This window comes from Sander lucioperca, chromosome 5 (assembly GCF_008315115.2).
Source record: "Sander lucioperca isolate FBNREF2018 chromosome 5, SLUC_FBN_1.2, whole genome shotgun sequence".
NCBI lineage: Eukaryota > Metazoa > Chordata > Actinopteri > Perciformes > Percidae > Sander > Sander lucioperca.
The window spans coordinates 33331965-33476143 of NC_050177.1; the positions used below are offsets into that span (position 1 = coordinate 33331965).

The 144179-nt window shown below is 39.8% G+C and overlaps 4 protein-coding genes and 1 long non-coding RNA gene across 20 annotated transcripts in view; 3 read left to right on the plus strand and 2 right to left on the minus strand.

The window, feature by feature from the left end:
• Window positions 1-10851: 10851 nt before the first annotated feature.
• eml2 (EMAP like 2) lies at window positions 10852-48797 on the minus strand. Of its 7 annotated transcripts, none has more exons than XM_031284715.2 (23): window positions 48533-48797; window positions 34154-34393; window positions 32909-33026; window positions 32653-32754; window positions 24711-24739; window positions 23518-23556; window positions 23212-23341; window positions 22458-22607; window positions 21862-21931; window positions 21449-21559; window positions 21234-21329; window positions 20939-21073; window positions 19594-19693; window positions 19190-19344; window positions 17558-17683; window positions 17310-17441; window positions 17075-17142; window positions 16254-16342; window positions 16065-16162; window positions 15176-15263; window positions 14947-15042; window positions 14011-14141; window positions 10852-12633 (listed from the first exon to the last, which is right to left on the minus strand). In XM_031284715.2, exons 1-23 carry the CDS (start codon window positions 48732-48734, stop codon window positions 12511-12513), a joined length of 2628 nt encoding a protein of 875 aa, XP_031140575.1. In that variant the 5' UTR covers window positions 48735-48797; the 3' UTR covers window positions 10852-12510. The 7 variants fall into 7 exon arrangements, with proteins under 7 accessions (XP_031140575.1, XP_031140586.1, XP_031140615.1 ...); XM_031284726.2 differs by having other exon boundaries at window positions 34163-34393; window positions 48533-48796; XM_031284755.2 differs by lacking the exon at window positions 48533-48797 and adding an exon at window positions 40781-40990.
• A 1122-nt stretch (window positions 48798-49919) lies between these two features.
• rhbdd1 (rhomboid domain containing 1) lies at window positions 49920-59723 on the plus strand. Of its 8 annotated transcripts, none has more exons than XM_031284828.2 (8): window positions 49920-49996; window positions 52953-53117; window positions 54430-54709; window positions 56218-56350; window positions 57294-57382; window positions 57763-57828; window positions 59194-59337; window positions 59472-59723. In XM_031284828.2, exons 2-8 carry the CDS (start codon window positions 52965-52967, stop codon window positions 59576-59578), a joined length of 972 nt encoding a protein of 323 aa, XP_031140688.1. In that variant the 5' UTR covers window positions 49920-49996; window positions 52953-52964; the 3' UTR covers window positions 59579-59723. The 8 variants fall into 8 exon arrangements, with proteins under 8 accessions (XP_031140688.1, XP_031140668.1, XP_031140677.1 ...); XM_031284808.2 differs by lacking the exon at window positions 49920-49996 and adding an exon at window positions 50552-50878; XM_031284817.2 differs by lacking the exon at window positions 49920-49996 and adding an exon at window positions 50552-50874 and having other exon boundaries at window positions 52939-53117.
• Window positions 59724-59782: 59 nt separating this feature from the next.
• LOC118495049 lies at window positions 59783-62204 on the plus strand. Its single transcript, XR_004897341.1, has 2 exons — window positions 59783-59831; window positions 61320-62204. It is a non-coding gene; the product is annotated as an uncharacterized LOC118495049 (long non-coding RNA).
• Window positions 62205-72562: 10358 nt separating this feature from the next.
• galnt17 (polypeptide N-acetylgalactosaminyltransferase 17) lies at window positions 72563-93712 on the plus strand. Of its 2 annotated transcripts, none has more exons than XM_036001269.1 (12): window positions 72563-73257; window positions 73339-73744; window positions 75303-75486; window positions 79703-79869; window positions 86301-86475; window positions 87247-87444; window positions 88060-88177; window positions 89118-89303; window positions 89681-89818; window positions 90607-90702; window positions 91249-91410; window positions 92420-93712. In XM_036001269.1, exons 2-12 carry the CDS (start codon window positions 73504-73506, stop codon window positions 92552-92554), a joined length of 1800 nt encoding a protein of 599 aa, XP_035857162.1. In that variant the 5' UTR covers window positions 72563-73257; window positions 73339-73503; the 3' UTR covers window positions 92555-93712. The 2 variants fall into 2 exon arrangements, with proteins under 2 accessions (XP_035857162.1, XP_031140646.1); XM_031284786.2 differs by having other exon boundaries at window positions 73378-73744.
• A 6436-nt stretch (window positions 93713-100148) lies between these two features.
• The window catches only part of caln1 (calneuron 1), a 75669-nt gene continuing 31638 nt past the window's right edge, over window positions 100149-144179 (minus strand). Inside the window, exons 4-6 of one of the 2 annotated variants that reach the window (XM_031284864.2) lie at window positions 140058-140170; window positions 109085-109241; window positions 100149-103730 (exon numbers count right to left, since the gene is read on the minus strand). In XM_031284864.2, coding sequence (XP_031140724.1) covers window positions 103603-103730; window positions 109085-109241; window positions 140058-140170 — 398 coding nt within the window. In that variant the 3' untranslated portion in view covers window positions 100149-103602. The remainder of the gene's footprint in view (window positions 103731-109084; window positions 109242-140057; window positions 140171-144179) is intronic. The other variant, XM_031284871.2, reaches the window with a different exon arrangement.

Below are 144179 nucleotides of genomic sequence, written 5' to 3' on the forward strand. Positions count from 1 at the left end.
GCCAAAATAATGAGGTAAACGTATTTTAGAGAAATCCCTGTGAGCTAAAACGTTGAGATTTCCAACTACTCTGAACACTCCGGTTTCAACAGTTTTTTCTACTCTCGGCTAGGTGTTTTTCTTGTCCCATGTAACTACATGCTAACGGCAGTAAACAATGTCACCTGAAATTTTTTTCGGAGTGTCTATTTGTACCCCCGGTACGAATAGCCTCGGCCACACAGCTGAGCTATTCACACCCTGTGATGTAACAACAAAAACACGTTGCTCGCGTGCACCGAAATCATGGCTTACGTTCATCTTCCTTGACAGCAGAAACTGGCATATTAAGAACGTTTTGTCTCTAAAGTTTATAACAATTGAATTTCTAGCGGAAAATGGATACTACAGTTGCGCTTTCTGTCTTCAGTGAAAGCATACAACCGTTAGTTTGTTAGTTAGTACCTATTTTTTGTATACAGTATGGTTACCTAGCAACCGAGACTTGAAGACACCAAGTGGTAAACAGTTGTACAACTTTTTGTTAGAACTGCTAGGTGAGTGGTTGGAATGCTGTGTTTTGGTCTGGGAGCCTGGAGTTCGATTCCCCAGGGAAGTGATTGTGTTTTTTTCATTTTGGATTGGATAATTTGCATGCAATTGCGCAAGTCAGGGCCCGCGAATGCGAACATTTTTTTGCAGGGTGGTAGGGGAAGACTCATGAATATGCCTGCTCTGGTTGGGTTGGTTAGGTTTAGGCAAGAGGAGTGGGATTGGTTATGGTTAGGGTAAGAATGTCAGGGCGCTAATATTCCAAAAAGGTGTAATACATGAGTAGTATGGATAACTGTGTGCAAATATATGCCAAGGTACTGTAAATGCACAGGGGTGCAAATAGCATACATTGATATTTGTACCAGACGGGGTATTAATAGAACACATTGCTGTGTGCACCGGCGGGGTACGAATAGCATTCATTTCTAATTGCACCAGGGTATGAATAGCTCTTCTAATTGCACCAGGTTACGAATAGCATACACTGCTTATTGTACCAGGGGTGCAAATAGCCTCACCCAATTTTTTTCTGTTAGTAGTATTTGGTTTAAAAGCCTTTATTGCGATTTTTGACTGTAGAAATTGCTGCTATATTCTATTAGTGTCAACTGCTAACTTAAGTAGCTACATGGCTAATGGCATAATGGTAAACAATGTCACCTTGGCTGCCAATGTTGTTAAATTCTCCCCAATTCCAGGTCGCGTTACTGCTGATACATGTCAGATTGGGTTGTGTTTGGTTCAGAAGCCTTTATCTGCGATTTTTGACGGTAGAAAGTGCTGCTTCGTTCCACTACAATCTAATGTCAGCATACTGCTAGCTACATGCTAACGCAACATACTGTAGCTGTAATCTCGGCCAATGCTGGTCATTTTCTCCCAAAATTCTGGTCACACAGAGGGTGAATAGAGGTGCAGCAGCCATGGGCAGTATGATAAAATAAAGTGTTTTTTTTTTTTATAACATTAAAGCATGTAAACATGTTCTAGTACAAACACAAAATCCAAGTATAATCCTGAAAATGCTATATAATAGTTGCCCTTTAATGAAAAGGCCTTGACTTATTTGCATTAAATACACTTCACTGCTTAGGTCCCCTTCTCTTGTTTGGTGCAAAATACAGATTACCGCCCAAACTAGCAACTCTGCAGTGAGTCAGTGTTATGGATGGAAGGGCAGAGCAAGTTTAAATATCTTTTCTAGTCTATATTTCTATCTTGTAATGCTACTGTTTGGGGTATTTTTTTAATATAAATAATTTGTAGTAGAGCAGAGTTAGGGTTATGTTATAGCCCGGCTTGTTTTTATGAAATATCTGTATTGACTGCATGATCATATCACCGTATTATTTAATGCCATGTGGGCCACAAATTATAGCTTGGCGATCCGCAGGAGGCTCGCAAGCCGCGCAATGAGTAACACTGATCTACTGTATGGTACTGTAAAAATGGAAAATAGCCATCACATGGCTCCAGGGACTGAGGGAAAACTAGTGCTAGAACAATTTCCCAATTAATTAATTAAAGGCACAGTTTAACCCAAAATCAAAAATATGTTTTCTATCTTACCTGTAGTGCTATATTTATCAATCTAGAGTTTATATTGTGTGTTGCCCAGTGTTGAGATGTTCTGCTGTAGAGATGTCTGCCTTATCTTGAATATAATGGAAGTATAGATTACCCTTTTTCTCCTGAAAATGTACTTCTGTTGATCCAGACTAACAGAAAATCAATCCACTATTTTGATGATTAAATGATTAAAAAAAAGAAGCTGTGAAATGTTCACCCTTTCATCTAGATGTAGCCTTTTTACTTGAAAGTGTTTTTGAATTACCCAGTACAAGTTGATGGACAAGCCAAGCCCAGTGTCTTTGGTTTCAAACTGTCAGCAGAAGCCACTTATTCAGTTTTTATGAGTTGTCTTCTGGGAAAAAGAAATAGTCCAGATCATGAATTCTGATAAGCTCTTGCCTGTATATTTTCTGAAGGAAAACTACCCTAAAACAACATACACATAATCAGTGTTATATCTCATTGTCTGCGAGAGCATCATGAGTGAGACAGTTCTCGATGATGTGTTGGTGTCCAGTAGCTGTTGGGTGTCTGAGGACAATGTGGATTAAGATGTGTTTGCAATAAATCTCCCATAGGTGATTATTTGTATGAAAGCTGTGGAGACTGTGGAATGTGCTGCTGGTGCAGAGTAAACTGGTTGCGCTCTGAAGAAAAAAACAGAGATTGCTGTGAGGTGGAACTGTAAAACTCCTATTGGGACAAAAACATGGAGGCTCAGCCTGCTTCAGCACTGATAAACTAAACCTGCCCTCTGAGGAAATGCATGCTAATTTTATTGAAGCACAAGAGATAAGATAGACTATTAATCCCACACTGGGGAAATTCCTTTGCTACAGCAGCTCAATTAGAGCTATTAGATCTAGAAGAAAGAAGAAAAAAAATAAAATAAGTCAAACATATTTACACAATAAACCTTCTATAAACAGACAGTATATAAACACAGATATACAGATGAGTAAGGTGTGGATGAATAAAGAAATATTGCAAAGGGAACTGGAGTTAGCAGTTGATTCATAAACTGTGCCATTCTGGTTCCATTCTAACTGACTACAGTGCTTGCTACTAGCTATTCAATATTTATTTATTAGGACAATGCACATTTATCAACATTTCTGTAAATGCACCAGCTGGCTAATTTTCAACTGTAGTAGTTACCTAGAATGTAGCTTATGGTGGGAGGAAACTGGAGCAAAACCACACACACAAAAGAAAGGCCCTGCTTGAACTCTGCCCAGATCGCAGATCAAACTTTGCAGTGCCTACTTGCTGTGAGGCAGCAGTGCTAACCACTGAGCCACCGTAGGTGTTCATGCTTTGACAATTTGCAGTCTCTGGTTTTGCTGCACATTCATTTCTCGTGCTAAAGACCCCATTTGTGCAAGCCCACCTGTATAAGTCATGGAGGAAGGCCACCGATAGACCTCCTTACTAGACCTTTTCTCTGAAACTGGCCTTTTTCCATTTGTCTAAGCCAGAGATCTTCAACAGGGGGTCCAGGGGTACCTATTTACCATAATTTGTAAAAATTGTTACAAAAGTACAATAAATTACCTCTGGACATTCGACAGCTCTCACTCACATGCACCTCCTTCTCCATCCGTTGGTTTGTGGAACTGCCAGTTTGCTGTCAATAAAGCTGACTTCATCCCTGCTTTGCTTGCCAATCATACAGTATGTTAACAATACATTCACCCAAACTGCTACCCCGACTGAGCTTTCCGCCAATATTTGTCTCGAAATGTAGTGGAGTTAAGTGTAAAGCTGATGGCCAGTTATCAGATCTCATCTTGCTGGACCTGATGGCAGCTTTTGACGCACAAGATAGACTTACATGCAGAGTTTCTACTGCGCTCAGAAAACAAATTGTATGTTGATTAACAGTGGGGGGTTGCACTCAATGACAAGAAATAAATGTATTTAATTATTTAAATATGGCCTCCTATGTTATCATAAGCCTTTATAGGCCAATGAAGCGCCAAATTGTACTGCACTCTGTCTGAACTGGGTATCTCGGGTACAGCAGAGCTTTGGTTTGAGTCCTCCATCACAGGGCGATCGTTCCAAGTGGCATGACAGGGAGAAGTATTTAAGCATCAACTCCTTTCGACTGGTGTACCTCAAAGATTGGTGTTAGCCTAGTCCTGCATTGCTAGATTTCCTCCACAGTGCTGCTGAGGAAGGTCTATTGAATTCAATAATTGTTTTTATTTATAAAGGACAACACACATTAATTAACATTTCTGTAAATGTGCCAATGTTAGCCAGCCGGCTAATTTTCAACTGTAGTCCTTTGGCAAAATGTTTTGAGACCAGAGCAACAGGAAACAGCAAGACATTAGTACAGGATAAGAGAGAGAGAGAGAGAGAGAAGAAGAAGTCAATAAGACACCATAAAGACAGGTAGAGCAACAAATACTGTAAGCTTTCTCAAGAAGCCATGCAGAGCTACAGGAAGCAGCAAGACATTAGCACAGTTACACATCAACAGTATCCACATTCAGTACAGGAAGCCATTCAAGCAACAAAACACAGCCAAGCAACACAGATTAGAGCCATCTTCCTACACCTCTGCAACCATGCAAAGCAGTAACAAGCAGTAATAAAAATGAACTAAACTACATCACTCATGATGTAGATCTTAATAAAATATTAAAGTTTGCAGTCTTGCTAGTCCACATAGCATTCTCGGATAGGAGTAAAACATGTTCTGAGGCCTGTACTATGAAACAAGATTTGGCGTTAACGAGGTAACTTCAGGTTCAACCCTGGGTTTTATGTATAACGATGGTGGATCACTTGTTACCAGGTTAAATCACCGTGGTAACTTATGCTGAACACCTAACCTGGTCGGGAGCAGGTTATGTTGGAGATTAGAGATCAACCGGTGTAAAAGCACCGCCTACTGACCAATCAATACTTGGTTGATAACAGCGTCACTGTTCTTAGAAGATCCGGTGAAGCTCGGTGCGCGGAGAGAGAGAGGTGCGCTCATAAAAGTTAAAACATTTAGAGACTGATTTTCTGCTTTCTGATTACTCTACATTTCCAGATGGGTATTTTTATGAAAGATATAGATTTTCAGCGGAGGGAATTACGTATAGGCTATTTGTCGGCTTCTTTTTTCTTTACATCAGTTTGAATTATGTTTTTATTTTATTTTTTCTCTCACGATTGCTTACCACTACCAGGGTTGCAACTGAAATAATAGGCTAAAGCAACAACAGTTTATGGAAAGCACAAGTGTGATTATGGTCAGATCTAGTGCCTGACTGATGGGGAAGTGATAATGATAAGTGTTGTGATTTACGCATTTACAGCGTCGGCTATTTCTTTGCCAGCTTTCCTTCCTGTTTTAGGAAGCAGCGACTGTATTGCTTTTTGCCTGTAAAACCGTGTCTGTGTTCTTCATATTTATGTAGAATTATAGTTTGCTCTTCTTATGTAAAATATGCGGCTCTGGTAGATGTTTGCGATTAGTCATGATGTGCAAAAAACGCCTCTTTTATGTGAACGCGCGCGTCGCTGGATTGGGAAACCCTGGGTTGATTGAATTAGTTGTTAACCACCGGCGTGACACAGGTTATGCGGGACCGCGGTTGTTAGGTTAGGTGAAGCCGGGTAACTGAAATAAATCCAGGGCATGCTGATCCTGCTTCGTAGTACAGGCCTCTGGTTTATTGGCATTTCTTTAAACCAATCACAATTGTCTTGCCGGACGCAATAACGGTGCCTCTGCAAAATAGCCTCGGGAAGGAACTTGTTTTGGTGAAACGTGCTCGTTTAAAAGTTGTTTTAGTCTTGCAACAGAAAACTGTCGATTAACCCCGCAGAGATCTGCGGAGCAGTTAACCATAGTACTCATAAATCAACCAAAGTTTAGAATGCCAACACAAAGAAAGTGAAAGGTGATAGACATCCGGCCAAAAATGAGGGACATCTGACGGTTCTTCTTACGGCTCCGGAGCAATCCCCTAAATGGATCGTGGATATAGACTAGTGTTAGCCCTTCTCTCTCTTAATATACACCACCCCAGTGTGCAGGCGTTGGACACTGAGCTTGGTGGCCTCCGTGCCTGTGTCGGTTTCCAGCGGGATGTTGGGAGCTGTGGTGTCCTTTCGCCGAGACTTGGCTGGATCCTTGAGTGCCGGCGCCATTCAACCGGGAGACTCTTTTTCTATGTGGCGATCTGCTCGGCCACTGAAGGAGCTGATGGAATTACATTTTACTGGAATTGTACCTTGTACGATTTCATGTGACAAATACAATTGATTGATTCCCTTCTCAATGCCAAAACACCAGAAATATAGTTGTCTTCCATCTTTGAAAAGGGTTAGTGTCCTCCTAACAAGCCCTATCGCTGCCTCTTTTTCCTCTGTGTCCTCTGTGTCACCCTCTTCCTAAAGATCGATGTTTATTGTGTTAAAGTTTAGGGTATCATATGTCTCACGCTCTTCCTTTGCACTGTATGGGAAGCCCTTTTGTCCTTGTAATGTTCATGTTATCAGCATACGTCCTGTAAAGCTCAAGAAAGCTACCGAGACAAATTCTTTTTTATTTCTTGCCATACAGTAGCAAGTTAAGTTATTCTGGTTGAAAATACAGACGGAACTGGAAAAGCTAGACCCATGGAAGTCAATAATATCATACATAATGTTTATGATACAAAACATACAAATGAACTAATAATTTAAAGAAATAAATAATATGAAGTATTACATAATGTGTTAGTATGACATCTCTATTGAAGATTTATTGGAGTTAGCTTTATTTTTTATTACACAATAACTTTTTCTTCAATATGTCTTCACATCAAGACAGTTTTTTAGTTGTTGCTCAAGTTGAAACATTTTCAACTCATGTGGACAAGTCTTTGCCTCAGCTCAGACTGCCAAGAGCAAATTCTATTATCTGTTTGTGTCCACTTGGCTTTCCACTGACTTTGTGTGCAAATGCCATCAGTCTGTATCTGATAGACAAGAATAATAATTGTCAGGCAAAAATATTCAATTTTTAGAAAAGCTAATTTCAATCTTGTCTCAGAACTGGTATCTCTGGATGTATAATTTCTTTTTTGCTGTTAATGTGTATTAGTAGTGGTCACTGTTGAGACTTTGTAGCAGCGAGACAAAAGGACGAAGCAGATCGATGATGCAGATCCTTAAGTGGCATTTAAGCGACGCAGTGTTACATTCATATATTTTATGTGCATGTATCACTGTGGCTCTTCATACCTGTATGTAGAGTGAGCTGAAAAGTTAAACTGTATTTCTTAAGTAGGACTTCATGCTGTAGTAGAATTCAGATAATTTAGAGAAAGTTAAAAAGATAATTTAGTCGTAACTGCGGTCCTGAAACTGAGTGTGTTGTGTTGGAAATATATGGGTTTAGTTTGCATTGTTGAAAATCTGACTCAATACAGAGACGAGTGAGGGCGAGAGCTGCGTGCGTGTTGTTTATCATCTCTCTCCCTTGCTATTCCCCCTGTTTAAGGGCACAACATGTACACACCAACATGGATCTACAGTAGCCTTAAAGTGCCCATATTATGAAAAAATCACTTTTTCTGGGATTTGGGGTGTTATGTTGTGTCTCTGGTGCTTCCACACACATACAAACTTTGAAAAAAATCCACCCATGCTGTTTAGAGTGAGATACAGTTTCTGAATGTGTCCTGCCTTCAGTCTCTGGGTGAGCTGTTCAAAATCGGCACGGCTTGTGACGTCACAAGCCGAAACGAGCAGGCTAACCACAACCATTAGCTCGTAGCGTTAGCATGCTAACGCTAGCATGCTACCTCGTTCTCAGTAGCAAAGCACTGCTACAACACACACAAGTTCACCATAATCTACAAAAGAACTACTTACATGTGCGCCCTCATTTAGAAGTCTCCCAGCTAATCCTGCCTTGTAACTGACCGAAGTTGTAGAAACAGCCTTTCTTTTACTGTCTATGGAGCTAGCTAGCTGACATGATTTACATCTGAGCTGCTGGGCATGTGCAGTGCAATCAAAGATAGTACAGAAGAAGAAGAAGAAAAGAGGTCTCACTCTGTAGCTAAAACAGAGACCAGCTGAAAAGAGGATCTGCAGCAGTGAGAGAGAGCACTGCAGTACAACAAAAATATGGTGTTTTTTGAAAATTAAACCATGTAAACCTATTCTGGTACAACCTTAAAATACAATTATGAACCTGAAAATGAGCATAATATGGCTGCTTTAAAGGTGCAGTAAGTAAGCCTTTAAAACTTATAAAAAATCCACCACTCCCTGTTCAGATGCACCAATCAGGGCCAGGGGGGTGTCTAACTGCGTGTCAAGCACTGCTCATGCACACGCATTCATTCTCCCTTGTGGGGGGAGGGGCTTAGGAGACCGTTTTGGGCTTTAGCGGAAAGGGGGGAGGGACTGAGAAGTTGTCGGATGTTCAAATTCTTTTGGCTAGGTCGTGGATCTTCGCACTCCTACCTATGGCACCTTTAAGCGTAAACACTGACATTAGGTTGCAATTCTTTTTGTCACACAAACTGAGTGTGAAGTTGAATTATTTTAATCCTGTTTAGGCGTTACTATGTTAAAGGATCAGTCTTCCTACCAACTTCCTGACTAACTTTGCAGTTCATGTTTGGGTTAATTGTGAGGATCTCCAGCCCCTCATCCTCACTAAAGAGGTGTTGACAGACAACAGGCCATCATGGCAACAACAGCAACGTGACCTAACCCTGTTCACTGCCTGCTGTTCATTGGATAAACAATGGAATCTTCCTTCTTGACCTCAGTCTCCCCACTCTGTGTACAATGCATTTGTTGTTCATACCTAAGTTTTACACCTTTTTACACCTTCCATAACCCAGGGGTTCTGTAGGTTTAACCAAGTCAAATTTAAGACTTTTTAAGACCTTTTTAAGACCATTGTAAATAAAAGTTAAGACCGAACTGATTGGCTGCACTATAAGTTGCATGTTGGTCTCATTTCGCAATGCAGTAAATTATATTTGGACTAGCGAAAAAAAAAACTACAACACCACGGAATCAAAAAAAACATTCTAAAGCGCTGCGGGAGGATTTCAATGAGCATAAGAGGTTACTCTTTAGAGGTTATATAGTGCTGTCAAACGATTAAAATATTTAATCGCAATTAATCGCATTAATGTTAACTCGCAGTTAATCGCACATTTTTATCTATTCTAAATGTCCCTAGATTTCTTTTTGTCAAATTATTTTTTCTCATTTTAATGCTCTTATCAACATGGAAAAGTGGATCGGCTTGCTCTGTGCTTTTGTCGCCTGGCTTTAACGAGGGAGCGGAGAATTCGCATCAGCTGTGTGCTTGGCCATTAAGTGGTATTTCAGACTGGACGTGCTGCGATGATAGCTCAGTTCACAACGACAAAACACACAGATCACGTTGGTCTTGTCAATGGAACCATTTGGCAACTTTTTAAAAGTAAACTTTCCATTCAGAATCTTATTGGCCTCTATTTCGGCGTCTCGCGCTCGCCATCCACTCAAAACGTAACGTTAGCCTACTACTCTTTGGCCGGCTTGCAAGCCCAAACAAGTGTGCGGCGTGCCTGTTGTTTTTTCTCCGGTCTAGCTAGATCCGTTACTAGTTGTTGCAACAGCATGTGAAAAAAACGACAAAGTTTGCAAGGCCAAAAAGAACGTTAATCTCGCAATAAAAAAATTGACGCCGTTAATAACGCGTTTAACTGACAGCACTAATATATATATATATATATACACATAGGAGTCAAGCAATACATAGATATAGGAAAATTGAGACCGGTTTAAAATTATTTAAGATCTAGAACACAATACTTCAGCCAATCTAAGACTTTTTAAGGCCTAAAATTTTGATTTTGAAATTTTTGATTTTTTAAGCCCCCCCCGGAAACCCTGATACCCTCACCTACTTCTGTTTTAGTCAGTGATACCTACGTTTCCCAGAATGCCTTTCAACCATCCCAGAAAATGTGCCTGGACCTGCTGAATTCAACTACAGTTCTATGCGTGGGTCCAGAGAGTGATAAAGAGAGTAGTTAGAGTTGCATTCTGGTCTATACGCTGCTGTCAGAGAGTACAGAATTATCTTTCAAATGAACTGGTGCGCACAAATTACCAAAAGTAAAGCATTGAGCTCTACACAGCGTCTGTTAACGTGATACAATAAAGCCACTTTCTCACTGTTGAAGGTCAACTGGAAGTTCTTGTTTACTATGAACCTACTGACCTGAGTATTTCAAGCAGCAGCCTTTGGACACAAACTTTCCGCTAACCATCACACCTGTTGACTGTCAATAGATCATAGGACTGTCACCACAACATCATGCCCCTTAGTTTATCACAAACTGTCCCTGTTTTTTTTTTATAATAATAATTTAGCTATAGTAAAAATCGGGGCACAGATGTACTGTATGCAGTAAGACAAAGAATAAATCGTTACCCATTTGTTGTTCTTAAACCTTACTTTACCAAGAGCTCTAGATTTCCCTTTTTTCCTGCCAACTTATAAGGCTATTAAATGGAGGCTGGGACACAGTCTTTGGCCCCATGGGGTATGACATACAATATGCGCAATGTGACTGGAGCATGCACCAACTAATGAGCTATTGAGCCTTTAGCCAAGTGCAGACCAGATTTTACTGTGCATGTGTTGTACCCCAACGATATGACGCGTGACAGCTCCTTTTTTTTTACCCTCCTTGCCAACATAAAGGAAGACGAAGAGCCTCCACTCAGTAGTACTTGGGTAAAAACTTTATCAACAAAACAGAAGGCAAAGCACAGCTCAAGCTCACTTCCACAGCACAGCAGCCTACATTACCCTTCTGTCAATCGCTAAAAGTGCCACAAGAATAATAACATCCATCATTATTACAGTTAGATATTAAAAGAACACAGCCACTCGGATATACTGCATAATATATATAAATTTACTCTATAGACCTTTGCGACATTAACAGCATCTACAGATGGACAGCCTCAGTCATGCTCATTCTCTTGCATTGTACCGCCATCTAGTGAGAGTTACAGCAGTAGTACAATCAGAAATGGTGGGGGGAGAAATGAGAGGCTTGGGACAAAACAGCCACTAAGAATCTCCAACAGCAATCTGTAATACAATCTGCACCTGAAGAGTTTGGAAATCAGGCTTAGGGATGGAAAAGTGTTGGAAAACAAGGCAATGGGGTAAGCAAGACATTTAAAAAGGGAATACCAACAATTTTAAGAATTCTAATACAATCTTCCTTTGCCCCAGGACAGGTCAGTTAGCTCTTTCCAACATGCATCACTCCTTCATAAAGCGATGGACAGGCACACTGACTTTAGAATATCATACCTCAGCGAGGTTACATTCTGTTTTACAACATCTCTGCAAGTTTGTCACAAGTCTGACATTTGTTATCTCTGCGATTTGTGGCTTCAGGAAAGAGCGGTGCATGTTCACAAGAATCTATTTGGCTCACCTGGGGAGCAGAAATTACACAAATTCTGAAAGGGGCGATGTAATTTCACGTGTTTTAACACTGTTATTTCAAATAATGTACACTTTACATCCCAGCTCACTTTTTTGCAAACCAAGCGTTTTTAGATATTTAAGTGCATTTTATTTTTTACTTCATTCCATTTAATCCATTGGTTTCCTTACATTCAGTATGAAAATCTTTTAGTTTCAGCAATCTAAAGTGATTTAATTTAAAGTGAAAATTGTTTCTGCATTTTGTTCTGTCAATCTTACATTTCTGTCGGTTGGTGATGCCGATCTAGTGCCGACAATCCATCCACCTGAAGCAAGTTTCAGGAGTCTGCTAACTGATTTTCATACTTTATGGAAATTAATAACTGCTTGGAAGAGTATGAAAAATACCCTAACATTAAAACCTAACATATAACGTAACTGTGTAGCATGCATCCAAAAATGGTCAACACAGATGTAAAGTGTACATGATTTTAAGATGCTAAAACTTGCAAATACACTTGTCCTTTAAAGTAGGTGGATTTCCTAATTAATAGGGATAAGGTAAATACAGTTTAGGCACAGTTAGTACTAATGCCAAATTACAGCTGGGTTGTTTTTTTGTTTTTTTTTGGGGGGGGGGGGCAGTTAGCATTCACTTCCTGCATGGTAACAAGTCATTTTCTCTACATTCTATTACACACAGAAGGACACTAAATAATATTCAATTTATTACAATGATACTCATGATCTCATCTGGTGTGACATATGTGGGTAAGTTGTGTGGGTGTGTTTTTATTTATTTATTAATTATTATTTCCAGTAAGCACAGTGGAGATACTGCCCCCTGGTGGCAGGAGGGTAAAACAGTGAAGAGGTGGCAGGGGTCAGAGAGGATGCTGGTCCCCGTGTGGGGGATTAGAGATGTGGGTGGGTAGCATTGCCTAGACCACCCACTGCAGGATGCTGGTGTCTTTCCCACCAGTGGAGATCAGGTGACTGTTGTCGTGCAGGAAGGCAACGTTGGTCACGTGACTGCTGTGGCCACCGTACTCGTGGCTCGGAGCCTGTAAATGTGAGAGGGGCAGAGGGAGGACGTGAAACACAGTTCAATAAATGAGTCAGATGCAACATGGTGAAGTTGACAACAACAGGGTCAGCTGTTCAGCTGCTAAACTCAGTGCAAGGTGTCTCATTTAGGTAGTCTCGCATTGCCAGACCTTCCTCCACAGCGCTTGCGGAGGAGGGTCTGACTAGTCCACACAGCATTCCAGGATGGGAGAAAAAACATGCTCTGGTTCCTTGGGATTTCTTTAAACCAATCACAATCACCTTGGGCGGTGCTAAGCGCCCGACAGAGCCACGGTGCCGCTACAAAATAGCCTCGGGAAGGAACTTGTTTTGGTGGAACGTGTACGTTCAAAAGTTGTTTTAGTCGTGCAACAGAAAACTCAGACTGGACAGATAGTCTAGCTAGCTGTCTGGATTTACCCTGCAGAGATCTGAGGAGCAGTTAACCATAGTCCTCAGAAATCCACCGGAGTTTAAAATGCCAACACAAAGAAAGCGGAAGGTAACGGACATCCGGCAGAAAAGAAAGACATCCGGCAATGGACCAATCCCGGAAATGAAACGTCGTGGATGTACTACATTTAGGAAAACGCTTGACTTCACTGCTGTTAATATCTTTTCTGTCATCAAATACTTTCAAATAATTACAAACAACTTGCAACTGTGTCTAAAACAGCTTCTCAATGTTTTAAAATGAAGGGGTAGTAAGTGGCCTTTATGTTTCTCAGATTCATTCTATGAGAAATCTTGGATGGCTCCAAACACTGACAGTGATGATAAAACATTTGACAGCGACAGAATTTTAAGAAAACCTTTCTGCATCAACACTCCTTTTTCATGGAGCTTTTAGCTCACTTTAGTTTTACTCACAAAATGTGTGTAAAACAGTACCAACTTGTAACTATTTACAGCGTCTGAGTTTCTGTGCTAACGGCGGCCAGCTTGTCTGAACGGACAATTAAGTTTACAGCTCCATTTTAAATGGCTTTGGGTGAAAACTTGAACTTGTAAAAAAAAAAAAAGAAAAAGAAAAACATGTTTGTGGGCACAAAATCAACACCTGGTAGAAATTGTGCGCATTATAAGTCTGGTGGTGATCCCACACTAAAAGCCTTGTCGCTGAGTATTTTGTTATTTCTGCTGAGCTTTCATTGTGTTTCACAATGTTCATTAACACTTAATCACAAGAGAAGAACAGTGTGGCAGCTCGGCTCTGGAAGTGTAAAAGGAAAAATGTCTATGCAGAGCAGAACAGATTTCAAAAACAGTCCAGTGATGAACTGTTGAATAGCTTCAAGCATAAAAATGTCAAGGAAAAAAAGCAACGTGCGCATACAAACACACAGACGCTGATGTGAGTGAACACGACTGACCCTTGGTTGAGAGCAGGGGAAGGAGAACAAGTGCACTTTGCCAAAGTCATCAGCAGAGGCCACCAGGGATCCGTCATGTGACCTGCACACGGCGTTGATGTCTGTGCCGTCTGCTCCATCTGGCCAAATTCCTAAGAGGGACAGAGAGAATTAGTGAAAGGGTGAGAAAGACAAACAATCAAACAAGACTCACTTGATATTCTGTGCTATGCTGCAGTAAAATGCTGTGCAGTACTTTGATCAAAGGCCAATCTGGACACTTCTTTACCAACATCTGACAAGTTAAAAATTTAAAAGAGAAGACAAAACTGTTTTCCAAACAGCTGAGTGGATGCTTCATCTAGGGAAAGCTGGACTTTTGCACCTTGATTATTTTGATTTTAAAAAAAATTGTAAGCTTTTGTTGTGTGCACATTTACTTGGTGTAGCTTTAGGCTTTCTCTGCATATTGCCAAACACTCCCAATTGCTCTGACCATTAGCCAACTAACCCTAAAATGCACAGTATATAAAACTGTAGTCTCGCTTTGCCAGACCCTCCTCCTTGGCATTTCTTTAAACCAATCACAATTTTTATGGGTGGCGTTAAGCACCGGGCAGAGCCACAGTGCCGCTGCAAAATAGCCTCATGAAGGAACTTGTTTTGGTGGAACGTGTACGTTCAAATGTTGTTTTAGTCGTGCAACAGAAAACTCAGATTGGACAGATCCGACATCCGGCTGAAAACAGTGAAATCCGGCAGAGTATTCCGGCAGCAACGGAGCAATCCCAGAAGTGGAACGTTGTGGATATAGACTGATAAAACTATGAATTTGATAATTCACTTGTTGACACTATGGGAAAAAGTGAGCTTGTTGATGTCAGGTTAGACTCTCAGTCTTTAGATGATCAATTCACAGATGGATAAAAAAACATCAAGTGAGTTTTATCGACTTACCGAAGGTTGTGAAGCTCAGAGTGCAGGTAGAAGTGGCCCACTCCTGGTTGCGTACTGTGTCCATGTTGGTTACATGTTTACCACTGGATGCCTCCCCTAAAAAAACATAAATATTTTTCGTCATGCTCTGTGATGTTTGCAATGAGTCAAAATATCACTTTAACATTTATATATAAAATGAAAGGGTAAGCTACAAGTGTATGTGAACAGAGACAGGAGGAGGACCTACAGAAGAGGATTTCGTAGTCTCCTGAGTTGGTGACGAGGTACTGGCTGTCTGCCGACCAGTCCAGATGGGTGACAAAGCTGGAGTGGCCCTGGGGATAAGAAATAAGTTTGTGGTACTTGAATAGAGATCACACAGGGCATCATTCCAAACACTCCATTTTGGAGAACGTGTCTGAAATTTCTCAGTGCGTGTCTTCTAGCTTTGTTAAAACTGGGGGTCAGATTTTTCTTGCTTTATCTAATTCTGGAGGGAACATTTTTTTCTGTACTTCAAGGATAATCAGAAAAGGTTTTATTGGCACAATAAGTACACTTAGGTGGAATTTTCCTTGGCGAAAGGTGCAAACAACATATTAAACATTAGTATAAATTAAACAATACATACAGAAAAAACAAAACAAATATATACATACAAAGTAACTGTTGCATAAGAAAAAAGGCTGACTGGTTGAGCGCAAAATTGCAAAGAATATAAAGTATATGCAATGGGCAGGGTGGTGGTTAAGCGTCAGTGTCAGTGGGGGTCTGGGGCCTTGTTGGTGAGGCTTACTGCTGAGGGGTTTTGGTCCTGATGGACCACAGGGGAGAGGTTCATTATTTTTTTATTACGATTATAAGTTCCAATTAAGTTAAACAATAACAATAAAGTTATTCATCTTACATCTTCACTTATGTAATAGAGTTGTACATAAAGAGCCCATGAGAGTCCAAAAACAGCTGCTACTGCTTTAAATATATACAATTTAGATTTTCATTTGAACTATTTTTTTTTTTTTTTAAAGCTTTCAGAGAATTGAGATATGAATCTCTGTGTATACTTATATACACAGAGAGATATAGATATATATATATATATATATATATATATATATATAAAAATGTATACTTACAGTGCATTTCCCCACACGGCTGTACTTTCGGCCATTCTCCGTCACAGCATAGATGTAAACAAAGTTGTCATGGGAAGCAACAGCCAGGAAGTTACCATCTAAAAAGGCACAAGGAGTTATTATAGCAGTGCTATTAGTGGAGTTAATACAGTACTGAAACATGCCATGATATACCAGCTGATGTTTTACCTGGAGAGTACCTGACGTTGGAAATGATCTCATTGCCGTCTGTGTGCATAGAAACCAGATCCCGGGTGTCAGTGTCCAGCACCAACCACCTGCAACACAACACAGCGCACACATACACACACGCGTGCGTCAGAATAGTTTTTTGATATTCCATACTACTACCATACGTTTCTTTTCATAGTACCTCAACATAAAAAGTTTTTTTTTTTTTTTTTTTTTTTTCCCCCAATATTAAACTGAAGAAAAAGGAACAAAGTCAAAGACTGTAAATGTGCTCGGCCAAAAAATCTAAACTCTAAATTCAGTAATCCCCAATGGTTGCTGCTTTAAGAAAGTCTGTTGTTGTTGTCTGTTGTGAATGTTGTGTTATTGTCTTCAACCTCCCCAAGTTCTCTCACACTACACCGCTCCTCCGCTCTCTTCACTGGTTACCAGTTGCTGCCTGCATCCGCTTTAAGACACTAATACTTGCATACAGGGCCACGAATGGATCAGCCCCAGCATACATCCAGGACATGGTCAAACCCTATACCTCAACCCGCCCACTCTGCTCTGCATCAGCCAACCTGCTTGCTGCCCCCTCACAGCGAGGGACAACTAATCACTCAACGAAATCCCGACTGTTTTGTAGTGGAACGTGCTCCCTATTGACATCAGGATGGCCCAAAGCCTACGCATCTTCTGCCAAAGGCTAAAAACACATCTCTTCCGACTGCACCTTGGATAAAAAAATAATAACTTGCACCTTCAAGGTTGAAAGCGTCAGCTAAATAACATGTAATGTAATGTGTTAGTGTTTAGTTTGTAACTGTGAGGCCAACCTTCCAGTCATGGTCCCCACAGCCAGAACAGTCCCGCTGGGATGGAAACCTGCACACCTCCCTGGATCCTGGAGCAGAGAAGAGGATGAATTTTTAATTTATGACCCTTATCATTGAAGATAGCATTGTCTAATTGTTTCAAAGTCTTTGTTATATTCTAGTTCCTAGCATCCTAAAGTTAAAGGCACAGGAAATTTTTTTAAAAAAAAAAATCGACATCCTGACTGCCAGTCACCTCGATGGTCTTGCTCCAGAGTGGCTGATGGGAGTTGGCGTCCCAGAGGTGAACCAGTTTGTCCTGGGCGCAGGTGACAAACTGCTCCATGGAGGGATGGATGTCCAAACCCCACAGTTCATCTGTGTGACCCTGGAACACATTACATGTCTCATTTAATACGCCTGAAACTGCCACATGCAGAGTTGAAATGTTTAACACCTTCCAGTAGAAAAAAAATGGTCACTGTGTGTAGTGTGTGTGTGTACCTGTACAATAGGAGTTAATGTATCAGGGAAGGCAGCTCTGATGATGGCATTCTTGGTGGTTCCTACAAAAAGCTCTCCAGGTTTACCTTCAGCCAGAGCCCGTACAGGACCGAGCATCTCGCCCACCTGGACGGACACACACACACACACACACACACACACACACACACACACACACACACACACACACACACACACACACACACACACTTTCCTATTAAAGCATCTCACAAATAGTAGTAGATAGTTTAGTTTATTTGTCAGGGACCATGCACAGTTCAAGCCCTGTACCAGAGTTAGCTATACAGCTAATTTACATCTGTGGCCCCTGGTCAAGGGAGATAAAAGGACAATATAGACAATACAGACAATTCTATCAAAACAGATAAAAACTTAACAACAACATATAACAAGCATTACATAATGTATAACCCAGTATACAAAATATACATTCCATGTTATAAAAAGATCAGTGATCACATAGTTGATTTGCCTTCAGCCAAGGACATTTTAAAACTGCTGAGATTTGTAATCTCTAATGTGAAGTGGAATTAAGTTCCACTTTTCTACTAGCCTAGAAATCTAGACGCTCCCTAGCGGCAGCAAATGTAATTTGCAGCCAGGTTCAGTCTAGCAACTCTCCGTTGGCTTGCGAACTGGAAAAACCGAACTCTGGTCAGGCCAATCACATCGTGTATGGAGTCGGTTGTCGGGCTTATGGCTGCTGCTGCTGGGAACAGCGGTCTTCTGGAAGACTTGGAGTTAAGCTTTTCTTTGAGAAAAGAACAAAGAACGGCACTGAAGTCATTCTTAAAAAAGGAAGATGTGTTCGGAGTTTTGCCGACCGGATACGGCAAAAGTTTAATCTATCAACTAGCTCTGCTACCTTCTTCGTTGCTCTGCCTGGTTGTTGCGCTATCCTATTGCGTGCAGAGGGAATTTGAAAGACAACCGTTTATCCCGCCCCTCGGATTGAGCCCTGTCAATGGTGAGTTCCCAGACCCAACATCTTGATGTGGGTCTAGCTTGTCAGGCTACTTTTCTACTGCTGTAAATGAAAAAGCTGGCAGAGAAGAGCGAAAGTCTCTGTGACCAGAGCAGACAGCAAGTTCGCTCGCAAAACTGTATGTCTGATTATTTAAATGAAAATAAGCTGGTTTGACAATGGAGATGGAAGAAATATGCACTAGTTCAAAAACACGGGACCTTCTTCCTGTATTTACTTTCTTGCTCCCGCAATATTATTATTATTTTTTGGGCATTTTAGGCCTTTATTTCCGACAGGACAGCTTAGACAGGGGGAATGACATGCAGCAAAGGGCCGCTGCTTCGAGGACTAAGCCTCTTTATATGGGCACGCGCTCTACCAGGTGAGCTACCCAGGCGCCCGCCCCAGACACATCTGACCAATAAGAGGAGTGAACGTTCTTGCGTGGTTTGTAATGACGCATTTTGGTGTGCTTGGATTTTTGCAGGTGTGAAACGAAACCGAACCAAGGGAAAATCGTTCCAAGTTTGCAAACTCTTCAACAAAGCAAACAAACTATAGGTTGTGAAAACGCCCTTATTTTCTCCTCAAAAGTATTCAGTCTTCGTTCCTTAGAGGTACACAGTACATTCTGGCTCCCTCACCTCCATCTCGGCCTTCTTTCTGTAGTCGTGGTCCCACAGCACCACCTTGCGGTCCTTCCCTCCTCCAGACACCATGGTGCCGTCCTTCAGGACACAAACAGAGAAAATCCCGCCCTCGTGGGCCCCCGACACCACCTGGCTGATGCGGCTACCACCTGTCAATCAGAACAAACAGGAAATCAAAACACAAAACGGAGGACCAAATCCTTTTATATTTTCAGGCTTTTGAATAAGTGGGAGCACAATGTGTCTTTACGGGGTTGCTTTTCAATCATGTTCTTACATTATCAGCACTGCTGAATTAACATTTTTATACTAAAGTAAGCTTTACGTGTTGAAGACTTAATCTCTATATAATATATTGAACAAAATGTTGGGTTCTTTGTGATTCATGTAGATTCTACCTTTGGCCCAGACGTAGATGTTTCCACTGGAGTCTCCTGTGATGGCGTCGCCATTCTCGGCAAACGCCACACACAACACATACTTTGGCTTCTCATGTTTCTAGAGAGAGAGAGAGAGAGAGAGAGAGAGAGAGAGAGAGAGAGAGAGAGAGAGAGAGAGAGAGAGAGAGAGAGAGAGAGAGAGAGAGAGAGAGAGAGAGAGAGAGAGAGAGAGAGAGAGAGAGAGAGAGAGAGAGAGAGAGAGAGAGAGAGAGAGAGAGAGAAATTGATTTTATATTAATCAATGTATTTATTTGCTGCATTTGTTTCAGCTAGCTGTACCTAACAAAATAACAACTAAGTGTATTTTGGTGGTTCTAAACAGCATTTTTACATACATCTTCTTAAATTCACCTTTTAACGCTTGTGTTGTCCTCAGGCCAAATTTGACCCGTTTTCAAAGTTTTTTTTATATCAGAAATATGGGTTTCTTTCAACCAAATTGCCTAAAAATGTCATGGATGCATGGGTGTACACTGTATGGAACCCATACAACATTATTCGCAGGTAACATGAATGAATTTTATTCAATTTTATAGCACTTGAAAAAACACAAAAAAGGTTTTAAAACAGTATCCTGACTAAACTTCGACATATACCAGTCTGTGATCCACTCAACATCCTCTGATCTTAACTAGTAGTTAAAATAATTAATAATTTCTGCTTTTTTAAACTTGAAAATTAAGGATAAAATGTCATTTAAATTCAGTTGATTGACCATTAATTAAAAAAAAAAAAAAAAAAAAAAAAAAATTGAAAGTGACAAAAATGTTTAAAAAAGCACCAAAAACATCCAAAAAAAGCAACAAAAACTTTGGAAAAAGTGCCTAAAAAATTCATTTTCAATTTTGTCCCAAAAAGGACAAGTTTATGGTTGACGGGAAGACAACACAAGGGTATTTGCATTAAACTGATCCCCATGTGTGTGTTTCATATCAAAATGTTCAGAACAAACTCAGCTTTCTGTTTAGTGAGACCCAAATTTGTTCCAGAGCAACGTGATAAGAGATCATTTGGACCGAAAGCTGAAAAGTTGATGTTCGCTTTTTGAAATTTCTCAAAACTCTTGTGAAAACATACCTACATTCAATTGTTTTGGTGCTTGAAATGAGTTTGCAAAAGTCTTGGCTTCACAAAAGTAGCGTACTATATGAATGAAATAGTCTAAAATGAAATTTGTAATATCGCTTTTGGAGAAGGAGTGTTGTCAAACATCGCTTGGACTCTCCGGTGCTTCTTTTGTCCTCAGAGGGTTAATAAGGTTAACTCGAGGTAAGAGGGTTGTAAGATACATTTTTGGCCGTACCTCGAACAGGCCCTGTTTCTTGGTGAGAGTGTTGCCTTCTATGGTCCAGAAGTTGATGTGAGATTTTCCACAGGTGACAATCAGGTTGGCATCCATGGGATGAAACACGGAGGCCAGTACAGAGTCATTGGAGCACTGCAGAGACAGGAGGCATGACGATGCAAACATGTTTCTCTACATAGATTCATTTAGTGTTCTGAGAAGAAATTGTTGGAAATCCATAGTGTTTGTTAATTAAAGTTTAGAACTAGGAGATCAATAATGATGCAGCTATATAAATGGGATCATGGGGTACCTTGACGTCAGCCAGTTGCTTTTCCTTCTGCCAGTTCCAGACCGACAGGATGTGATCGTTGGCATCGTCCACAGCACAGAGGAAGGTGCCGCCGTTCTGAGAGAGAAACAAGGAGGTGGATAAAGCAAGAGCAAAAACGGCAGCCAGCAGTACCCGATTTAACTTTGCATAGTCTCAAAGCCTGAGTAAACTCTACAGGATGTGAAGCTGCTTACCGACTTGGAGAAAGCCACGCAGGTGACCGCTCTGTCGAACACTCCCATCCCGATCACATGAAGCGTGTTGAGGCTCACAGAGTCCCAAACACGAACATGAGGAGCCAGCAGCTGCACAGACAAGGGACAGAAATGAAGTCAGGCTGAGAAACCATATTTGATATATAGAAACAAAAAAAGTGGGATTGGATCAAAATATGCATATATAAAACACATCTGCTACTAAATTCAAAGATAGTTTTCTTACCATTTATAACCAGTTAAATTGAAATATTGTGGTATTATTCTTCTCTGTAATTAGTCTTTTTCATTAGCTTTTTTAATACCTGCTTTAAAGTAAACTGTGTCAAAGTGTAGGTGGGAGAAACAGCAAAACTCCATAGGAGGCTGTGAGCGATGGTTTTTTACAGTACCTTTCCATCTTTAGAGTTTCCAGCCATTTGCCCCGTTGCTATGGTAACCATGTCAGGATGCACACTCAGGCTAAGAAGAGAAAATATGAATTGTTACTTCGTTTTAATTTTTTTTAACACTGCTTCTAGAAAGACAGAAAGTTTAAAGTCAGTTTATTTACATCCCAGAGGCTTCAGTCAGGGAGCTCATTCAGGATGCCAAGTAGCGCTCATTAAGCAAACCAAAAATCACATTCATGATAAACACAGTCAGCTGTATGAGGCTGTCCATGGCATGTTACACAAAAACAAGAAAGCTACGTAACATAAGAGGGAAACAGAATGTGAGTAGTTTGAAACTTTACTTTTAATAGGTTTTGAACTTTAATGAGGAAGCTTCTGAAGACCCGGCCAGGCGTGAAATATTTGAGTTTCAGGTTTGACCGAAAAAACCAATTGCTCAAAAAGGGATATCTTTACATGCACACAAGAACCAGGGTAAATGGGAAAATCCAGGCTACGCAGGAAATCAGACAGCACGTTACTCTACCCTGACTTAATGATAAATATCAAACACTTGGGACAAGACAGCCCTTATCATCGTGCCGTTTTCTCACCATTTGACATCGTCGTTGTGGCCCAGGTAGTGTCTCTGCTGCTGCTCCTCTGTGTTGTACAGCACCACCACTGAGGCGTTGAAGTAGACGATCTCTCCTGTGGGCAGCAGGTAGAGGTTGGAGCGGCAGTCACGTCCGCGGTAGCCGTACCTGGTCCACGCTTAAGTTAGGGAACAAGATGGGTGAAGCTGGACCAGCGAGAGAACATTCAATATTCTGATTTTAGGTATTTAGTTAGTGCTCGTTACCAAGATGACTCGCAAGGACTTAAGCTCATGCCACTTTTACAAGTTCTAGATTAACAATACATATGAAACCAAAAGTACTACTCACTTCAGGTGATCATACATGTAAGAGGAAAGACAGTCACACACTCGTAGCCACGACAACATTTAAAAAAAAAATAATTTACCAATGTTTCGACATGTCAGTCTTCTTCAGGGAATTGTCTGGAGAAAGTAAAGCTTGTATGACCCAAAGTTTATATTTCATATTCACTGCCGAATAACTATGTTTAATGAATGGAGTCTGGAAATGATTTAATTTAGGTTTTTATCCATCTGTTCCAGAGGTTTTCAAAGTCTGTCACTGTTTGCCCCCCTGAGACTAATAAATAACTCACAGTCTGAAAGCCTCTGATCAAGACAGATAAAGAATTCATTCATTTCTCATTCATTCATCCACAGACTCCTGATCCGTCAATAAAACTATTTCTGTCTATTCCTCTGTTTCCCTCTCCCCGTCTGAAGGATACACCCACTGCAGTTTGAGTTTGCGGTCAGGTAGCGCCACCTTGTGGTCGAGGCTGTAGCTCTCCCTCTGCTTATCTGGGATCTGCATGGTGACCGGACGACCTCGGAGGAACATCCTCACGTAGCCGTCCTCTGGAGGGAAGGAGAGAGGGAAGGTTAAGTTAGGGGACAGAATGGAACGAAGAAGCAAAGATCTGGCAGAGACGAGTAGAAGAGACAGAACAAGAAGGGGACGGTACACTTGTCTCTTTTTGTCATAGTTCCATGAGTCTCCATTTAAACAAAGACATACACACATACACACAGACCTGACTTCCATCTTCTGTTATCTTGCTTCGTCTTAAGTTCTGAGATACAAAAAAAGTGTCCTGAAATGACGCCACAAAATCCAAACAGCAGAATGCTTGCTTCTTGAAATCTAAAACAGTAAAAAACTTAATCTTCTCCCACAACCAAACAGAAAGGACCTCCTTTTGAGAATCACTAACTGAATTTCACAATGGCAAACTAAGGGGCCGTGACTACACCAAAAAAATATAAAAATAACTGTAATTGTCACAGATTAGAGATGTTCAAATCCTGCCAGTACTTTGTTACTAAACTGACTACAGGGGACACTGTGTCATCATGAACGTCATTGATTTCATTTCTTTTAATTTTTGACATTGCTGTTTTCTGGAAAATTGATTGTTAGCATTTCCCAGTGACACCACTAGAAAAAAGAATGCAGAGGAATGAAATGGTCAGGCCATCCATACACAGACAGAATATGGGTCTGCAGAGCCAATACTTCAGTAACCTTTAAACAATATGGATGCTTTAGAAAATACATGCTCATACAGACTTCAGAAGTCCGTTATTCTCAGGCTCTTTAGTTATTCTAATGGATGTTCAATATTTATAATGAGAAAATCCTTCAAGAGTACTTCAAGGACTCCCAATTGAGTTTCACATATCAGAGTAGAGATGGTCCGATACCATTTTTTGCTTCCCAGATACCGATTCTGATACCTGAACTTGCGTATCGGCCGATACCGAGTACCAATCCGATACCAGTGTGTCATATATTTTATCATGTTTTAACAGCTGAATACTATCATCTGTATGGATGTGATATTATTTCTATCTTTGTTGTCGGTCTGGCTCAGGTTAAACTCTTTGTGAAACATGAATGCCACGGAACTTTCTTTTATTATCCAGTCAGTTATAACGGAAAAAGAACATAAATAAACTACTTTAACGTAGATTTTCTTTAGGGCTTTCTTACATGGTATCGGATCGGTGTATAAACTCCAGTACTTCCCGATACCGATAACAGCGTTTTAGGCAGTATCGGAGCCGATACCGATACTGGTATCGGAACATCTCTACATCAGAGGCTGCTCATCCTTTTCATAGCTAATTAAAGTGTGACAGTAATGGGAGGGTAAGACATAACTAATGCAGTCTTAAAGTAGGCACTCTGACTTACAGACACAAATAGAAAACCATCTTCTCTTACCTGCATTGAGGGTGCATTCTTTGGATTTGCTGAAACAGAAAAAAAAGAAAAATGGATGAAATGTTTCCTGTAAAGATTCTTACGCAGCATCAGATGATTTAGGGTGTGGCTGTTATCCATAATGGAAAAAAAAATAATGGAAGTACCATCAAACCAGTACATCAAATATTACACAGAATATATAATTATTTTCCAAAACTCCTGAGACTTTGTTCCATAACATCTGGCGTTCACATAAAAGATTCTGAATTATGTATTCTTTGCTCGACAGGCTGCACACCTCCGCTCAGTTTCACATTAACTGGACAATAGGGACGTCTGTGGAAAAGCTGCAGAGCACAGAGTCAGCAAAAGCACAGCACGCAGGCCATGCATCATATAATCAAGACTTATCCTCCTGCATCTCTTGTCTGAGATGGACTCTGGAGGCCGGATTAAGGTCCCCGGGGCTTGGAAATATTGTTTTCATGTACAGAAGCCTACATATTAACTGGGATGATCAGCGTGCACCAAACTTGTGGAATTAAAACTTGTTTTTTCAACTTTATAACAATAACCAACAGGTAACATATCCAGCAAAGAGGTGTGTGAAACATCTCAGTTAAAAAGGAAAACATTTTCACATCCTACAATGCTGCGGACATTATTTTCCTCCCTGACAGCAAAAACAGTTATTAAAGATCATTTGTTCAGGCTTCTGAAAAATTAGGATCACAATTTTGATGCATGTCAATTTTTCTAAAAGTCTGCGTGGTGTCATTTTGTTTTAAAAACATTTTTAACAGAGGCCAACAGGCCTTTTATGGTCAAGGCTCCTACTGTATAGACAGTTAATGCCGCCCTAGGCATACATCTTTGTTACTGAACAAGACACAAAGCTAGAAACACAGCTCTGTTTTTCTTTGAAGAATAGACACAAATGAATAAAGTACCAACTCTTTAATGTGACTGTGTACACAGGTTGATAAAGAGTGTCTTTGGTCGAGTCAGCAGACACAAAGTAAACAGAGAAGCCTTATTATCTGTGTACACACATGGATGGTGTCACTGAGTATAACCAGTTAAACACACAGTGAATATGGTGCTCAGCCCAACAATATGACAGGGAGGATCAGAGCAAAGATGACAGAGAGAAGTGAGATAGAGAAGCACTAGTGTTACTAAATGTCACATAGAAAAGCTGAATGTACTTCTATGAAAACGTCGGATAACTACTTTAAATTTAAAGTGACAACCGGTGTGTCAGCCATTTTGCCAAAATCCATAATAAGACCTGTCAATCAAAATCTGTAGCTGGCTCATCAGTTCACAGCAGCTGAGCTACAGCCGCAACTGTTCCTGAATCAGCGGTCTGTCAACCAAGCAGAACTGTCCGCTGAGCATTTCAGTGCACGCTCACCACTCAACCTAACCTGTCAGGATGCTGTCAAACAATCAGATCATCAGTGCTGCCTCAGCTGACAGGTGGATATCACCATGGCAACAGCAGTAAAAGTAAGGCTTGATGAGATAAGGGAAATTGAGGGTGTGTGTCTTCCTGCTCAGCAACTAGAGCATCTGGGGCTATGTGTTTGACTTTCCTGAGTGTCTGTGGAAGCATATAGACAGTTGGTGGCGGTGACGCGCAAAGAAATGAAGCAAGTGAAGAAGATAATTTCAAATATCAAATAAAATCGGCTTTGGGAAAGGTTTAGTGAGGAAGGAAATGCATCCATTGAATTAGAAGAGTACTACTGAACGTAACCTTTGCTTGTTGAGAAACAGGACACCTTCAAGCACCAGGATGAATCATGTGTGCCTACTTTTCCTAAAATTTGTTTAACAGGGAGTTACCTGGGAAGGTTACCTGAGACGAGAGCTTGTCAGGTCACGTCAAGTCAAATGTATTAATAAAGTTTAGTCATGAAGCCACAATGTGTTTTACAAATCAATAGGAGACAACGATTAAGAGAACAGAGAATAATTATTAATCATAAAAGATCAGAGCTTATATGTGTGTTTGAACATAACACAAAGCAATGGAAGAAGATTAAAAGACAGACTGCAGAGTTTACAGGCGGATGATCTGAGGACCTGACTGGTGTCTGCTGTGTCTCTGGGCAGCTGAAGGCGGCCAGCCACTGTGTCGGCTCTTTAAAGTAACCACATAAAAGCCTGTTTGTCTGAACTGTGTGTGTGTGTGTGTGTGTGTGTGTGTGTGTGTGTGTGTGTGTGTGTGTATGTGGGGGGGTCTGCCAGGAAGATGAGGCGTGGCCAAGTTCTAGCCAATGAGAGAACAAGATTGATTCAGAGACATTAATTAGTGCAGGGCATGCTGGGTAACTGGCATCCGGACAGGGCAAATAACTGGATCTAAAACCCATGTGGCTGCAGTCCCAGTCACAAGATTTCCAGGGGGAAGGAATGCACAAACAGACCACTCATTTACATGCAGCACTGAGTGTATTGTTGGCATTTTCTGCCTGCCTGCAGTCTGAAAACACAATTGGTTTGTGTAAGACCCAGAGGGGACTAATGAGCAGCAGAGACTTTTCAGGGTTCCTCTGAGAAATGCTTCACACAGCAGACAGAAACAGTAATTAATGTGCTCCGCTTCTTTGAAAACGTCAACACGAACCCTTTTTCAGCTCAGCTGTGAATGGGGATTGCTTCATGTATGCGTACAGAAATAGGCCAGAGAATTTTTACATGCTGATTAATTCATGTTTAGCATATTCCCAATTTGAGGTGTTTGTGCGTGATTCAAAATGAATATCCAATGCTGCTCTTTGTCCTGAAGCACTCTCTAACCAGTCTGACAGCGGCAGGAGTGTTTGACTTAAAAATAATGTGGCAAGACTTAAAAAATGGCATCTTAAAAACCTAAAAAGTTTCTCAAAAGATCCTTTTCAAGTTACGTACTGACCACAGTGTAAGTACGTTATAAAGATTTGATGGAATCTCATGTGTTCGCTTGCTTTTTTTTTTTTTTTTTTTTTTTAAATCATTTTTTTTTTTATGTATTTAACTTGTTGATTCATCATTTTAGTGCCGTATGCTTGTTCTTGCATCATACTGTATTGTGACAACTGAAAAAAAATGTTTTTGCTAAATGCAATCAATGAAATAATCACTCCAATGTGCACTTTGGCTGACAGTTCTGTTAATTTGTCTTAAATTACTTGATTACAAAATATTCCTCAACAATTTATCTTATGAGTAAAGTGCTCCATCAGACTGGGTGATGCTACAGTGGTGGATGTTGTAGTAAATCAGTTTTTATGACAGTGATGCAGGCGGAGAGAAGATGGATATTGCGGTCTGACTGATGGATCCTACACCCAACTGTGTGTCCATTATGACTGAAGAACTGCAGTGGTTCAGTTAATGGACACAAACGTATCTGATCATCTTCACTCAACAAAGAATACACTGAGAGACTGAACTCCATTGTTACATTTTACATTAGACTGAACCACTTTGAAGTTATCGTAGCATCAGACAAAATACCAGAGAGAGAGAAACAGAGATAGCAGGAGAGAGAAAAAGAGAGCGAGTCACAGGGAGAAAGAGTTGACTTGAAAAACGGAAAAGATATCAATCTTTTCAACATGATGCAAATCTTTTAATCTTTTCCTTCATCAGAATTTGCATGGTTTTAATCTGACAGAGGGCAAGTTATTTATTCTAGTTGTTAAACCTTGTTTACTTTACAAAGGCTATGTTAAGGCCACAATTATATACGTACAAGTATTTATTTAAATTGAAAATGTAAAGCTATACCTTAAAGCTTTCTGTCCCATTAAACAGAGACAAAATGAAAGAGACGGGTAGGGTGGACTTGATGGAGCTCTTTTCCTTATTCCTCCTTGTATTTGCATGAATCCAGACCCGTTTGGCAATACTCAACTTTGTACAATGCCTGAACTTCACTTTACATTTACGTAATATTGGATAAAAAGAAAGGCAATCATAGTATGTTAAACTGGTTTGTTGGGGCAAAACCTGGTTTTAGTGGTTAAAAATGCTTCTCTGCAGAGATGTGGTCAATATGTTTGTTGCATGTTAAACAGGAGGTCCAATCAATGTTATCAGTATTTTTGCAAGCTGAGTAGAATCGGTAATCGTATAACATCCGTCCCACAGCTGCATCAGCCTCCTGTCTGTGGACACAATGTTGCAGGGTGTTCTATAAGAACTGTCTTCGCAGTGTTTTTGGACACACTTTCAATTACAAGCTGCTCTACAGGTTTTTAGAAATGAATGAATGAATTAGAATCCCTTCGGAAAACCTGAAAATGAATGTCAATCTAGGTACCACCCAAGGCAGCACATGCAAATAGAACTACAGTGGGTCATGTGAAGCGGTCTGTTTCCCATGAACATATGTCATTTTTTCATTTCCTTGTGAACTTCAATCAGTAATACAAAAGCAGGACCTCTGTTCGGTTAAATCTGATTGATTCTGCCAGCAGACAGTACAATCATTTAACTGACAGAACTGCTGAGCACAGTGTGTTCTGTCATTTCACATTTACTCATCCCGTGTGCGAGACTGTGCGTGTTTCATAACCTGACAGAAATGTGACATATTTGTTGGTTTGTTTGTTTCCACCATCATTAGAAGCCCAAAGACAAAAAGAGCCAATAATTGCAATTGCAATTACAATTAAATGGGCCCATATATGACAAAAATAAGAGACTTGTTAGGTAAGAGATCAACTTCAGAAAAAGGCACAACATTAACACCTTATTATGGTTCCCATAAAAGTCAAATTTCCATTTCTTTGAGCAGATGAACAATGTTAATACATCATCTGAGAGCTTTTCTTAATCAAAAGCAAGTTTCACATAGTCATTACTTGTTTGAACTACACAGTTAACCTATGACTAAGTCTTCTCAAAATTACATTATTTTGTATTTTTTGTGTTCTTAACTCTTGCCGCTTAATCTATGGTGCACAGACACACAGCTGGCTCTTGTTTCTGTTGTATTCATGTTACTATGCTGCAGCCCCTCCCTACAGCCACCCACAACCCTGCAGACGGGGGATAAACATTTTGCGTGATAACAGAGTTTCATATATCAAACGTTTTTTTCGTGACAACAGAGTTTCATACAAACAAAACACTTCCTCAGGCTGTGGTGAAGCCACAGCGAGTGACTACAGACTACTATTTTTTTTAGACTTAAAATAACCAAAGATTTAAGATGGTGAAGCGTGAATCCATTTTACAGACCATCCACACAGTGTTTAATTGTGCAATCTGTAATCTATTTAAATACTACTCAAACAGATGAGGAAATAGCTGGATGCGACACCAAAAAAAGTAATTGTCCATTTTTTTTCTGAAATTCATTTTGTGTTGAGAATCAGTACGAGCGTAGGGCTTTCTGCTCCAAAAAGCTTTATCAGTAAATCCACTATGCTCACAGTCCTCCACTCTCTTTGTCAATCATTGATTATCTATTGTAAAGAAACGATTTACCTGGAAGATTTCTTCATGGCTCCGTTACAGTAACAGTCAACAGTCAACAGTGGTGAGCAGTCAGAGCGGTTCCTGTCCTGTTCAACAGCTACAGCAACACACAACTTCCTGCTTCACTGAGCAAACTTTTAGCTCAGCCTAGGAAGCCCCATCATCCAATCAGAACGCATTTCCTGACTGTGCAGACCCACACCCTCTGCCCGGTAACCACACCCCCTTTTACCAAGCACTGTTGGAAATCTGACCCATCAGCAGAATGACAGGAGAGAGAGAGGGAGAGAGGAGGGAAGAGGAAAAGTAAAAGAGGAAAGAGGAGCAGGAAGGAAAGAAATGACGTGTGGATGTTGATTAGAGGAAGAACAGCAGAGATAAGAAATATGGAGAAAAGAAGAAGGAGGTTTAACTGTTCATAAGAGAGAAGAAACGGTAGTGCAGTGGATGAAAAAATGGATTTAGAAGTAAGACAGCACGCAATGAAAGACAGACAAAAGTGTGTGTGACTCTGTATAACCAAATATAAACTTCCTGCGGGTTTGTTTACTGATGACAAAGCGATCCACGTGTTGTGTTCACTTGGCTGTGACACGTGGATACTTCCCCTGTCCATCAGGCTCACAAAGACTTCTAGCCAGTTAATTGTAAAACATAATTCATGGTGACATCCCAGATTTACTGCAGGCGAACATGAAGAGCTGACTGTGGAAATGTGACAGATGATGATGAGACAGATCAGACGGTCCTAGTGACGATGGATAATGCTGTGCAGAATCCATCTCTCCCTCTTCTCAAAAACACAGCCTGAATGATTGAAGCCTGAGTGTGCTTTAAACTTTAACAACTCTAAACCAGCAGTTCCCAAGAGTCCCAGCAGGTCCCACACTGACTGCTGTAAATGTAAAATATCTTTTTCAGAATCAGATACAAATGCTGGTTAGATTTGGAAGCAGAGGCAGTTGTTCCTCTTGTCTTTTCCCATGCAGCACCAATTTCTCAGATTGTTTTATTTAATATTAAAGGGGCTGTACTCAAAATACAAAAAAACAAAACAGCGGCATGGGATTACCGCCACACAGCTCTCACAGACCGTTCCCCAAAACATGAAATACCTACATTTCTTCATGGCCACATGCATTAACATGCACGCGTGGCTGGGCTGGCTATCAAAACAGAGAACAGGGAGGCTCAGATTACAACACACACAGATAGTGTGACTTAATTCTCCACTATATCGCCATTACTCCACTAGATCTTTACATAGCAAATTTATTTGTTGCTATATTAATGTTCTAAATATTGAGTACAGTCCCTGTCGGTATGCGATCTGTGCTGCCTGCACGATCTGATATGCGCATGCATAGTAGAAAACGTGACGGTTTCCCTACACTATCGATACTATTGTATCACGCATGCGTTGAAACACTTGATGGCCAGGCGGCACAACTGGCAGCATATATTTGTAGGCTACATTTTATGTTATTCATTATGCAGTTCACGGCGGTGGACGAATAAGTCACCTTAGATTTCTTGGATTTTAAAACTGATAAAAGCAGAGCCTGGAATTAATTTAGGGAAAGAGAAAAAAGTATAGATAGATATTTTTGTCTTCTTCCCCTGTTAAACCTAGAACTTTGGTCTAGTTTACAGATAGCATTTAGATGAATGATGGAATTATATAATAATAAATAAGAATAATAATTTTGAAACAATATATTGATATCAGACACAGGATAACCCTACAGTCAGTACCTACTGTCATGACACATGGATTTTGTTGGTGTAGCTATCATTCTAATCAAGAGGCAGTGAATACTGTGCATGTATTCAAGTATTCAAATTACCTGTCTACTGTCTACTTGATCTGGTTATTGCAGGTCATTTCTTAACATCTGAACTTTATGGGCTGGTTCCATATCAAATAAACTACAGTCCGATCACAGAGAGAATTTCCATTGTAAATGCTTTTTCTCATACCAGTATCTTTAATAAGTCAACCATCCGTTTTCTCTGCCTGCTTATCAGGGCCAGTGGGGGGGATGGAGCCTATCCCAGCATGCATTGGGAGAGAGACAGGTCACACAGGCAAACAGTGTCTTCAGACCGACTCACTCTGGTTGGACTGTATGACACTCTAGTCTGTCTACAGACAGAAAGACAGGGGAGAGTAGAGAGGTAAGACAGCTCATTACAACAACCTATAGCGACCCACTGAACTCCTCCATAACCCTGCTGACCCAAGATACACAAAAATGTTCTCTGAGCTTGTTAGAGGAGTTTGTTTTTGTTGTAACATCAGGTTTAAAATGTTTTCTTGGTTACATCTGCCTTTGTGTAAAATGTAACTGATGGTTGTTTTTCTAGTAACACAGAGTATGAAGAAATGTCTCCGGCATTACGTGTAGGAGGTGTTCATTCATTTAGAAACACAGTGTATAATTTATACAAGATTCACCATCAAACTGAACAAGGTTGTTACCCTTTGCCTCCGGAGGAGCTGCTGGAGGAGGTGGTTCGACTCCGACTCTCCGCTCCCATCTCTCTCCTCACCATGGTGAGACGCTCTGTGGACATACTCTTCCTGAACGAGAGGAGACAAAAGTGTTGTTAAGGAGAAATCAGTATGTTTTCACATTTGAAACTTAACTTTACCCTTCCTCACTTCTATTTCTTAAAGCAACTGCTAAAAAAAAAAATAAGTTCCATCCCTAGTTGATTTCCCTGGTTTTGTATACCTCTTAATGGACTGTAGCACCTCCTTCTTAGGAGAGGAAGGGGAGGAGAGGAGGCGTTTCTGTTGAACGTAGCCATTACTCAGAGGTCTGGAGGGAAGAGCCTGCAGGAGCTGACGCACTGAAAGATGACAAATTATTATTAGATTCAGCATATGAGGAATTGACAGATGTTAATAACAAATCTAAATCTGAGACTATCACTTTGTACAGTTTGTGAGGTAATGTTGTCCCTGTACTCTTTGACGGTATGTGCAAAATTTTCTGCGAAAATAAATTTGCCGCACAGACTTTTCACCTCTGCATTTGGCTATGCAGAGTAATAGTAGTTTACTTTTTCGCCCGCAGGATTGCACCTAAATGAAATTATAGGTGTAGCCTACTCCCATTCCAGTTTTCACCAGTAATATTATAGGTTACCTGTGATTAAATATGAAATTAGTACACTATATTAGAGCTTATGCATTGACTCGAGCAGCAATTTTCTCCCACACCAATTCTCAGCCGCTGTGTTGCTTTTTTTTTAAACTAAATACATGTTCAAACTCGCTGATATGTGCGCGTGAGTATTTCCGCCGACCAGTTTGTTTGTGGTTGTTACCATGGTGAATTGTAGTATCATGGCTCCATTCATGCTGCCTTTTTATAGTGGTGGTGCACGCGCTTAACTCTGAGTCAACCTACTCTGAGTTGATTGAACCAACTCATATCAGCTGTTCTGGAACCAAAAACTCAGAGTTTCCCATCTCAGGGTAAATCAACTCAGAGATCAGGGTTAGACTCAGAGTTTGTTAAACCTGCTTCCTGAAACGGATCCCAGGTCGGCTGACGGAGCCGAGCAATGCAAAGCCAAGGATGACAGGTAGGCCAGTGTTAGCCAGTCGGCTAATTTTCAACTGAAGTACTAGTTAACTAGAATGCATGTCTTTATGTCTTTATTTCACCTGTAGCCTGGCGGCCAAGAGTTTCTCTCTGTTGTTTTCATATGCACGGGCTGCCAAAACTCTGGAAGCCCCTAGACGTAACGGTTGTAGGAAGTTTTCAAGGGGTTGTGGTTATGCCGTGACACGTTACTGAATGGTTGCTCAAATTTTACTATCCATCACAGTGGTATACAAACTATCTTAGAATATGAACATAAAAACAGTGGAAACATGTTTACAGAAATACTGATGATGCATAGTGACTGGTGAACCCCTAACTAACTAGGAAAGGCTGCAGGACTTCGGCTCTCTTTTCTCCAGTTACCTTTCTTACCCTTGCTAGGTGTTGCTGACGCTGTGGTAGCCAGAGATCTCCTCCCAGCAGCATGGACGCCTCCAGGTTGCATCCCCAGGCTCTGCTCCTCACAGTAACCCAGTCGGCGCAAAGCATCAGCCAGAGCTGCCTTCAACAGCTGGATCTCATCCTCCTGCAGCTGCAGCTTCTGCTCCAGGTGGGAAACCCGGTCCTCCATGTCCATGTTACTGCCAGCCGACACCGTGTCATCTGGACAGGAGGAGAGAAGATTTTAGTTTAGATTCGAGTTACTGCGACTCATAGGCAGGTCACACAAGGAGCGCTAACAAAATTTTACCTCTGTTCATTATGAATAAAAAACACAGTGTGGTGGTGACTAGTACAATTTGTAGTGCCAGTATACAATCCAGTACACCACAGACAGGGTCTTAGGTTAAACCAAATTATATCCTGTAGAAGGAAAGTACAACACTGATGAAAATAAGTCAGTTAGCTTACTCTGGAAACATATCACATGCAGCTTTAAACATTGTTAACTTAAAAATACGAGGAAAAAGACATGACAGTTCAGCCCACAATGTTTGACAGATGCTTGATTTTATGGACGTGCAGTGCGGAAAGAAAACAGCAATAAGCACTCAGCGAAGGCTACAAATCGAAGATTAACAGCTTGACCGCATTTATATGCGAGAGAGAAGACATCATTAAGTTGTGGGTGTGCTTCAGAGAGAGTGTTAGAGAGTAAGAGAGGAGAGAATTAAAGTATAAGAACCATAAGTAACTGCTGCCTGGATATTTGAACATTCGGGAACATTTATTTGGATATAAACACAAGCAGCTGCTTTATGGTTAAGGTTAGGGATATCTGCTACAGCTGCTGCTGCTGCTGCTTTGTGAATCAATGGTTTAGAGTTTCTCAGGGGGATAAAAGCATACAGGAAACTTGACTGGTTTTAATAATTCAGACTCCGTGTGTGAGTGTGAGTCAGAGTGTAGGAGAAGGAAAACAACACCAGATACGAGGTTGTGTGGTTTGTACGGACAGCATGGGAGAGAAGAAATGAAAAGAAAGGGATGGAGACAGAGTTGGCACCAGAGAAGCTTTGTCCTCTTCCTTACATCCTCATGCATTAAGATTTAAAGGTGCCCTGTTTGCCCAGTTGTGCTATAGAAAAATGTTTTGACTAGCAGGTTCCCATTGTAAAATGGCATATTTTCCCTCTGGGCTCACCAAAACGGACGTAGAAGCATATTAACCATTCATTGACTGCACGTGATCGCTAGTAAACATATTACACTTGCTCTGCTAGTCTATCGTTCAGGACAAGACCCTGTAGCCTGGTGGTGGGAGAGTCTGCCCTTTCAAACTCATACCTGTGTGTCCAGGCCTCTTGGACACCATCTGAGAGAGTTTTCTCCTGTGCAGGACATGCCATAAGTCAGGAGAGGTGTAGTATCTTGCCAGAGAAGGCAAATATGGTCATTTTTCTGCAACAGAACTGCTAAAGTTTGAAGCTGGTTGGCATACCAACTCAACATTTATTTTGTTGTTACTTGTTAATAGTGTAACTGTTATTTGTTAAATTATTGTAGTTATGCGTTAGGTGACTTAGGTTTGCTTATTATATATTTAAGTACTTTAAAACGCTAATATATTGTTCAATTTAAATAATTTTCAATTTTAAAAAAACTCCATAAAAAAAGTTCAGTTTTTCAAGAATCGGTTTAGGAATCTGTTAGGAATCGGAATCATTTTAAAAGTACCGGTTTGGCATCGGAATTGTAAAAATCCAAACGGTACCCAACCCTACTGCTAGCTGATGATGGATGTAAATAATGCAGGTGTCAAAATATTCAAAAATATTTGTTTTTGCAAATGTTTTAATGGGGAAGAAACTACATTCAAAATCTTTCTTTGGCCTCCAGGATACATGCAGTGTTTAGGAAGAAATAAATAGGGTTGCCGCAGTATACCGGTTTCACAGTATAACATGGTATGACAACTAGTAAGTAGAAGCAAATGAGCTGCTGTTGATTCCAGCCCCTCACATCCCTCCACCCTCTGCCTTTATTCCTCTAATATTGGACTTTATCCATTTTAATCGTTCACCATCCTCACACCCACCACGATGACATCACCAGAGGCTGGCTAGATTATTGAAGGCAAACTGCCCAGTGCGGATTATTAATCTGTGGCCCACATTAACAGATTACAGCCTGATAAAAAACAAGTTTCTCTTCATGCATCCTAAATTCTAAACCCTGTCCCCTCTCTGTCATGAAGTCCGCTCTGCAACAACCATGTCCTCATGGTCATCACTAATGCATATTTTCATTCAAAAAAGGGACACACCTTTTTAAAAAAGGGTGAGAAAGAAGTTTATTCTACTTGAACATTGAAAACCAATGCTGACAGAGTAAAATTATCTGTTTAAACATGTAGGCATGAATATGCTTGTATTTTCCTGCTAGTGTGTTCTTTATTCAAAAGCCCGGTGCGTCACAGAGGTATCTGTTGCAAAGATGAGGTGGGACATAAAAAGATGCTGCAAAGAAAGTGTTAATCAGCTGTTTTTAGAGGAAGCACATACTGAACACTCACTATTATTTATGAAAAAAGTACTGAATCTTGTCATATAATAGCTACAGTATCAGTAAGTACTGAACATATCAGGATTAGCCTCAGTAAAGAGGCCAGTTTCAGTAAAGTCTAGTGATTGTCCAATTAGTTACATGGTAAAGTCAAGCCAAAATAGCTAAACAATATTCAAATATCACTATGATATAACATCTAAAGTAGACAGAGCTTACGTCTCAGGCTGCTTGAAAGATAAAATCTACCTAACAAAATAAAATGCCAATAACTCAACAGACTCTTAATGTAAACATTTACCATGATTTTCCTTGTCCTCATTATTTTTAATGCAAATGTCACACTCACCATGTGTACTACTTTTCAGAGATTGAAGCTGCAACAGTTTCAAGTATTAACATTTAACTTGCTATTAAAGAGCAGTGCACTTCAAAAAGAGGATTGTACAGGCCACACTGCTTCAGCACGAGCCAATGCAAAGCTCCCAGCATGCATCAGTTCAGTAAGCTGAGCCGGGGGGAAACAGAGAATACTGTTACTGTATCACATCTTACAGTCAAATAAGTCAGGGCCACAGGGAAGTCAAGCTTCATATTTACATACAGAAATCAAGCTAAGGGAAGATTTGAAAGGCAGAATGGATCAGTAGCATGTCAGTCTATCTGAAGCGTTTGTCATCGTCTATCTTCTCAAATTTCTTCAAATGTATCTGATGTAGTAGGATTAGACTGTGTTATCCAAATTAATTAGAATGTTGTTGCCAATTAGTTTATCATTTCTGTTTTTTACAGATTAGTTTAGTTTTTTGCACTCCTTTGTCAGGGATCATGTACAAAAAAACATTAATCTCATATAGGAAGAAGAGATGCATTGTACCAGATTGAGCTACCAGCTAATTTCTGTCTGCAGTCCCAGGACAGGTACACACAAACAGTAAAACAACTAAAGCAATTACTACAAATACAAATAAGTTAAATCTATGGTAAATACTCAATTAAATTATAGATCCAAACATACATTACACCCAACATAGTCTATAGCCACGACCTCACCATTGGCAGGGCTCAATCCGAGGGGCGGGATAAACGGTTGTCTTTCAAATTCCCTCTGCACGCAATAGCCAACCAGAGCAACGCTAATTGATAGATTAAACTTTTGCCGTATCCGGTCGGCAAAACTCCGAACACATCTTCCTTTTTTAAGAATGACTTCAGTGCTTAACAAGCCAAACCCGATTCAAAAGACCGCTGTTCCCCAGCAGCAGCAGCCATCTTCTTTGTTTTCAAGTAGCGGAACCGTCGCAACTCTAAGCCCGCCCACCGACTCTATACACAATGTGATTGGCCTTACCAGAATTTGGTTTTTCCAGCTCGCAAGCCAACGGAGAGTTGCTAGACTGACCCTGGCTGCAAATTATATTTGCTGCCGTTAGGGTGTGTCTAGATTTCTAGGCTAATGCACATACACAATAATTCATAAATTAATAATTCATTTAATCCTGGTATTGTAACCCATAGTTTCCATAACAATTGAAACGGTGGCTCTCCCTTTTTAAATAGCTGCCAGCTCCTAAAAGCCTTTCATTAGTCATCATTGTGGTATAAATGCTGTTTCTGAGTCAATAGCTATGTTTCCATTAACACGTTTTTATCCAAATTAAGTGATATCGAATGAAAAATGCTTTATGGAAACAGTAAAATTCGATTGAATTTCATGAATATCGACTCAAAGGAAATACGTTCGGTCTCATCGGATTTTATCTTGATCGATATACGGCTTATGCGATAAACGCTGATGGAAACATTTGCTGAATAAATAATGAATTGCGATTAAGTTTTAGATCATTTTATGGTTGCAACCCGCCACAAAACAAAGAAGTTTTAGTTCATTTCCGCCAAGTATTTCCGCTCTGTTTGCACACATGGCGGGTGTCAACAAAGACAGATGGAAGTGGACGAACGAGGAGATGAGAGACTTTTTGAATTTAATTTATGAGCAAAATATAACGCTGTCATTCCAACACCACAGGCCTCCGCCGTTGTCGTCGGGCATTTACGTGCATCTGCATCATCATAGCAATGTGTTAGCGTCGTTGTTTTCTTATTAAAGCTTGATATGTCGCCATCAGCTGGCACATAAGCACTATTACAAACTTTGTTCGCAAATGTTTGCTTGAATGTTGTGCGATTCAGTGCGAAAATGAATGGAAACACCTTAAAATGTCTCAAATCAATTCGATATACCAATTTGACCGCAAAACAGCATGTGACGTCATTACGCACAGGTTTTTATTCGCTTTAAAGCCGTTGGATGGAAACACACTTTCACCAGCTTTATTCGCATGAGTTTTTTTTACCGAACTTCAGATAATTCGATTGACAAGTGGATGGAAACTTAGCTAATGACCCATTTCAACATTAAAATTCTGACCTGGTAAATTAATTATAGGAAGCTAATTTCCATAAAAGTATTATCCCTATGGATGTTTTGTACTGTAAAACAATACAAATGAAGTGATGTCTCACCTCCTGAAGTGTGATATTACACAAATAAAATCTTACTGTCCTGCTACTGTATGTTAGCTACTCTTTCTGACTCTCTAACATGTCAGAGCCCAGGAAGAATAGCTGCAGCCCTGCTGTAGCTAAAGGGGATCCTAATAAACTTACATTACTCCATCTAGTGATCACATAGATGTCACAGTTAGTTATAGTAATTCCAGAGCAATCCAACTCTCACATTTGGGAGAAATGAAGCACTTGTTTTTTTACTTTACTTATTGTAGAAATAAATTACTTTCTTATGATAGAATACAGCCAGGTGAGGTGAAAACACAGACAGTGGGCACAAGAGAGAGAAACAAATAAGTAGGAGAGGACAGATTGTTGGTGGGAGGAGATCGAGAGTGAAAGGAACAGAAAGGACTCATAGTGGGAGAAAGAGAGATGAATGATTAATCTTTAACTAAATACGGCAATAATCTTGTTTATCTAAACTGCCATTAGCTACAGTGAATTGAACCGACAGAAAGAAAAACAATGAGGAGGAGACGGGGGAGATAGCTACAGAGATCAAATGAAATAACCTGGAAAAGACAGTTTTACTATCCAGACAGTGTCTAAAATAGTTCAATATTCACTATTCTAGTACACATTCTAGTAGCATGAAACATATGCTAGGTTGTATGTTTAACATGTTTATTTATAGTTAGTATACAGTCTTTCAGCCTGGTGAAACATAGGTGCATAAAGTGATGTCTACACCTGTAAAACATGTTAACGTTTAGCATGTTTAGTCTGAGTTGTAAATACCAACACTGTTGACGTGTTACAGTATCATTGTTTACATGTAACTAAACATGATATAAGAGAAAGAGCTACAGAAAAGAAGGATGCAAGCGAGGAGAGAGAGAGAGAGAGAGAGAGAGAGAGAGAGAGAGAGAGAGAGAGAGAGAGAGAGAGAGAAAACAAAGATGGAGAGATCAGCAGGGTTCACCTTCATCCCCTCTTCTGTCAGGACACCTGTTTAAAAAAAGCTGCAGAGCTGGCTACTTTTCAATTTGCCCTTGAATTATCACATACACCACACACACACACACACACACACACACACACACACACACACACTTTATATTGCAAGCTAACTTTTCTCTCCATCCCAGCACAGTCAAAAATTACTGTAAAGTGCTACTTAAAGCCCAGCTGACACGAGGCTGATACAGACACATGGCTGCTATCAGGATACAGAAAAATGACCACAGAGAGGAAGAAGCGTGGTGGATAAAAGAGAAGAGTGGATGGAGAGGAGGAAGAAGCCAATCAGGAGTTGGAGGGAAGGGAGTAAGAGGAAAGACAGATGGAAAGATATGGATGATGAAATGCAGAGGTGTGTGTGTGTGTGTGTGTGTGTGTTTGTGATGCTGCCAGAGAGAGACAGCGAGATGGACAATGGGAGGTCGGCGCAGGGCAATAAGAAAATTGAAGGCTGCTGAAATATTCATGGTGCAGTGAAGTGATGATGAAGGTGGAGCTCGTCTCGCCTACCTGCCATTGTGCCACGCTAAGTGTCTGGTCACTCCTCCTGTCAATCAACCAGAGTGTCAGTCCACTGCAAAACACTCAGTCAGGTTTTCCACTTGCTCCACTCTTCTTCCCCTAGAGGCTTTCTGGACTCCGACTCACTCCCCTCCCCGTCTGGGGCCAGTGCTCCATCACTCTCTCTCTCTCTTTTTTACACACACACACATTCACAAACTCTCATCCCCATCCTCTCCTGCTGAACCCCTCCCTCCTCCGCCTCCACTTCCTTCTCTCACCCTTGCTAACAGGACCACTCCCTCTTCCTTCTATCATCCCCTCCCCCACTTCTTCTCCTCCTCCACTTCCATCCCTCCTCCTCTTCTTCATCCTCCTCCTCCTGTCTCATTGGCTATAGGCAGTGAGGACAGAGGCAGAAGGGGTGGAGCCTGGCTCAGATCCACATACACGCTGCACTAGCATCTGTACAGCCAGGCACCACCAGGAAGAGATGCTGCAGAGACAGATTCCAGGGTCTCACACACACACACACACACACACACACACACACACACACACACACACACACTTTACAAGTAAAATTCAAAATACCAAAACCAATAATAAATTGGTCCTAATATCCATGTATCCAAAGTCTGACATACTGTAGCTTATTCCTCTGTTCATAGAGCTCCATTGTTGCTCAAAAACTATTAAAAACACATCAGTGAGCCACACTGTTGCACTGTGTGACATGTTCCTTCATTACCATGAACACACACTGTAGTTTATTTTGACTCAATACCACATGCTGTCCTGCTGTCACTCCATAGAGCACTAAATATGTATTAATCCACAACTAAAAACTACAGTAGCCAAAGTACAGTGTGCTGAACATTTCTTTTTTTTTTTTTTTTTTTTAAATGAAACTATATTGCTGACCAATTTTTAAAGATTTACATGACCAATGAATTCAGGGTTGAGTTCCACAGATAGGGTACTGAGAGAAAAACTAACATACTGTTGGTTTGGTTATTTTCATGGCATTGGTTGAGAATAAGAAAAAGATAAAATGACAAGCCTTATCTTTTAACTTGAACTAAAGAAGCAAAAACATTATTAAACTCAAGAGGAACATCATGTTTAATGTATTATAAAGCTCTACAAATCAGCATAAAATCCTCTTTTAAAACCTGTTGGATAAACTGAAAATTGTCTGTTTGTTCCTCTTCTGCTTCTGAATTTTTTTGAAATGTTCACTAAAGGCAAAACACTACACAATCAGCTAAGTGCCTCCCCCCCATCTACAGTACATGCTCACAACGTTGGCAAATCAGAGGTCTGTGCAGCAGTACACGGCTTCAGTCATTTCATCTCAATCTACATGTGAAAGAACATACCGTATTCTGCACTGCTGGCATTCACCCAGGATGCATCTATGTTACCTGATTTTAGTATGTGCTGTGTTAATGTGCGTTTTGCAATGTACACAGAGATTACAGCAGTACTACTTTATATCCTCAACGTTCCACTTCCAGGATTTCTCTGTTGCCGACGGAAATTCCGCAGGATATCACTCATTTAGGCCGGATATCGTTACCTTGGGCTTTCTTTGTGTTGACATTCTAAACTCTGGTGGATTTCTGAGGACTATGGTTAACTGCTCCTCAGATCTCTGCAGGGTAAATCCAGCTAGACTATCTGTCAAATCTGAGTTTTCTGTTGCACGACTAAAACAACTTTTGAACGTACACATGTTCCACCAAAACAAGTTCCTTCCAGAGGCACTGTTGCTCCATACGGCGCTTAGCACCGCCCAAGACGATTGTGATTGTTTAAAGAAATGCCAATAAACCAGAGCACGTTTTTCTCCCATTCTCCTCCGCAGTGCTGTGGAGGAAGGTCGGGCAATGCGAGACTACAACTGCACTATATGTTACCACGCTGACTCATCAAATGGGGTTGCCAAAAATGTATTTCCAGATGTGAGCACTAGAGAGAAGTGTTCTCCACGCCCTGCTGGTGACTAAATTAAATCTCAAAGTGAAATACAAAACTACACAGAGAAAACTGGAAGTACCAACAACAGCTCAAACTTCCTGCAGACACTGAGAAGAGTACAGTGGTTTATAGATGTGTGGGCACCGACAGTTACTCCTTTCAGCCATGTGGGGCTGCTGGTGTGTAACTTTGCATATATTGCAGAATTAAGTCATTTAAAGGTTTTGTTTCATACTGTAGAGCCTCTTAAATTGTTCCTCATAGGTTTCTGTGCTGATGTTGGGACAATACAAACTGAATGAAATGAGCAATGGTATACATTTGGTGCAGTCTATTTGTTGAGGAAGGAGCGTGACAAATAATAACAACAAAAAGTGTGTTGAACAAATCCTTTGGGTTTGTTTTATGCTGCCTGGAGTCCCAGATGGGTGGAGGTTACCTCAGCAGGATCATTTAGATGAAGCCACGGAAGTTGTCAGCAGCACCAGAGAAGCTAAAACGGACTCATTACAGTGTTTTCCCTAGGTGTGTTAAAGAAATAGGTGCACGTTTTCGGTGGTTAGGGGTCCTCCCTCAAGAAAATGTTAGTTTTTTCAATAAAAAAGAAATGCAATATAGCAGATTTTTGGACCATTGTTATAACCATATATGTGTCTACAATGTTAGAAAAGCTAGAGCAGATAATAAATAAATATCACTCAGTTGGGGACCAAATACAATCAGAGAAAAGTCATTTAGTTAGTTTTAATGCTCACAATTGATTTTATATTCATTCGGCTAAGGTGGTGCCTAAGACTGCTTGGGTGCTTCGCCTAAGCCTTATAATAGTAGGGAAAACGCTGATTTATATTGCCCTATACGACATAGAACATCTACTCCGCACCCGAGTACAATAAGACTAAAAAACTATAAAAGGGAGAACACAAAATGTATTTGCTGAAGATGTGACCAGGTGGCAAAGGAGAGCAGATCTGATGAACGCACTGTAGAGGATCTCTAGTTACAGTGAGAGGACAGATGGCAGAGGAAGAAAGAAAGAAAAGGAAAGACGGACAGACAGACAACAAAAAGGAAGAAAGACTGTTGATTGAAGCTCACTTGGCAGATGCTGCACTGATGAGATCAACAGCACACCCAGACTCCAACTCAATCATGGCAGACAAGACGATACCTTCCAGTCCACTCTGTTATTATTCTACTCTGTTCTGTTCACCTGCGTCTCGCCTGCTTCAAGCAGGGGGAAGAGACACCTCATCACACTTTCCCTCCTGACTTCATTGGATTCTCAGGTTTGGTTCACACAGGCCTATTTTCAGCAGCAATTTTAGCACCTATATCATGGTGAACATGTTTTGCATCAAGATTCAATATTTAATACTGTACTTAAATCTGTTTATGAACCGCTTTAATGCTGCCATCTTCATGGCTTTAGGTGTTAAGGCTGCACGATATGAGGAACATATGCGGTAACATTGAATGTTGTGATAACGATATTACTTATATCTATATCTATATATTACTAATATAGCAATGACGATAAAAGAAACGATAAATTGTGCAGCCCTATTAGGTGTACAAATACTTCCCATTGTCTTCCAGATCTTTCAGCACTAGGAGCAACAAGTCACGACCCAAAAAGGCAAAAATACTAGTTCATAATGGCAGGAAAACAAGTCTCAAAACACTGGCTGGATGAGAAACCTGCAGAGACTTGAGCCTTGACAGTAACACAGAGGGAGGTGATCATATTGAGTAGGGAGAGTTCAGGCTCAAGTATCCTTGATAAGATGCTGAATCTCTCCCCGCTCCAGAGAGTTGGACCTCTGAAATCTGAGTGAAGGGAGACAACAAAAATACTTTTTTTTTTTTTTGTCAGATATCAACACAATATCTGCAAATATCAGCAAACACATACAGGACTCTTTTTCTGACACATACACATGTATTGTCTGACCACTTTCCTTAGCTTAACCTTAGTCCTACATTAACCCAAAAAGCAAAGCTCTAAACCTGAACCCCACTCTTACAGAAATAAGGGTAAATTAAATATCTTTGTCTCTGAGGATTTTCCCTCAACTCCCTCCCTCTTTCTCTCATCTTTCTGTCCCTATGAGAACATCGGGTGCTCAGAAACACAGCAACTCACCAGGGCTGGGACCATATGCTTTTGTCCCGATTGGATTCTTTCACGATACATGGGTGCCGAATCGATTTCCATTGCGATTTTCATTCATTGTGATTTTAAAAGTATTGCGATTTTAAAAGTACTGCGATTCGATGGTATTGCGATTTTCTTTTCCTTCTTTAACAAAAACAAAAGTTGAATAACACTCTTCTAGAGACTATAGAGAATATATCTTGAGACATGTCTAAAAACTAATTGTTTTCTAAAAAGAATGCACATCACATGTCAGTCAGTCAGTCAGTCTGACATTTATTTAATTTGTAAAGAAGTACATAACATGGATTTTCTGCAACTTCTGCTTTCCGTCTGTTTGGAAACAGATATGATATAGTATCCGTCGGCGGTACCGTATTTAGAAAATATTTAGGTGAATCTTTGGTCTTTGGTATCGATTCTAGGGAAAAGAATTTATTCTAAATATACGATGGCAGCATCACGATACATACGATTTTCAATTATTTTCCCCCCACCCCTACAATTCACATCTCATTAATTTAACTGTGTGTCCCAAGAATCTGTACACACAGGAATCACGTTTTCTCACCCTGCTACTCCCTATCTGCAAACATCATCTTTAATTTAAAGTGGCTATGTGTAACTCTCAGTTTGTGTTGATTCCAGCAGCCCCTTTGGACAAAAGCGGTATTGTTTTTACCACACCTATTTTCGTAAAGCTCTTTTCTTTACGGTGCTTGATTGCCCACTGTAGATTACTGAGTTAAAGTTACGGGGAGGTCACATAGTCGCGATGAATGTTTTGCTCAGAAAGAAAATCATTCATCTACAATAAGAGAATAAGTTACAGATGCATCGTTTACCTTTCAAGTGTTGCATACGGTAACTTATAGGGGTGGAGGGAAAAATCGATACGCGCGATATTTTTCGTGGCAATACTGTATCGATACACAGACGCAAAGTATCGCTCTATTATTATATATTTGTTGGTCAGTTTGTCTGATTGACAATCCCATTTTGCAGCAATAAAATTAAAGTGAGATGAACACACAGAGAAATGTATCTTTTTAGATAAAACAGATGTTGACAATGTTTGCTTTTGGGGACAATTTGAAATTAGGAAAAGTTTGAAGTTGGAAAAATGTAATAAATTGCAATATATCGCAGAGTATTGCAATATGTTTAAAATCACAATAATATGGTATAGTGTCAGAAGTATCGTGATGATATGGTATTGTGAGGCCTCTGGTGAGTCCCACCCCTAGTAACCTAGCCTACTTTGGATGTCTCGTGAGCTAAACCAGGTATCACTGTCACTGTGTCACGAGCCAGAGCATTAAGAGCTTGTTGAAGCAACCAACGTAATAATAACTTAGACTGATATAGCGCATTTCATGAAACCCACGGACGCTTTCCACAAGTAATGTTACAGTAATGTTACAGGGGGACAAGGAACTCAAACATGGACTAAAAGGAATAACATGTCCGCGCTAAATGGAAGGGGGACGTGATTTAATGTAGGCTACTTACGTACAACCACATCGCTCAATGTTAAGTTATTTTATTAATGAAATAGACATATTACATATGAGGGCTATTTCATTTACAATCCCGTAATTGTCTCCATCTGTTAAAAGCCCAACCGAAGTTGACTCGCCGTTTCGCCTGTTTTTCACTTTCCCTTTTAGCTTTTGGTTCTTCGTTTAATTTCCTTCTTTCCTGTGATGGCCCTGCCCTGGTATCAGCAGATAACTTCTAAAATAAAACTGAAATACAATTAGGCCTATATAAAGAAATCTCCTGCTTCCTTTTACCTGGCTCTGCTGGCTGGATACGCTAACACAGGCTTTTCCGGTGTTACAAAGAAATCTGTGACCCATCACAATGTGTTACTGTAGCGTTGTCTACCTGCCGCAAATCATTCCGTGACTTCGCGGGAAAAATCAGACCTGGGCAGATGCCTTACTAAAAACTATATAAAAATGGCGGTCATTTCACTGTTAGTCTCCTTTGCTGTTACAGGTCATTTAAGATCATTGTATGAAAAATGACAGAGCTTCAGAAACATTAAAAAGTTACATATAGTCACTTTAAAGCAGCAATGTCCATAAAATAAATTGTCTGAAAACCAGGTAGAAATAAATGAAATAAAACAAATATGTACTTTGCTGATTGCTTGGAGTGCCGTAGACTTTGATACTGTTATTTGGAATTTAATAAATTGCCACACTGATTTAAGAAATACTGGAGAAGGGCAGAACAAAACGGCATCCTACACTGGACACATCCGGGTTAACCAGCTGATTCCTCACGGCAGGACCAGCTGTCCCTCGACAAGCTCTTCTGGTAACCTGCAACTGGCTTTTTTTGTATTCATTCAATTCATTTTTATTGTTGCTTGAATCCATCACCTGCACTAAGCTCCTGTGAAGCTCAGTGCACAGGACTTGTGCGTTTGTCTTTCAGTTGAACTTAAATCTTGACCCGGGGAGCTGCAGGAAGGATAACATATCCACATGGATAACAAACGCAACCCGCTCTGATCAGACTCCCATGACCCCTTGCTGTCTCTGCACCTGTCGCTCAATATGGCCGTCTGTGAAGTTTAGACGGCAGAGACCCGTGTGTCAAACCACAGACCGTTCTCTTGGATCACAGCATCAGTTTACATGCATTTAACTGAACTTTTGTGATATTTATGTCTCTAAATAAATCTGCCCTGACTGTGGCAACACTAAAATGCCATCTACTTTGTCTGGAACAGCTGGAGAAACCATACCTTGTTCAGCTGAAAGAGACACAATTTAATAATCAGTCACAATCCTCCTTTGTTACCACAGATATGATCTGGCCTGGAAGCAGCAGCAGAGTATTTGCATGATATTTGTAAAGCAGGATGTGACAGATACAAATACAAAGACGTGAGGTCCTCAGGAGGAAGAAGAGCGGCTAATGAAACTGCCAAATGACCATCATATATTCAAATTCAGAAAACCGATCATGTTGATAAGTTTAAGCTGGCAATGTTGTAATCATAACAAGGTTCCCATTCATGACCATGCACCATCCTTTCACATTGTTTGTGTTTCAGGCGATGAGTCAGCTGTGTTTTGGAGACAGTGTTTTGTAGCTGTGGACTGAGAGGAAGCCCAATCACATCAGAGGTAATTACACTCAAAGATAGCTGATAGATTAGGCTAATGAAAAGGTAGATATCAGTCTGATATATATATATTCACTCTTCAACCATAAAAACACTACTTGTACACTACAGGGTGGGGGGAAAAAAGCCTAAATGTCCTGAAAATAAAACCACAAAAGCTCTATAAAATGAAGATAAATAAAAACAAGCTATAGCATGAATATCTGAGATGATAAAATAAAACTAAATGTAATGACATTTAAATGCAATGCATCCAATTAGGCTAATTTGCGCAGTCACAAAACATTTAATGCGGATAGGCAGCAGGCAAATTGAAGGAAAAAAAATATACAGCGAATGAATGTCAGTGTCAAAATTCATGGGTCGATTGGTGCACATTTCAAAACACATTTCAGAGCGCCTTCCAGAGTAAATTCCCCATCTCTGTATTTTCTCTGTTGTGTGTGATGATGAGGTGACATGAGAACCAGCTCACCGTTGTTGCAGTACTGTAGCAGCAGGTTGGTGCTGTCATACAGGCTCCCACACGAAGCTATCCTCTCCGACATCCTTCCCTCTTCTCGTGTTCCTTCTTTCTTTCCAGCTCTACCTCCTCTCGGTTGGGTCCTTTGTCCTCCTTCCACCCCTCTCCGTCTCTTCTTCACGCCGTCACCTCTTCCTGTCTCCCCCACATTCATAAACAACCCGAACACATACACCTTTACCTGCTCTAGCACCCCCACTCTGCTCTCCCGCTCCTGCCTGGCTGCCAGCCTCAAGCTGCAATCTATGTAACATACTAGACTTCCGCTTCTCACTTTCAAAGTAAGAGACAAAGCCACAGGCACCACACGGCATACCACCCACTTGACTATGACTGTGTATTTGAAGAGAAATTTGCGCTCAAATATGATTTTAACAACATTTTAATGACACATGTCACATGTATAAACTACCACATTCATGAAAATATATGCAGCCTACATTTGAATTGCCACTGGCCTCTGTTCATCACTTTTCTCTCCTCGTACATTAATTTGTAGATTCACATAATACATGGATTCACATATCTTTCTCACATGTTCACACTGATTATGTTCTACTCCAGGCCTCTCAGCTCAAGTCTTTCTATTGGATGGATTTTTCTGGAGTTAAAAAAAAAACCCATTAAAACAGTCATAAGCCCCGTTAGCCTACATTGATCTCTCAATAATGCTCTCTATTTTTTCACAGTGATTGACACTGTTATATTTTAAACCATGATTCGCTTTCCAGCAGAATTCCAGTTAAAAGTAATTCCCATTGCCTAATAATAAAATCACGATAACTTTAGTTTTGTTTTTATTTTTAGCTACAGATGGTTATACTATTTCTCGTAACAATTGTGCTAATCATTTTAGTAAAATGTGTATGAATTAATTCATTCATTCATCCATGAATTTATGTATTTAGGTATGTATTAATGTATTATTAATTTATCCATGTATTTATGATGTATTCATTGCTAATGTGACAACGTTCTGCTTTTATTTTGAAGAGCAAACCATCAGCTTTTCCGGCAATAATCCATTTGATTCTCGCTGGCTTGACGAAACATCATCGCCTGTATCTGCCCTGCGTACCGCTGTTACTATAGCAACAACCTCTCCACCAGCTCCGGCTCCTGATCATTGGAGGCGGGAAGAGATGAACATCGCTGTACAAACTGCAGTTTTGCGTGAATAAAACCGGAACTGCTGGAGTCGGTTGTAAACATATGTCTTACGTCCGACTGAAGCTTAAGTTTCTGAAAAGAGAAATGTGATCCGTGTCGGAGTTGTGTTCATAAATAACTTATTGGGGAACCGGGAACGCGGTAGAACACACGTGTTCGTAATTGATTCCAAAGACTATTTAGGCAAAGAGGGAGGGTTGACCCCCTCAGAAAGACCGTCGTTTCTTTTATATTGGTAAATCCACGGTAAGTGATGAAAGTACAAATTCTAACACAAATTATTTCTTAACTTTGTTTAAGCTGACTGAATGTCAATCTTTAAATACCTAAAAAGAAGCCGAGAGTGCTCACATGTAAGCTATAAATGATACTAAATGTCTATATTATGATCCTTTCTTTTAATTAATTGCTGACTGTGACTGTCCCTTACATTTATTTTGAAAGAAATGACAGGAAGTGTCTACTTCGATGTCGTGTCTAACGGTCTAACTTGACGTTTTACCTTGATGCAGTTCTTCGATGTGACCACTGGAGGGCAGTAAACAGTCACGAGTTTTAATGTACTTATTAAATAAAGTGAATGATTATACTTAGTACACCGATTCAACGGTGGTGCAGTTCTTCACTGTGGCCAACACTCCGTGGCTAAACCTAAACACACACACGACAAGTTGGCAGTAATCATGGATGTATTAGCTATATGGCGTTAAGCCCATGGATGCGTTAAGAGTTTAACAGTGTGTTTTCCGTCAGCCAATAGAAAGCCTCAAAGAAGAAGCAGGCAAGAGGATGTTCCGTAATGCTCATGCGCCAGCCACGTAATTTGTTATTGTCACGTGACAGCTGCTCTAACGCTATGTAAACTTTTGCCTAACCATGGGAGTAACTAGCTAGTATAGAAATGATGAAATATTAAGAAACACTCTCTGCTGACGTGTAACTAAGATGTAGCTATATAAGTCCATTTGAATCCGCATGTGAGCGTTAAATCATTTAAAGCGGACTCGATAGAACTGTTACCCATCTAGCTAGGCTAATGTTAAAGTAAGCGTTAGCATTAGCATTAGCCAAAGCCTCACTGAGGAAGAGGTGTGCAAACTTCCCGACAACCGACTGAACTCGCAGTAAGTTTGCTGCGTATAAATCTGCCTGTGATGGGATTAGATTCGTTATTATCAACTGTTGATGTTTCTGCTCAGAACAACACACTTTTGTTGGATTGACTGTCGATCTTATTTACAGCATTTTGCTCTGAAGCTAGTGATCTTTAGTTTATAAAAACTCTACAGTAAACTTCATCTTCGAAGATTAGAATCCCATCGAGTTTGCCTGTTGCCTGTTCTTTCATTCCTGCCAATATATAATAATTCATTCCTGCTAATGCACAGTTTAAACTAATAATACAATTGGTACCACAGTCGTTAGTTATTTAAAGGTTAGGGGAATGTAAAAAAAAAAATAACATTAGGGAAACGTTCCCTAAAGGTTACAACGTTAGGGGAACGTTCCCTAAAGGTTACAACGGTAGGGGAACGTTCCCTAAAGGTTACAACGTTAGGGGAACGTCCCCTAAAGGTTACAACGGTAGGGGAACGTTAGGGGAACGTCCCCTAAAGGTTACAACGTTAGGGGAACGTTCCCTAAAGGTTACAACGGTAGGGGAACGTTAGGGGAACGTCCCCTAAAGGTTACAACGTTAGGGGAACGTTCCCTAAAGGTTACAACGGTAGGGGAACGTTAGGGGAACGTCCCCTAAAGGTTAAAACGTTAGGGGAACGTCCCCTAAAGGTTAAAACGTTAGGGGAACGTTCCCTAAAGGTTACAACGTTAGGGGAACGTTCCCTAAAGGTTACAACGTTAGGGGAACGTTCCCTAAAGGTTACAACGTTAGGGGAACGTTCCCTAAAGGTTACAACGGTAGGGGAACGTTAGGGGAACGTCCCCTAAAGGTTACAACGTTAGGGGAACGTTCCCTAAAGGTTACAACGGTAGGGGAACGTTCCCTAAAGGTTACAACGGTAGGGGAACGTTAGGGGAACGTCCCCTAAAGGTTACAACGTTAGGGGAACGTTCCCTAAAGGTTACAACGGTAGGGGAACGTTAGGGGAACGTCCCCTAAAGGTTAAAACGTTAGGGGAACGTCCCCTAAAGGTTAAAACGTTAGGGGAACGTTCCCTAAAGGTTACAACGTTAGGGGAACGTTCTCTAAAGGTTACAACGGTAGGGGAACGTTCTCTAAAGGTTACAACGATAGGGGAACGTTCTCTAAAGGTTACAACTATGGGGAACGTTAGGGGAACGTTCCCTAAAGGTTAAAACGTTAGGGGAACGTCCCCTAAAGGTTACAACGTTAGGGGAACGTTGCCTAAAGGTTACAACGTTAGGGACCGTTCCCTAAAGGTTACAACGTTAGGGACCGTTCCCTAAAGGTTACAACGTTAGGGACCGTTCCCTAAAGGTTACAACGATAGGGGAACGTTCTCTAAAGGTTACAACTATGGGGAACGTTAGGGGAACGTTCCCTAAAGGTTAAAACGTTAGGGGAACGTTCCCTAAAGTTTAAAACGTTAGGGGAACGTTCTCTAAAGGTTGCAACGTTAGGTACGTTCTGGGAACGTTCTGAGAACGTTCTGGGAAGGGTCGATGTAACCAAAAACTAACGTTCCCTAAACGTCAGGAAAACTTTCCATGGGAACCAAAAACTAACCTTCAGGGAACGTTCCCGCAACCAAAAACGAACATTCTGGGAACCAAAAATTGTTACCTGGGTCGTGCCTTCCTGAGACCCAAATATAAAGAAATGCCACCTCGAAGTTTGGGGTCACATAATATCTGAGTTTAATCACACTTTGCAAAGTCCCTGTAAAACTGCATGAAAGTGTTGTACAGCTCGATGTTAATATGTGACTTTATCTGAACAGCACACCTCTGAGACAGATTGGTGTAATCTAGTCTAGAGAGAAATCCTGAAGCTGCTCCACAGACAGTAAACATTAGAACAGTTAGGACACTTTAGCAGCCACGGTGCCTTTACTGCCAGAATACACATATGTAAAACAAGGGAAGGCAGAAGCTCTACTTGTTGCCTTTTATAAGAAATCTGTTGATCAGAGGCCACAACAACTCTCTCTTGTTTCACAATCTTCAATTTTTTTGGTGAAGCAGAAATGACTCCAATAATCTCACAGTTTTCTCTTCCCAGGCTCTTTTCACGATGCGGAACCGACCGAGGGGATCCCATCTGGGCTTGATGCTCCTGGCCTCCCAGCTGTTCCAGATGGGTCTGAACAACATCCCCCCAGTCACCCTGGCTGTCCTGGGACTCAACGTGTACCTTTACCTGTTCCCTGCAGCTCCACTGATGCAGGTAATGCACCAATACAGCACAAATAATAGAGACGCCGTTTATTATTTACACATTTTGCCGCTTCCAACTAGGCCTGTAACAATTATTACATAATTGTCTAATTGTCAATTTTTATTTATAATCGCGGCTGCTTTTATTTAACCGCAATTAATTGCTAACATTAGCTAAGGTGCTAAGGTGACTGTTGATGGTAGTTCTTGATTTTGTTTAGATGTGCCAAATTGTAATTTTATAAGTGATTATTGATCGGACCATATATTTTTTTTGAATTTTCAATTTTTTTTCAATTTTTTTTATTTCAATTGTTAGTTGTTGGAACTTGACCCTATAAACGTTCATAGCAACACAAATGACAAGGGGGGGAGGGGGGGGTACAGTTAGAAAAAAAAAGTATGATAATAAAGAGGAGTGGTTTACTTCACGGGATGTGTATTTGTGTTATAATATTATCTGGGTCACATAGAACCAAAAGATGTATCCTGTAATTCATTCGAAACATGAACTTTTATAAAAAAAAGTTACACAAGTTACTATTTTTGAATTTGACTGAAAGACAATTATATTGTTAATCACAATTGTTTCTGAGACAAATTGTTACAGCTCTACTTCCAACAAGGGCTGCAATATATAGTTTTTTTTATTTATTTTTATTGTCATCGCAATATGAAATATCAACTGGCGCCATAAACACATCGCGAAAGGCACACAGAGATTGTTTGTGTCAGTTGAAATAAAATATCATTTGAAAACTGCACTTTAAAATGTAACTGTTATTCTTTTTTTTTTTTTAGTGATGCCTTTTTTCTTCAATTCATTGTTCAATTTGTTCAATAAAATGTTGGAAAATGGCGCCGGGTTGGCTCACCTGGTAGAGCGGGCGCCTATATATAGAGGTTTACTCCTCTATCCAGCGGCCGGGGGTTCGACTCCGGCCTGCGTCTTTTGCTGCATGTCATTCCCCCTCTCTCTCCCCTTTCAAGTCTAAGAGGTCCTATAGAAATAAAGGCCTAAAAAATGCCCCCAAAAAATTAATATTATTATTATTAATATTAATATTATTTTATAATATAAAAGTGATATCGCATATTTTCCTCATACTGTGCAGCCCTACTTCCACCGTATTTAACGCGACAATTTGCTGCTTATCTTTGGTTTATATCATAGTAAATCTGATAATTTATCAGCCAAAATAAAATGATACATGTTTTTCTTACTGTCACAGTTGCAGAGATGACAAACACCATTTCTTTGTACTGTATAAAGTAGATATTATTAGTACTAAAATGAATACTACTATCTATCCCATCCTTAGGCCTGTGTGAGTGTCCAGCAGGCATACTGGTTTAAAGACTGGCGCCGCCTTCTGCTGTCCCCGCTGCACCATGCGGATGATTGGCATCTCTACTTCAACATGGTGTCCTTCCTCTGGAAAGGTACCAAGCTGGAGCACCGGCTGGGCGGCCCCTGGTTCCTCTACCTGCTGTCAGTCTTCTCTCTGCTCACCGGACTGGTCTATCTGCTGTTGGAGGCAATTTTAACAGAGCTCACCCAGGACCAGTCCTACAGCATGGCCTGTGCTGTTGGCTTCTCAGGTACAGTACAGACTAGTCTATATCGACGGCGTTCCATTTCCAGGATTGTTCAGGTGGCGTCGGATATTCCACCGTATGTCCGTTACCTTCCGCTTTCTTTGTGTGGGCATTCTAAACTCCGGTGGATTTATGAGGACTATGGTTAACTGCTCCTCAGATCTAGCTAGACTATCTGTCCAATTTCCAGTTTTCTGTTGCACGACCAAAGCAACCTTTGAACTTACACGTTCCACCTAGGGCTGCACGATATTAGGAAAATATCTAATTGCGATTATTTTGACTGATATTGCGATTGCGATATGATTCAATATCGTGAATCATATCGCAATCACAATATCAGTCAAAAGGGAATGATCATTTTTGTATCATTATTCTCATTTTCATTGAAAAATATAATGTTTTTTTGTTTTTTTTTTGCGAGGATCTGTAGCAAACAAAGATTTTTTTCTTTAGTCTGTAGGCTACAATTCGTAGGCCGGGATGTCTCTGCAGCACCACAATACTTTATTTTAGAATGGTTATATTTAGAGCTGGGCAATATATCGATATTATATCAATATCGTGATATGAGACTAGATATCGTCTTAGATTTTGGATATCGTAATATCGTGATATGACATAAGTGTTGACTTTTCCTGTGATGTCATTTTCTGTTACCAGACTGTTGTAACTCTTCTATTATTTGCCTTTACCCACTTAGTCATTATATCCACATTACTGATGATTATTTATCAAAAATCTCATTCTGTAAATATTTTGTGAAAGCACCAATAGTCAACACTACAATATCATCGCAGTATCGATATCGAGGTATTTGGTTAAAAATATCGTGATATTTGATTTTCTCCATATCGCCCAGCCCTAGTTATATTAGATATTTTGCCTTTAACAAATATTGCAGCCCCCTGCAATTTGGATATTGCACTAGTCCATATTGCGATTTCGATAAAATTGCGATTAATTGTGCAGCCCTAGTTCCACCAAAACAGATTTACAGTATCATTTGTATAAAAGATGTACTTTTTTTTGTCTGCTGACACCACATGGAACATTTTGAAAAAAATACCCCTTTTCCTAAAAGTAAAGCCAAATTCAGGTTTAGGGTTTTAAAAACGCTGTCCTTCTCAGTCACTAGGAACTGTGTTAACCCTGGAAGACTCTACTACCTAATACAGGACTATAAACATTTTCCAAAAAATATATGACAAATGTGTAGGTTATTGATAGAAAATAATGGGTAACAAGCTGAAAAAAACTCATTTATCAATAGTTTTCTTTCACGGTGGTGTTTAATGACTTTGTTTCTTTTCGTTATGCATCTATGCTTCCGTGTGTTTTTTTAACATGTGTATTGCTTATTCCGCTTTTTCTTCTGTGAAGGAGTAGCAAAGCGATATAACATTGCATTATATCAACTAATATGTCGTATTTCCTCACACCATACGACCGGCTGCTGCAGTCCCCCGATGGTGACATTTCAATCATTGTTAACATGACTGTGTTTCTAGGTGTCCTGTTCGCTCTGAAGGTGCTCAGTAACCATTACCACCCTGGAGGTGTCACCTACGTGATGGGGTTCCCTGTGTCTAATCGCTATGTTAGCTGGGTGGAGCTAGTGCTGATCCACATGACATCACCTGGGTGAGTTACCAATCAGAAATCTGTACAACAAATTCCACGTTCAGCCCCGACAAAACATAGAAAATCGTTTATTTAAACCCAAGCGGTGGCGTATTGAACACCCTGTTGTGTTACACAAGCTCGCTGCCTTCTTAATATGGCGGGAGTTCATACACGTCGCTGCTGATTGGGTAGCACCTCTGACACACCCACCAAATGTACCTCAAAGCCCGTTGCCCAACGTTTTCAAAGTTTCCAGGAAACATGTCCGCAGAATCGGAGTTCTCTTAAATTGCATCTCCAGTTCCTCCTGTTGCTTGAGAGACGGGAGGAAATCATGCGAGGAGAGAGGAAACGAGGAGATGTGTTTTTAGATGGATGAGACGTCCTTTCTTCTGAAACGTAATTTGAATTTGTCAGCTGTATGGCCAGACAACGGCTTCCGGGAAGGCTGCTGTCGTGTATCCTCGCTCATAGCTCCTCGGAGATCCCTCCTCGCTCCTCTCTCCTCGGGGCAGGAATAAGAGCTCTGAGACAGAACAACTTCCGGTTCAACCGAGGACCGAGGAACTATCAAATAAGAGAACTGAGATTCGTCGTTCAACCCAGAAACCGTAGCAAAACAGTGCACAACATTTTCAGGTTGAACGTGCCCCAGGATTCATTCGCCGGATATACTGAAGCGATACCAGTGCTACAACACTCTTGGTGCTTGTAGCACTGGCACTGCCATAGTTTGCTTGTGTTTTCATTGGGATGACCCATGCTTAAAAGACAAGTTCACACATGTTGAAGTAGATCTCTTTAGAGTAAAATAAAGTCAAAAGTATGTAGCACTCTGTTAGACACAGTTGTCATTTGGTAAAGTTGTTACTGTTACATGTCGCACATGCTATGAATGAAAGAGTCCACCAGATGGCAGCGTTTCATTAGTTAGGAGTTTACCTGTGCTCTGCTTCTTCAGGACTTCTTTGATTGGTCACCTGGCAGGTATCCTGGTGGGTCTGCTCTACACTGCTGGACCACTGAAGGCCGTCATGAAGAAATGTGCAGGTCTGAATTTATGTGCATGTGTTGCTTTTTTTTGAGGCCTTGTTTATACTTGTGTATGCGCTGACTGCGTTTCTATAACCTTAGGCCCTTGTAACCTGTTAAAACGGCCACTGTATGATTTTTAAAGAGTCTAAAGATGCAGGTTTCACTGAAAAATGATTGCTCCTCAAGCCTTAAAGTAATATTTAGATGTGATTTAGGTCATTCAGCCTCATGGCAGCCCTCATTTTCAGCATCTGTCAATACAGGTTTAGTGACAACGCGTGGGTAAATGATAAAACAATTCACTGGCGATAGTTTTGAGTCCATGTGCAGATCTGTGTGTCTCACTATTAATCCATCCATCAAAATGCTTGTTTGTTTGTCTATATTTTCACCAGGGTTTGTGACATCGAACAGATATAACTCCCAGCCCAGTGCGTACTACAGCTCTTCAGGCTATTCAGGTACCAAAGCATTCAAGAAAGGTTCTTGTATATACATAAGCTTTTACAGCATTTGAAGTTGTTTAACTACAACACAGGACTTTGATTGTATCATACCGGGTAAGTTTAAATGGAATGATGATGGCAGGGGAATGTACAGTATTGTCTGTGACCTGATGAGAGAGATTGCTAGAAAAACTTCAGACTACACACATTGTGGAACACCAGCTGAATCCTTTAGAGGCCCGAGTACACTGCCTGGCTCTTTTAGGGAATATATAGTTTAAAAAAAAAACTATATATAGGTGACCTGTTTTTAAAGATTAACATATTCTGTAGGAACCAACAGAGTGCCAGAGACAGGATAGGGAGGTTGAAAAGTATTGAGAGGCTGACTCACACAGTGTTGATTTTGATCTGTTGACAATAAGAGGAATATAGAATACAGCAGCCTTAACCTTTTTAACACGTTTTTTCTTAAAGGTCCCATATTGTGAAAAGTAAGATGTCCCATGTCTTTTGTATTATATAGGAGGTTGAGGTGCTATATAAAGTATCAAAACACTCAATCCACTGAGAAATGCACACAGATTGTGATGTCACGACCACACTATATATAGGTAGCCTGGGTAAACCCTGACGAGCTTTACGGCAAATTTGAGATTTGCTCTGCAAGTCAGTCTGGCGAAGAGCCCATTTAAACCCATTTCCAATGTCTCCGAAATCGAGGCACCAATCACAACCATTGAGGCGGGCTTTACACCAATCACAACCGTTGAGGCGGGCTTTACGCGACGACGATAGCGCAGCGACGGCGAGCAGCGAGCAGCTTTTTGTTTACATTCAACATGACGACTACCGAAGAGCAGCGTCACCCGGATCGTTGGTCTGATTGGTTGGACTATCCAATGCGCCCAGAGGCATTTGAGCGGCATCCATTGGTGACGCCCCTTTGGAAATGAACTGTCAATGAACCTTTCCCAGACCCACTCTCAGTTACAACTGAGAAGGGACTGGTGTCAACCAGGCTAATATATAGGTAGAAAGTGTCGCTACTGTGCCGTTTAAGTCATTCCCCGGCTGCAATGATGGTGCAGAGACTCACAGAGCACCGTTGCGAAATACCCGGAAACGCTGAAAATCAGAGCAGACTGAGCTTTTTCAGGAGTGGGGTTTAAAGAGACAGGCGCTAAAACAGATCGTTTCAGACTAAGGGTGGATACAGGTATATTCAGACAGTCGGTATGAGAAAAAAAACTTTAACATTAAAGTATGTAAATATGTTCTAGTAGAAACCAAAAATACATGTATGAACATGAAAATGAGCATGATGCGGGACCTTTAAATTAAAATGGTTATGCCATGTGTGGGTGCGTGTGTCTGCAGGCTACAGTGGCACTAGTGGAGGAAACTCAGGAAACCATCAGTATCCACCAGATTACACAACAAATTATGGATCATCTTATACAGGTGGACTGACGGAGCAAGAGCAGTTAGAGGCGGCCATCAGAAACAGTCTGAATGACAGAGGTAAAGGAAGAAGTTATTGGGGGTGGGGGGGGGTAGAAATGTTTAAATTCTATAACATTTGCCAATTAACAGCCAATCTAGATAAGAGTCAACTAAAGTCTAAAGTGTATAAAATATAATGCTTTGTTTTGTAGGTCAAACCAGCCCGAGTGGAGCTCCACCTCCCTATGGTTTCCATCTCTCCGAGGAGGCGAGAGCAGAGGACATCCGGTTAAGGAGACTGAGGAGGTTTGACAGCTGAAGAAAAAAAGGAAAAAGGTCCAAACTCTGCTTCCCAGGCTGAGGAAGAGCACCCTGAATGAGAAGGTCCAACCACACAGACTGACACTTTAACAGCTCTTTACCTGTGTGGTCCTTGGTGCCTCTTTACATGAGTCTTTACCAAAGAGTTAATGTTAGCTATGGAAAGCTACTTTAATGTGAATTACTAGAGAGTGTGTATATATATATATATATATATATATATATATATATATATATATATATATATATATGTATATGTATATATGTATATGTATATGTATATATGTATATGTATATGTATATATGTATATGTATATATATATATGTATATGTATATATGTATGTGTATATATATGTATATGTATATATATATATGTATATGTATATATGTATATGTATATATATATATATGTATATATATGTATATGTATATATATATATATATGTATATATGTATATATATATGTATATATATATATATGTATATATATGTATATATATATATATATGTATATATATGTATGTATATGTATGTATATATATGTATGTGTGTGTATGTATATATATATATATATATATATATATATATATATATATGTGTATGTGTATATATATATATATATATATATATATATATATATATATATATATATATATATATATGTGTATATGTATATATATATATATATATGTGTATATGTATATATATATATATATATGTGTATATGTATATATATATATATATGTGTATATGTATATATATATATATATGTGTATATGTATATATGTATGTATATATATGTATGTATGTATGTATGTATGTATGTATGTATATATATATATGTATATGTATATATATATATATATATATATATATGTATATATATATATATGTATATGTATATGTGTATATATATATATATATATATATATGTATATGTAATTTCACCCTAGGCTGCTTTGCACCTTGACCTCGAGCCAAACAACCCCCCATAAGCTTTTTCCCTTGTTATAACGTTGGTTGAGTTAGTGTTATCAGCTGGTTAGCTTAGTGCAGGCGCTAATGGATCCACGTTTGTATCTCGTAAATTACCCCACTAATAATGCCCGGAATGATACCAAATTTCTACAGTAGTACAAATAGTTTCTGTACTTATAAAACGAGGCATTAGAAAGTTTGTAACTACACCAGAAGCATATTTAAATAACACTTGCCTGATGGAAACTCCTCTTGGCTGCTATCGCACGAGATCCCGCGAGATCACGCACAGAGCACAACATCTATTGCTTTTAAACCGCAGCCGGGATATATACAACTGTGTGGCATCTTGTCCTATCGCCTCACGCTGCAGTAGCTGCTACAGTTACAAACTTTTTAATGCCTCATTTTATAAGTAAAGAAACTATTTGTACTACTGTAGAAGTTTGGTATCATTCCGGGCATTATTAGTGGGGTAATTTACGAGATACAAACGTGGATCCATTAGCGGCTGCACTAAGCTAACCAGCTGATAACGCTAACTCGACCAACGTTATAACAAGGGGAAAAAAGCTTATGGGGGGTTGTTTGGCTCGAGGTCAAGGTGCAAAGCAGCCTAGGGTGAAATTACTCCGAACCATCACTTTAAGGTGGGCGTGTGTGACAATGCAGCTTCCGATTGGGGAATCTAGAGAAAAGTTAAGGGGGATATGTAATGTTTCTGTCGTTATGTCATTTTCTGTTGCTACACCACTGTAAGTTATGAACAACCTTACCACCATACTACTTTAAACTTTCTAAAAAGTCACCACTCTAGAGTGACACTGGCTGTAAGCAAAGTTACAAAAGCAACGTCGAAGAAGTACATTGCTGGCTCTGATTCCCCTAAAGCCCTGAGGCATGATGGGAAGTAGGACAACTTAAATTGGAGCCAGGAAACCCAGCGAGCCATAAGCCCACATGGGTCTGAAATCCTGCCGCAGTAGATACCATCTAACTGTACGTCCCAGTCCCTGACGTGTCATCTCAAGTAGGAAAAAGGGGTGAAAAGGTTGTGTGTTAAATATCCAAACTCGACGTCAAGCCAATTTTATTTATAAATCCCCCAATATCACATGTATAACTGTTTTTGAATCAGACAGATTTGACAGTTTGCATAGTTTAGTTTTGCATGCTGCCAAGGGGAGCGTGGGAGCTGAGTGGAGCACAGGGTCCTGGCAGAACATGAATGGGGGAGGCTGAAGAGTGATGGAGGGGATGACAGGATGGGGACAGGGATGACATACACCGCACAGCAGGTACTGCCTCTGCAGTCGGTGTGTGCCTGAGCATGGGTGCACATTAAAGGCGTTTCTTGTCATGTTGGTGGTTCTATGTCTTTTTCTGTTTTCTTGTACATGTCAGGAAAGTTGTGTCACAGTTTGTCATCTCACATCACACCGCGCCTGTTAACAGAGTCGACTGATTGGTTCTTTGTGTCATAGCAAGAGATTTGTTTGGGTAGTTCACTGATCAGACTAACTAAACTATTTACACATTGTTCCGTAAAAAAGTGCTCTTTGCACTAAAATATTTACATGGGAAGACCATCTATAGGGAAACAATGTCAGTCAAGTCCACATGAAATAAAAGTGGGAAAAAGACAGAAGTGTACCAATATTTTTTTCTTTTACGTAAGATGAAGTCACTACTCAAGTACATTTTATTGTAGATACCTTTTGTACTCTAACTCTCACTGACTTCTACTTGAGTACTAGCCTTTAATCAAGTAACTACTTTTACTGGAGTGGAGTTTTTGGCTACTTTGCCTTCCTTTTCCTGGGCAAACGCACTGCTACAGTCTAAACTGAAGTCTGTTGTGAACTGCTGGCGATCTGTGAGTGATTACCAATAGTTATGAAATATTAACCTGACTCCGCCAGATGGATTGCTTCGCATTTGCTCGGCATATCCATCTGGGAACTTTCCGTTGGAGAACTTTTGGGAAGGGGCGAAAATACTGGTTAGCTGATTGGATAAACCATCTGTCTATCACCACCTATGTTGGTGATAGACGGGCCATATCAACCAATCAGATCAACGATATATCAAACTCTTGCCAAAACCAGTCGGGAGAAGAGCAAAAACATCTTTTCCTCCAAGAAAAGCCTCCAGTGCCGTTTTTTGCTCTTCTTTCAATGAAGGAATACTTTCTAATTTGGATAAAACTTGCGCGATAGCTACGCTCATCTCATCCGTGGAAGCCGGCATGCTGTTTAGACTGAACAGTCGCTTCTCGTTGCGTCACACCTAAAACCAACGCTGATTGGTCGTTCGTTTGGCGAACGGCTCCAAATATGCTCTATCTCAAGATGCCAGACTGATCTGCGAGTGGAAAACTGGAGTTCGCGAGATCAGCACGGTCTCACGAGGCTAATGAAATATGCCACCATGGCAGAAAAATAAAAACTGTAAGCCTGAAAGTTTTTTCTCCCTGTTAAAGAGCATAAAAGGTATTTTTTGTATAGAGAGCTGTACTGTTAAGGTTACAATGTTTGATTAGAAGGTCATCCTTCCAACATGGTGACAATTAAGTCACTGGTAAAACAAACGCACTATGACAGAGCTTTATTTCAGAAAGAGAAATGTAGGTGGGCTAAAACATTTGCTAGTGACTGTCCTAAAACACCCCTCGGCTCTCTGACTAAGCTTAGAGGCGTGCCAACCCGCTGCCATGTGCTGCATACCCACTTTGATCCCTTGGTGGAAAAAACAGCCTCCACTCAAGCCAATGTGACGGTCAATTTGTCTTTGAATCTGCCAAAGCCAGCTGAGATAACAATAGACTCCCAGAGGACCGATAAATGTATCCTTGCATAAATGAAACAAGCTTTTGTAAAAGACGGAGTCAGAGTTTTTTTTTCTTTCTCCCCACAGTGCAGTGATTAACTTCATCATACTCAAACCCAAGCAGCTCATAACGTCTCGTGGAGAATGGTATTAACTTGTGCAGAGGTATTAGCCCAGGGCAACATTTTCAAACAGTTATATCACTCGTGTGCCAGAGTTACATGCTGGCGTTGATGACTAAAGAAACTTGCCACACTATTTATAGGATAATCTCATGAAATCCCCTACCACTACGAACCCACCCTCACACTCACTTATAATTACCCTGCTGACTTTGTTCTCCACTCTCTCTGTTCTTTCCTGCCCCATAGTCTGATTTAATGGAACTTCCTGTTTTGCTATCAAAGGCCCTGCACACCCACACAAGTGTCTTCAGTCATTCTCGTTGATTAGAGCTCTGTTCAACGGGAGTTGTCGGTCAAACACACAGTTTTGAGCCAAGGTCTAATCAAGCAAATTATGTCTAAAGTCAAAGAATTTTGAAAGGGTTTGCACTCTAGAGTCCAGGCTTTTTAACAGTGTCATATAGCCAAATTTAACAGGTCCATTAACATTGCCTGCACGCTGACAAAAAAATGGAAGAGGCTCTTAAGATCCAAAAATAATCAATTTATTCCATGTGCAAAAAGTGACAGAATGACCAACACGCTCACTTTTTGGACCATCATCAGCACAACTTGCCAAAATAAGTATACATCCTGTGAGACTTTGTATCACGGGTGTGTAGAGCGTCGTTGTAGGGTGTCTGTTTTCACATAATGGGAACTATTCTTAAAGGTCCAATGTGTAGGAATTTCTCCCATCTAGCGTTGAGATCATATATTCAGGGTTCATACATTTTGAAAAAACCTGGAAAAGTTATGGAATTTGAAAAATGCAAATTCCAGGCCTGGAAAGGTTTTGGAAAAATAAAAAGACCCAGAAAGTTTTGGAAAAGTCATGGAATTTTTAACACAGCATAATAATATGTGTTTACTTTACAAATCCCACTATGAACCACATACATTGTTAATTGTTAAACCTCTGAGGGTAAACTTTAACACAGATTTTTATTTGTATAATGTCGACTGACATTTTCAGGAATACATAGTCATGGAAATTTGCCATCAACTCTCTCGCACCACGCAGTTCAAAGTACGTATTACAGCTACAGTAGCCTTCACGCTTCAAAAAGTCGGTCTCTTGCTCTTTTCAGTATCCTGTTCCTGAGATTTGGATTTTTGAATACGTGTGGTCCTCCACGTTTCCTTCTTCAAACTTGCCGGGGCCGGGAAGTAGAGCCCTGCGCGGGACTGTTTTCTTCATCCCGCTCCCGCCCGCTCCCGGCGAATTTCTGACCATTACCGCCCGCACCCGCAACATGTGTGTTACGCTCCCGCCCGCTCCCGCAATGTGTACGTCCACTCCCACCCGCACCCGCAAAACTCTGAGAATTTATGCCCGCACAATAATAGAGATGCATTGACGTTGTGTCTTCTCTCGTCCCGCATGAGAAAACACGTCATTTTATAGGTTAATAGGGAGAAGATGAAGGCAAAGAAGGCAGGTGCTTGCTGCTGTTAGACGGGGAGGAAGGAGCAGAAGGATAGGGAGAGAGGGGGAGGAAGGAGCCGAGGATGAGGGAGAGAGGGGGAGGAAGGAGCCGAGGATGAGGGAGCGAGCGGACGGTGGACGGAGCCTTGGCTCGGAGCTCCCCCGTCCTGGGAGGCTCAGACACGCTGGTGTCTACTCATAGATGGCCTATACAGTATATACTCAGTCAGTATATATGTATATCTATGGTTTCTGCTGGCGTGGGGGGGTTCCAGGCTACATCCCGATCCCGCAGTGTTTTTTTTAGCCGCCCGCTCCCGCCCGCAGCAAAGTTAAAACCGCCCGCTCCCGCAAGATTTGCGTTGGGTCCCAATCCCAATGCAGCCCTCTACCGGGAAGCTACGATACCCATTAGCAGCATTAGCAGCACCTGCGAGTTTATCATGTGACAGCGAAAACGTGAAAGGTGGAGCAGTATGTCCTGCATGTCCCTTACCGGCTAACGTATTTCAAGATGGCGCATGAATATGGAGCCTCTACCCCAGTTCATGCGAATGCAAATGTAAAATTTCAAGCTAAAAAGAATACTTGGAATTGATGGTGGTGGTAAATATTCATGAAAAAGGACAAGTTTGTGAACGGGCAACACAGATTTTGATAATGAACAACTTAACACGTTACACGCTGGACCTTTAAAGGTGCCCTGCCACACAAAACTGTTTTTACTTGTAATTATTTGAAATATGTTAGATATGTGTTTGTGTTATGTCGTGAATGTGAAAATGAACTGCTACCTCCTCTGTCAGCTCTAGCCACTGAAAAGAAATAAGCGGAGAAATCAGGCCAACTACAAAAGCTGGTCAGTCTGACGTGGTGTTGCCTGAGCTCATTACTATTCATGAGCTCGCCCAGTTGCACTGGGTAAAGGATGCTGATAGCATTGGCTAGCTGTCAAGCAGCTTAGCTCGTTGAATATTAATGACAACTGGCACAAATCGAGCTGAGTCTTCCTGCAGGCTTTCTATACCACGCTAGAATGGCTTGAAACAAGGTAACCAAGGCATTTTTGCCACAAAACATGTTACAGAGTCCATGGTAGAACTTCAGACATTACCACAAAGTAATGAAATACGTGTGGCAGGGCACCTTTAAATTCTGTCTACTGCGAGTCCTACGTTTGCATTTCATGTCCTTGATGAAGGTCCAGAGAAAAAATGCTGACCAAGTAAAATGTTAATTTATTTTATTGCGTGTCCTTAATATCTAGGTGGCTCAAGGTTATAATTATAAACCATATTTTGCATTACAGACAGTAGCAATAAGCCATCCATCATAGGTTGCTTAAGATATCAATGCAGCAAATATGCAATTATTAACAGCTATTTATAAAAAGTGTTTTTGCAGTGATATGCTGTCCTTAAGGGGTTAGTAAACAATGTTATCCACCTCATCTGTCATCGGAGGATGTGCACAACATCACATATCTTAACAGGGAACTAAGGGGGAATTCAATTGTTGTGGTTTGAAGTTAGTGAACATAAAAACACAAACAGAAAGCCTAAACTCAGCTTCCATCAGTCTGTCAGACACATCTCATCTAACTTCTGGGGGTGCGGCTCCTTAGCGACCTGGGCTCGTTCTACTGTTGCCTTTGTTTTCTTGTTTTTTCTGTTACCCGTTTGTGTTGTGAAGCAACAGATTGTAGCACTATGTCTAAGACAAATTTCCCCTCGGGAACAATAAAGTGTATTCTATCTCTTCTATTTACAAGGGTGTAACTTTGGGTTCAACATTGGGGGGGGGGGGGGGGGGTGTTGAGATCTCCAGCTATGTAGGGAGGTCCCGGGACATGTCTGCATGTATTGAGAAAAGCGACAAAGAAAATTGTAGAAAAAAAAAACTTGACAAAAACGTTGAAAAAAGCAAGAAAAAACCTTACAAAAAAACGTCAAAAGGTGATAAATGTCAGAAAAAGCATGAAAAATGACATAAACATTGAAAAGAAGCAGCAAAAATGTCGGGAAAAGCAACAAAAACATTGAAAATGCAACAAAAAAATTGGAAAAAGCCCAGTATGGATTACTGGGGTGGTTACGTCCCTCCCCATCCCCCCCCCGTAAATTACGCCTATGATCAGATATACTGTATAGACTCATATTTCTCCCCATGTCTTTTCATTTATTGTAATATCATTGCTCTTCATTTCATCCCCCCCCCCATTTTGTTATATACAGTATGTATTTAATATGCAGAAGTGCTTTTGAAACTTTTCTATATTGAGCTGAACTTTGCGTTGAGTTCATTTCAGAGACAGACTTATGATTGACTGTTTACATTTCGTAAACATGTGCTTGGGAAGCACACTTCCCAGTCACACTCTCCCATAAGCACACGTCCCACGCCCATGCCCCAGTCAAGCTCTTCTTCCTCTACAGATCAACCCATATCTCTATCTGTTTTCATCAAGAGCTCCTGCAGGTCCCTCTTGTCACTTGCACTTTTTAATCACCAACCTCATGAGCTCCCCTTATGATCACGGAGCATATTTGATGATAAACCCCACAATGGCTTTGAACTGTTCATCGGTCACTGATGTCGATTCTTTGCCACTTGTTTGTTCCAACAGTCCCACCTACTGTTCAAATAACTCTGCTAGCCCACAGAGCCGCTCTATCATTCCAGTTATAATCAATAATAGACCATACAAAGTCCCTCTCTCCCTCCCTAACAAAGCTAATTTATCCAATCTGCACCCAATTACTTGCAAACTTCATACTGTTTCAAGCAATTTTGGTTAACTCTTAAAATTGGCTGTTTTGAAGGTCTGCTCTTTGTCTTACAAGTCATTTTTAATCAACGACTTTATTACCCTTTACTACCTAGATTTTATGCTTCTTACGGAGACATGGTTAGATAATAGCTGCAGCGCTACAGTCCTTATTGAAGCATCACCCCCAAATTTAAACTTTTAAATGTCTCTAGAGTCGGCAGAAAGGGTGGTGGGGTTGCTGCTATTTTCAAAGATACAATTCAATGTAAACAAATATTTTCAGGATGTGTGTACTGTGGAGAAAACCTCACCAAGCATTTTATTAGTTACCTTATACAGGCCCCCAAAATACTGCACAAGCTTCATTGATGAATTTTCTGAAATGCTGTCGATTATATGTACTGATTTTAAATTCTTTTATCTTAACTGGTGACCTCAATATCCATTTTGACAATCTTAATGATAACACTGCTAAAAATCTTTGTGCCCTGTTTGATACTTTCGAACTGTCGCAGCATGTAAATGGACCTTCTCACACGAAAGGCCATACATTGCATTTGGTGCTTAGTAAGGGTCTTAGCATTGCTGTGTAATGTTAGGGATCTAGCTCTGTCTGACCACTACTGCATTTTCTTTGATGCAGTAGTTTCTCCTGTCATTCACACACGATCTAAATCTGTCAAAAAAAGGTATATTACTGACAACACCAGTCTTACTTTCATGGAATTGGTATCTAATAAATCAATTACAGCAGCAGGGTCTGTAGAAGATCATCTCAAACAGTTTAATTCCTAAATACTCGATGTACTTGATGTCATAGCACCTGTTAGGACTAAAATAAGGTCTGGTAAACAGAAAGCCCCATGGAAAAATGCCCTGACAGTAGCTTATCAGAAGAAACAATGCAGGAAGGCAGAATGAAGATGGCGAAAAACGAAAACATAGATTGACCATGAGATCTACAAAGATAAACTCTGGAATTGTTAATGATAATATTAATAATACACGTGTATAATTTGCCACTGTCGATAGGTTAACTAATCCCCCCCATGCAGTCATGCCCTTGTCAGAAATAAACAATGTAAGGAGTTTGCCCAATTCTTCCAGAATAAAATTGAAAACATAAGATTCAGTATTAGCTCCACTCTGAGCGGAAACATTGACACTTTATCACCACATACAAAAGGAATGGTCTCTGTTACAATTTATTGCTATTAATGACAAAACACTCCGTGCAGGTTCTTAAGCCATCCCAGTGCTCTCTAGACATCATGCCTGCTAGTTTCTTTAAAAAGGTTTTTAGCTCGTTTGCAATGGATTTGTTGCTTATTGTAAATGGCTCGTTACTCACAGGCAGCTTCCCTGCATCCCTGAAAACTGCAATTATCAGACCCCTTCTGAAAAAGAGAAATCTCGATGCCTCCGTACTTAACAACTACAAGCCTATCTCGAATCTGCCCTTCGTAAGCAAAATTATTGAGAAAGTTGCTTTTAATCAAATCAATGAGTTCCTGCAAAAAAAATGACATCCTCGATAGCAATCAATCTGGTTCCTGTAAACATCACAGCATAGAAACTGCTCTCATAAAGATTTTAAACGACATTCACTTGAATATTTATGCTGGTAGTTTGACAGTCTTGGTGTTATTAGATCTTACTGCAGCTTTTGACACTGTCAATCACACAATCCTCCTGGATAGATTAGAAAACTGGGTTCTCAGGAACTGTCCTCAGGTGGTTCAGGTCATACTTAGATGGCAGGGGATATCATATGTAGTAAGGATGGGCAATCTCGAATCTGAGAGAACGACCATGACATATGGAGTTCCACAAGGATCTGTTCTTGGGCCCCTTCTGTTCAATCTTTATATGCTTCCTCTTTGTCATACCAGAGTAAGTAACACCATAAGATCTGTTATCGCAGCTATGCGGACGATACCCAGACTTATTTTGCACTCTCATCAAATGACTATGTTCCTATATACTCTCTATGTCTTTGTCTGGAGAAAGTAAAAAAGTGGATGCAACAAAATTTCCTCCAACTAAATGAAGATAAGACTGAAATAATTCTCTTTGGCAATAAAAAAGGAAGACTGGCACTTAGTACTTTCCTTGACTCTAGAGGACTAAAACCGAGTACCAAAATCAAGAACCTTGGCATTATAATTGATGAAGACCTAAATATTGGTCATCACATTAAAGCGGTAACCAAGTTATCTTTCTGGCATCTCAAAAACATAGCTTTCTGACTTCAATCATGAACTGTCTGCCACTTTACTATAGCTCCTCTACAGCAAGTTGAGGGGTTGACAAGAATACTTGAGACTATCACATTCACCCCTCCAACAGAAATCAAGTCAAGTCTACTCTTACACTTCTTCTGTATACGGTTGTCTTCTGTGCTGCTGTCACACAATCTCTCCCTCTTACATTTCTCTCTTTTGTTCTCTCCTGCACCTCAGCATGTCTCTCTCTACTGCTTTAGGAATTTTTTCGCCCTTTGAATTTTGATTCCTCCCCAGTGTCTGCACTCTCCTCCTGCCTTCTTAAAACTGTTGTTTCTATTTCTCTCTCTATCTCTGCCTCCTTGTGTGCGTCTCTCTCTTCTTCTCCCTTGATGTTTCTTTCTGTTTGTCTCTTGATTCGTCTCAAACAATCTAGCACTGGTTTTGATCTCACTATACCTCTCTTTCACTCAGTCTTTCTCTCTCACACACACTCTCAGACTGTCTCTTTCCTCCTGGGTTGCAGTTGCCTACAGATCAGAGTTGGCATGTCTCTCAGTAAGCTACAGAGTTACCGAGTTCCTTGATTCATCCCAGCTATCTGGGTGACCCATTTCTGAACAAACTCGCACATTTTAATGCTGTGAAAGGAAGTACTGTAAAGTGTTTTACCACATCAGTTCAACAATATACCTATACCACCACCAACATGTGATTATTGCTCCACTATACATCTATAAACTACACAGATTACTGCAGTGACCTGAACCCTCCCCCGCCAAAAGAGAGTGTACATAAGTTTGTCCTAATAAAATTAACTCATTGAGTTATTTGACATACAGGGGCAGGGCTTACATGATATAACTAATATTTGATTTCACAGAATATAAGATGCAGCAGTGGATGTACTCAAGTATAATTTTAAGGCATATTGACCATTTGTTTGCAACTTCAGGGGGAAATTACAGACATTTCATTCATGCGATACATCTAAGTTATTTTGCAGATAGACATACCAGTATATTGCATGCAAAACATCCTACATAGTTATATATCTATACCCTATACACCCTATAAAAAAATAGTATGCACTGCTATAGCTGAAACTACCCAACAGTATAAAGTATAGTATATAAGTCGAGCACCAGTTACAACATTAAAACGCTGCTTACACCTTAAAGTGCCCATATTATGAAAAAAATCACTTTTTCTGGGATTTGGGGTGTTATTTTGTGTCTCTGGTGCTTCCACACATATACAAACTTTGAACAAAAATCCATCCATGCTGTTTTGAGTGAGATACGGTTTCTGAATGTGTCCTGCCTTCAGTCTCTGGGTGAGCTGTTCAAAATTGGCACGGCTTGTGACGTCACAAGCCAAAACGAGCAGGCTAACCGCAACCATTAGCTCGTAGCGTTAGCATGCTAATGCTAACGCTAGCATGCTAACGCTAGCATGCTACCTCATTCTCAATAGCAAAGCACTGCTACAACACACACAAGTTCACCATAATCTACAAAAGAACTACTTACATGTGTGCCCTCATTTAGAAGTCTCCCAGCTAATCCTGATTTGTAACTGACCAAAGTTGTAGAAACAGCCTTTCTTTTACTGTCTATGGAGCTAGCTAGCTGACATGATCTACATCTGAGCTACTGCACATGTGCAAGTGCAATCAAAGATAGTACAGAAGAAGAAGAAGAAAAGAGGTCTCACTCTGTAGCTAAAACAGAGACCAGCTGAAAAGAGGATCTGCAGCAGTGAGAGAGAGCGGTGCAGTACAATAAAAAATATGGTGTTTTTTGAAAATTAAACCATGTAAACCTATTCTGGTACAACCTTAAAATACAATTATGAACCTGAAAATGAGCATAATATGGCTGCTTTAATGTATCAATAATAATCACTCTTCTTTACACTATACTACTTTTACTTTGATACTTAAGTACATGTTACTGTTGCATGCTGTGCTTAAATAAAATGAATAGTTTTACTTGTTTTGGCTGTATGTCTATTTCTGTGTATACAATGCAGAGCAATTTAACACTGGAGTCACATTCCTTGTACTTGGCCAATCAAGCTGATTCTAATATTGTGGTGTGATTTGTCACTTTTATAAAAAGTGAGAATACTTATTCCACCAGAATCAATTTCACCAGATAAATTTCCTCGGGGGACAAAGGCAAACTACAGGGGTCAGATGTTCTCAAACTTTTTCCCCTTAAGGCGCCTTAATCTGATGAGATTCCTGCCTGTGAGGAGGAACACAGTCTGAGATGATTTTATATACTGCAGAATTGGATTACTGTCTATACCAGCTTTGTGGGGGTGATGACATTCTGAAAAGAGTAGTCTTTGTTAAACATTACCCCACTGTGCTCACCTTTATGGTGAATGAAATTTACTCAAACACGTTTTAGTCTATAATAAGGGACAAAAAAAATCTACCCTGAAGTCTATATTAAACCCAAGAAGCCCACTGTGGGAAGCAGTGTGACATATTTGAATGTTCTCTAATTGTAGATAATTGGCTGGCAGGGAGGGAAGGGAACAGACACCCCACCCACCACCCCTGACCGGCTGTGAAGTAAAACGTCACCGGATCCACTTCACGTTTTTCCCTGCGCCCTTATTAAGCGCTGTGTGGAAGGATTAGAGGAAATAACAAGGCACAACAAAACAAGAAGGGCTGCATGCAGAATACACTGAAAACGTTGGGGTGCTGACCGAAGAAGAAAATCGAGAAATCAGGACGTATTTCTTTGTTGTTGCTGCTGCTGCTGCGTCCCGGAGCATCATCTGTAGCTGCCTCCGCCGGAGGATGCTGCGTCTCTTGAACCGCTGCTATCTGCTCTTAATCTGTGCAGTCTCCTCAGTTGTCTCTCACTGTGAATCTTACAACGTGTGACGGGTGGAAGAAGCTGAGCGAACAGGCTTCCGGGGAGCACAAAGGTTGAATGAACGTTTAGAAGGTTTTCCCTGAGCATCTGCAAGGCTTTTCCTGCGCGCAGTCCTCCTCAGTCGAATCACTGCTGACTTCTGTTAGACGCAAAGGAAGGGGAAAAAATACCGACTTGATAATCTCCTCACTGTTAAATTATTTAGGAGTAGCCCATCGGTTCCTCAAGATCAACCTATGCTGGTGTCTTTGTCTTACATCTTCCGTGCGTGATCTTAAACGCCGGCTTGCAGTGGCGTTAACACGGATGAAAGCCGATGGCCAGGCGCCCCATTTTTCCACAGAAGGGGGATGCAACCTAAAATAACCCCGGCGCCAAATGGTAAGAGAGCAGATTTAATGACCAGGAATCAGTGCAATGCCTCAACATTTGCAGTAACGTTTCTGTTTCTCTATGAGGTGTGTGTGCCGATGTAACACTCTTGCTGAATTATCCCTGCAGCTTTCCGCGCATCGCAAGCCGAGGGAGCCCTGAATCTGTGACACGTACGGCATCTCCGGAGACTCTCCCCCCCTGCCCCCCTCCTGTCCCTCCACCACTCGGAGCCCGGACACCGGCGACTTTTTAATGGCTTTTGTCTTCAGAAGATGGAGGGTTTTACTGGTGCTGAACGTGCTTGCGGTTGCTGGGTTCATGACTTTCTGGGCCAAGTGCAACACGCGCAGCGCCCAAGCCTCCGCTCCAGAGGCTCCGGCGGACGGGAAGAGGCCCCGGGGCAACGGGACGGCGCAGGGGCCCAGCATCAGCCATGAGGTGCTGCTGAAGAGGCTCAGCTCGCTGGAGGATGTGGTGTACAGGCAGTTAAACGGTAAAGATGATGCAGTATAACAGTTAAACTGAAATCACATATAAAGATCATAGAGCCAAAAGCCTGATGGGCCCTCTCACTATGAGACAAATAACCTGTCAGTCACATTATTGTATTCATGTTGAAGCGTGTTTTATGGCATTATGCACTGCCTGCTGAAAATCTAAATCCACTTCACTGACCTGTGAAGAAAATGTCACCAACTCTTACATAGCAGTAGGCTACATTTAATAGTTCCTCTGCAGCTATAGGTAGCAAAGATCAACAGTGAATTGTTAACTCAAATTCAAATTCAAATAATTTGCAATAAAACATCTAATTCTACGCAGGTAAAGTATAGCCACTAAGAAAGCTCCAGGACTTCCATATACCCACTTAAAAATACCCAATGACATGCAACAGCATACTTCTATTATATTTTTGATATATTTTGAATTGTCATCTGTGTTTTTCTTCTTCGCATAGGCTAAATAAAGGTATTTCCACCGTAAATATAAAATAACCCAGAGGGAGGACACCTTAACCCCCCACTATGATATACTTGTATCATAGTGTGGGGGGGAGGGATCGTTGTACTTGTCCTTGAAGGATGTCTTTCTTCCCCCAGGGAGGTGAGAGGTCTGGGGGACAGCAGAGCAAAGAGCTTTTTTGGGATTCAGTGCCTTCAGCAGGATGTTTGCCGACACAGAGGCTTGAACACAGCTTATCATGTTGAAAGACAGTCACGTTAATCACTCTGCCACCCACAAATACGCCCAGTCACACACTAAGAAGAATCTTATTTTATCCCTAATTTGAAACAGTGAAAGCCTTTTTTTTTTTTTTTTTTTTTTACTTGAATCATTAGAGTTTCATGTGTATTTGTAATCCCTGAGTAAACTGACCTCAGTATACAGTAGGAAGCTCTTGAATAGGCCTGTTTTACACATCCCTGTTAGTAAATTGTACAGTATATTGAGTTAGGGCTGGGCAATATATCACTATTGTATCGATATATGAGCCTAGATATCGTATTAAATTTGGGATATCGTAATATTGTGATATGACACAAGTGTTGTCTTTTCCTGGTTTGAAAAGCTGCATTACAGTAAAATGATGTAATTGTCATTTTCTGAACTTACCAGACTTACTAGCTGTTTATTTATTTGCCCTTTTCCCACTTAGTCACTACATCCACATTATTGGCGATTGTTTTTTAATTAAAACTCTCATTGTGTTAATATTTTGTGAAAGCACAAATAGTCAACCCTACAATACCACCGCAATATCGACATTGATGTATTTGGTCAAAAATATTGTGATATCTGATTTTCTCCATATCGCCCAGCTCTATATTGAATGTATTCTCTGCACCACCACTTGTCATAATGTGAATTCAGCTCAGATGTTCACCTATTTTGACAGCAACTGACTACACACTATGCTCATGTGATGTTGGAGCTGTGAAAAAGGAGGCAGGCTACCAGCTGTACGCCACAGAGTGCGTTGCTTAGAGGAGAATGACTCAGCCAGACGAAAGCATCCTGACATGTAATCTTCTCTTGTTTGTCTCGCCCAGGTCTGTCCAAATCTCTGGGCCTGATCGAGGGTTTCGGGGGTCGGGGTAAAGCCGGCATCCCTGCCACGCTGTCGCCAGCTGAGGAGAGCGACGCTAAATACCTGAGGGAGAAGTACGGCTACAACGCCTACCTCAGTGACAGAATCTCTCTGGATCGGACCATACCGGACCACCGGCCCAGCAAGTGAGTACATGTCAAGTAGATCAACTTTTAAATTCACTTTCAATGTTGGTTCACAACAATTGATCTGTCTCTTAGATTTTTGCCTCCACCCAATACAGTGGTGATGAATGGATTTTTTTGTTTGTGGTTCTAACAGTGTTGTGAAATTACATTTAAATAATTCATCAGCAACATGTTTCTAATTGTTTCAGTAGAAAGTAGTTCCAATGGTAACAGTTCAGTGTGTGATCTGTGCGTTAACCAGACAAACCCTGAAACTGTGTATTTAAAGACATGTTACTGATAAATTATTTAGCATAGCAATAGTTCACACAGAGCACTGAAGTCCCACTTGCATTAGCTGCTTGCCATCAGCTGTTTCATTCATGCTTGACGATAACTGGATCCTTCACACATTCACTGTGTGGTAATCAGCGGACTAGTCACATCCAGTCAGATTCAGTGTACAGTACAGCCATTATAACCTGTCCTGACACTTCTCACTATTACTCTGCTATAGTACACACATGCCAGCTCCCTCCACCACCCTAACCTCTTCCTTAACTAAGATTTTCATGTATGTGTTTATTAAGGGTGATTTGTTACCCCAGCTGAATTTGTGCATCAGTCACTTTTTGCAGTGCACATGTAATTTCTCCCCTTTTAATGTCTGTCTGTCTGTCTGTCTGTCTGTCTGTCTGTCTCTCTCTTTCTCTTTCTCTTTCTCTTTCTCTTTCTCTCTCTCTCTCTCTCCGCTTCTCTGTCTCTTACACTCATATTTGATGGAGTTGCACTCAGACTTGTTATTGATCTCCAGGCGTACATGCATGGTGTAAAAGGTGCATTTGGAATTGTGCTTGCATGCACATCATTGATGAATGTGCACATCCTTGTGTATGTCCATGAGTGTGTGCATCAACTAGGGCTGTGCAATTAATCGAAACGTAATCGTGATTATGATTTCAGCTCCCAATGGTCACAAAAACAGAATAATCAAGAAAAACAATTATTTAGCTCATTACGTTTTGCAAGGAAGCTCTTATTTTCTATTCTATTTTTATTTTAAGACAAATTTCACAGTTGTATGTGTTTTTTACTGTTGATTTATTTAACTTTTTCTTTTTTTTGTTTTTTAAGTTCAATAATTGCAACATCTTTCCAGAAGTCAACGAGTAATCGCGTTAAATTATCGTGATTTCAATATTGACCGAAATAATCGCGATTATATTTTTTCCCATAATCGAGCAGCTCTAGCATCAACTTGTCCTCCTACAAATAGCTCTGAGCAGTATATTGTATCTGCATGCATGGTGTACCTTTCTTCACCATAAATGTTTCTTTAAAGAGTCTGTCTCTGGCACACATTGCTGGTTAATCGAGTAACAGCCCTTCTATTTAAAAGTCAGTGATGATGAGAAAGCCCCCTGCTCATCGCTGCCACCAGCTGTGTGTGTGTGTGTGTGTGTGTGTGTGTGTGTGTGTGTGTGTGTGTGTGTGTGTGTGTGTGTCAGCGCTCTCATTTGTCACTCGGGGGTCTTTTATGTTGCCGGGATCAAAGTGGCGTGTGAAGCTTGTTGGGGTTTGATATCTTCCGGCTTAGCAGCAGCACGTAAGCTGGAGTCTGATGAGTCTGCTATGTTTGGCTGAAGGTCCCTTTACACTGCAGAGCCGGAGGTGGTGGTGAAACGAGAGAGAGGGAGAGACAAAGAATCGGATCAAATGTCAAACTACGAGTAGTCTAAAGAAGAAACATAGATTTTGTAATATACTGATAATTAGGGCTGCAGGATATGAGAAAAATATGCGATATGCAATAACATTGTTGAATATCGTGATAACATTCTTGCAATAAATATTAATTTTAAAGTGTACTCTGTTCTGCATTTCTGCTGCTTTCAGTATTCAGCTAAAATACAACAAATTCCTTTTTGTATTTAAAACGAATGAAAGGAAATAATTTCCAACATTCTTTTATTGAAGTGAATTGAATATAAAAGGCACCACTAAAAAAAGAATGAGTTACATTTAAAGTGGAGTTTTCTACTGATATTTTCTTTCAACTAACACAACATTTGTTTTGAGTGTCTTTTGCGATATGTTGCAGCCTTTAGTAATATTTTATATATATATTTAACATTTATTGTCCAAGCCTGTTTTCCCCAACATGTTTCGTATAAGAGTCAACTGATGCATAGGCACAACTGATTTTAGCTCATCACATGTCGGTGTTAATTGACGTATGTATCGGCTGACAAGTAACGAGAAACTGCATTGCAGAAATGCCAAAAGAAGAGCCATCTGCTGATGAGCTGACTCTTAACAGTCACATTCAGATTAGTCAACGGAGCTGTACTTGTAATGTGACAAGTTCACACTCTCACACATGTAATCATTCAGGCTGTTACACACTGCTGTTACCAGTTACACTAATTTGCACCATCCATGCCCACTCCTGTTCTAACCGATTCTTACCATTATTGCTGTGGCATCTCTTGCCTTGTACATTATGTACATATATTACTTATATCAGTGTTATATGTATCTGCTGGGTTTTCTTTTTTCAAATATTTTCCCCTCACACTGTTGCACTGGTTTCATTTTGGGAGCTTCTTAAAGCTATAGTGCGGAACTTTCTGATATTAATGAACGTCCGTTACATTCAAGCCATTACCAAATGAGTTGCTGCAAAGCTAATTAAGACTATCAGCTCCACACAACTCTCTCTGTATTTCTCAGTATGGCTATGTTCAGAAGATTGTGTCGTCCGGTGACTTTAGCGTGCAGAAACTCAAGTGAAGATAGTTACCTCTTCTGAAGAGTCCATCATGTTGTTTTAATCCTCTGTGTCCTCCTTGGCTACTAGCAACTGCGTGAAGGAGGAGGGGGTTCCTTATGGGGGCGGCAGAAACTACGCACTTCAGCTTTGAAACGGTGCCTTTTCTGCAACTATGTCCAAAAAAATAGTCCTAAACTCTTTGAAGGAAGTGTCTCTGAATGAAATATATTTCTAACGCACGTATATTCAATCTTCATGTTTGTAATATTTATAATTAAAGCCTGTTTTCTTGTAAAAAAAAAAGTTAGATATTTAAAGCAGCCATATTATGCTCATTTTCAGGTTCATAATTGTATTTTAAGGTTGTACCAGAATAGGTTTACATGGTTTCATTTTCAAAAAACACCATCTTTTTGTTGTACTGCACCGCTCTCTCTCACTGCTGCAGATCCTCTTTTCAGCTGGTCTCTGTTTTAGCTACAGAGTGAGACCTCTGTTCTTCTTCTTCTTCTGTACTATCTTTGATTGCACTGCACATGCTCAGTAGCTCAGATGTAGATCATGTCAGCTAGCTAGCTCCATAGACAGTAAAAGAAAGGCTGTTTCTACAACTTCGGTCAGTTACAAGGCAGGATTAGCTGGGAGACTTCTAAATGAGGGCGCACATGTAAGTAGTTCTTTTGTAGATTATGGTGAACTTGTGTGTGTTGTAGCAGTGCTTTGCTATTGAGAACGAGGTAGCATGCTAGCGTTAGCATGCTAGCGTTAGCATGCTAACGCTAACGCTACGAGCTAATGGTTGCGGTTAGCCTGCTCGTTTCGGCTTGTGACGTCACAAGCCGTGCCGATTTTGAACAGCTCACCCAGAGACTGAAGGCAGGACACATTCAGAAACTGTATCTCACTCTAAACAGCATGGGTGGATTTTTTTCAAAGTTTGTATGTGTTTGGAAGCACCAGAGACACAACATAACACCCCAAATCCCAGAAAAAGTGATTTTTTCATAATATGGGCACTTTAAAACCTCAGGCTTTCCTGTCAAATATCTATATAATATAGGAAAAATATTTTGTCTTCATGAAAACGCATTTGTTGTGAAATTTAATTTCTCGTGACAAATAATATCATTAATTAAAGGAATTGAGACAAGTAAAGGAAAGCGTTTCCTCTTCCACTCTTTGAACCAAAGTCTCACCCTGCCTCTTTCCTCGCTTTAAACAAAACAGCAGTATAAAAAATATGCCTCCTGTCTGCAGCAGACAGACAGTAAATAGGCCAATTTGGTTGGTGCAAGACACACATGGTTTGCCTTTCAGCTTTAGTGAAGAAGATTTTTGGTCTTTTACACTAATGATGGAGGGTGAGTGTAGCGTGCAAAACCCAGAATGTAGGCTTCACAGGCAGGCAAGAAAAGGTTTTATTTTACAAATGGTGTGGTATGTTTGCGTGTCTCTGTGCAGATGCAGAAAGGTCAGCTACCCAAGAGATCTCCCCAAGATGTCCCTCATCTTCATCTTCGTCAACGAGGCTCTGTCGGTGATCCTGCGCTCAGTCCACTCAGCTGTCAATCACACTCCAGCTCACTTGCTTAAAGAAATCATCCTGGTGGACGACAACAGTGATGACGGTAAGTATAAATGGATTTCCTTGGCCATCTCTCAAATGAGGACAGTGGCTTTTACTCCTTCTGATTTGAACTTGTTGTAAATGTAATCTGAAAGACCGTATTTGCCTGTATAGAGGCTGGTGAAGAGAGTACAGAACAACAGGAGGGTGAAAGAAGGCTCCCAGCAGGTCTTGGTTTAATACATTGCCTGTCTCCTGGCATTATTGGGGCAGCAACAAACTAAAAGTCAAAAGTCAAGTAATCTTATTATCTACGTATATTGCTTAGTTGATGAATCATGTAGGTATTCAACTTTGAATAGAAAATATTGTCCTGCAATGTTACCAACTGCCAATTGATGGAAATGATTTTACTCAGTCAGCTTGACAGTTTTCAGAACCTGCAAAGATTTTCATTACTTCTGCCACGGGAGTTTATGTTTTCTATTCTGTTTGTTTTGGTTGTTACTTTGATAAATTATTACATTTTGGAGATTTTCTAAAGGAGACATGTAGATTGAAGTTACAAGTAAACTGAATGATGTCGCAGTAATTCAGGCAAAGAGTTGTTTAACATTGCCAATGCCAAACCAGACGAACTAGAGGTATTCTGTATTCCAATCACAAATGGTTTAATCACAGCATTTGTTTTGAAAACGTGTTCAAAGATCCAGTCAGCAACCTATTATGTAGTAATGGTGGGAAGAGGGCTATGTGTTAATATGTTGGATTTTTCTTTATGCAATTTAAATGCACACATTTCTATAATGCACATTGGCTTAAATAACTATCACTTATCAGCTATCAGCCTTCAAAACCTGTATTGTTTGAAGCTTGCTACACACACTCACACACGCATGCACGCACGCACGCACACACACACACACACACACACACACACACACACACACACACACACACCATCTTAAAGCTGCTAGGTTCAGATTTTGAAAATGTTTGACTTTGGCGTGACAACTTTGTTGCTGCTTACCTTTCTTTATTTGACCCTGGTTCACTGAGATGAAAGGGTTGAGAGCAGCACATAGACTGCTCCAAGTTCTACCTCAATTGTTCCATTATTTTACAAACAAAAACTTTTGCTGTCAGAATAATATGAGTGATGCTAGAATCACATACAAATCGTCATAACAAACACTAATTTGCAGTCTTGCCAAGAGTTAGATGAGAAGATTGATTCGTCTCTCATGTCTAGAGGGTGAATATGAAAACAAAATGTAAAAGTGTCAGTTTGCTGTTTTATGGGGAGACTGTGCCAGACTATTTCTTGGCTCAGAGCAGTTGCCAGGCAACCCGCGGAGACTCCAGGAACTTACTGGTCCCAGCCAGTATTTAACAGATAGATACGAGTGTGGGGTCAATCTAGTCATCTAACTCTCCACAAGAAAGCCAATGTCAAGCTATTCCTTTAATGTCCCTTCACAATGGCTAACAATTCCCTTTGCCTATGGACAACTAAACAAACAAACTATTATTTGTTTAGCAATTATGTTACCTGTGGTTCATTACTACAGGTAACATAATTGTTTAAACAGCATCCTATACTCCTCTTAAAATCATCTGTTGCATACAAAGCGTAGGAATAAAAACACCCTCCAAACATAACACAAAGCCTGTTGTTCATACTTGTTGCATGCATGTTACTTATGAACATGCTGATACGTTGTTCCCTGATGTGTTACTGTATGGGACAAAGGCATTATAGCTCTCTTCACGACAACACAGACACAGGTTGGTTCTTTGAAACGGGCGTTTATTGCTTTGCTCTTCTATCCTTAATGCATCCATGTCACGCCATGAGAACTCGTTGGCTGCTTGTCCTGAAAAGAGGTTCTTAAATCCTTTGAAAATCCTTTACAGTTCGCTTTGGCCTCCAACAACAGTGAAACTCCAACTTAATTAGCAGAGTGCCGTAACATGTGCTCAAGTTGGATTTCCCTTGGTCCATTAACAAATTTCGCAGCAGTGGAAACGACAAGAGAGAACTTTAGTTCCGAGAGAAACGAAAAACACAATGGACTAAAATCTTTAACTATTACATTACATTAATTTTAACCTTTACATTAAACACATTTCCTATTTATTTACTGTATACAAATGTTGCATTAATTATGCATCATAAACAGCACATATTTAACAGCACTTACAGGCATTAAACTTGTAATATGGTGTTGTTGGCACGACAAGGTGATGAGCATCTCCTTTACAAAAGCCGTGGTCATTGCTTTTGAGAATTAGCATTTGCTGAGGTGTCTGATGGTGTTACATATTTGCAGGGCAGACAGGCAGATAGAGGCGGAGCACCGCAATTGGATGTCGCGGGAGAGATGTCCCTGTCTTATTTATTGGGCAGGGCTGCCATGCCGGCTTTGTGAGATGAGGGGACGAAGAGAGACAGATGACGGGAGGGGAAGGAGATGAAGCCAGGCAGAGCGAAAAGGAGGGAGGCGGTACAGTCAGGAACGATAAAGAGCAAAAGGTGTTGTTGTTGGAGAGAAATTCGGGAGGAAGGGATGAAACTAAAAGAAAGGAAGAAAAGGTTGAGGAGAGAAGGGTCTGAAAATAAGCAAAGTGATAAAGAGGGAAAAGGAAGAAGAGGGAAACGGAGATGAAGAGATGAAAGGAGAGGCTGAAAGAGCAAGCCAGGCTATTAGAGAGAGTGGCAGAAAGAGAGAGAGGGAAAGGATGGGAGACAAATAGGATTTAAGATAAATGAGGTCGGACAGAGAGAAGGAGAAAAAGAGTGCAAGGCAGTGGATATCTGGAAGAGAAAGAGGAAGCAATCTGACAGAACGGAAAGCCAGATAACGAGAAAACAGGAAGAGAGATGAGATAGTAGAGGATTTAAAGGCTTAAGACTGCCGTTATTCTATTTCTCTCATTTTCAACAAATCTTATGAAAAGACCAAACCAACAACGCCTTAGCATGTCACTTAGAATGTCGCTGTGATTCAAGATTCAGTTTTATTACAACTTGGGTTTCATTTTTGTAGTTTTTGGTGTTATTCCTGCAGGTGCAAATGAGTTAATCTCTGAGATCTGGCAACATAGCTAAAAACTTATGTGGCAAGAAACACAAGTACTGAGACAATCATACAGGTTGTAAACAAACTCGAACATGAAGGCGAACGGTAAAATCATTACCCAAAGTGTCCGCTATAAACATCCATCACAGTTTAGACACTAACTTTCTGGTTCAACTTTGACTTTTTCTGCTGTAATTGTGCACACACTTTTCCTGTGCAATGAGGGTTTATTAACAACATTACGGGTGCACTCACTAGCAGTTTTACCTTTTCAATAAAGTAATTAATCTGGTTAAACTGTAGGCTTGCTCATGTTTCTCTCCCTAGTTAATTTCTCCATGTTAACTCGGTGAGAACATTTCTATCAAAACAGTCTATATCTACGATGTTCCACTTCCGGGATTGTTCAGGTGTCGCCAGAAAATCCGCCGGATGTCCCTCTTTTTCGGCCAGATGTCCGTTACCTTCTGCTTTCTTTGTGTTGGCATTCTAAACTCTGGTGGATTCATGAAGACTATGGTTAACTGCTCCTCAGAGGCTCCTTCCCAAGGCTATTTTGCAGAGGCGCTGTCATTGTGTCCGGCGCATAGCGCCGCCCAAGACAATTGTGATTGGTTTAAAGAAATGCCAGTAAACCAGAGCACGTTTTTCTCCCATCTCAGAATGCTGTGTGGACTAGCAAGACCCTCCTCCACAGCGCTGCGGAGGAAGGTCTGGCTATGCGAGAAACATAGAAACAATGGTCAAAACTAAGAGAACAAGACCTTGGTTGTAATAAAAAAATATCTTCCTTTAAAGCGTAACTCTCGCCAAAATGCAACCTAGGGTCTTTTTGTGAATGTACCCGAGTCAAACTTTCGTTTAAAAGCATAATTAGGACGGAATTGCCACTTTTAAGATTTAGCGTATTTTCGTGTTTCGGTCAAATGGCCTTTTGAATGGGAGTGCTAGGGGCACTTTTATGCTAGCCTCAAAATAGCTATTTTTAAAACACTAAGAAGGCTCGACACAACATGAAACTTTGCTCCAAGTATCACCAGGGGCTCTACACCTTAACGAAAGCATTGACAACATTGTTTGTGTACACAGAGTTTACTAAAAAGAAAGGTTTTGAACAACTCACTCAGGTCTTGTTGTTTCCTGCCGCTACCACCTCGGCAGTCAAAACGAGTCGATATCCGAATGCGAATGAATGGACTCCATATGAGGCTCATTTTTCAACTACGAGGTCAATATTGTTTTACAATGACGACAAAACAAGAAATAATCCGTGCATTTATAATGGAACTAAGTTTTAGGAGCTTTCCATCTTTACTCTCCTCCCTGTTATGTTGCATTCGGAAATCGATTGTTTTTGACTGATAAAATGGCTGTGGCCAGAAACAACAAGAGCTACAGTGAGTTGTTCAAATCTTTCTTTTTAGTAAACTCTGGGTACACAAACAATGTTCGTTAAGGTGTAGAGCCCCTGGTGATACTTGGAGCAAAGTTTAATGTTGTGTCGAGCCTTCTTAGTGTTTTAAAAATAGCTATTTTGAGGCTAGCATAAAAGTGCCCCTAACACTCCCATTCAAAAGGCCATTTGACCGAAAAACGAAAATACGCTAAATCTTAAAAGTGGCGATTCCGTCCTAAATATGCTTTGAAACGAAAGTTTGACTCGGGTACATTCACAAAAAGACCCTAGGTTGCATTTTGGCGAGAGTTACGCTTTAAAGGACATTTTGTGTGCTGGTGAGAACTTTCGGCAGCAGGACGGTGTACAGTATGTTAGTATGGCTCAAAATAAGATATAGTACCACCGTTAGTTGTACTTAAGTAACATGTCAGGCATTCATCTGTTTTAATAGGTTTTGGAAAACAATGGAGGTGTATGGCTCAAAGGAATAAGCACACAGGCAATACTTGTAGGATCAATTCATTATTGGTTTTGGTCTTTTCATGGGATTTGTCAGCAATAACAAAAATATGGAATATTATTTTCTTTTTTGAGGAACATATTGAACCCCACCACCACCACTCCACTCCTCTCTCACTTGAAATTGCTGGTTGGCTGAGAGCGAGCTATCCATCACAGAGAGGAAGAGATTGCAGCGGCGCAGAGGGCGAGGCATGCAAACAAATAACACTCACCACTCTCAATGCATGCACGGGCCACCTGGCTCTGTGGCCTCGCGTTGTACACACCCGAGTGTGTATGAATGATGTGTGTGTGAGAGAGAGAGAGAGAGAGAAAGAGAGAGAGAGAGAGAGAGAGAGAGAGAGAAGACACAAGACACAGCATGGGAAATGAGATTGTGATCAAGAGTGTTTGTGAGTGAGAAAGAAATGAAAAGAGGCAGAGAGAAAGAGATGGCAAGACATGAGAGACAAATCAATCTTCTCATCTAACGCTTGGCAAGACTGCAAATTAGTGTTTATTATGACAATTTGTATGTGATTCTAGCATCACTCATATTATTCTGACAGCAAAAGTTTTTGTTTGTAAAATAATGGAACAATTGAGGTAGAACTTGGAGCAGTCTATGTGCTGCTCTCAACCCTTTCATCTCAGTGAACCAGGGTCAGATTAGAAAGGTAAGCAGCAACAAAGTTGTCACGCCAAAGTCAAACATTTTCAAATTCTTGCAGCTTTAAGATTGTGTGTTTGTGTGTGTGTGTGTGTGTGTGTGTGTGTGTGTGTGTGTGTGTGTGTGTGTGTGTGTGTGTGTGTGTGTAGAGGAAGAAGCCTAGCGAGTGTTTGGGTCTGGAGGTCTGGAGGGAAAAGGCTGATGAGTTGATTGGGAGATCAAAGGTGGAGCAATCTTTGTTGCTCAGGAAGCAGAACCTGTTTTGTTGTTTGGAGTCTGTTGGAGCTCAGAACCGCACAGGGAACAGAAGAGCAGATTTATGTCATCTTTCTCTTTGTGTGTATGTCATATGTAGCTTTCTTTCTATAAAAACTGATCATTGTGTACTTGTGGTGGAGCTTTTGGTTTGGTTGTTTATGTCTGTCGGTCCTCAGTGGTGTGGCTGTGTTATCAAACCCAACACTAAACCCACACTAGATTGGTTGAGAGTAAAATAGAGCCAAAGGGCAGATTTCAAACCATGTGAATGTTTTTTATTTTATTTTGTAATGGCAACTATGGCTATTCCTAGTCTCTAGTCTGTAGAAAGTGGACAGAGAGAAACATAAAATGTGACACTTTACTGAGAGAGATGATCTATTCTTTTACAATCTTTATTTAAGCGGTCAAAGGTGAGCTACTGTACTGTGCTGCAAAACTGGAATTGCAGGACTTTAATAAGTTCCTCATGGACACATCAATAAGATGGATGATGCTCTGATCTCAGATTTAAGGACAGTCTCTCTAACCATCACCTGTTGTTTTGTTCTGTGCATAATCTTCGTTTTTACGGACTGCAGAGCAGCTGAAAGGACCACTGGAAGAGTACGTGAACAAACGCTACCCCGGCCTGGTGAAGATTGTCAGGAACCAGAAGAGAGAGGGACTGATCCGAGCCAGGATTGAGGGCTGGAAGGTGGCCACCGCCGAGGTGACGGGATTTTTTGACGCCCATGTGGAGTTCACCCCATCCTGGTGAGTTAGTCTGGCATTTTAGGATCCCCTTCTCCCTTTTCAGGTAGAATGAACTTAGCTTGTCCACATTTATGTATATTGGAACACAGTATACAAAACCAAATAGTGTACGACCCATTGAATAACAAATCATGATAACAGCAATAGCAATAATACACTTTTTTAGCACTTATAAAAGAAAGTCGCAAAGTGCTTTACAGAAGCATTAAAGGAGATGACAAAGGATAGCAGAAACAGCAGAAACCGAAGACACAAAAAGCAATTTCACACCTGAGAAGTTTTAAGATAAGGAGAGAAGGAGAAGGGTAGAGCCTGTAGAATCATGTTTAAACAGGTACCACAGGACATAAAGCTCATCAAATAACAAACAAAACATAGAACAAGCATTAAAATAGGACATTGCGCAGAAGCCTGTTCATAAAAGTTCATTTCAAAGATGAAACTGATTTGGCCCAGATGTAAACATTTGACTGCTTTCAACATTTTTGCCACATCCCGCTGACATCTTTTTGTAGGTCTCCTACTCATTTTCCAGCTCACAGTGTATTTTAGAGTATGTACACAACCCAGTTCGCTCAGCATAAATAGACAAATGCCCTCCAGAGCTGCACTCAGCTGAATCAAATAGAATTAGTAATAAAGTTGTTACAACTTGAGGGATTGTATAACTGACTGAAGTGGGTGAGAGAGTGGAGATCTGAAGAGAAGCTCTGTGCCACCTGTCTTTAACTTTGTGTCTGTAAAGTGTGTATGTGTTTACACTCTTTTCAGGGCCGAGCCGGTTCTGGCCAGAATAAAAGAGGATCACAAGAGGATTATTCTGCCTTCCATCGATAACATCAAGCATGACACGTTCGAGGTGGAGCGCTACGAGAACTCAGGCCATGGCTACAACTGGGAGCTGTGGTGCATGTACATCAACCCGCCCAAACAGTGGTGGGATGAGGGGGACATATCTGCTCCCATCAGGCAGGCCAACTTCATTTATATAAACATACACTTGGAAGACACATAAACAAGAACAGAATGCAACAATGGACATAGCGTATACATTAGTTTGCTAAAAAGGACAGATGAGGATCTCACATTTCCATGGATGCAGATTCATGTCTGCATTTGCATATAATAACACACATGCTTCTCTTTATCAGTTCTTTACCATTTTCATAAAAAAAAACAGTAATGTTTAAAATAACATTGTTTTACGCCATTTGTGTGTCCTCATATTATTGAAAGTTCATCCTCTTGGGATGAGTGAGGAAGAAAATTAGGGGAAAACCAGACTCCTACAAAGTAAAAAAAATAAAAACTCTTAAAGTACAGGGTGTTTGTGCTGTAAATGGGATTTTTATATACTGATTTTCACCGGGATATTTGTGTTAAATGTTAATTTCCTTTCAATTTTTGAAATCACCCCACCCCAAAAAACTGATAAATAAACCAATTTGTTTAAATAGAAAATGAAATTACATCACGTTTACACATGCACAAGAATGTGCTAATTCACTTATTGAACATCTGCATGCACACTGTACACAACTCGTACAGGTGTAAAGGTTCATATTGTTATGTTTTCCTTCGCAGGACTCCCGCCATGATTGGCTGCTCCTTCGTGGCCAACCGTGACTACTTTGGCGAGCTCGGCCTGCTCGACTCAGGCATGGACGTCTATGGAGGGGAGAACATTGAATTGGGCATCAGGGTTTGTGTGTCACCCAGTTTTTGTTCCTGCTCCATCTTTACCCCTATAGGTTCAAGTGGAGCAGTGGCCACCGTAGCGTGGCACCGCTGATAAATGAGACCCCATTAAGAGTCCTGGAGGACCAGTCCTATGTGCGCAGCTCACAGAGCAATGGAGACAAATAGGTCACATCAAGCGGGAAGGTTGGGGACTTTGTTGCTGTAAATTTAGAGTGATTGGAGAGTCTGCCGTTGTTTTGCAGGTTTTTGTTGTTTGTTTTTGCTAAAAGGCAAAGGAAAGAATATCAAACTTTTTTCCCCACAAATTTCTCTATCGATTTATGACAAGTAGTGTTTTCAAAAATAATTCTACCTATGGATTAGTGAAGTGTAAGCCATTCAACCTGATTTATTCAATCATTTGATATTAACATTAAATCAAATTACTCTGTAATATGAAAGAGGTCACTTGTAGTGCCCCAATCATAAAGTGAATACCCAGCACTGCACATTTTAGCCTCTTTTGGTTTTATGGACAAGGTGACTGTGTGGTTCAGTCCCACCACTTATCAACTACCATAGGCAGGTATTTCCAGCAAAAAGCTCTGATAAATCCACTGTATGCTACATGCCATACATCAAACGGCAGACAGACAGAAGTTAGCAACTAGCAGGGTGAAGAGAGTCAAACATCTAGAGATACATATTTTTCTCAGGAGTTGGTGGGGACCAAACCAGAGCTAAAAGGAGACTAAACACTGGACTTGGACACTGGAAAAATTAATCAAAACATTTAATGTTGCTCCATGTATGCTGTTAGCCCTGACCAACCTTACAAGGTGGGGGATATTGTGGTGGTTGTGTATCTGTCAGCTTGTTATGATATTGTCTGCCCTCTTGTGGCCAAACAAATAGTATTACTAGCTTCACTTTCCCTGTTCTTTAACATTATGTACCTGTAGGTGTGGCTATGCGGAGGCAGTATGGAGGTGCTGCCATGTTCCAGGGTGGCTCACATTGCACGGATGAAGAAACCCTACCATAGTAACATAGCTTTCCACACACGACGTAACGCTCTACGCGTGGCTGAGGTCTGGATGGATGAGTACAAGTCCAACGTTTATCTGGCCTGGAACATCCCTGTGGAGGTGAGAGAGTGCTCCTGCAGAGAGGATGTTGCTAATCCTGTTTTAATAAGTAGACTTTACCATGGTGGCTGGTCATGCTAACTACTGTGCTCTGCTACTGTTTATTGCACATAAACTACTGGTGCTGTTGAAGGAAATATGAAGAGCAACCCTTACTGCGGGGCAGATAATTCTTTACATCAGCTGTTTTGAATAAGAAATGTACAAACCTTTATAAGCTGGGAGTTAGGTGAATCATTATCGTGCAAGTAATCAGTAGAAAAAAAGCAAAATGTACATTAGTGTTTAAAAGTTAAATTATTATTGCAGCTTTTCATGTAGAAAAAATGCCTCTGTATAGCAAAATCTTTCCATAATGACTCCTTGTGCTCTTGCAGAACCACGGTATTGATTACGGTGACATCTCTCAGAGGGTTGCACTGAGGAAGAGTCTGCAGTGTAAGAGCTTTGAGTGGTACCTCGACAATGTTTACCCAGAGATGAGGAGGTATAACAACACGCTGTTCTACGGCGAGGTGAGTCAGCAGTCAAACAGACATGAAGGAGATAGAGATTGGAAAGAGAAGCTTGTACATCTAAGGTTTGGTGCATTTGCACAAATGGATGGAAGCACTAAAAACAGATGAGTGAGGAATAAGTGAGACAAAAAAATCCTGAGGGGTTTATAAAAAATATATATACAGTATGTCAATTCCAAACAAAAAGACAGCTAGAAGGCACTTAGAGATCATATCCCTACACACTGTCTGAGCTGTGTTATTGTAAAACATTATAAAATGTTAAGAAATGTTTATTTTGCATTTGGATCTTTATCTTTTTTAGATCTTCAAAGATTAATAGATTCCTTGTCAACTATTACATTAATCGCCAACTATTTCTATAACCAATAGTTGGTTTAAGTCATTTTTTTATGCATAGAAAAAAAGGTAAAACATATTTGACTCCAGCTTCTTAAATGTGAATATTTTCTAGTTTCTTCCCTCCTCTATAACAGTAAACTGAATATTTTTGAGTTGTGGACAAAACAAGACATCTGAGGATGTCATCTTGGTCTTTGGAAAACACTGATCAACATTTTCCACGGTTTTCTGACATTTTATATTGCAAACAACTAATCGATTAAACGAGAATAAACATAATCGTTAGTTGCAGCCCTAATCTTTTTATCTTGCACATAGTGATTCATAATGCTGACTGGCTGACGGCAGCCATGATTTTTTTGAGAATACCTAAGTACTGTTTGGAAAAAACTTGTGCCAAGCAAAATTGAGTGTGATTTTCAAAGACGCTTTTATGATTTCAGATTCGTAACTCTAAAGCGAGCCACCTGTGTATGGATCAGGGTATGAAGGAGAACCACACGGCCACCCTGCACCCCTGCCATGGCTGGGGTCCTCAGGTACAACATGGACACCAGACGCTCAACCAAATGGCCACAGAGTGCATCTCTCACCACTATCTTTGCTTCTCTCTTGAGAACCCACACAGCTCATTAGTGTATTTCACCAGTGACATGATTTACAGCTGTGTTTCTTACACAGGCTCAGCTGAAATCCTCTTAGGAGAGAGTTCTGCTGTCAGGATAAAAATGTTTCTGTGTTGCACTTTATGTGCTGAAGCACTGAGTCAGCCAGTGTCAGTTCCTCAGCCCTTCAGCCTGCGCGCAGGCCATCTCTTTTTAGCTCGCAGTGGTAAACAGGTGCTTTCTAGAGTGCAGGTCTTAGTAGAGTAGAGCTAAACTTCAAATCTGTTAGTGAGTGCAGCACATTATCAGCCTTTCCACAAAAGACGAGCTTAAGTTGCATTTCTAAGTTATCCATCGGACAAAACCACAAGTGGTCCCAAATTTGGGTATGTGGTGGGTAACTTAACAGTATACACATGTTCCATGTTTGTGATCCCCCTCAGACCGTTGTATGAGTGCTGTCTCTGTGTTTTCCCTCAGTTAGGACGTTACAGCAAAGAGGGTCAGCTATTCCTGGGCCCTCTGGGCAGCACCGGGGAGGACACTCGCTGTGTGGTGGACGATCAGATCAGCACCTTTCCTCAGCTCCTCAACTGTGACAAGATTACCAACGTTAAGCAAAAGACATGGCATTTCTCTCAGGTGAGAAGTAGAAAGAAAACCATTTTCCTCAGTGAAATAATGTATTGTTTGTTCACAAGAAAAGCAGAATTTCATTGTTTTGTGAGTGCTGAATGATGTAAACCTGATGTGAACATTAGAGCCAAGCACAGAGATGTAATTGATGGGATGAAATAACATTCAATCTTTACTTAGTGGTCAAGGTGAAGTTCTTTAATGTCACAAATGTCACAAAAATTACAGTGAAGCAGTCAATGGTAATGATATTCGTTCAAAAGTTGGACTCACCTTTTCTTCTTTCTTCAATAATGACTATTTTAAAAGATCATAAAACAGTCATAGTTTAGTATGTCATAAAAATATAAAAAGTCATAGTATACTGTAGTATGTCATAAAAAGTCATAGTATGGTATGTCATAAAAAGTATGATAAAAGGTCATAGTATAGTATGTCATAAAAAGTCATAGTATGGTATGTCATAAAAATATGATAAAAGGTCATAGTATAGTATGTCATTGTCATAAAAAATATGATAAAACGTCATAGTATAGTATGTCATAGTCATAAAAAAGTCATAGTATAGTATGTCATAAAAAAGTCATCGTACAGTATGTCATAAAAAAGTCTAGGATAGGATAGTATCTCATAAAGCAGTAATATAAAAAGGCATAGTATAGTATGTCATGAAAAATATATTAAAAAGTTATAGTATGGCATTAAAAAGTCGTAGTATAGTATATCATTAAAAAACTAATACAAAACATAGTATAGTATGTCATAAAAAAAGTCATACTATAGAATGTTTATAAAAAAACAAATAATTTATAAAAAGTCATAGTATAAAATGTCATAAAAAGTCATAAAAGTATAAAAATTGTGTTAATTGTTATGATGAATACATTACCTGAGAAGATTGATTGATCCACATCAGGCCTGGGTCCTGTCACATCCTGTCAGAGTTACATGTGGTACACAAACCATCTGTTAGACCATATAAAACCAGAATGCTGTCTCTCCCCCTGCCCTGCAGAATGAATCGATCATAAATAGAGCCACAGGCCGCTGCCTGGAGGTTGTGCCGGCTAACGTTTACTTCGGCCACCTGCTGGTCCTGCAGCCCTGCTCCGGGCAGAGGTGGACCATCAAGAACACCATGAAGCAGTAGTCGACTGGGACCAATCCAATGACACCAGAGGCCATTTTCAGGAGCTGTCAGGTCCCTGACGGCTGAGGGACAACTGATGAGGCAGAGGCTCCTCGTCTTCTCAAGAAAATACAGAGATGGTTTCAAAGAGATATGAGCTGTGAACATCTCAGTGATACGAGTTTTGTGAAATTTCTTTCTTTTTTTTTTTACAAAGCGGACATTCATAATGATGCAAGTTTAGCATGAGGACTGTTTCTCTCTCCATCTGAATTTGACAAACTTTCGATGTGACATTGTCATAATTCCTGTGCCACTTCTCTTCGATGTTTTTAGGTTTAAGGATGAAGATTTGATCAGCCAAAACCGTGTTCTGTCTTATGTTAGGCAAAAAATAAGGTTTCTATCTTCAACCTCAAAACATGTCTGCATTATCTCATTCTGTATCATGTCATGTCTTTCAAACTGTGTAAAAGAATAAAACACCTGGAATTAAATTTTCAGTAATATGCACTGATCAGAACTCATTGGTAGTGTGTAATAGGCTTCATTAGGGGTTTTAAGTTACCTGAAAATGAAGGAGTTCCTACTTATGACTTCTTACAGAAGCCCTGTAAATATCTATAATTTGAAGAAAAAGGCATTAACAATAAATATTACTTGATGTATCTGAGCCAATTTCTTTGGATTTATTGTAAATCATCTCAAAAATCCCATTGTCGAGGGCTACTGGGCTAAATCATGGTTTTATATGGTGTGGATGCATTTGTCTTTTTTTATTGTCATTTTGACTGAAAGCATTCAATAGTACCAAATGCAGTACATCTTGTAGCATGATTGTAAGTACTGTATGCACATGGGGACAAGGCTTACTTGAGCTGAGCCAATTTATTCTGTTACCTGCTGAGTGCCATAACTACTGCAGAAGGCCAAAACTACTAGGCTGCAGCCTGAAGCACTTTTTGGGATACAGAGATAGAGCTGCAGCCTATGAAAGCAAGATTGAATCAGGAATGGAAAAGTGCACAAGTGTATCAAATGTGGAAATGCTGGAGGCCTTTGAGGCTGGTATTATTAATGTATTGAGATGTGTATAATGTCATGTATTCAATTAATTTAATGTTATCAGTTGGATTTTTGCACCCAAGATTGTCTTCCAATAAACAACTGTTTTCTTGGTTTTTGCATGGTTACTATTTCTGTGGATAGAATTGCTGTTTTTGAATTCTTGATTGAATTGAGTACAGCATTGATTCTGTTTGGTCAAACTGAGTTTTATGCCTTTTACATTTTTAGTTGCACATCAAATTGTTTGTCTTGTGCAGAACGTTTTTATTAGATACTAACATATAACTTGACTTCCTATGCCAACAATCATATTTTAAGCTGATAAATTCACAAAAGTGAAAGTACTTTATTTCTGTTTCTCTCAGCTACCATTCTTGGCTACTTTGTTTTTAACCGCCCTATCCATTTGCATGGTTTTGGTCAATATGTTTCTCATACTGTGAGATTTGCCCTTTAAGTCACCTCCAAAAATAGACTACTTCAAAAGAGATTTAGCCCTGAGCTCCCAGCTGCATGGCATCTGGTGCAACTGTGTACACCACCACCAACTGGCTTCTGAATTTTTTTAATAAAAAAGTAGTACAGCGAAATATTACACAACATCATGTGAGGCAGCCAGGTGGCCCAACATGAAAGAGACTGTCCTATAAATGGAAAGTTATGGATTCTATTCTGTAGCAGCCGTGTGACCTGTGCAAAGTGTCCTTGAACCAGATACTACTTACTCTCGCTAAGCTGCTCTGACTGAAGCATCAGCTAACAGCTTACGATGTAAATGAAATAGGAGGAGCCTGCTGGGAGCACAAGAACCTATTCTAGCGGAGAGATGGAGAGGGTGGTGTGGCTCTGGAGGACAGAGCCTGCATGCTAACGCAACACTGAATGCTGATCAGACTCTAACGACAGGCCTGCTCATCTCCTCCTGGCATGACATAGGATTACTATATGTTGGTTTAAATCCTGCTAAATGTCAGTCAACAGTTACTGCAAATAACAGCAAGGACACATGACACATGTCACATGAACTGAGAACTGAGAACTGAGACTTATGTTACTCAGGTATCAAAAAGTGTCATAGAAAATATCATAGTATAGTATGTCATAAAAAGTCATAAAAAAATCATAAAATCCTAGTATAGTATGTCATGAAAAAGTCATACTATAGAATGTAAAAAAAAACTAATATAAAAAGTAATAGTATAGTATGTCATAAAGTCATAAAAGTATAAAAATGTATATCATGAAAATGTCCAGTTCATTTTCATGATTAATACATTACCTGAGAAGATGATTGATTGATTGAGTGATTGATTGATTCAGGTATAATTGTGAAGATTTTAACATGGAAAAAAGGATAACTTCAAAAAATAATGTACAATTCTAGTCAATTAAAATTATTGCAATATTTCTTTAACCAAAGTTTGGAGGTGAAACCTTGATTTGGTTACATTACTGTGTCATTATTTTTGAGAGAAATCGTAACTGACATAATCTGTTATAGTTCGGTAGTATAGTTGTCCATATTGACAGTATTGTCCTAACCAGCAGAGTGCTGTATGTCTCTGTGTGATCAGATAATAGAAGCTGGGTAAATCACAGAGCAAAGAATCAGTGTTATCAGAAATGATCACGTAATCAATTGTTCCATATGGCACTGTGTTTGGTTACCTGATTGCAGGTCAGTGTCCCTGCAGCAGACCTGTCACCGCTGCCTACTCTGTGCTTTTAAGTGTCTCTGAATGAAGAGTTGCTAATTCTCGGATTAAAATGGCAACATAGAGATTGTTATTATTGGACAAAAACATAATTGCAATTGAACTACAAGACATGATATCACAATATAAATGTTGAATTTGGTTTAAAAATGAGATGCCTGCCCTTTGAAAAAGGTAAATGATTGACAAACTCATTTTTTTTCAGTAGAAAATTATGTCTTTGGGTTACAAAATGAGAATAATTGTTCCTACTGGATCCTCTGTATGTGGAGGAATTGATGAATCATGTAGGTTACTGTATCAGTGTATTTGTGCCAGTGCAGCTGTCAGCTCAACCATCTCAGTACCTAATGCTACCCTCTTGTGGTTTTACTGTGGTCACAAATGGATAACATACACTCAGTGGAACTCGGTATAACAATGGCATAGTATATTATCTCATTAAAAGTGCAATAAAAAAGGCATAAAATATCATTAAAAAGTCATACTATAGTATGTCATAAAAATGTAATGAAAAGTCGTAGTATAGTATGTCATAAAAAAATCATAGTATAGTATGTCATAAAAAAGTAATTGTATAGTATGTCGTAAAAAACATTCTTATGACATACTACACTTTGACTTTTATTCCCACTTTTTTCGACAAACTATTCTGTGACTTTTTTATCACTTTTTTCGACATACTATATTACGACATTTTAATGATTTTTTTTCGACATACTATACTATGACTATTCTCGAATTTTTCGACATACTATAGTATGACTTTTTTAGACATATTATATTAAGACTTCTTTCAACATACTATACTATGACTTTTTCACCACTTTTTTCAACAGACTATACTATGACTTTTTACTACGTCACTTTTTTCCACTTACTATACTCTGACTTTTTCGACCTACTATACTTTGACTTTTTATGACTTTTTTCATACCATACTATGATTTTTTTCAAATATTTCGACATACTATACTTTGACATTTTTCAACATACTATATATGACTTTTTTGACATACTATACTATGACTTTTTTTATGACTTTTTTCCACATACTATACTCTGACTTTTTCAAAGTGCTTTTTATAAAAGAAATTCGACATACCATATCATGATTTCTTTTGAATTTTTCGATATACTATACTATGACTTTTTCAAGACTTTAAAAAAAATACTATACATTGATTTTTTAACACTTTTTTCGACATACTATACTATGACTTTTTTCAACATACTATAGCATGACTTTTTTCGACATGCTATACTATGACTTTTTTATGAATTTTTTTGACATATTATACTATGACTATTTATCGACATACTATACTATGACTTTTTTAGACATATACTATGACTTTTTTAGACATACTATGCTATGACTTTTTATGACTTTTTTCGACATACTATACTGTGACTTTTTTTATGTACTTTACCATGACTTTTTCGACATATCATACTAAGTCAAGCAAAGCTCAGTGTGTAGGGAGTTGGTTTGGGGACCAGAGGGTCACCGATTCAAGTCTACAAAGGACCAAATCATGAAGCATGGATTGGTAGCTGGAAATGACTCCTGGGGAACCGCTAATCTTACCATTAGTGTGTATAGCACACATAGGTAGGTCCTGACCATTTGTGTGTGCACTAACACAGTGAAAAATGTGAATTTTTGGCCTGACATTCTCATGACATACTATACTTTGACTTTTTTCGACATTCTATACTATGACTTTTTGCGACATCACTTTTTTCGACATTCTATACTATGACATTTTTCAACATACTATACTATGACTTTTTATGACTTTTTTTTGACATACCTATGACTTTTTTCAAAAAACTATCCTATGACTTTTTATGACTTTTTTTTACTTCTTTTGACTTTTTTTTTGGACTTTTTTCGACATACTATACAATGACTTTTTATGACTATTTTCGACATACTAAACAATTACTTTTTTATGACTTTTTTTGACATACTATACTATGACTTTTTTTGACATACTATGACTTTTTATGACTTTTCATGACTTTTTTTCAACATACCTATGACTTTTTTCGACATACTAGGACTTTTTATGACTTTTTTCGACAAACTATACTATGAGTTTTTTTCAACATACTATCCTATGACTTTTTTATGACTTTTTTCAACATGCTATACTATGACATTTTATGACTCTTTTCGACAAACTATACTATGACTCTTTTCGACATACTATTCTGTGACTTTTTTCGACATACTATACTATGACTTTTTTCGACATACTATACTGTGACTTTTTCGACATACTATACTATGACTTTTTTCTGACTTTTTTCGACATACTATACTATGACTTTTTTCGACATACTATACTGTGACTTTTTCGACATACTATACTATGACTTTTTTATGACTTTTTCCAACATACTATGCTATGACTTTTTATGACTCTTTTCGACATACTATACTGACTTTTTTCGACTTACTATACTGTGACTTTTTTCGACATACTATACTATGACTTTTTTATGACTTTTTTCGACATACTATACTGTGACTTTTTTCGACATACTATACTGTGACTTTTTTCGACATACTATACTATGACTTTTTTATGACTTTTTTCGACATACTATACTGTGACTTTTTTCGACATACTATACTGTGACTTTTTTCGACATACTATACTGTGACTTTTTTCGACATACTATACTGTGACTTTTTCGACATACTATACTATGACTTTTTTATGACTTTTTCCAACATATTATGCTATGACTTTTTATGACTCTTTTCGACATACTATACTGTGACTTTTTTCGACATACTATACTGTGACTTTTTTCAACATACTATACTATGACTTTTTTATGACTTTTTCCAACATACTATGCTATGACTTTTTATGACTCTTTTCGACATACTATACTGTGACTTTTTTCGACATACTATACTGTGACTTTTTTCGACATACTATACTATGACTTTTTTATGACTTTTTTCGACATACTATACTGTGACTTTTTTCGACATACTATACTATGACTTTTTTCGACATACTATACTATGACTTTTTTATGACTTTTTTCAACATGCTATACTATGACATTTTATGACTATTTTCGACAAACTATACTATGACTTTTTTTCGACATACTATACTATGACTTTTTTCAACATACTATACTGTGACTTTTTCGACATACTATACTATGACTTTTTTATGACTTTTTCCAACATACTATGCTATGACTTTTTATGACTCTTTTCGACATACTATACTATGACTTTTTACCACTTCTTTTCGACATACTATACGATGAATTTTTTTGACATACTATACTATGACGTTTTTCGAATTTTACGACATACCATACTATGACTTTTTATGACTTTTTCTGGCATACTATTCTATGACTTTTTTCGACATATTTTTTTAGGACATTTTTCGACATACCATACTATGACTTTTTTATCACTTTTTTCGACATACTATTCCATAACTTTTTTCGACATCACAAATAGGTGCTGAGCATGTGTGTGTGTATTCAAGGCCTGTGTGTGCAACCTATACTACACACTATACTATGACTTTTTTATGACTTTATCCGACATACTATACTATAAAATTTTTATAAATTTTATGAAATACTACTATGACTTTTTTATCTCTTTTTTTCAACATACCATACTATGAATTTTTCTCTTTTTTTTCGAGATATTATACAATTACTTTTTTATCACTTTTTTATTACTATTATTTACATACATACTATACTATGACTTTATACCAATTTTTTAACATACTATACTATGAATTTTCTGACTTTTTTCGACATACTATACAACTTTTTTCTAATTTTCATCTCATCTCACTCACCATTGTGTGTATAGCACAAGTAGGTCCTGAGCATGTGTGTGTGTATTTAAGGACTGTGTATGCAACTGTATGAACAGTGAAAAATGTGAATTTGTATGCCTTTTTCATGGCATGCTATACTATGACATTTTTATGACATAGTATACTTTGACTTTTGTCGACATACTATACAGAGTTTTTTATTACTTTTTTCGGCATACTATTCTATGACTTTTTATAACTTTTTTCAACGTACTATACCATGACTTTTTATCACTTTTTTTCGACATACTATACTATGATTTTTTTATGACTCTTTTCAACATACTATACTATGACTTTTTGTGTGACTTTTTCCAAAACACTATACTATTATATTTATATATATTATATGAGTTTTTTACAATTTTGACAACTATGCTATGACTTTTTTTTATCACTTTTTTCGACATACTATGCTATGACTATTCTCTAATTTTTCAACATGCTATTCTATGACTTTTTCTATGTCATAAAAACATTGTAGTATAGTATGTCATAAAAATTTCATTTAAGGTAATAGTATAGTATGTCATAAAAATTTAATTTAAGGTCATAGTACAGTATGTCATAAAGTCATAGTATAGTATGCCATAAAAAATTACATAAAAAGTCATAGTATAGTATTTCATAAAAAGTCATAGAATATTATGTCATAAAAAGTGTCACAAAATATTAAAGTATATTATGTCATAAAAAAGTCATAGTATAGTATGTCATTAAAATATCAAGGCACATGGTATGTCATACAAATGTCATAAAACATCATAGGTTTCTTTGTCATAAAAAAAGTTTAAAGTAATTTAAAATTTAAGGCATTATTGGCGCTAAATTATTTGATCAACTTTTAATACTTTTTAAGACCCTGTGGACACCCTGGACCTGATAATGTACTGATAACTGTCTTGATAATGAGCATAACTCCAGTGTAAAATAAAAAGCCAAGCACAATTTAAAAAACATTGTTTTATTGTATCAATGCTTAATCCTTTAACTTTTGTACAGATTTCTGTATTTACAATTTCATAATTATTATAACTTTAATAAATAGTACAACTCAAAGTCTTTAGCTAGCCTACATGTTTAAATATTGCACATGCAAAGTATGTATAGTGTGTGCTTGTCTAATACATATGCTATGTTATTAGCTATCTACAAAGTTACATAACAAAAACATGTGGGATCCAATCACCATGCTACTAAAGAGACACTGTGTGTTTCCCCTCCAAAAAAACCTCTTTAGACATGCAACCGTTCTGCAGGGGCCGGTACAGTTTGTTTACAGTAAAACTGTAACCACAGTAACTGTAACTAAAATCCCCAAAAACATACACAAATGAAAATACAATTTAAAAGAGAAAGTTCTTCTCAAAGAACAAATTAACGATAAAACACTACACGCCCCTACATGCCAACCGTGGTTAGCTGTGAATTTGGTGGGAAATGTCCACCACTACTGCAAGAAAAAAAGAAAAAAATCTTTTAATCAGTGTCACTTTTTCAGATTAAAAAGAAATCAAAACCAGTGTGACCTACAAGGTTTTTTAGACTGTCTCCAAAATGTAATATTGGTAATTTATCTGTGAATGAAACCTTCTACAAATTCAAGAGGACTTTTTTCTGCCATAGGCAACTAATCTATTCCTATAAATACACTGTGTTCAAATAAGTAATGCTCTACCCACAGTGTTGGTAGATCAAAGTCAACCTATACACACATACACACATTGTTACATACATACATACATACATAAATAAATAGAAATTGTCATATTTTAACATTTAAGATCAACAATTGCCAGACATTGTGAATATAATGCTAACAACACACACTGTAGTGGGACAACATGGACAATGTGCACTCACTTGACCTCTAGATGGCACTCTCACACAAACATACAGCGCTCCTTGTCATTTCACTAAAATGGATGACAGGTACAGTGCAAAAACAATAACAAGGACAAATAAAATCAGACATGACGGACACATGTCTGCCACAAAATGCCAGATTGATCTTGTATTTCCATGTAGGAACAGAGAAAAGCATCTATATTGTGTTGTCTGGTCCACCTCTGCGGAGTTCTATGGCTTTGGCAAGAGTGTTCAGAGGGAGCAGAAAGGGCATTTGCCGCCTGCGTCTGATGTGTTTGTAATGATGCAGGTACCTCTCTATCTGCTGATCTCCCTCCCTGCACCTCTGAACCCCAGTGAGCAGAGAGCACTGACAGTCATGCACATTCAGGGATACTGTACACCTTCAACAGACACTTGAGACACTTCAGACGTGGGTTACAGTATTTACAGAACACACTGACTTGATCGCATGCACTTGATAACATGGGTGTTTGTGACCCCTGGCTGGGTTTACATGTTGAGATGAGAGTCAGTGCAGGAGTTCAGAGCCGACCTCAGCGAGAATTAACAAGTCAAGATGTGTCTTGAAATCATTCAGTGCTGTGAGAAAGCTTGCAAGGCCCCTAATTTTTTACAGAATTTGTCTTGGTTCAAAATTCTTCATCTGTGGTCTTTGCATTGTCTTCTATCACACAAATGGGAACAGTTTCATATTTTAAAAAATGAAAGAAAGTAAATAAAAAAGTATGCATGTCACGGTTTTCTTTTAGCGTAAGAAATCGTTGCAGAATTTTGGTTGAAGGATGTATTCAATTCAATTTTTTAAGATGTTACAGAAAGAGTCACACATTAATGGATTAAGAGTTGTTTTTGTATATGTTATATGTTTAATAAAAAAAACATAAGAAATGAAATGTTGATAAAAAATAGAGGACAAATCAAATGCTGCCTTAGTTTTGCACACTTTATTATTTTAATGTTATATTTGAAATTTATGAAACTGTTAAAAAATCCTACATTAAGAAAATAGTATAACTTAATATAAAGTAAACAAAACAGACAAAAGGCAAAAAGTTTAAATGATTTGATTTTAGAGTTGTTTTTGAGCGCAACAGCTTTTGTAGGAAACTAAAGGGGATTCAACTTTTCACAGCACTACGCTGTAAATCATTAACTATATTTGTTGGGATTTGAAGGAAAAAACAAAATCCACCCTGAAGCACTTCAACACTGTTAAAAGATAAATCCTGTGTTGGTGGTGATATGCCTTTGATCCCTAAGGTAATTGTTTTTATTTCCATGGACGACTGGCCACCGCAGATGATGTGGTATCACATATATTTTCAAACTAATATGAAAAATGTTTAAGTATCAGCTTAATTTCGTAATGGCATCAACACACATACAGGTCTCTCAAATCTGTCAGGGAGCCAGAATGCATCACAGCCACAAGACATGCTGAATTTAGAGTAAGGTTTTGTTGACTGGAAAACCTCTTGCTATTTTGCTCTTACGATTGTCTTTGAATGCAATAGTTTCACACTTGCTATCTGGGGGGTTGTCCAAAGTCATTTTGGGAAACATAGGAAATAACCAATTGAGGCAGAAAGAATGCTGACTGAGAGAAAGTTGAACTCAATCACCTTGCAAAATAACTCCTGGAGTGCACTGAACACCACCGAGAGATGAAATATAACAGTTTGATCATTGAAATGGTGGATTTTTTTTTCCTTTTAATAGGACACAGAAATCTTTTCTTTGCACCTTGAACAGTGTTCACCCAACAGTGGTGAGGAGAAAGAGGCAATCTAAAACCAAACTTCCAGAGCTTCTGTGTTTATTCATGAATATCAGAAGGGCAAAACACCACTTCTGGAGTTACCATTTAACATTTTGTTCACTTGACTGCTTGGTTTATGGGGCTGATGAACTGATGCCAGCACTTCAGCTCACAGACGCAGTAGTTGAAAATAGAAAGTCGGAGAGCTGGAGTATCGTAGCACCCTGGGAGCTGCAGGAGCTGTGGCCTGACGCGTTCAGATCCTTCAGCTTGAGTGGCAGCGAGGACTGCCATCATGCTTCCAGGAACTATAATAAGACGGCAATTGTTCCCTTTCTCTAATTCCCTTTCAGGGCCCAGACTGCAGCCTTGGTAGCTCATCAGACTCCTGGTGGGTGACACATCTCCAGTCACATCTGGCCTGCTTGGAAAAGCAAGCAGCTCTGATCTCCTGCACTCAATTTTTTTATTGCATCAGGGAAACAGACACAACAGAGTATTATGTGTAATGTCAGCCCTTGAATGTCCCTGACAGAGTAAAGGGGGAGGAGTCCTGCATGACTCCTCATGCTGGCTTCACAGTTTCATTGGATGTCAGGTGGTGAGACGCCACTCGTTTCAAAAAACTAAGAGTAATTTTTAAAATGGACTTTGTCGATGGTTATTTTAAGTGTTATTCCTTGTAGTTCTTTTCCTATCAACAGGGAAATGACCACACCCACTGGCATGCACATGCAGGCTGGCTTGTTCCCCCGCTCACAGTGGGTGCAGCTACTCCATGCCGTTCCTCAGCATCTGATTGGCCGCGATGAGCATGACGCTGATAATGAATGCCATGGCAAAAGCGCAGATGAGACTCTTCCTCACGCACGTCTGACGGTTCTTCTTTGAAGGGTGAACTGAAAGAGAAAAGAGGAGACAAACAAAAAAGATGATTAAACATAAATACGAAAAAGTCTCCCAAGTGTCAGATTAAGATGATAAAACTTCTGTTTCTGACATTTCTTTGAATTTTTCATTTTCTGCAGAAAGAATATAATGAAGACAAACAGAGGGGGCACTGACACCAAGTACATTTGGAGTGGTTTATTTATACTGTGTTTATTTAATGCCGACCATTCTACATTACACGCAAATTTGTATACTCGGTGATACAGCCCACCAAGCGCTAATGCTAGTAGCTAGCTATGTGTTAGCTGAACTTTACGGAGCATATCATGTGTGTGCACGAAATGTAGCCTGTTTCGTATGTCGTTTTTATATAATGTCGTTTTCATATATTTTAATTGTGTAACCAATTGAGCCACGGTGAAACGTTGTTTTGTGTATATGGTTGAAATGACAATAAAACAGACTAAAGTTGAGTTGACTGTCTCACTGTCTGTCTGTAACGGTAGGCGTGGCTTTGGGGTAGATGCTAAAGCAGCGAAGCAAGCGCATTCTGGGATTTGGTGTCTTTCATCCACATGAGCCAAAAACACATTTTCTGGTTTTTCTCGACCTAGAAGCCACCAATTTCTAAAAAAAATTCACATTTCTACTACATAAGTGACCCAATTTAAAGATATATTCATCTTTCCAACGGTGAAATATCCCTTTAAGTTCATTGGTAAACTGTTCTCCATCAGGGGAGAATAGTGCCATTCAAACTTATATAACACAACATGTGAGGTTCCTCTATCAAGACATCTGCTTTGTGGTTTGTTTGGAAAAGGAATGTAACTCATACCAAGTGCAGAAAATGACTTCAAAAGGCAAGGGTTTGGGTATTAAGAGGATTGATGTTGACCTCTAACAGTTGGAAAGCCTAGCATAATAAAAATAAACTGAGGACACACCTAAGGAAGGTCTGGACTGCAGCTCAATTTGCAGCACAATTTTGATGTATTCCTTAATATTTGTGTAAGATGTATTAATGGCAGACAAAGTATAATTAAGCAGTGAGTGAAGATTGTGTATGCTCATCACATCAAAAGTTAAGGGGCTGGAATAAGATATGAGTCGATTCCACTTCATTGCTGCCCAAATCTTTAAACCTGACAACGAGCTGCCAAACCTTAGCACAGTAAACATGTTATTTGTGTGTTCAGGTCACTTTGGCTTGGTGACTTTCTTATTACAAAAATATACTGCTACTACTATAAGGCAATTTTCCATTATGGGTAGGTGGACCAAAGGAAATAACCTTGAAGTGTGATCACACATCAGTGTTGCCGGGCAGAATTAACAGCTCTGCTCTCATCTGAATGAGCAGCGGGTAACTGGGCAGTGATCAGCAGAGAGGGACACATTGAGGTGAGCGTCACAATTCACAGGACCAGACTGTTTTTTCCAGATCATCACCGTAGAATGTCGTGAATGACCAATCAGAATTAAGTTTTCAGAAAGGCCATGTAATAAGAAATAAATAACACATAATGGACAGCTAACTTAGATCTTGTAATCTGTTAGATTGAAAAGAAACACAACATACGTATATCAATGATGTTAGACCAAATATTAGTGTCATTGTGTGAAAAAGGGTGGTGAAGCAGTGAGGACCTTTATGCTCAAGCAAAATCCACCTTAAGACTATCAATTGTCTGTCTCCCCAGTACCATGTTTATGGACGAAATATATGGGAGTGCAAGTAAATGCACCAAGTTGAACTGAAGGACACTATATAGAAATCCAACAGCAGTAACTCAGCAGCTCTTCCTCCCTGCAGCGGATTGTCAGACTGAGAGTTGTTGAAATGATTTTACCGGGCCGCCGTAATTAGGGGAGCTGGGCCAATGACCCACAGCCACATGGCTCACACTTTCACTTGTTCTATTTTTAACTTTGAATTCAAGAAGCACTGAAGTCATCAAAAATGCCTCTTAAATGCTGTTCCAAATAAAATGCAATGTGAAAAGTAGGACAAAAATTACTACATCTTTCTTGGCTCATTCGTTGCCATTAGTTGGCAATCTCCAGTTTAAAAAATACTATTCCAGACTCTCACATCATATTAAACATGAGGTGACATGATTTTTAGCCAAATGGATTATCTAAGAATGTGATTTTGGCCAATAAGCAAGGTTATGTAACTCAAAACTAGATGATGCTCTTATCTTGGTTGGAGTTTGTACACAAGTCATAGTGGACAATATGTTTATTTTTAACCTGAATTTAACCAGGGTGGTTTTGCTAAGAACAAAAATGTCTTTCAGGCTCACACTCACATACAGTTGCTCACATTCACACAGTGAAGCCGTCTAGTACAACCACAGTCTCATCTATTGGCACCATAGTTTGTGTAATGAGGTAGGTAGTTCTGTCTGTGTGTCTGTCGGTCTTCCTTTCTTTTTCCAGCCACTTTTCTAATTTTGAGGCCACCGCTGCTGTGACACAACACAAACATCTACCCATTTACAGAGCCATTGGATCTGTTATTGAGTCCTAAAAATTATATATTTTTTACAAGCCTAACCATCTGGGATGAGATTATGTAACTGATTTATAATTCAAACCGTTTCAATAATGTACTAGAATTTGGTGTAATTTCCTTGACATGAGTGCAGCTAATTTTAATTTCAAGTATCTATCTGTAGTTGTATTTGTCAGGGTGAGCTGAACAGGGTGTCAATGGAAAGAGCATGTGTTCAGCTCCCAGCTGGACTGTGAAGATGGGAGGAGAGTTGTGGTCTAGACATTAGTTCTCGGTCCAGTCGCCTGAACCTGCTGTCAGCCTCATAAAACACCTCCTCAGCCTCCCAAAGTAACTACACTGCTGCCAAATATCCACAAAGGATTTTCCTCAGATGACCACTGTGGTCAGGTGTACGCTGGTTTCCAGGCAGAGACTTATGGCTGTCTACATTTACTTGTGCTTCAAAATTAGTTGACCTATAGGTGAAATAATGATAGTAATGATTAGTAAACAGTGTAAAAAGTGCACAGGTTACAGTATTGCTATGTTGTAAAAGGATATTTAGTTTATTTTTTTAAGTCAAAAACAGGGAATCTTGAATTTTTATCCATCCAGCGCAGGGTAATTTAGTTCTTCAGTTGGAAATGTTAAATACATGACCTCTTGTGCTCTAGATAGAAGATTAGAACATTCTTTTGTACATGGAAAAAGTCAACAATTACTCAAATGATGAATATTGCTAAGATGAGGGTCCTTAAATCTGTATGGCTGTGATCAAAGTTGATTTCCAGGATTGCGTCTGGCTGCCAGGCACTCCCTGGACAGCTGCTTCTTCTGCATGTTTCTTTGCAATTTATGCTATTGGTGCAATTTGTTCAGCAGTGGTTTCTGAGCCTGGTTTACTTCTATGGATCGGGGGTTGCATTCTTTCTTCTATTGTTTTTCTGCTCCCCGCCACATTGATTTTAGAGCAAGGTGAAGCCAGAGGGAAATCAAGTGCCTCTATGCTACTTCATACCAGTAAGCTGAAGCAATAAGCACCAGAGTATGATGAATTGTGCTCAGTATAAATCACACTGTGACACAATGTATTGATTTCTCCATGACTAAGAACATTTTGGTGTCCCTGTGTGGCAGGTGGTACTCATGGACCTTGAGGTTAAAAGATGTGATTGCTCTCTATGATCCTGCAGTGGTCAGTCTTCATCATAAACCCAATAGGAACATCATGTTGTCATCACTCCACACCAGTTTAAAGACCCTGATAAAGTGCTCATTGACATCAGTATCGGCCAAGTAAATCCCCTCAAGGACAGGCCAGAATCACAGGCAGGTGGTGTTTGGTAAAGAGGGACATTAAGGGCTGTTTGGCCTCTGAGCATCATTTTAGCCAACAGAAAGAAATATACACAACCTTGACTAGAAAGAAAAAATCTCAGTGCAATACAGTTCACACATACAGTATTATTAATCTTGAAAACACTTCTGACCAGTCACACTGCATAACAAAGTAAGTTGGATATGTGGGAACTGGGATTGTTATGACTCAGCCTTTCCTACACCCCAAATTCATGTGATTAGTGTCGGGACAAAATGGACGCACATTTTTTATGGCCACTTTCAAAGCACACGTCATCAGTCAATGTAGACACGCAATCTATAATGCTGCACAGCTTAACATTGACATTTTTACTTGCACATTTGTCTGAACACAGCATTAGCCAGCTCTGAAAATGAGAAAATGAGGGCCAGAAGTAGGCCAAAGAATTAAGATTAATACTTAAAAAAATTCATTTACAATTGTGATTTCCACATTAATAAAACATGTGCCCCTCCAGTAATCTCCATAGTGATCAATCTGTTTTGACACTGAAGCTTTTCAATGGAACCCATTTTCATTCAGATATATTGAGGTCAGAGGTCAAGAGACCCCTTTCAAAATGGCAATGCCAGTTTTTTGATCGCCAAAATTTTGCTTATGTTTGGAGCATTATTTAGTCCCCTTGCAAAAAAGCTAGCAAAGCATGGACTCCTGATACCAATATACTGCTCTAGCTTTAAAACAGAACCCACAACAGCCTCTAAAAGACTGTAGAGTCGGCCAAAAAGATTCAGGGCTTTTGAGAAAATATTCGGGGCTAGAGCCCCAGAAGCCACCCTACCACTCCGCCCCTGCCTGAGAGTGAACAGCAGGATGTGCATGGACGTGTTAAAAGGGTGGCGAGAGGTAAAAAAATCAAAGCAAGAAGCATCTGCTCATCTACAGCCAAGCAGATGCTTGTTAATACGGGACTGCCTGGACTGCATACTGAACACTGTGACACTAGGCCGTCTATAAATTCAATTGCTTTTCGGTCTTGTTCTCTGATCATTTAAAAAACAAATCATTATGTCAAGACCCCAAAGCACAAAAGACTGACTCACTGAATCTGAATTCAAACCATGCAGCATGTGCAAGACAAAAATGCTTGCTCAAATGTCTTGAAATTTGTCTGAAAGAAACAATTACATTTCCCATTTTTTATAGTGAAACAGTGAAAAAAGTCCTAGAATACCCTCTGCTGCTCTGATATCCATAAATCTTGGTTGGCTAGTTTTGCAGAGCCAGGTCATGCATATTTCATTCGCAACTGGTGACCAGCTGACACCGGTCCCCACCAACGCCCCAAATCAATAAATCAGCAGGTGTGCTGTGACTCTGCTGGATGTAGATCTTGAGCCCAAATTCTTCCTGACAGCATGCATTACCTTCTCTCCTACAGTACTACACACACACACACACACACACACACACACACACACACACACACACACACCTAAGTTCCTGTGTGTGAAGTTAGCTCAGGGACTTTCGCTCACCTCCCTCAAACTCTGTCTGACAGTTCCCAGAGTTTTCCTTCAGGCTCTCTTCCTCGTTGATGATGATGTTTTCAATGTCCTTCATGGTGAGGTGGTCGCGGAAGGCGTAAAACAGGATGTGTTTCAGCTCCTCCAGAGTGATTCTTTGCATGTCGAACTGCAGGGGGAGGGAGATGAGAGGAGGAGATTTTAAAAAAAAAAAAAAGAAAAGAAAAAAAAGACCACTTTCCTTTCACATAAATAAACTGGGTGTACTTCTGCAGTACGCTTGGCAGGAAAACATATTAATTGAACAAGTACTAACTTATGTGTACTCATGTGACACAACTCTTCCACAATTTTAGTATGCAAGCTTCAATAACACAAATAAAAACTCACACTGTCACCCTAAGCTGTGCAGCACAAAAAACTCAAGTTTTTGCTGCCAACAACTTACAATAAATAATGTGCATTGTAAGTACAGAAGAAAGCTCAGATGTATAAATCATCATGCATGTTCTAGTAATTCTTTACCATGCATCCAGTACAGACGTCGCTCCAATACATTTACTTTAATCACAGTGGATGCGTTGATTAAATTGAATGTGCTGGGGTTATAGCCTGAAAGTGATTGATTTATTGTTCAGTTTGAGCATTTACACAATTCAATCCAAAAGAAGGTACACACACATACAAATACAAACACACTACAACTTGTAAAACGGAAGTTTGAAGGTCTTCCTGAGAGCAACTACACATTTTTCAGAAGTTCAGATAAATTTATTGCCTCTAGCCTGACATGAGGAAGACCTTGCTTGCCTTTGATCGCATCCCCTGCTTGAAAGCAGAACGTCACAGCAGTATTAAAAAAGTGATAAAACATTCTCTGTATAAGCTGCTTAAAGGCAGCAATGCAATCAAGCCAAATAGAAATAAAAGGCTTCAGTGGCAGGAAATTAGTGAATGTGATACAAACCTGACTGAGAATGAATTAAATATCACAAAGTCCAGACGCAGTTGAAAGGACTGAATTCCTCTGAATCACTCTGAAAGTTGGCATCAACATACCCTCTCACATTTACTGACTCAATAAACACAACTCTGTTTATCAGGCTATTGATAAAATGTTCTCTGCTGTACACACCAAATGACTAGTTGATTATAAACAGTCAATATTTGCCTTCCATGGTGGTTAATAGGGATACAACAGAATTAGCCAATGTATCTCTCTCTCCCTTGTTTAAAGCTGTAGGCCTGACAGAAACCTTTTTGACAGGTTTTGGTATGAGGCAAATATAAAACAAAAAGGCATCGTCAGAACTGGCATCACATAGTGGAAGATGGGGAAAGCCTCTGACTCCATCTATCCATCACCTCACTACCCTCAACAAAGCAGAAGAGTGGCTGTGAGGTAAAAACACTCTGGCATTGAACCCATTGGGTCTTTTCTGTGTTGTGCTTCCAGTCTAAAGTACCTGTTACAGTCACTGCCTTTTGCCCAGTGCATGCTGGGATGCACTCCCCCCTGTGACCCTGAACACAACAAGCTGTACAGACGATGGATGGACATGCACAACAATGACTGAGTGGGACCGGTGAAGCCTGTAAAGCTGTGCCAGGCAGAGACGTACACTGAGTTAACAACTCTAAGTGTACTGGACAGTATATCATTGCTTATTAAAAAAAATTATTATATAGGGTTTCTAATTAAGGTTCTAATCAGGTTCATATGTGTGTTTGAATTTGTATAACTTCTTAACAGTTTTAGTAGAGGTTAGTAGGGAGGAATACATACATTTTCTAAGATACAATTACAGTCAAGACAAGTTTTATTTTCCTGTTAGCTTGTATTTTTTTAGTCTAGACTGAACCACAGGAGAAAGTCTCGCTCACTCGCTTCTCTATTTATATATATCACAACATGTCGTGAAAAGACTCAGTATTCAAGTGAAGGAGTTCTGATGCTAATGAGGTGCAGCACACAGATAACAATCATCTTTGTGTCCCCAGAGCTCAACATTCACAACCATCAACATGCACACAAACTCACATATTCTGTGTGCATAATTGTCCATATCCATCTAATGTCACCCATCATGTGCAGCAGCATAAAACAGATGTTTTCTTTTTTCTTTCAGAAACAGCTGAGACGTCCCTCAGACAACAGAGCTCGGTTTATTTCTCCACTCGTCTCCCTCTGGGGAACAGAGGGAGAATGAAACGCTTACCTATCCTAAACAGACAGATCCACCTGGGTCTCACTTACTCCCCCCTGGAGTGTTTGATTGTGTTTACTAGACCTTCGCACAACCTTGCTGCTAACGACGCCACTTATTGATAGTCGAACACATCAAATTCGGGAGTATTTAAACTTGAAAACATCACAGGCTTATATATCACAACATGTCTATGGTGAAAGACTCACAGTATTCAAGTGAAGGAGTTCTGATGCTAATGAGCTGCAGCACACAGATAACAATCATCATTGTGTCCCCATAGCTCAACATTCACAACCAGCAACATGCACACAAACTCACATATTCTGTGTGTGTATAATTGTCCATATCCATCTAATGTCACCCATCATGTGTAGCAGCATAAAACAGATGTTTTCTTTTTTCTTTCAGAAACAGCTGAGATGTCCCTCAGACAAAAGAGCTCGGTTTATTTCTCCACTAGTCTATATCCACGACATTCCACTTCCGGGATTGCTCCATACAGCTAGCTAGACTATCTGTCCAATCAACTAAAACAACTTTTGAATGTACACGTTCCACCAAAACAAGTTCCTTCCGAGGCTATTTTGCAGAGGCACCGTGGCTCTGCCCGGCACTTAGCACCGCCCAAGACGATTGTGATTGGTTTAAAGAAATTCCAATGAACCAGAGCATGTTTTTCTCCCATCCCGGATTGCTGTGTGGACTAGCCAGACCCTCCTCTGCAGCACTGTGGAGGAAGGTCTAGCAAAGCGAGACTATTTCTTCACTCGTCTCCCTCTGGGGAACAGAGGAAGAATGAAATGCTAACCTATCCTAAACAGACAGATCCACCTGGATCTCACTTACTCCCCCCTGGAGTGTTTGATTGTGATTACTAGACCTTCAGACAACCTTGCTGCTAACGACGCCATCGCTGGTGGACATCAAGAGACTAACTGAGCTTCATTTGCCAGGGAAAAGAGGGACGGGCCAGAGGATAGATTCATTCACTGAGCAGCACTCCAGTGGCAGATAAGAAAAAGGCATTTTATTTTCTCTTTTCCACATCCCACCGACTTGCTCAGACTATATTCACATTCAAGCATGGAGTGACCTTTATGGGGGAACATGGTGAAAGAAAGGGGAGTAGAAAAGAACGATGCCTGTGGACCTGAAGTAACTCAGACAAAAAAACCTTCAGTAGGACACCCTGTGTTGTGTGACCTGCGGTTTTATACTGAAGCCCGTGCAAAGAGAGGAAACCTTCAGTAGTCTTCTTTGTCACACAATCTTCACAGAAGTTCAGTCTGAAGAGTAATCACATGCCTCGGGCACAGGTGCTTTTAAAGGAGAATCTGGAAAAGTTGGAAAGGTCAAGACCTGCTGTGGTTTTAGGAGACTAGTTGTGAAATGACATGGAATCCCAGACGATGTGATTTAGGTGATGGAGATTCACATGGTTACTAAAATATGTCTTCTACGAGCTGATTTACTCATAAATGTGTATAAAAAAAGAGTTTCAACAACATCAACAAGATACAGAAGACACCAACTCTAAGCTATGTCTGAGATGCCATCATTAAACTCAATGTAATAAGTTGTATATATTTTTTTAATTATCTTTGGTATTTATTCAGATTAACAGGAAAAATACTTCGTCAAAGTGAAAACAAATCTCTATAAATGGATCTGAGATACATGACACCACAGAGGTTGCATTGATATTTTTAGCCCCCATTACTTATGAGTAGGTTGTATTTTAATGGTCAGAATACCAACATTTTATATTTTACAACCACAATACCACCAGTCCAAGTTTGGTTACAGTTGACAGGAATGATGGTTGGCCCACTCCAGGCCCCAGACATTTGACTGGAATAACAAAGTGATTGTTACTGCTGGAATTTTAATGACAAAGCTGACAAATGGCCAGTTTTTGATGACTTCAAAACTTTAAAAAAAGAGATATTGCATGGCATAACTTTACACTAGACAGACAGACAGATATAGATGATAGAGTTGAGATGCCACAATGGCACTATGAATACTAGAAATGCTAATTGACAGATGGACTGTTTTTATTCTACCATCTGTATTTTATATAGTATTTTCTAGACTGTACTTTTAGACTGTATTCAGTGCTTGTGTTTTATGTCTGTCTGGAGACTGTGGGAGCATGCAATGCAAGACAAATCCCCATGAGAACAGATTATAGAAGTATTATCTTAAAAACAGGCTATCAACTTGAAAAATCTCCCCATAGGTATCAGCAACATTCAATAAAACTTTAATTACCATAAGAATAATCAAGCAAAATCTAAAGAGACACATTGAGGAAGCTTTTCTCATCCTGGCAGGAACACTGTCCTTGGATTAAACCATTAACATTTTTCGATTTTTTTTCAATCGATTGCATGCCTGTTCTTCACACTGCAAAATAGATTAGGGGTTGAAGATGAGGAAGGGGAGTCACCCTAAAGTGAAAGCTCTGTACTTCTCTAAACTCGTAAATGAGGCATGTTTAGCTCCTCACACACACACACACACACACACACACACACACACACACACACACACACACACACACACACACACACACACACACACACACACACACAGGCGGTGAGAAGGTGCCAAGAGCCAGCATCCATCCATCTGCTGAGTTCAGCCTTTTGCATTACGGCCAAATTACACAGCTACAGATAACGCACTGCACACACTGTACAATCCAAGTATATGCATTTGCTAATCTACATTTTAACACACTGGGTTGGCAAGTATTTAATTTTTAAATGGCAGACTATTAATGCATTTGAAACATACTGCAGCTGTTGTTGACTGAAGGTCAGTGGATTTGAATGCAGAATAATGTAGTTTAGCCACAGACAATCAGAGCTGCAGACCTTCAACAAGTCCCTAATACTCTCTGTGTTTAATATACCGCCTCTTCAAATCTGACACTTATTTTATTGTCAGGGTCTAAAGTTGATTTTGGAAAAATCTTATTGCACTTTAGTCTCTTATCACTGTTTCGTGAGGCATCCTGACAGTAACACATACAGATAATATAATCTGTAGATGTATTTGCTATGTGTTTGAATGGATAGAAAACAGAGTTCTGAAGTAGACGACGATTTCCTACAAGCTCGACAGCCAATGGAAACCAAGCAACAACTGTGTTAAAGCTATTATGCATAGTTTCTGTCGCCCCCATGAGAAATTCTAAGTAATGACAACAAAACTGTCGGCGCGTCCACATGATACAAGCCTTCCATGATTGCGCAATGGAGCAATCCCGGAAGTGGAACGTCAAGGATATAGACTATAGCTTGAATGTAACGGACGTTCATTAATATAAAAAAGTTACGCACTACAGCTTTAAAAACAGAAATCTTATATATTCACAAGGTAAAGAAAGGTTTGTAAATAAACACCAACCTACAAACCTACGAAGAACAAAGAGCTGGTAAGACCTCTGGAGCTGTTAGAAAAGTGTGAACCCCTGTGAGATCAGTTGGTCTTCTACACAAAAAATTAAAGTCTCAAAGACACACAGGGCTGACAAAAGAGAGATTTAGATGTGAAAAATACCTGTATATACAATGATGTCTTAAATATTGCACCACATTGTCAGAAGATGAAAATAATGTGTGGTAGGAAAAATGGTTACACTTGATATCTACATAAGAGTGACATGACACTGTCATGAACGTGTCATAAACATTATAAATAAGTCATAAACGTTTATGACATAACGCTTCTTTTAGTTAGTGTCATTTGGTTTTTGTCATGACAAGTTGTGGTTAGGGTTAGAGTTAGGGTTAGGGTTCATGTGTCATGACTGTGTCATGACAGTGTCATGTGTTTATGACAGTGTCATGTCACTCTTATGTAGATACCTTCAAGTAAAGCGTTACCGGAAAAATAAAGAAAACATTGCATCCAAGCAAGTTGATATGTCATCCAGATAAACAAAATTGCAACCTCTTGCACTCTGGGAAGTTTCAGCTGTCACTTGTAACAATTTCAACATTTCTTTTACATTTTGTGCAGACATTGCATCACCATTCAGTCAGGAGTGAGGAAAGTTCAATCAACGTATTGAATATTTGTACATGAACTGAATGGGAGGTTCTACCCATCATCACCAACAGTGAAAGTTAACAAGCTGAGATTTTGACAGCTAAGCACTAACCCCATCAGCTGCTGTATGCAAGATAAGTCGTAAAGTCATGACTCGCCATAACTTGATTCCATCTAACAATCACTGAGCTATCACTTTTCAGGACATCCCTCTTGCAAACCTTTCTACTGCTTACGGCTGGTAATATTTATTGCTGGGACATTTATTATTTACAAAGTACAGTCTCTTGCATTATTCACAGTATCTGAATCAGCTCCCATGATGACACTTCTGTCTCAAGAATATACATGTTCTCCGACTCTTACATTCTTGTCTTACCTTCTTGCTCGGTCTACATTTCCTACATTTAATGTCTGTGTATTTGTACACTGTGTATTATGTTGTCTACTGATGTGTTCCTCTTAATCTGTGACCATGTTATCAAAATGACGCTATATAGGTTGTTAATATCCATCTGCACCAATGTCACCAAAACAAATTCAGGCACATTTATCATTGTGTTCATTATTTTTTTCACCATTACTTTGTAACACCTGTATTAACCTGAATATGTATCTAACCTAGTAAGTAAAATTAACATATTAACAAGGGTGCAGCAACTGACGATTACATGACTGCACATTGTTCACTGTAAATGTGCAGTGTTATGCCTTTCAAGCCACAGGTGATGAGGCCAGACTAAGCGTAGTATATTAATCACGCACACCGCCTTTCCTTGTTAAAATTAATGCTCAACGTCTTCATCGATCGCCGCCCATCCACTACCCCCCCCCCTCCCCCCCCACTTTTCAGCACCAAGCCTTCAGGAGAAATGTATGTCTCCATTACCACTGTGTCACAGTGCCATCAAAGGGCAGAAGATTCATTGAGAAAAAAAGAAAACATAACAAGCGCCACGAGAGTCACAACGGGCGGAAAATGAATCAAGGCTAATATCTCGAACCAGTCCCCAGAGTGTTGGAAGTGACAGAAAAATTGGCCATATGACGCACTGATGAAAATGAATCTGTACTTTGATTTTTATGGACAAAAGCGTTACACATTCAGTTCCTGAGAAAAACAGCCAGACCTCTCTATCAAGGTCTTTAACGCACTGTGATCAACAAATCAGACTTATCATTCAGTGAAACACAACTACATCCTCAGTATTTTTGTAGCTTCTTCAGACAGAAGCAGACAACAGAAAACTGATAAAAGAGGGTCAGATAAAGTCTCACATCAGGTCATTAGTCTGCGAATCCTTCAGGGAGATCTATTTCAATCACAGTACAGAAGACAGTACTCTGCCTTCAAGAGGTGCACTCACGTTACATTCACTTTACTTTTCCATTTGCTGCAAGCACAATGACATAATGCCAGTTCCAGAAGCTAATCAAAAAGATAGCAGACTTAAGGGTGGCTTTACTTTGAGGTCATTTAAGGAAAGCATGAAACGAAGGGGAACTGCCTAAAGCCACCGTGCATGCTATCAATTGCCAATTACTGTTAGTATGCTTAATCAAGGAGAAATTACTCCCATTAACCCCTGGATTGGAGCAGGCTAGAGGAGCTGCCTGAGGCTCACGGCCCTCATTAGCAGGGTTCAGTGGATCTATACGCCCTGCCTCATGTAACTCATTGCTTTTACTGAAGAAGAACGAAGAATAGAGAAGGCAAGAGAGATGGTGAATAGAAGAATGAGTCGAGGCGGCAAGAGAGACACAGAGGGCTGAAGAGGTGGAGGGGAAAGTAGGAGACCAAATTAATTCTGAGCACATTTTTACTTGGAGGTTTCATCATTTGATTGCAGCTCGATCTAAACCTGAAAAGTATTCAGCGTATGCTTTAATTAAGCCCAAAAGGTAGCAGCAGCTTTAGTCAACAAGACCCAGCCTGGAAAACAAATATATGCCATATTTCTCATCTTAAAGTGGTCGAAACTTTTGTGTTTCCAATTTGACCAAAGTCTAATTAAGTCCAACCCAAGAGCACCACATCTGATTGACTCGCATAACAGGATCGAGGCATCAACCACCAGTCCCTAAATGCAAGGTTATTCACCTTTGTACTTCTATCATCTAAAACTGTCAAGACACAACACTAGAGTGAGATGAACAGGAAAGACCTTGGACTTTACTCATTTGGCCATTTTTTTCCTTTTCTTTCTAAGCAAATGCCTAAAAACAACATCCAACCTGAGACGCAGGGGAAGCAGAAAGATGCACCAACCCACCTGCTTACTTGCATATCTAAAATAAAAAAATCATCTTCACAGAGATGTCATTACGTGCTGTGTTTTAGTATGTTAAGGACTGCATCACCGAGGACTCAAAGCCTGTACTTTAAAAGCCAGGGTAAAATGGTAATTCATGCAGTGTTATGAGCTGTAGAAAAAACTCCATCTCAGAAAATGCTTACAAACTAAAACATTAATCTAAACAGGATTCAACACTGTGATTACTTAGTAGATATAAATGAAGAAGCTCCCCGCTAGAAAACCCATCATGTCAGTATAATGTGTCAGAGGCATTTGGATAGATTGACACATACATCATTAAGATTCTGGGCACTCAAGAGCACAAATTATCCTCCAGTGTGTGTGTGCGTGCAAGCATGTGTGTTTTAAGTTAAGCGAAAATGTAGTAATGTGTTGCTGACACTCCTCAGAGCTGTGACCTGCATAAGAAAGAGCTGTAATGAAGTGAATCACTGAGGTAGCCAAGCTGACTCATGTAATTAAAGCTCCATGGAACATAAGGAGGAGGGGTCGGGACAAAAATGTCACATACTTTACGCGGGGAAAAAAAAATCTTCTAAATCATACAGAAAGACTTCATAAGATACAGAGAGCAGGCAAAAGGAAGAGACAAAACAGATGAGTTTTCACTTCTCAGGAGGCCTGAGGTGTGTGCTGCTGATGCTTCTCTACGAGCAGCAGAACTTCAAACAGCATCGTCCATGTTTCCTCTGCGCTGGGAGAAAGACTGATTGGTACAGCTCAGCACTCTCATCACACACTGACTGCATTTACATTCACACTGCATTCTGGATAATAGCTCAAATGCTTAAGGTTTTAATCTGGATAAGCTTCTTACTGTGCACTGTATATATTCCGCTTCATTTGCGTCTATTTATCCACAAATACAAAGTTACTCCTGCAGTCAAAGGTGACATTCCTCCTGCAGTAACCTGTCAGTGTGCAATCAACCCTAGCATGTAACAATTTAACTTAATTTAAGAGGTGATGTGTCCGGGGAACAATGTCAGTGTGTCCAGAAGCTAGGGAATGTTATCAAATGCAATGGCATACTATATGTTAACATAAAGTAACCCACTTAAACTGCCGTATGTTATTGGTAGCTGCAGTTGTGTACAGGTCAGCCAGCTTCAGTCACTTATAAAGGCTACAACATATGTTCTGTACAGTTTATACATGTGTTTTCATTGTTAATGAAATGAGCATAAAAAGTTTAAGTTCTGATCCTAGTGCAGCAACAAACTATTACCTAAACGATATGTATAAAATAATTACATGATATTAACATACAGAGAAAGCAGCTTTCATCTTTACCTTTTAGCTTCATGACAAATCTGTTTTTGTTTTTTTCAATTAGGGTAAGCAACAACAACACCTCACTTTGTTATTGACCAGCAATCCCAAGTCTGATGCAAGGTCTGGTGTGGTTTCTGTATACGTCTACATTACATTACATGTCATTTAGCTGATGCTTTTATCCAAAGCGACTTACAATTAAGTGCTTTCAACTGTGAAGGTTCAAACTTTTTTTTTTTTTTTTTAATCCGAGGTGTAGTCGGAAGAGATGTGTTTTTAGCCTTCGGCGGAAGATGTGTAGGCTTTCGGCCATGGGTAGGAGAGCCCTTCCCTGGAAGGAAAAGGAGCTCAGTCTTGTCGAGGTTGAGTTTCAGATGGTGTGTGGACATCCAAGAAGAGATGTCAGTCAGACAGGCCGAGATACGTGCTGCTACTTGAGTTTCAGACTCAGGAAAGGAGAGAATTAGTTGGGTGTCATCTGCGTAGCTGTGATAAGAAAAGCCGTGCGACTGAATGACAGACCCGAGAGAGTTGGTGTACAGAGAGAAGAGGAGGGGACCCAGGACTGATCCCTGAGGAACCCCAGTTTTAAGTGGGCAAGGTTCTGAGCTAGATCCTCTCCAGGTTACCCGGTAGGTTCGGTCTGCCAGGTAAGATGTGAGTAATGAGAGCGCAGAGCCTGAGACACCCAGATTTCGGAGTGTCGAAATGAGGATCTGGTGGTTCACTGTGTCAAAGGCAGCAGAAAGATCCAGAAGGATGATAATGGAAGAGAGAGAGGTTGTTCTAGTGATGTGAAGCTGCTCAGTGACAGCAAGGAGGGCAGTTTCTGTTGAGTGGCCAGCCTTGAAGCCAGACTGGTGGAGATCAAGAAGGTTGTTCTGGTGGAGATAGGTAGAGAGTTGATTATAAATGGCACGCTCAAGAGTTTTAGATAGGAATGGAAGAAGGGAGACGGATGGAGGGAGGGTTGATAAAGTACATGCCGCCAGAAAAGAAGGAGAGAGTGAATGAATATTACGGCGGACAGGTATGGTGTCTCTTGAGATATGGTTGTGAGCTTGGGAGAGCGGGAGAGAGTAAGAGATGAAGAAATGGTCTGAGGTATGGAGTGGAGTAACAGTGAGGTTGGCTGTAGAGCAGTTTCTGGTGAAGATGAGATCTAAGTGGTTGCCAGCTTTGTGAGTGGGTGGTGAAGGAGAGAGTGAGAGGGCAAAAGAAGAGAGAAGGTGAGAAAAGGCAGCTGACTTCTCTGTCTGGATGTTGAAGTCGCCCAGAAGTACCAGCGGTGGGCCAGTTTCAGGGATGTTTGAAAGAAGGACATCCAGCTCCTCCAAAAACTCTCCCAGAGCACCTGGTGGGCGGTAGATAACAATGATGACTAGTTGTACCGGATGGGTTATGGTGACAGCATGAAGTTCAAAAGATTGTGGAGTGAACTGTGGCAGTGGGTAGAGAGAAAATCTCCACTTGGGGTTAATGAGTAGGCCTGTCCCCCCACCTCTACCAGTAGGTCTGGGTGTGTGGGTGAAAGAGTAGGCAGAAGAGAGAGCAGCAGGGGTGGATGTGTTGGTCGGTGTAATCCAGGTCTCAGTGAGGGCAAGGAAGTCAAGGGATTTCAGGCTGGCAAAGCCAGAGATGAACTCAGTCTTGCGAGTGGCAGACTGGCAGTTCCACAGGCCACCTGCAACAAGGTGTTGAATGTGTGTGGAACGGGTGGGATAGGTAAGAGAGGTGGGGTTGCGGAAATGTTGCGAGCTAATGCGTGGTTTGTAGTATCTCCGAGAGGAAACACGGACAGGAATGGAGAAGCAGCACATTTCCGGATGAAGACACCGAGCAGTTAAGTGAGATAAAGATAAGATAAAGATAAAGTTAAGCCCACTTAGCCTCCCACGAAGACTCCCGCGTAGACTCCTTTGTCTTTGTCCTCCGAGTCTTCGTCCGCTGAGGCTGCCGCTTCACGCAAATGCCAACATTAAATACAAGGAGGTGATTGGTGTTGGCTACAGGTGGGGAGGCCACACCCTGGCTAATCAGTCAAAAGCACCTGAGAGTCGTTAACCTCCACTCCCCAAATTCACACTTCACACTAACTAGTTTCACTTTAAGAAAATCCTCTAAATTATGCCCAACAACACAACCAATCCAGCAAAGAACACACAGCAGCAGTAGAAAGTAGAAAAGTACAAGAAGCAGCAAAAACCCAAATAAAGTCTGTACTTAACTTAATATCTAGCAGTCCAGTAGTCAGTTCCTTCAGAAATCAAATGCACTGTCTAGCCTGGACCTTTTATAAAGTCTCGCTTTGCCAGACCCTCCTCCACAGCGCTGCGGAAGAGGGTCTGGCTAGTCCACACAGCATTCCGGGATGGGAGGAAAACGTGCTCTGGTTTATTGGCATTTCTTTAAACCAATCACAATTGTCATGGGTGGTGCTAAGTGCCAGACGGAGCCATGGTGCCGCTGCAAAATAGACTCTGGAAGGAACTTGTTTTGGTGGAACGTGTACGTTCAAAAGTTGTTTTAGTCATGGAAAACAAAACTCAGATTGGACAGATAGTCTAGCTAGCTGTCTGGATTTAGCCTGCAGAGATCTGAGGAGCAGTTAACCATAGTCCTCATAAATCCACCAGAGTTTAAAATGCCAACACAAAGAAAGTGGAAGGTAACAGACATCTGGCCGAAAAGAGTGACATCCGGTGGAATTTCTGGCGGCAACAGAACAATCCCGGAAGTAGAATGTTGTGGATATAGACTACCTTGTATATGACCAAGCATTAAAATGGTGTACATAGGTGTGGTGAAAGCAGAAATTAGTCCGCTCTGTTTTTTAAAAGGGATAAACCTTTAATCCATGTATAAAGAATACTGCCTCTGCATCACAAAAAATAAAACAAAGGACTGGAACCTGCTGTCAGAAATACTTATGATGCAAATAAAACTGCAGCTGAACAAAATTTTAAAAGAAACCTATAAATGTACCTTATAAAACTAAACTGGAATTTAAGTTTTCAATCTTCTAACCTCAACACCTTGATGTAGACCAAATAGCACTGTACAACTCATTTGGATGTCATGAAAACACTGTTTTGTCTCATGGAAAGAAAGAAGATCTCAGAGAAGACTCTGGCCAGGAATCAAAATTATGCCTTTTTCTGGCATTATAGCACTGTAACGCTTCACTTTGATAACCCTCCGTAATTCACCACCCAAACTCAGAGCTGGAATCTGAGGATGAGCACATATGAGGGACGATAGTCAAAGTAGATCAGCCAGTTTGAAGGAGGGTGATTGAAGGGAAGGGAGGACGTGTGCATGTGAGTGTGTGGGTGTTGATTAACGTCTGTAATGTGCCACCTCCATTGTTATTCAAGGCCATGCCTGGCGAAAGGAATATGATTTTTCTCCCTTCTCTGCCTTCCCAGCAGGCACGTGAATGCCCTTACAGTGTGTTTATATCCTGCATGGTGGCCGTGAATCCATCAGACACCCAGCAGCTGCTGCTTTTTTTAATAAAAAATAATAAATTTAAAGTGAGAATTTCAAAAATAAATGCGCATCTTAAAGATGATGTGAATCGATATTTTCACTTTGCATCCATAATATTGGAACGTTGATCACTTAATCGATATATCGATCCAGATAAATGTTTCGTTACACCTACTGCTGACTCGGCATTTTTAACCACACCATTGTCACTTTACCGCAGACCACTTTAACTTTGTCTTTAATAGCTCTTGTATTTTTTTATTCTATTCTTATTCTGGTTGTATATACCTCTTATTTATTTATTTATTTTATTTTTACTATCCCATTTACCTGTACTTACGCCTGTCTTTGGGCTGCTGCAAAACCTGAATTTCCCCTCTGGGGAACAATAAAGGCTTATCTTCTCAACTTACAAACTTTGAATACAACATCTTGAGTAAATCTGGATTCAAAGGCCACTTTTGTTTAGAATTTTGTTTCTCTCTTCATCTTGTATAAGCTAGATAAAGGGAAATGCATAATCAAAATAGCATCCTGTACTCACTCCGAACTCGTAAAATTCGGACGCTTGGGCAGTGGCTGTCAGCGTCAGATACGACGCAAAAAGCACCCTTCAACGTGTGTATGGAACGCACCGGGCAGAGCAGCAGCTCTTCAGCGCTTTAAAATGACGTCGTATCAAGAGCAACAATGATAGCGAGTAGAATGAAAGCCCCAAAATTCCACGTAGGGAGGTTGGTTGGGGTGGTGGATGGGTCAAACACAGGACTTTCACCCCAGCGACTGGGGTTCGTGTCCCGCGTGTCACGTTTCCTGAACCCAACTGTCCTGTTCTTCTTTTCCTAAACCCAACTGTCCCGTTCAACCCAACTGTCCCGTTCTTCTTTACCTAAACCCAACTGTCCCGTTCTTCTTTTCCTAAACCCAACTGTCCCGTTCTTCTTTTCCTAAACCCAACTGTCCCGTTCTTCTTTACCTAAACCCAACTGTCCCGTTCTTCTTTTCCTACACCCAACTGTTCCGTTCTTGTCACGCGTCTCACGGAAACGTACCTTTTTTTACCCCACCCACGATCTTTTCCTAAACCTAACTGTCCCGTTCTTGTGCCGCATGCCAGTTAAACGTACGTCCAGACCCAGAGCTTCCAAAGTGACGACAATAGTCCCGACCAAGCGTGTTTAGATAAAGCGTGTTTAGATATATTATGCTAAAGGAGACTTAGCGTCAATAACAACGCCAAAGGCACCTGACCAAGCATCCGTATTTTACGCAATGGGAGTGAGAATGTGCTGAAATAGAACAGAAAATGTATTTGAAAAAACTGGAAAATTGTCTTCATCTCACAATACATACAATCATTATACAATCATCCAACATATTAGATTTAGTCAGAGGAATGCGGGCTTTCAATTATATTGCATACATTTTATCTGTACGCCCTAAAAACAGCCAAAGCACAGAGAGAATTACAGAGCCCATGACTTTTTCTCTCTTCTCTTGGCCTAACTCCAGAGGGGCCAACACAAACATTAGCTTAATCTCACCTTTCTCTAGAAAAATCATTGTGGCCCATGTATTATTCATCATAGAAGAGTTATTTCAAAGTCATCACCTATCCAAAATTGTGCCCTGGCACAAAAGACAGAAAAAAGGGAAGATTATTGGATTTCATTAAGGATGAAAGTCTACGTTTATAAAGCCTCAACGAGGAAGAGGGATAATATTCATAGAGCCATGTTCAGCTAAATGTCAGGAGCTGGGATCAAGAAGTTAATCAGAAAATCAGTCACTCAATAGATGAAAAGGATGAAAACCTGCAGTATTGGAAGACCTACTGAACTGCAGTACATTTACATTTCAAAAATGGCATCTGACTTTCTTAACAGCCTGCAATGTCTTTTCTGTTGTCATGTCAAAACTCTGTTTCCCCCACATATACACATTTCAGTATAGGTCTTGTGGTAATTTAATGACAGCTTGACAAGGATTTCAAAAAATGTCAAAACTGCCGTTCAATTAATTTAAATGCATTTGAATGATAAGGTTTTCACCTGACAGTAATGAGATGTAAACAGAATTTTACACTCCAAGCTGATTTACTCATTGTGAGCTGAGAGTAGTGAATATCTGCTCAGACTCCGGGTTCCTCACACCATCTGTGTGTACTTCTTCCTCTTGACATCTACTCTCCGAAACACACTCCAACTCTGAGAACAAACTCCAAACTCTCTGCCCCTTTTTTTCTTAATAGCTTGAAAAAAATGGTAGTATTTTTTGAGAAAGATTCACTGTTTTTTTTGCAGTAGGGATTATTTTAATTGCACTTGGTTAACACATCCAGAAACCTTGTGACACATCCTGTTAAAAAACTGCCAAGCTGGGCTCCAGTATCTTTAGCATTCAAGACAGCATAATTATTGCAGAAACTAGGCTGCATACCTAGCTCATTGCTGTACTGTGTATTCAATGAACAAAGGAACTCTGCTTTGCATTTACTTTGATTTGAAAGCGACAATAATGAACACACGTCTCTCCCACAATATCAGTAATAGAATCAGATGGCGAGTCAGTGTTCATTTTGATAGGCATGTTAGATCATGTTATAGTGTTTTACTACGTGTGTCATTTCTAAAAGCCCAGTCTATATCCTTGACGTTCCACTTCCAGGATTGCTCCGTTACCGCCGGAAAATCTGCCGGATTTCACTCATTTAGGCCGGATATCCGTTGCCTTGGGCTTCCTTTGTGTTGGCATTTTAAACTCAGGTGGATTTATAAGGACTATGGTTAACTGCTCCTCAGATCTCTGCAGGGTAAATCCAGACAGCTAGCTAGACTATCTGTCCAATCTGAGTTTTCTGTTGCACGACTAAAACTACTTTTAAATGTACACGTTCCACCAAAACAAGTTTCTTCCGAACCTATTTTGCAGCGGCACCATGGCTTTTCTACGGAGCTTAGCACCGCCCAAGACGATTGTGATTGGTTTAAAGAAATGCCAATAAACTAGAGCACGTTTTCCTCCCATCCTCGAATGCTATGTCGGGTAGCTAGACTCTCCTCCAGCGCATTTTGGAGGAGGGTGTGGCAAAGCGAGACTACTAAAAGCCTAACCAAGGACAAGGACTGCAAATTATCATACGGCTAGAAGTCCCACATACATTGCATCGGTTATACTTTAGATGTAACAATGCCTATATGTATTATCCCTGACAAATAAACTGATCAAATAAATAAATAAATCATACTTCTCTCTGAAAAATGGAAATGCAGTTATCAGTTTGCATCAAGTAAATAATGAGTAAATAAGTGAAGAGATATTATGCCTTTCTCTACTTAAAATGACCCAATCTTAATATAAAGGGACATTGTCTTTTGAGAAGCAAAACAAACCCCAAATGAACAAAAATGCAATCAAAACAATAACTTAACCTAGTAGGTTTAAGCTTTGATTGAAAGACTTATTGATCCAGCAAAAAGTCAGACATTAACAATTCAACCCTGTTGTCGCATGAGGAAATTCAGTTTCCATAAATATTCCTCCTGAGTGCTGCAATAACACATCTTATTCAGAGTGGGCGTACAGTAAGAAAGCACACAGAATGATTACAGTGCAAACTGCTCTAAAATAATCTCACTCATGCTGTTCTGTCAAAAAGGTATGCAACCCCTCAATCATTCCTCCTGGCTGTCAGTTTACCTGTGGGTAATATGATTGGTAGGCAAACTCAACAACAAACACATTAGACTTTGCTCAGTTTGCTTTGGAAAAATACGAAAATTATTAAAGGGGAAGTGCACCTATTTTACACATCAGAGTATGTTTACAGGTCTTAGGGAGTATTACTTTATATATGTAAAAAAGTTGTTGTGAAGCACTTGAAGTAACGTTGGTTGTGGCTGTTTGGGGCTAAAAACTACAAGTTCGGGGGTGTGGAGGTAGAAAGACATGAGTTTACCGGACCTCTGTGGCCCGCTCCTCATCTCTGCTTGAAACTAGCGTCTCCATCCTACATTAGCCGCTATTAGCTTAACAAAAACCTGATTCTTCAACTGAACCGTCGAGGGGCAAGATGCATTGTGGGTAATGGAGGAACTAGGTTTTGACAAGAACGAAGAATGCATGGAGCAAAAAATATAAAATCTCTGCTCCTGCTGCATCGTGAGTCTGATGATGTTATATGTAGTATAAGGAAAATATGTGATAGGCGATAACGTGGTTGAATATCACAATAACGATATTACTTGCAATAAATAAACAGTTATTACAGTGTACTCAGTTCGGCTGCTTTCAGTATTCTTCTAAAATACAAAAAAAATGCTTGTTGAATTTAAAACATACAAAAGAAAATCATTCCCAACATTCTTTTATTGAACAAATTGAACATTGAATATAAAAAGGCACCACTAAAAAAGAATGATATTAATAATATATTAAAATGCAGTTTACTGCTGATATTTGCTTTCTACTAATACAAAAAAATCTCTGATTGTCTTTCGTGATATGTTGCAGCCTTTTCGCGATATGTTTATTGCGCTAGTTGATATTGCGATGACGATTAAAAAACGATATATTGTGCAGCCCTAGTTATATGCTAAATTGGTGGAGAACTCTTTTTAAGTACATGTCTTCAAGCAGAGCAATCAGTAAGCCCACTTTGATACCAAAAATGAACATCTTAATCTGCACTGGACCAACTTTGTAATGAACACTTACACAGTAGGCAGGCAATGATAGGGATGTAAAAGTCACAGTGAAAAAGCTCACAATTATGTACAATAAATGTCTGCCAGCCCCCATCCTGTTAGTGTTGTCCATTATCTGGCTGCTAGGAACATTGGACCTCATTCACCAAATGTTCTTAAGAACAAATTTGTTCTTAAACCCCACTTGAGCAGTTTTCATGAAGATTCTGGCATTCACCAATGTTTTCTTATTTGGGATTTGGTCTTAGGTAAGAACAGAATCTACGCACACTCAAGAGCACTCAACAATTGAGAGATGACACGTTTGTGCAAAATAAGTAGTTATACCGTTTTCGTCCGGTCTAATTTAAAATGTATAATTTCTCTCCTTTATAATTTTGTAACTAATTATTTTCATTATTTTACACAGAATTAATTAATTAAATAATTGTTTGTTTTAATAAATATACACTACACCTACACTTGTGCTCATTTGTAAAGCACTTTGAATTGCCATCGTGTATGAATTGTCCTAGGCCTATATACTTCATCAGTTTTGCGCCCTTCTCCGGGTACAGCGTTCAATGCATTAGTAATTGCATTCTATGCATCGGCCTTATTTGCTGCTTTGTATCCAAGTGACGCCACTAAATATATGTCTTGTTTTTTGCTAACTTTATGCAGCAGTACCTCCACTTTAGAATTACTAAAGTTTGTCTTTCTTTTGGAGTCGAGGCCTCCACTGTCTTTACCACGTCTTTTCAACGTTTCTGTAAGTGTGCACACGGCCCTGCCATCTCATGCCCTTTTATGGGAATTAACGGGGCGTTTACCTATGCTAAATAGGAGCAACGGGAACGAGCTTTCAATTTACAAAGACATTGGGATTCATCATTCTAAGAACACACCTGGGAACAATTCTGCTGTTTAAGAACATGTCATGAATCAGACGTAGACTTTTCTTAGAGACTTTCTTAAGAACAAATTTAAGAAAAAACTTAGGAAGATATAGGTGAATGAGGCCTACTGATTTTAGTGATGCATTTACAGTATTGCTCTCTATGAGAACATTATTGTAGTTTGTGAAAATATGAGAAAAACACAAACTGAACAGCTGAGGCTGCGCCAGAGAGGCTCAGGGGGATGAGACAGGAGGGGACAGATCATATTTTTTATTTACACTATGATTGACAAAACGTCATGCATAAAAAAAACATTAATTCTGTGCTTATTATGATAAGCAGCTTATTATAAAGGTTAAGATTTCAAAGAGGGGCCACCAAAACAAAATCTTACCAAGGGAGGGAAAAAGTTTTATAAACATAAGAGAACACTTTGCAGTATGTAAAAATCAAGAAATGTGCATGACTACTGTATGTCCCTATGAGGCCCTTTATTCAAGCAAAATGTCTTGTTGCTGCATTGAATTGTGTTTGACTGAAGTTGGCATCTCTACAGTAGCTCTTCTGTGATGGATTCAGAGTATAAAATGATGGGTTTAGAAAGAAGCCCTTTGGTTCTCATGGACTAAAACCAAAACATAATCTTTGTTACAGATAGCTGTAGATATCTGAAGAAACTATTTCATCAACCCGTCCCCCTGTAGATGAAATATCTTGACATGCACTCTTATTGTCTTAGTTTTGGAAAACACTGGCACACTCCACTTCTGCATACGTTTTAAGGAATTGCACAGACAGAATGCCCTCTTACATTTTTAATTAGAACAAGCAGAGTATAGTCGTCCTCGAGGTGATGACAACCCCTTCCAACCCTCCTCCCTCGAGCACTGCATCTTCCTCATGGACATAAACTGACAACTTGAAGTTTCCAAACCACCAGTCGATAATAAAAGACACTGCTGAGAGGGTACCAACCACTCAGGTGAGACACACACACACACACACACAGACACATACACACACAGGTCTCCATAGTACAATGCACACTTGAAAGCCCATTTTTCAACTATTACACCGGTGAAAATCAGACAGTGCAGTGCTAAAAAAACTCAAACAAATCTGTGTGTACTTCCATGTGATGTCAAAGGTATAACTCCTTGTGTATCACAAACTCTGCTGATGTGATTTTAAGAATTTACAGTAAGATATAAATGTCTGGTTTATGCCATCAACAGTTTTTAATATTTCAGGATTTGTCAACATTTGATTCATGTTATATTCTTCACTGTTTCATGTTACTAGATATAACAATGATAACCCGGACTATGACGGAATATTACATGTAACCATTTATTAGCACAACAGCATGGCTAACACCAACAACGGAAGCTAAAGTTACCCACAATGTGTATCAGGTGTATCTCACTACGGATCTGATCGTAGCCCAAAATACACAACAATAAACTTTAAACTTCATGTATAATTTATGAGCATCAATTTGCATTTAAGGAGGAGAGTATGAGCTTGTATTCAAGAGATTAGGCTGACTCAGGCATAAGGATGAAGGTGGTCATGAATTATGGAGTGTATGGACTGCAAATTCTTGAAGATAAACTGGGAGACTAAAATATCCAGTTTGGGGTGAAAATGCAAGACTAACCATTTCACAGTAAACATGTGAAAGAAGCCAAACCCCATAATTGAATGAATCTGAAGCCATCTAGACATAGACTAGTCATTCCCTGTATATCTATGAAATGTTGCTAACATTTAGATCAAAAACTCTAAAAAGAGATGATGTGCCAACTGTCAGTCATCTGTAATCATCTGCTTAATAGTCCTGATACTTAAGTGATGTGATAAAACTTTACTTCTGTTGAGCTTTGATGAGCAGTGATTGCTTTCTTCATTTTACTGAATATTCACATCGATAAAATACAAGAAAATGATGCCTAACCTCAGCTTTTTGTGCCTAAACAACTTTGCCAAGCCCCATTGGACCCTGGGAGCCATTCAGCTAACGATTTAAGGACCTAAAGACTGTGCCTTTTTTTCCCCAGCCTGATCTTGTCTAACTTATCATTATCCACATTACCCAGGAACTACTCATTAACGATTCATTAAATATCACGTTGTCCCTGATTCATTGCTGATTAATTCCTCACTCGTTCCTTAGTAACTACCCACATTTTTTGTACCATGTTCATTGATGATATTCCCTACCACCCACTGATTGCATATCTTAAGACAAATTAAGAAAAATTACCATCAGCCTCTCTGGGTTCATTTAAAGTAAAAAAGAAAATGTAACTGGTGCAGGGCAGTGTTTCACATTATAGTGCAGTGCATTAAATAAGCATCCAGTATTGATTTTGGAACAATGTGTTCCAGACAACCTTCCTCAAAATGTTTTTGTTTGGACACAATCCGTGCCACACAAATGATGTTCAACTTTTAAGAAAAGCTGAAAGAATACAGGAGAGAAAACAATAATATGATGGTATTGTATTTTAGTAACTAAAAGAGAGAACATAAATATAGGCTCAAATGTTATAAACAGTGTATCTAGAATAGTCTATATTTACGACGTTGCACTCCCGGGCCGAAAATTCTGCCGGATTTCACTCTTTTCGGCCGGATGTCCATTACCTTCCGCATTCTTTGTGTTGGCTTTCTAAACTCAGGTGGATTTATGAGGACTATGGTTAACTGCTCCTCAGATCTCTGCAGGATAAATCCAGACAGCTAGCTAGACTATGTGCCAATCTGAGTTTTCTGTTGCACGACTAAAACAACTTTTGAATGTACACGTTCCACCAAAACAAGTTCCTTCCGAGCCTATTTTGCAGCGGCACCGTGGCTTTTCCTGGTGCTTAGCACTGGCCATGACAATAGTGATTGGTTTAAAGAAATGCCAATAAACCACAGCAGGTTTTTCTCCCATCCCAGAACGCTGTGTAGACTAGACAGACCCTCCTCCGCAGCGCTGTGAAGGAAGGTCTGGCAGGCAAAGCGAGACTAAGCTAGAATAATAACCTCCCCATCAACCCAGTTCAAGTCAAATTGTGCTAAATCTCGAGCTGACAGAGATGGCACACACTGTGTTTGACAAGTTATGATGCTTTATGGCTTTCAACAAGTAATGGCTTATGAGTTTTCACAATTCTGAACAATGACAGCACTTCTGCATTTCCTCCTGTCTCATTCAGAGCAGCGGTGGGCCTCACTGTACTCGGGTCACTTGGCATAAATCACCATCTCAACGGTGAGTCACAATCCTGCTCAGGGATTAATTAGTACAACGTAAGTGACACTGACCTGTGATTAAAAGCATAGAGGAGCCTTGATCTCCTAAAATGTTTATTCCACACACCTCCTGAGTGAATCCTGCTCTGCTCTGATGGACACAAACTCTGACAGCCTCAGCTGGGGAAAATAAATACTGAATTGTAAAATCCTACAAAAAGCCAGACGGAGGAAAATTGAATCTGTAAAACATGGTCCAATGCTTTGATAACTGTGGATTTTAATAGGTTACACAAAACCCCTCCAGTTAAATGCTTTCAGCATTGTGTCGTTGCTGTATGCTTATTATGATTCATGTTTTATGGTAAAGGTTGGGGTGGATTTAGCTATAGAGGGCTGATCAGTCATGAAATTACAGAGGTTTGTGGACTTGTTTGAAGGCTTCAAGCATTTGGTTCTTGCCACTTTGTGTCTGCTTGTCTTTCATGAATGTTAAGGTCATTCTTCAAAATGAGCTTATTGGGTTCTTATGTTTCAAAGGCAGAGCATGAAAATGAGATGTGCTAACTGAATGTACTGAAATAAAGCTCAAGAAGGACGTAAAGAGGCTGTTAAGCTCTTTCTTTATACAAAGTTATGCAAAAAAGTCAGAAACTGCTTTACTTAGCCTGACCTGTTATTTTTTGTGTAGCAAAGCTCATCGACGCAAAGCTGCTGACAGATATAGAGTCTACTGTAAACGACTGAATGTATGTGAATGTATATTCATTACGCGGAATAATGCCGGTTTAAAAAGTAAAACCAAAATGCAATTCATAAACTATCAAGCCTTTTCAGTTTGAAGCAGGAAGGAAATCCATTTCTGCATCATTGTTTATTCTGTTACATATTCATTACATGTTATGCAAATTCTCTTATATCCTGTAAGATGACACAAAGGACAAGTAGTTTTAATAAGCATGCACCATTTGTTGATTGTGAGGGCAGTGTAGTTTCTGAATTTTGATGAGTGGGACATAATGAGCCAGCAGCATGAGTTGTCCTGGTTCATGGTTTATGCAGTGTTTGCTGAACTGTTGGATGGGCTATTGGGCAGATAGTGTTATTTGTCTTCATGTATACTTGCATTGCTAAGATAATTTCCAATCTTCTATTGTCGCCCCAAAGTTACACTGAATGTACCATTCTGTCCTGCTGAGAAGACGTAATGTTTTATGATTTTTAGGGCTGTCAGCATTAACGCGTTAATCGCGATGCGATTAAGGGCCGGGCATAACGCGTTAATTTTTTTTAATCGCATCAATCGCATGCCGGCATTTATTAATTTATTTTACACTACTCTCTGCTTCGCGTTGTGCCTAACAGTCTACTATTTTGACCCTTTGCTGCACCGTTACTTATCAAGCTGCGATACTTCCTACTGCTGCAGGCTGCAGGCATGATGGAGAAAGACAGCAGCAACACAATTCTGAATGACGCTTTTTATTTTCCAAAACTCCCGGACGGCTCAGTAGACAAGTCGAAAGCCATATGCACATTGTGTAAAGCCGAATTAAAATATCACCGAAACACGTCAAGCTTGAGCTACCACCTACGAGCTAATTAACGTGAATCAGGTTGATGCTACCCACTAGCATGCTACGCACTCAGGCAAAGCACTATTTTGGAGAGTGCTACTTACCGACCTGTGGATGAAACCAAATCCCCAAAAATTACTACAGCTCTTGCGAAATGGGTGGCAACTAACTGCAGAGCTGTCAGCATCGTAGAGGACTCGGGTCTTAAAGACGTACTACGGTTGGCATGTTCTGACCCGTCTTATACCCTGCCGTCGAGGGGGACAGTAGTTTCAGCCCCACACACAGCCTGTATGACACGGAGAAAGCAGCCAAACTGGAACTGCTGCAAGGTGCTGCAAACGCTGTCTCATTAACCGGTGATCACTGGATGTCAGTGAGTAATCAACATTATTTAGGAGTTACTAAACACTATATTGACTCTGGTAAGGATAGGGTTTTTTTAGTTAGGTACTTGGAGGAACTGTGCAATAATGACAGATTCACACATTTTTCTTTTGTTTATAGTAAATAAATACTAAACAAATCTTAAAGTCAAGTTCATAAAGTAACTTTCTTTGCATTAATTTGATTCCCAATCAAGATACACTGGTAAGAATTGCTTTCCATTGTTAATATGTGCTTAAAAACAGTTCTGAAATGCGAAATAATAGAATTTTAATCATGTGATAAAATATGAGATTAATCGCGATTAACTATAGAAATTCAGCGACTAATCGCGATTAAAAAAATGAATCGTTTGACAGCCCTAATGATTTTATGACTTTATTGAGCTGTTTTTAAAAAGAGCACAGGACAATTGTATGATACTCCTCTACTAGTATATAAAGCCACAAAGCTGTATCTATTATATAGATAGTGCTATATCAACACTTGAATAACTTGATCACCAACAGTTATTCAAGCAGGATGACACAAAACAAAATGAAAATGTAGGAAGGGGCTGCGTCATACATCCACTCCATTAACTAAGTAAGCACAAAACTGTAATACCTCAAGCAACTAATCGTCTGTAATGGAAGAAATAATAATAATGATAAATCAAGGTTTGAGTACATTTTTCCCTCTGATATGATCCACACATCAGATGAGGTATTTGCTGCTGATTCCAACTTCTAAGTATTAATTCATCAGACAAGAAATGTGGGTTTGTAAGTGCAAAAGTAACAAACCACAACCCAGCCAACCCACAACCACCAGCGTTACTTGAAGGGGTAAAAAACTTTTTCAAGCCAACCTCTCTCTTGCACAAGCCAAGGTCATTGCAGCAGCCAAATGGGGCTGGCAGCACATTCGCCCAGCGTGCACTCATACCTCCGAAGTAGTGTCCTCGTGGTGTAAACCACAAGCTTTTGCTCTCGAGAAAAAGCCTGGGTCAAGCTGATGATTACATGAAGAGGATGGGCTTGCCAAGTGTTACTATCAGTGCCAAATGTCTTGTTCTTTCCCGCACACCAGCTCCATTTCTTATCAATCCCATTACAGTTTTTTTCAATTGCTAAACAATAGCGGGCACCACTGAAGCCACATGTGCAAAACTCTAACTACAGTCTGCATTACCAACAGTCACCTGAGCTAAACAGTTCACATCACCTGCAAAACCCATTCGGAGCAACACAACTCTTAACACACGTCTCAAAACAGGCTCAGTGCAGCCAAACACTATGAACAATCCTCACTGTGATAACACACACTGTCACTCAGAACACAGAGTAAAAACACTAGCATCAAACACCAATACAGAAATTACAAACTTTTCATCTTTACAGTTTGAGTGACTTCACACTACTCAATAGTTTCTTTAAAGAAAAGATATAGATTTTATAATATATCAATTTTACGTAAGGTAAACAAGAAGGAATGAAAATCAGCAATTTGCTTCAATATAGTATTTTGTCTCTAGTAGTTTTTCTCAATTGCTAAAACACTAAAACCCATTGGCTGAACAAAGTTCTCAGTTGCCTGAACTCATTTAGCTAATTGTGCAGTCTGTTGTCAATACCGTAAACCATTTCACATGGTAAAACACAATTTGCAGATCTCACTTAGACTTTTCAGCAAAACTCTAAACACATTCTCATTCTCAAAACACATTCTGCACTCTAATGCACATGTCATCCATACTGGTAAACACAAGTGGCAACAATCAGAACACATGCCATTGATTGAACACAACCACTCAAAATTGATTTCACTTGTTTCAAATGATGTGACACAACCAATATAAGCCAGTTCAGAGAGCAAACAGGTTGTTGAAGGTGGGAAGGAGAAAGTCTGAGAATGGATAGAAGAAACAATGTGAGAGGACAAGCACGAGTGCCTATGCGTAGGCGAGGTGGGCGACGAGGAGGAAGAGGAGGAGGTGGGCAAGAAAGAGGAAGAGGAGGACGAAGAGGAAGAGGAAGACAGAGTGGAAATATCTGATGAAATTCGAGCAACAGTCATAGACCATGTTCTTGTCCATGGACTGACAATGAGGGAAGCAGGACTTAGAGTGCAGAGGACATTCAGAGAAGAGAACAGGTACAGTATACTACTGTATTTTTGTAAATGCAAATTGACTGTACTACACTATATGCAGCCGTTTCAATAGCCATTTGTAAAGTTCATCACTGTATGTATTGTACTGCATGAATATGTTTTTAACTGCACATCTACTTTTTGTAGAATTGCAAGGCTGCCACATGCAGGTGGAAGGACAGCTATACTTGTTTATTCACTCGGGAGCAAGAGGCCGTTATAGTGGGCATGGTCCTTCAAGATAATCTAATACGACTCAGAGAAATCCAGGAACAAGTGATACAAGACAACACACACTTCCAGGGAATCGACAGTGTGAGCATTTCCACAATTTACCGTGTCCTCCATTGTAACAGGATGCGAATGAAACAAGTATACAGAGGACCTTTTGAGTGCAACTCACCAAGGGTGAAAGAACTGCGAGCTCAGTATGTGCAAGTAAGTGTACATTCATAAACATTTACTGTTATCCAGATTGTCTACAGTACTAACACATACATATATGATATTGGTGAGGAATCATGTCAGGGCTGGATACGACACACAAGAGGCTTCTTCCCCCATTGCCTCAGGAGGGACAATATTGCTTGTGATGTCGACGAAGTGCTCTGGCCTGACCCAGCCCAAAGACAAGAAGAAGCACATTGATCACATGTTTACTCCTTTGATTTTTGTCCCTTTTAGTATTGTATACTGTAGTACAGTGCATTGTAGGCTGTATACTGTACAATGAACAAACTGTATGGCCCTGAACATTGTGTTTTCCATTTGTTACTGTAACAGTACTGACTGCGCAATAGATTTTGACTGGTTGCAGGTTCATATCAACAAAGAACAAGAATTACAGTATCACAGAGACAAAGGACAAGTTTGTGAGATGCATGGTACAGTACTGTAAAAAATAGGGGTACAAGGAAGAGGAAGAACCAAAAAAATTGCCAAGAGCAAAGCAGAGTAGTAATTTCTGATCAATTTTGAGCTACTATGATAGAACATGTTTTCGTTCATCAAAAGACGACGGAAAAATATGAAATTTGTTTTGAGATTAAAAATGTACTTCTCCCTGAGAACTATGTTTTGAACAATGTGTTTTCTATTTTTTGGTGTATTGTTTACTGACTGCTTGATAGTGTATATCATTTTGATCACTTTGTTTATGATTTGAGAGCAGTGTTTGATTTTGAACACAGGTAAAACTGTTTTGAGGCGAAAGTTTCATTTTGCGAGAGGAGTCCGAGGTTTTGTAAATAATGCTTGAAGATGAGGTTTTGTGTTTAATGTTTTCAGAAAATGGAGCAAGGCTTCAGAAATTGTGTTTTAGCAATTGAGAAAAACTGTAATTTATGGAATTACTGGAAAAAAAAAAAAACTAAAGGTACATAACAGTAACAAATAATAGTGTGACTAATCCTGCCTCTCTCCAGCATCATACAGCAAGTTTTCTTCATCATTGGATGTCTGCATCATCTCTTAATACAAATGAATGTGGTGTTTCCATTGCTTTCACCTCCATTACTTTTTGAAAAACAGTAAGAAGGCAGTTTTACTATCGTAAAGATATTGTGTTTTTCACTTTTTTTTTTTATATCTGTGTATATAACCTCAGACATCTTACCTGGACATATTGGTATCTTTGCTCTTTTACCTGTTTCTCTCAAACGGTACAGTGTATAATTGTTTCATTCTTATTTGGTGTTTGTATACAAAAAAAAGGCGTTCTGAGCTTTTTCTATATAAATACCGTACATGTTCATTAACTAGTCTAAAACAAGACACCTGCTTATGCCTTCAGCTAAAATTGCAATCAGCAGTATTTCATAGGCACCAGACTGAAATCTATTCTGTTTTGAATGTGTGGTTCACAGTTTTAACAGCAGTGTGTTAGCATTTGAACAAAGTGCTATAAATCCACAGTGCTGTGCAGGTTGTGGTTAAATGGGATAAGTGTGTAGAGTTTTGAAAACGGTGTTCAAGCAATGAAAAATAAACTAGAGTTTGGTCCACATTAGGGTTAGGTACCGTTTGGATTGTTACGATTCCGATGCCGAACCGGTACTTTCAAAACGATTCCGATTCCTAACAGATTCCTAAACCGATTCTTGAAAAACTGAAAAATGACATCAAAGAAAGGCTCTTTTATGGCGTTTTTTTTTTTATTGAAATAAATTATATATATATATATATATATATATATATATATATACACACATACCTAAGTCACCTAACACATAACTACAATAATTTAACAAATAACAGTTACACTATTAACAAGTAACAACAAAATAAATGTTGTTGAGTTGGTATGCCAACCAGCTCTAAACTTTAGCAGTTCTTTTGCAGAAAAATGACCATATTTGCCTTCTCTGGCAAGATACTACACCTCTCCTGACTTATGGCATGTCCTGCACAGGAGAAAACTCTCTCAGATGGTGTCCAAGAGGCCTGTACACACAGGTATGAGTTTGAAAGGGCAGACTCTCCCACCACCAGGCTACAGGGTCTTGTCCTGAATGATAGACTAGCAGAGCAAGTGTAATATGTTTACTAGCGATCACGTGCAGTGAATGGTTAATATGCCTTTACGTCCGTTTTGGTGAGCCCAGAGGGAAAATATGGCATTTTAAAAGTAGCCTACATTTACGATAGCTAGCTAACGGTAGACTACAGAGAAAGTGTGATATTTTTATGTCCGTTTCGGAGCGTGCACCACTCAGCGGAAAAGGGAGAAAGAAAAAAGAGTCTGCCGCTGTCCGGAGGGAAAATATTTCAGTCGGAACCAAAATTTGCGTTCTAATCCGGTCTGAATACTACCGTTTGCGTAGGAACCAGTTCCATAGTGGAACCGGGTTTCGGTACCCAACCCTAGTCCACATGAACTGCTGCTGTGCAGACTGTGGTTAGAGTTTTGCACGTTACTCCAGTGCCCACTGTCGTTTAGCAATCGAAAAAACTGTAATGCTCTCTTTTTATTGTCACCCACATTCATTACTCGCTGTCTCACTCACTCAAACTCAGTTTATTTCACACCCACACTGGCATTTTTCCCCCCATTTTTTTCTTATGTCACCGATTCCTTTGTCACTCTAAGTCTCTTCAGATTCTCAGAACTTTTTAGGCTGTCCAAAGGCACATCTGTCAGGGTCACATATGACCATCATCAGTCATAATATCACTCAAAGGATGTCAGATGCTCTATATTAAAGTGCCCATATTATGAAAAAAATCACATTTTCTGGGATTTGGGGTGTTATTTTGTGTCTCTGGTGCTTCCACACGCATACAAACTTGGAAAAAAAAAACATCCATGCTGTTTTGAGTGAGATACGGGTTTCTGAATGTATCCTGCCTTCAGTCTCCGGGTGAGCTGTTCAAACTCGGCAGGGCCGTCTACGTCATTGGCCAAAACATTTGGTGTGTGCTAACCACTTTAGCTAATACCACATCAGCTAACTGTTTCTCCAACTTCGGTCAGTACAAGGCAGGATTAGCTGGGAGACTTCTTCTAAATGAGGGCGCACATCCAACTTTGCGTAGAATGCCTGCAGACAAGGGACATGTAAGTAGTTCTATACATTTTCTTTTGTAGATTAGGGTGAACTTGTGTGTGTTGTACCTAGCAGCGCTAGCTTCTAGCTCGTAGTCCTTACCTAGCTACTGCGCATGTGCGACTCCCAACAAAGATGGGATAGAAGTGTGATGCCTCACTTTGTAGCTGAGTGAAAAGAGGAGCTGCAGCAATGTGCAGTACGACAAAAATATGGTGTTTTTTGAAAATTAAACCATATAAACCTATTCTGGTACAACCTCTAAATACAATTATGAAACTGAAAATGAGCATAATATGGGCACTTTAAGCTTTTGTTTTGCACTGCCTCTTTAAAAAATGCCCCTTCTTTAACAAAATATATGGATAGCACTTGTACAGAACAGTAGAGAAGACTCTCAGAGATTGTCAAAATTTGACCAAACCAGAGATAAGTTTTTTTTTCTGAGCACAAATATTATTTTTCAGAAACATTAAAAACCTGGGTGCAACATTATTTAGAACGTGAGATATGAGATATTTCTCTCTCAGTATGTATTTAAATTAGTTAACCATGCTTTTCTATAAATGGGTCTCTGAGCAATATATAGCTATATTTCTAAAATAAGCTATAAATAATCTTTCATGACATTGTGGCAACATGTTTTCTACCATCCTGCTGCACGCATACTCGATTGTTCCTCGATTGAACGTCCCTTTCGGGGTCACCATAATTTGTACCATGATGCACTAGTTAATATGAACATCGAAAGGACATTTATTCAGTTGCGTATTCTATTTCTGGGGTGTGTGGTCCCTAGGGTTTTTACATCTGGTGGATTATACAGAGGAATCACACTTGAGTCTGCTTGAAGTGAACCCCTTACCACAGTTTTTAACTGCAGCAGACCAAAGACCACTTCTTTGAACCACTTCCGGATATAACAACAGTTATCATTTGACAAAAGCTTTCCAACACTGTAGCCCCTTTGTTTCCAGGGGAAAAAAACTCGAAGGCGGAAGAATGAAAGTAATATTCATGATTCTTTCCCTTCCCTACTTTGCAGTCATCATCTTTCAACTGAGAAATACAGCATCCGTTTCTTCATATCCGGTTCAACTTATGACTCAGCTAAGTTTACAGAACAGATGTGTTTAAGACAATAAAGTTTTACCTGCCAGAAGATGGTATCTATTGTGCTGCCCAGGAAGCCTTCTCTCGTTTCAGACGACAGGAGTTTGGGTCCAAGGATCGTCATAAACTCCTCAAAATCAACTTGTCCATCACCTGACACAATGAAGAAAAGACACATTATTGATTGCTGATGATGTACTGATATTTGCATTGTTTACAACTTTTGTCAAAGTAGTTGCTGGTTGTAAATATCACTTTAACTACTGAGACCAAACCCATCCTGAACATTCCCAAAGGTGATATCAAACCCAAATAAAACTAATCCCAACTCAATCCTTTCCCATGTGATAAAGTGATGAACAGTTATTCTGTGAACTGCAGAGCAATATCCAAGCTGCATAACAGAAAGGCAAACTTATTTTGTTTCTTGGTCTGGATCTGAGGGAAACAGCCAGGTATATAGCATTTATTTTAATATTTTCCTACAATGTGTCTGTAGGAAGACCCTATGTCTGGGCTTTAAGGGGAATATGGATGCGGTTTGTGTCTTTGTCATTATAATTTAAGCCCAGCACGATTCAAATCATCCAGTTCAGTTTTTCTAGAGACTGTATCACTCACAACATGGAGTTCCTGCTGCGCACATCAGAAGTACTGATCTGGGAGCCTGCTGATGGTTATTGAAGCTACTGCCAAAACAAATCATTAAAACTCTGCAGATTGCACAAATTCTAACTAACCTTAAATCTTTTCCCATTTTTCTCTGAATGGAAAGTTCTTATAAGCCTGGTGAGGTTTCTTTATGTCCCCTGCAGTTTGTTTGAGTCTGGTTTTATTATTAGATGAACCAAACCTACATAGAAAGCTCTTGCTTAGGAAATTGTGAGAAGATAGGTGATAAATTCAGTAAAACTAGTTGAGAATTAAGATCTATATGTTTTATAATAATGGGTTGGACAGATAGCTCACTTACGTTAGCATAATTTAATTCAAAACTATAACAAATAAAACCTAAAGAGAGAGAAAACCTTGAAAAATTGTAAAGCAAAGACAAAGAATTCATTGCTATCTTTCATTCTCTCATTCTCCCAGTTTGTTCACTCACTTTTCTTTTTGTTGTCTCATGTTTTTCACGTCCCTGTTGTAAAATCATTCTACTTCCCTCATGATTTTTCAGGTGACAAATACATTGATTGATTGATTGATCTTCCCACCTGCTCTTCCTGGTTTCTGTAGATGAGGCTGGGACCTTGTTACCGATGCAGAAGGACTCAATCTACCCCTACCTACAGTCCCTCTGCTCCTACTCCGTGTACTGTGCCAGCCACCCTCGGGCATGCACTGCAACGTTTAATGCCACTAACTGCACTTGTATTCATGCATATTCAGCAGGGCTGTGGGGCCAGATGAAGTGCTGCTGAGATCTTTGGATGTCAGGATAGGACACTGTTTGGATGATATTAGTAGGGATAGGGGGGGACTGGGTGAACGGGTTCAAGGTACAACAGGATGAAGTAATTATGCCTTGTTTACTGGGACCAGGCTACAAAACGCAGGGGAGTTGTTTAACGTTCCACCAGCTAATATATTCATTGCTGTTTGGTAGAAACCTTGTATGTACAAAACCATTAATTTTCAGGAAATGAAAAAAAGGTGATTTTGAAAACATTTTATTGAGCTATTAGTCTCGCATTGCCAGACCTTCCTCCACAGCACTGCAGAGGAGGGTCTGGCTAGTCCACACAGCATTCTGGGATGGGAGAGGAAAGTGCTCTGGTTTATTGGCATTTCTTTAAACCAATGACCCCAGTGCCTCTGCAAAATAGCCTCGGGAAGGAACTTGTTTTGGTGGAACATGTGTACGTTCAAAGGTTTTTTAGTCGGGCAACAGAAAACTCTGATTGGACAGATAGTCTAGCTAGCTGTCTGGAAGAAAGCGGAAGGTAGCGGAAGGTAGCGGACATGCGGCGAAATTTCCGGCGGCAACAGAGCAATCCCAGAAGTGGATGGTCGTGGATATAGACTATATATATATATATATATATATATATATATATTACAGCAATGAACGTCTGTTACATTCAAGCCATTGCCAAATGAACAAATACAAAGCTAATTAAGACTATCAGCTCCACACAACTCTGTATTTCTCAGTATGGCTATAATTAGAAAATGGTGTAGTCCAGCGACTTTCGCGCGCAGAAGCTCAAGTGATAATTACCTCTTCTGAAGAGCCCCATCATGTTTTTTAATCCTCAGTGTCCTCCTTGATTTGATGAGTTAAATGCTACTAGCAACTGTGTGGAGGAGGGGTGGGGGTGGTGCGCGATCACCGATAGGCTTGGGTCATGTGAATGCACCGACAGTGTTGTTGTCATTATTTAGAATTCCTCATGGGGGCGACAGAAACTACGCACTATAGCTTTAAAGTCACAATGTAATAAAAAAAGAAAACTTTTAATTACACAGGTTCAACCAGATGACATTACTGAACTGGTGTGCCGTAACAAGTCACACTATAAAAATCTGTTCATATTGAGTATTTACACTCCAAACTGAAACTCCTTTACCTCCAGATTTTTTTTTGTTGTTACTTCATGTTGTACCAGACGTACAGTACATAAGAATTCCGTCTAAAAAAACGTTGTGGAATATTTGACGTTCACCCTAAAAACCCTTTTTCCTCTCCCGAACACATCACATTATGCACAAAGTCACTGAGTCACTTTCCGTGTCTGTTATAGTCTAAGCCACCAAGTCTCTTCCTGTGTTATGTCACAACCAAGCATCCTGATTCAGCTTAAAATAGAACAATGGAATATTGAAGAAAGATGTGAAATCATGCCCCGTTTAGCTACAGTCAAACAAGTCAGATTAAAGACAATAGGGACTAAAACTAAATGTTGGTCTCTGTTGGTATTTAGTGAACTAATGAAGACACAGATACAAATTTAGAGATTAGAGTCAAAGTTAGAGAGAGAAATGGCATCCAGATCATTAACACCGGAAGAAAAAGAAGAACATGCATAATCTATAGTGAAAAAAACAAAGGCTGGTGCAATGCTGTGACATGGAACAAAGAAGAGTAGTCACACCTCTCCATGAAGGGCAAACAGAACTCAATAACAATCACAAGGAGAGGCCTTACAGCAGAGACAAGCAGATAACCTGTCAGTATCTTCTAGAGATCAGCTGGACCTGGCCACTGGGGCTCAGAATCCATGGCTGTGACCGGGGATCTGATCCTCACAGCTGCCCACCTGGCCAAGATACAACCACTGCCGTCTACTCTCATTCATCTGCCAATGCCTCCTCTCCTCCATGCCGTGTCCCTTTGATCACTGGCTCTTTGTTATTGTGTCAACACGTGGATCACATGGATATGATAAAATCATTTCACACACTGCTCTATAAATAAAAATAAATTAAAAAAACAGGCCAGATTTTTCACACTTTATATTTGTCAATTTAACTGTATGTTGTGAAGACCCGGCGTTCTCACATCTTCCAATCCCTGTGTGATGGAACTGGTTATTATAGCCCCTGTGTTTCCATGTGAATAATGTGGGAGATAATGAATGAATGAATTAGGGCTACATCTAACAATTATTTCCATTAATCCTACAATGTACTTCATGATAAAATTGATTAATCATTGAATCTTTTGTTATTTAATATATTCATCTATACAGGCATTAAAGCTACATTTTGTTGTTTTGTTTGTTTGTTATGTCTTACTTGATTGTAGCACCTTTCAAGCTATTCATCATAAGCTATTCTATGTTACTTTTAGCGTATTCTGCTCTGTGTGTCCCCATGTCAGATCTATGTGTAGGGTGTTACAGTGTGCATTACTGGTGGGCACTAAAGTTTTCAAATTGTACACATAATATAGGCTTTAAGGACTCTGTTACTCCAAGGTTATAATGATAGCCAAAGCCAAACAACTGATTTGAAGCGCTCTCTTTTCCTCCTACTGGCCAACTGCAACTGGTTGCTTCTCATCTTTACACTCTACTGATAAACACCATGTTAGTTATGTCACTATTTTATATTTAAATCAGACATATTCTTTGCACCTGAAAGTCTCTGTAGACATAAAGTCAGTGTGCAGGCCTCTCTTTTCATTTGTTGTTCTAAACCAGTTGGATCATACCTGAGT

Excerpts from the sequence above, each read along its gene's own strand:
- eml2 (XM_031284715.2), bottom strand. The coding sequence starts at position 48,734 with ATGAATGTGGGGGAGACAGGAAGAGGTGACGGCGTGAAGAAGAGACGG. Across the intron at positions 17,143-17,309 it reads TCTGGAGCAAGACCATCGAG|GATCCAGGGAGGTGTGCAGG; the intron begins GTGACTGGCAGT and ends TCTCTGCTCCAG. Across the intron at positions 15,264-16,064 it reads GCCGTGTGGGGAAATGCACT|GGCCACTCCAGCTTTGTCAC; the intron begins GTAAGTATACAT and ends TCTTATCCCCAG.
- rhbdd1 (XM_031284828.2), top strand. The coding sequence starts at position 52,965 with ATGCGGAACCGACCGAGGGGATCCCATCTGGGCTTGATGCTCCTGGCC. Across the intron at positions 57,383-57,762 it reads CGTCATGAAGAAATGTGCAG|GGTTTGTGACATCGAACAGA; the intron begins GTCTGAATTTAT and ends TATTTTCACCAG. Across the intron at positions 57,829-59,193 it reads CAGCTCTTCAGGCTATTCAG|GCTACAGTGGCACTAGTGGA; the intron begins GTACCAAAGCAT and ends GTGTGTCTGCAG.
- galnt17 (XM_036001269.1), top strand. The coding sequence starts at position 73,504 with ATGGCTTTTGTCTTCAGAAGATGGAGGGTTTTACTGGTGCTGAACGTG. Across the intron at positions 89,304-89,680 it reads CCTGGAACATCCCTGTGGAG|AACCACGGTATTGATTACGG; the intron begins GTGAGAGAGTGC and ends GTGCTCTTGCAG. Across the intron at positions 89,819-90,606 it reads ACACGCTGTTCTACGGCGAG|ATTCGTAACTCTAAAGCGAG; the intron begins GTGAGTCAGCAG and ends TTATGATTTCAG.